General features: G+C 37.8%; 5 protein-coding genes and 1 long non-coding RNA gene across 20 annotated transcripts; 2 read left to right on the top strand and 4 right to left on the bottom strand.

Moving 5' to 3' along the window:
• Positions 1–6,113: 6,113 nt before the first annotated feature.
• LOC113053175 (chromatin assembly factor 1 subunit B-like) lies at positions 6,114–15,527 on the bottom strand. The gene is made up of 14 exons (XM_026217985.1): positions 15,380–15,527; positions 14,847–14,980; positions 14,609–14,741; positions 14,399–14,519; positions 13,788–13,891; positions 12,618–12,714; positions 12,415–12,499; positions 12,162–12,255; positions 11,404–11,473; positions 10,746–10,837; positions 10,501–10,660; positions 7,514–8,053; positions 6,730–6,809; positions 6,114–6,445 (listed from the first exon to the last, which is right to left on the bottom strand). Exons 2-14 carry the CDS (start codon positions 14,970–14,972, stop codon positions 6,306–6,308), a joined length of 1,842 nt encoding a protein of 613 aa, XP_026073770.1. The 5' UTR covers positions 14,973–14,980; positions 15,380–15,527; the 3' UTR covers positions 6,114–6,305.
• Positions 15,528–17,636: 2,109 nt separating this feature from the next.
• On the bottom strand, positions 17,637–32,867 carry LOC113053174 (MORC family CW-type zinc finger protein 3-like). Of its 2 annotated transcripts, XM_026217983.1 has the most exons (19): positions 32,776–32,867; positions 31,483–31,555; positions 31,009–31,141; positions 30,184–30,407; positions 29,782–29,941; positions 29,516–29,663; positions 29,245–29,376; positions 28,860–28,979; positions 28,602–28,699; positions 27,527–27,625; positions 27,303–27,431; positions 23,779–23,853; positions 23,554–23,596; positions 23,318–23,425; positions 23,141–23,219; positions 22,999–23,062; positions 21,694–22,888; positions 18,445–18,656; positions 17,637–18,321 (listed from the first exon to the last, which is right to left on the bottom strand). In XM_026217983.1, the coding sequence occupies exons 1-19, from the start codon at positions 32,812–32,814 to the stop codon at positions 18,168–18,170; spliced, it is 3,285 nt and encodes a 1,094-aa protein (XP_026073768.1). In that variant the 5' UTR covers positions 32,815–32,867; the 3' UTR covers positions 17,637–18,167. The 2 variants fall into 2 exon arrangements, with proteins under 2 accessions (XP_026073768.1, XP_026073769.1); XM_026217984.1 differs by lacking the exon at positions 29,245–29,376.
• A 662-nt stretch (positions 32,868–33,529) lies between these two features.
• Positions 33,530–35,411, top strand: LOC113053748 (COMM domain-containing protein 6-like). Its single transcript, XM_026219019.1, has 7 exons — positions 33,530–33,729; positions 33,942–34,000; positions 34,184–34,249; positions 34,348–34,424; positions 34,582–34,750; positions 34,840–34,992; positions 35,093–35,411. The coding sequence occupies exons 1-7, from the start codon at positions 33,705–33,707 to the stop codon at positions 35,141–35,143; spliced, it is 600 nt and encodes a 199-aa protein (XP_026074804.1). The 5' UTR covers positions 33,530–33,704; the 3' UTR covers positions 35,144–35,411.
• A 2,589-nt stretch (positions 35,412–38,000) lies between these two features.
• Positions 38,001–93,293, top strand: LOC113053171 (TBC1 domain family member 4-like). Of its 13 annotated transcripts, XM_026217967.1 has the most exons (22): positions 38,001–39,241; positions 69,489–70,094; positions 71,135–71,224; positions 71,596–71,700; positions 72,128–72,260; positions 72,350–72,441; positions 72,541–72,651; positions 73,419–73,541; positions 75,269–75,319; positions 77,224–77,432; positions 79,583–79,735; positions 82,213–82,364; positions 82,839–83,048; positions 84,049–84,051; positions 84,979–85,140; positions 85,346–85,504; positions 85,606–85,850; positions 86,896–87,055; positions 87,245–87,414; positions 89,390–89,566; positions 90,331–90,590; positions 90,853–93,293. In XM_026217967.1, exons 1-21 carry the CDS (start codon positions 38,840–38,842, stop codon positions 90,571–90,573), a joined length of 3,756 nt encoding a protein of 1,251 aa, XP_026073752.1. In that variant the 5' UTR covers positions 38,001–38,839; the 3' UTR covers positions 90,574–90,590; positions 90,853–93,293. The 13 variants fall into 13 exon arrangements, with proteins under 13 accessions (XP_026073752.1, XP_026073756.1, XP_026073754.1 ...); XM_026217971.1 differs by having other exon boundaries at positions 38,002–39,241; positions 73,422–73,541; positions 77,227–77,432; positions 90,331–93,293; XM_026217969.1 differs by having other exon boundaries at positions 38,002–39,241; positions 73,422–73,541; positions 90,331–93,293.
• On the bottom strand, positions 41,735–43,726 carry LOC113053173 (uncharacterized). Its single transcript, XR_003277177.1, has 2 exons — positions 43,672–43,726; positions 41,735–42,699 (listed from the first exon to the last, which is right to left on the bottom strand). It is a non-coding gene; the product is annotated as an uncharacterized LOC113053173 (long non-coding RNA).
• LOC113053172 (uncharacterized) lies at positions 44,442–56,715 on the bottom strand. 2 transcript variants are annotated; one of them, XM_026217981.1, is made up of 10 exons: positions 56,009–56,715; positions 54,984–55,118; positions 49,100–49,262; positions 48,084–48,276; positions 47,912–47,980; positions 47,627–47,728; positions 46,055–46,460; positions 45,793–45,930; positions 45,452–45,605; positions 44,442–44,944 (listed from the first exon to the last, which is right to left on the bottom strand). In XM_026217981.1, the coding sequence occupies exons 1-10, from the start codon at positions 56,067–56,069 to the stop codon at positions 44,878–44,880; spliced, it is 1,488 nt and encodes a 495-aa protein (XP_026073766.1). In that variant the 5' UTR covers positions 56,070–56,715; the 3' UTR covers positions 44,442–44,877. The 2 variants fall into 2 exon arrangements, with proteins under 2 accessions (XP_026073766.1, XP_026073765.1); XM_026217980.1 differs by having other exon boundaries at positions 44,442–45,605; positions 56,009–56,713.
• Positions 93,294–107,646: the final 14,353 nt, after the last annotated feature.

Raw genomic sequence — 107,646 nt, 5'->3', positions numbered from 1 at the left:
AAGTCACTGATCCTTCCCATTCAGTTCTCTCCTCTGCCCCCCTCCATTACCTCCCACCAATTCTATAACAGCTGATTTTGCCACATACTTCACAGTCAAAACCAGAACAATTAGTACCGTAGTCAATTCTCAGCTCCCCACACACAGGACCTCAAACCAACCACAACCAAAAAAACTCCCATCTTCTCCTTCCGTCCCCTCACTGAGGCAGTAGTATCAAAACTTTTCCTCTCCAGCCATCCTACAGCATACCCACTAGACCCAATCCCCTCACACCTTCTCCAAGCAATCTCTCCTACACTTTTACCAGCACTCACACACATCATCAACACATCTCTCCTGCAGGCACCTTCCGCACTGCATTCAAGGAGGCTCGGGTAACCCCACTGCTAAAAAAAAAAACAACAACATTAAAAGCTTCACATACAGCTACAGACCTGTTTCTCTCCTTCCATTCATAGTGAAAACCCTTGAAAGAGGGGTTTTCAACCAGGTATCATTGTTTCTTTCACAGAACAACAAACTGGATGTTAACCAGTCAGGTTTCAAGAGTGGCCATTCTACTGAGACTGTGCTACTGTCAGTCACAGAAGCCCTGTGGATTGAAAAAGCTGATTCCAAAGCTGGCCCTTGTCATTTCTAGGCCGGATGACTGCAATGCTCATGCGGCTGGACTTCCATCAAGCACAATTAAACCTCTACAAATGATTCAGATTGCAGCGGCATGACTGGTCTTTGATGAGCCCAAAAGAGCACCTCTTCAAAAGAGCTCTTTTTACCTCTTTGCACTGGCTACCGGTTGCGTCTCACATCAAGTTCAAGACATTGATGCTTGCATATAGAGCAACCACAGTCTCAGCACCTGCCTACTTCCACTTCCATTTGGACAAGGCAAATGTATTCCCCAATTGTAAGTAGCTTTGGATAAAAGCCGTCTGCAACATAACTAAATGTAAATGTTCCCTTACACAAAACTCTTGCATTATTCAACCTGTTTCCCTGCATGATATGCTGAAACTTCCTATTTCTCTTAAATATTTGCACGTGTGTGTTACATTTTGGGAAATATTATTGTTTAGTAAAGTGTAAACTGTAAACTGTTGTTACTGTATTTGATTTTGGTTTCTTATGTAGTGTGTAATGAAGAAAATTCAAATAAATCCAGTTACTATGGTGAAATATCTTTAAAAAGAGAGTCCAAACTGAGAGTCCATGACTACGTCCAAAACGCCAACTGTTGTGGGTTATGTTTCTGGTATGCAGTGGTTAGAACCTACCAACAGGTGAAAAGGCGTCAGGGCCATGGACTCTTTGATGCATGTGGGGAGCAAAGGCTAGCCTGTTTTGTCCAAACACACAGATTAAGTATACAGAGGTAAAAATTGCTGAACAACTTTATGCTGGCCATGATAAAAGTTGTCAGTGCCACCACGGAAAGTGCCCGCAATGGGCATGTAAGTGTCAAACCTGGACCATGAAGCAAAGAAAGAAGATTGTCTAGTCTGATGAATGAGGTTTTCTTTTAGATCAGATGGATGGCTGGGTGCATGTGTATTGTTCACCTCAAAATGCACTATGAGAAGACAGCAGGCTGGTGGAGGAAGTGTTATGCTCTGGGCAATGGTTTGCTAAGAAACCTGGATTCCTGTGAATGTAACTTTAACAAATAATACCTACCTAAACATTGTTGTAGACCACACACGGCCTTTCATGTCAATGGTGGTCCATGATGGCAGTGGCCTCTTTCATTAGGATAATGGACCCTACCACACTGCAACAAATGTTCTGGAATGGTTTGATGAACATATCAAAGTGTTCAAAGCTTGGCTTCCAAAAACCCCAGGTCACAATCCGATTTAGTATCATTAGCAGAGGTTGCTAACGTCGGTCCCGGAGAGCCACAGTCCTGCAGACCTCAGATCCAGCCCTAATCAAACACACCAGAGCAAGCTAATTAAGGACTAAAGGTTACTAGCAGGAAAGTAAGTTTTTATCAAGGTTGGAACAAAACTCCGCAGGACTGTGGCTTGCCAAGACTGACGCTGACCACCCCTGCTCTATAGGGTGTGCTGGACCAAAAAATTCTATCCATACAGACCCCACCTCACAACTTAATGGATCTGCTGTTAATGTCTTGGTGCCAGACACCCCAGGACACGTTCAGAAGTCTTGTGAAGTCCATGCCTTGATGGATCAGACCTGTTTTGGTAGCACAAGGGGGACCTACACAAAATTAGGTGGGTGGTTTTGTTGTTGGCTGATCAGTGTGTATATAAACTCAGAAAAAAATAGGACTGTTTCAGAACATTTTTGGAAATGGTTTAAACAAGGTTTTACATGCTTGTTCTACGGACCAGAAACAATTATTGCACATGCATGCACCAGTGGAATAGTTCTTTACACTTTTATGGTTTACAGGCAGCAGACAATTAAGTCAGTTACAATTACTTAAGAGACCTTTCTAATGACTCTGAAAAGCACCAAAAGATGCCCAGGCTCCTTGAACATGCCATACTTCTGCTGTAAAAAAATGCCAATGTCCATAACACAAGATGCCTAAGACAGCTCATCATCCTTGCAATGTCAAACCCCATGTAATCATGTCCTCCCATGTTCAAAAACTTGCAATTACCTGGTGGAAAACTGGTGCAGTCCATGTGGAAAAGATGCACTATAGTATTTATAGCAGCTGGTGGCCACAGAAGATACCAGCAACTACTTTTAATATTGCCCCAAACCCACCCTGTTCATCCATAAAAATATATATATTTGTAATCTTAATTCAAGCTTTGTAAATAAATGCTTTAAATACATTGAGTGCTATTTATATTAAGAGTTCTGAAATGGGTTCTGAATGGAAAAACTAAATTAGGAAACAAGTTACTGTCTTTTTGTCTTAAAGCTCAGTTATGAAATTTAAATGAGTTTCTCACTCAATATATTAAGATAAGTGCAATAACCTGCTTGTGTAGTACAACATTAAAATATAAGGTCCTACTAACTTATATCTCTTATAATATCTCATTTTTTTGTGTTCTACTAATTTAGGATTTAATTTAAGGGGGGGGGGGGGGGGGTGAAATGCTATTTCATGCATTCTGAGTTTTTTACACTGTTAAAGAGTTGGATTCCCATGCTAAACATGGACAAAGTTTCAAAAATTAAGTTGTACATTTGAAGGAGTATTTCTGTTCCAAAAATACTCCTTCCGGTTTGTCACAAGTTTCGGAAAGTTTTTTTCGAGTATGGCTCTGTGTGACGTTAGATGGAGCGGAATTTCCTTATATGGGTCCTAAGGGCACGTCTGCCGGAAGAGCGCGCGCTCCCATATAGCAGAGCAATGAGAGAGCACAGGCATTCACTGATCAGAGCGAGAGCGTCGCGAAATGTCACAAAAGGAGTGTGTTTTTGGTTGCCAGGGCAAGACAACCCTGCACCGATTACCAAAAAAAAAAACAGCATTAAGGGACCAGTGGATGGAGTTTATTTTTACACAGCATCAACAGAGTTGTGCAAGTGTTTGTTCTCTGCATTTCGAAGATGCTTGTTTTAAAAACAAGGCCCAGTTTGACAACAGATTTGCACATAGTTTATTTCTTAAGAATGATGCAATCCCAACGAAAAAGGGTCACGATCGTGTGTTGGAACCGCAGGCGGTGAGTAAAACTGCTTCAAATATCTCTGCTTCCTTGTTAGTGCGTCCGCCTCCCATGCCGGAGACCCAGGTTCGAGCGAGTCGTTGCTGCTGCTGCTCTCGTTCAGTTTCAGCCTTGGGATCTGATTCTGGATCATAAATAAACGGCTGAATCTGACTGTTAGCCATGGTTTGTTTTGGATGATGGTTTTTTCCTCAAGGTAATGTCACAGCTTCCAAACGCTCTCAACGCAAAAGCTTACTCGCGCTCGTGATTCTTTAGCTCCGCCCACACATCACACCTCCAGGCGCTCGTGTTTTTCCGGGAAAAATCGGTACAGACTATCTTTCTCTTATGAATATAATAAAACTAAAGACTTCTTGGAGTTATGAAGGGTGCAGTACTACTCTATAGGTACTCAAGATATTGAGTGAAAACGAGCATTTCACCCCCCCTTTAAGTTTGTTTGCATTTGTGATGATGAATTCAAATTCACATAATACCCTTAACAGAGCTTGTTACTGTAAAAGACAATAAAGTACATATTGTATAATAACTTCCTACAACAATAGAAATTTTTTTGACAATACAGTATTGTTCAAAATAATAGCAGTACAATGTGACTAACCAGAATAATCAAGGTTTTTCGTATATTTTTTTATTGCTACGTGGCAAACAAGTTACCAGTAGGTTCAGTAGATTCTCAGAAAACAAATGAGACCCAGCATTCATGATATGCACGCTCTTAAGGCTGTGCAATTGGGCAATTAGTTGAATTAGTTGAAAGGGATGTGTTCAAAAAAATAGCAGTGTGGCATTCAATCACTGAGGTCATCAATTTTGTGAAGAAACAGGTGTGAATCAGGTGGCCCCTATTTAAGGATGAAGCCAACACTTGTTGAAAATGCATTTGAAAGCTGAGGAAAATGGGTCGTTCAAGACATTGTTCAGAAGAACAGCGTACTTTGATTAAAAAGTTGATTAGAGAGGGGAAAACCTATAAAGAGGTGCAAAAAATGATAGGCTGTTCAGCTAAAATGATCTCCAATGCCTTAAAATGGAGAGCAAAACCAGAGAGACGTGGAAGAAAACGGAAGACAACCATCAAAATGGATAGAAGAATAACCAGAATGGCAAAGGCTCAGCCAATGATCACCTCCAGGATGATCAAAGACAGTCTGGAGTTACCTGTAAGTACTGTGACAGTTAGAAGACGTCTGTGTGAAGCTAATCTATTTTCAAGAATCCCCTGCAAAGTCCCTCTGTTAAAAAAAAGGCATATGCAGAAGAGGTTACAATTTGCCAAAGAACACATCAACTGGCCTAAAGAGAAATGGAGGAACATTTTGTGGACTGATGAGAGTAAAATTGTTCTTTTTGGGTCCAAGGGCCACAGGCAGTTTGTGAGACGACCCCCAAACTCTGAATTCAAGCCACAGTACACAGTGAAGACAGTGAAGCATGGAGGTGCAAGCATCATGATATGGGCATGTTTCTCCTACTATGGTGTTGGGCCTATTTATCGCATACCAGGGATCATGGATCAGTTTGCATATGTTAAAATACTTGAAGAGGTCATGTTGCCCTATGCTGAAGAGGACATGCCCTTGAAATGGTTGTTTCAACAAGACAATGACCCAAAACACACTAGTAAACAGGCAAAGTCTTGGTTCCAAACCAACAAAATTAATGTTATGGAGTGGCCAGCCCAATCTCCAGACCTTAATCCAATTGAGAACTTGTGGGGTGATATCAAAAATGCTGTTTCTGAAGCAAAACCAAGAAATGTGAATGAATTGTGGAATGTTGTTAAAGAATCATGGAGTGGAATAACAGCTGAGAGGTGCCACAAGTTGGTTGACTCCATGCCACACAGATGTCAAGCAGTTTTAAAAAACTGTGGTCATACAACTAAATATTAGTTTAGTGATTCACAGGATTGCTAAATCCCAGAAAAAAAAAAAAATTTGTACAAAATATTTTTGAGTTTGTACAGTCAAAGGTAGACACTGCTATTTTTTTGAACACACCCCTTTCAACTAATTGCCCAATTGCACAGCCTTAAGAGCGTGCATATCATGAATGCTGGGTCTTGTTTGTTTTCTGACAATCTACTGAACCTACTGGTAACTTGTTTGCCACGTAGCAATAAAAAATATACTAAAAACCTTGATTATTCTGGTTAGTCACATTGTACTGCTATTATTTTGAACAATACTGTATGCTATACAACTCTGTTTCAATAAATGTGAATGCAACAGACCAAGTCTTTTAGAATTTTTTTTTTTTTTAAAGAATCTTGCAAAATGTTCAAGCAAATCTTTACAAAACATTGCAATCCCCTGTATACGTTTCTTTTTCTTTTTACTTCAAATAACCTCCCCATTCTTAATCTTTATGAAGAAAATTCAAACAAATGGTACAAAAGTAAAATATTTCTGTCCATAAGATAAAAAAAGGAACTTCAGTCACGAGGGATTAGGTGGTTATAAAGAATAATTACATGTATTTTCTTCTCTTCATATAGAAAATTGACAAACATTGAAATTGAAAGTGAAGATGAGTTTCAGAAACATAGTATGCAACTCCATATGTCCATGGGATCATGTTGTTTAAGTTATTGGTTTATGAGTTTACTAATAAAGAGGGACAAAGAACGACATTCAGTGTTTATGGTTCCTGGGGTTTGACACTGGGTTCTGTGTCTACTTTGTGCTCACTGCTCTGGGCAGAACCACTGGTAACATCAGTCTTGGACCTCTTGGATTCAGGAGGTTTGCATGCTGGGTCGCTGGGGGGAGATGGTCTCTCTGTGATGAACAAATATTTGTAAATGACCGTGTGCACAAATATAGAAACAACAACAATTCATTTACATGCTTCTTACACAGAAAGCAACAGCAAAATATGAACAAATATGGTTAAATACAAAATAGTCTTTTAGGCAACTCAAAATGAGTTGGAGAAACGAATAATTTTCTGAAACAAAGAAAAAATTATGGATATTTAAAGCAAACATTGAAAAACAATCTCAAACTCAAAAAAATCTAAACTTACGTAAAAAAGCAAAACTTAAAAGCATGGGTCTACTAACCGTGTTTGGCTTTCTCTGTGGAAGATGGGGTGACCAAAGAAATGGGGGATTTGGAGACAACTGGAGTCAGTGAAATTCGTCTGAAAAAAAATAAAAATAAATTTTTTACATTTATTGTGCACATCATCTTTACTGCTGAGGTCATGGATTAAGCTGTAACACTAAATCTATGTAATTTCAGGGATACATGTATGGGTTGCCATAACAGTCAGACCAGGAAACTGAGAAATTAGTTGTAAGAAACACTACAGTTCAAAAGTCTGGGTACAAAAAAAGTTAAGTCTGTGATTAAAAAAAAAAGTTGTGTGTGCTTACTAAGACTGCATTTGATCAGTCAAATAAGGCAGTAAAAACAGTAATATTGTGAAATATGACCTTTTTTTGAATTTAATGTATTTCATGTATTGTAAAATGCAAATGTAAATTATTCCTGTGGTGGCAGAGCTGAATTTTCAGCATCATTACTCACATGCGTCACATGATCATTCAGAAATCATTCTAACATGCTCATTTGGTGATCAATAAACTTTTTGTCTTAACACTTTTTCTGCTTATTTTTGTGGAAATTGAAACATTCTTTCAGGATTCTTTAAATAGAAAGTTCAAAAGAAAACAATTTGAAATAGAAATCTTATGAAAATTATAAATGTCTTTAGTGTCACTTTTAATCCATCCTGGCTGAATAGAAGTATTCTTTACTTTAAAAAACAACAACAATGTGTATGCAAGCATATAGTTAAAAAACAATGCTACATCAGATCATACCACAGATGTGCTGCCCTACCGAGGAGTTGGTCCTTTTGGAATTGTGGTATTTTTGGAGTTGAGGGGTCCCAAGGGAGTGCTAGGTGCTGTAAGAGGTGTAAGGGGTCCTCTGCTGGATCCAGGGGTGGAGGGAGCAGATTTGGGTGTGTTTGGGGCTGTACTGGGGGCAGCTGCCGGTGATTTAGGGGTGCTGGGTTTGCCCCAGCCCTCCAGGGTATTGAGTGTGATCCTTCTAGGCTGGGGTTTGGTTTTCAGTGCTTGAGGTGTGCGTTTCTCTTCTGGACCAGATACACTGGGGGTCTTGGAGGACGAGGGGCCAGCTGAACCCTCTTTCTCCTTTTCCTGTGCAGCAGGTGTATTTGCCTGGCGAGGAACCGGGGAAGCAGTCCTGCCATTAGCTGAGGGTCTCTTGCCTTTCTTCTCATTAGTAGAAGATGGAGTCACCATCTCCAGTGGAGGTCGCTCTTTCAATGGGGTGCCCAGCTCCCCTTCCTCAAATGACACGAAGGAACAGTAGCCGTCAGTAGATGACACTGCCAAGAAGGAGCCATCACGAGACCTGTAGAACAACATCCATAACAGCAAATGTGTTAGTCAATGAAGTTAATATCAAAATTACTCTAGACTCTTGAGGTCTGAATTTTCTATAAATTGAACAATAACACTGTCTGGTCAACTGCCACCCATTTCATCACAGATAAAGTTAATCTTAACAGACAAGAACATATTCTGTTCTCATCTGTGACTCACAAGAAATGGCAGTATTTGGTTGCATTGGCTACATATAAATTATGAATTTCCTAGTAAAGCAGAAACAATGGCCAGGATTCAAGTAAAACAAATCAGGCTGATGTGCAGCTGAGTGTAGAGGTCAAAAAGCCTAAAATAAATAAATAAAACACCACCTACATCACCACATATTATTTGGGAGGGTTTATAAAAAAAATTATCTGCTCAAACACTCAAAATGGCTAAGTTAAACACACAGGGATGAAAATAGTAGCCCATGTGTACAATTAAATATACTGCTGTATCTTCAATGCTGTCAACTATTTTCCTGCTGGAGGTCTTGGACATCTTGTTCAGATGCTTGGGATCATAGAGTCTATCAAACTAAAAAAAAAAAAAAAACTGTTATCTTACAATGAGCTATGCTTGGATTTTCCATCAGGACAATAATTCATTGACAAATCACTTCAAGAACTACAACAAATTGGTCATTTGGACTACTGTGTGCTTCTTCCAGATATTGTGAGGCCAAAATGTTACTCATTTAAATAATTCCTCCCCACAGAATACACACACACACACACAAAGAAAAGGCCTGGTTGAGCTGCACAAGTGAGGACAAAGTAGAAAAAAAAGAGCTGCTAAAGTGATGAATCCATTGTTTTTTCCATCCCAGTTCCAAAACCCCTTTGTTTGGCCTTTATAAAAGGCAGAATTTCTTTTTTTACCATTTTAATTCCAACTTTATCTGTGCACTGCACATTTTACAGAGGACAGCAGTGTGTCAAAATGAATGCCATCGATAATATTTACAGCTGAGCAGATGAAACATGTAGTTATGGTAAGGGTGTGACATTTCCGGCACACGCACTTAGCAGTTCAAACACAACAAACAGTTCTCATTTCAGAAGGAGGGGTTTCAATGAAACAGGAACTAAACGGCGTTTGAAACCGACTGGGAGGAGAGGTGTTGCAGTGTGTAAAATGCGTGAAAAATTATGCGTTTTTTGGAACAATCAAGCATGAAAACCTATTGTCAACTCTTCGGGTTATAAGTCCAACTCCAACCACAGGTTCGAGTCTTGGTGCTGGCAGGAGTTGGGAGGAGTGAATGAACACCCTCAATACCCATGACTGAGGTGCCCTAGAGCAAGGCACTGAACCCGCTGTTGCTCCCCGGGCACTGGATTTATAGCTGCCCTCTGCTCTGGGTGTGTGTTCACGTTGTGTGCACTTAGATGGGTTAAATGCAGACCACCAATTCGGAGTATGGTTTACAATACTTGGCAAATGTCATGACTTTTACTTCTAATACACCCCAAAAAATCTAATCAAGACTTCGTAAAAAGGTTTACTATGACCCCTTTAAGGTTCTGCCAAGGCCATTTCAGAGATTCTATATGGAGGAGGAGTGGTCTCTGATCTCGTCAGGTATTCTCCAAACTCATCAGACATTATAGGAGAAGACTCAGTGTTGTTATCTTGGCAAAATGATGTTGAAAAATATTGAATAAAAGTGTGCCATTAATTGTGGCCAATGTGTGTTAGAGAGCAACAATTTTTTCATAATGAGATTAAAATAAAATAAAATTTACATGTATAAAATATAACACGAGTCAGTCTATTGTTCGTTATCTGGCTCAGCTCAGTGTTCATCTTCAGTTCTCTCTTCACAGCAGTTCAGTCAGTCAGTGTACTGTTTGAGTGCATGCATTACTCCGGGATATTGGTTTGCTTGAACTCAGAGGGAGTGCCAGCCACATTAAAAAAAGTGAACAGCTTAAGTCATTTGTGGATTAATGCGTATTAGAGATGCAAATCGTTTAAAACGATTCAGTTCGATTTGGTGAACTGAATGATTCGTTCGCGAACCTGATATCCAGACTGCTTTGATTTGAACTGTCTCTCACACAGACAGGAAGAGAAGACAATGCTGAATAAAGTCATCGTTTTAGACATTTTTAGGCCAAAATGTATTTTTGATGCTTCAAAAAAATTCCAACTGACCCTCTGATGTCACATGGACTACTTTGATGATGATTTTCTTACCTTTCTGGACATGGACAGTATACCGTACACACAGCTTCAATGGAGGGACTGAGAGCTCTCGGACTAAATCTAAAATATCTTAAACTGTGTTCTGAAGATAAAAGGAGGTCTTACATGTTTGGAACAGCATAAGGGTGAGTTATTAATGACATAATTTTTGGATGAACTAACCCTTTAAGTCATGTAAAAATAACAGGCCCAAAACACCTACAAGTCTGTGCAACTTACCAGCTGAGATCACTCAGTGTGTGGTAGTGGATGTTGGACACGTATCCAAATGGCAGCGTCTGTTGTGTGTCATAAAAGAAGATTGAGTCTTCAGATGCAACTGCGAACACCAGCCGATATGGCAAATTAAACGTGTTTGACACTGGCTTCAGTGAACCACCTGTGAAACAAAAGGACAGCACTGTCTTTCCATTGCATGCATGTGACATAAGTGGCAAACAGTTTGGGAAGGGTATTGGGTGTACCTTCAGCTGTTTTTGTCCTCAGCTCATAGTACACTGGGCTGCAGCGCACAGCCAGTGTCGCTTTAGATGGACATGGCAGATGAGCAATGGGCCTGACACACAAACACACATCAAACACTAAACATGGTAACAAATCAAGACTGTCTCAGCAGTCAGGCTGGGTATTGAAAACCATTTTCATTTACCAAAAATACACAAGATGGAACATTTTATGGTGCGGTAAGATTTTGTAAATGTTTTTGAATCTTATGTCCAGCAAGGATGCATCTATTTGAATAAAACAATACTGTGAGATATTATTTCAATTTTAAATAACTTTTCTATTTGAATATTTAAAAATGCAATTTATTCCTGTGATAGCATAGCTGAATTTACCATAGCCATTAATCAAGTCTTCAGCATCCCATGATCCTTCAAAAATTAATCTAATAAACTGATTTGGTGCTCAATGTTGGGAACAGTAGTGTTGATTACGTTGATTGTGAAATTCGTGGTATATATGTTTTCGGGCCTAACTAATGAATAATAATGTACAAACACAAGCATTTATTTGAACTAGAAATCCTTTCTAACGTAAATGTCTTAACTATCACTTTTAGTAAATGTAATGCATACTTGCTGAATAAAAATATGCTTCCCCATCCAATAAAACACAAACCTCTTGAAGCTTTTTCTGGAGAATACGTATGTTGTGTTTGTGACATTCTCTCCAGCCTCGACACACCCAGCTAAAAATAAAATAAATGAGTAAATAAACATTCTCCATATTGACTACACAAGGAATGCACATGGACACCAGGCCAAAAATACACACTGTAAATATGTTGAATAGTTCTAACAAAACATTAAAAAGTTTGTTATAACTACTCAACCATACATACATAAACATACGGAGTAAAAAGGCTCCGTCCACACAGAGACGCGTTTCTGTGAATACGCACAAATGTTTTAGCGGATAGGTGTTTTGTCCCCACGGACGTGGCATTTTCGTGTGGACAGCAAATCCGTATATTTTCTGAAATTATGACGTCATCAGCCCACGCTTCGCCCCTAGTCAAACAATGCTACATCACATAACAGCAACAAAAACATGAACAAACACTGAATGATTGTCTTTTTATTATCTAACATTAACACAGATTAATAAATGTAATGCTCCATGTTCGTTTGTATACCACGCACATGGTTTAAGCATAGTCCATGTCTTCTCCATTTTTTGTGTATCTGTGGCAGAATTACAGTGCCACATGCTGGTCTGGCATGTATACTACATCGTTGTGTGTTATTTTTGTGGTTTCGTGTGGACGCAGACATTTCTTAAGGTGAGGGGAAAAAAAAAGATCAGATAGGGAAAGCCCTGGCTTCGTGTGGACGTAGCCAAGGTCTGTGTGTGTAAAAATTAAAATAAAAGTGCACCTGGTGCAAGGAGGAATGACCCATCAGGTGTGAATGTGAGACGTCTGAAGAAAGATCTCATGCTGTCATCATGGAACATTCTGTAGTTCTTCACCTGCACAAAAGTGAGTAAATCACAACAATAATAATAAAGAAAACCTTTTAAAATCTGAGAAGTACTCAAACACTGTTATTGACTGATGTGGGCAATCTCTTAATAAATATCAGCTTTATTGAAAAATAAAGGCCGGCTAAAGATCCCAGTGACACTCACCTCTCCGTCTGCAGCTGCGGCTGAGGTCATCTTACTCACACTGTGAGCTTTTTTCCTGTTGTGAGCATTGTACACACGCATAACCCTAAGACACACAGATTTACAATAATGTCAGTATGCAAAACCATGTAAAAAAAGGTTTAATCTGGTTTATGATTATCTGTAATGGCTTGAAATTAAGCCATTTATATCAACATACTAACCTGTCACAGCTTAATGTGCTGATGTACTGTCCAAGAGGGTCCCATGCCACTCCTTGCACATAACTCTTATGATCATTAAAAATGCACATCTTTTGACCTGCAAACAAATCAGACACTGAATTCAATAACCACAAAACATTTTCTAAAAGTTGATGATAAAAAAAAAAACTATTCACTGTCATAATTTACAACACGCATCACTTCTACAAAAGCAAAAATATGCATGCAAGTCAATAGTCCTGCTTCAGGTTTCATACTAGAGCTGAAGATCTTTGACCGAACCCGACAGGTTTAATTTATATTATTTTACATTGGCTCGGGCTTGCGCTCCAGTTTGCGAGGTATATGAGCGGTCATGTGATGTGTTTCGATTAGCACGAGAAAGATGGCCATGTAGGTGTAACAGAGGCTTGCCTCTGGTGATTACGTTTTGGTTGCACTAGCAACTAAAGCAAAGTCTGAGGTGTTGAAAAGTTTTATTCGTGTTTATAATGAGAATAATGAGTGAATGACGACGCACCATCAGTGAGCGCAGGAAAGCGCTGAAGACATCTACAGTGGATTCAATCATTTTCCTACAAAAAAAAAAAAAACATGTAGGCATAGCCTAATCTAGGTGAGTAAAGGTTTTTCAAATTATAACTAAATATTAATTCTTAAATGCATAATGTGGACAGAGTATTTACGCTAATGTTGGCATTATTTTTTTTTATTAAATCTCAGCTGCTAGTGGGGAAGCAAATCTGGTGTAGCCTTTATATTAATTCCGTTATTACCAAATACCCATATTAATTTAGAACTTATCTTAATTTAAGGACTCGTTTTTATTGGTGCGTTTGCCTATTTATAGGCTAAATGAGCCTGTTCCTAGGCCTATTTAGAGTGCTGAGATGTTACAATGTTACAGAGGACTTTATTTTATTCTTTGTTCAAACTTCAAAGTGGCCTATAGTCTACGTTAGTTATGAATAAATTATGTTAAAACATGTATAAATTACTCATTCGTGACAAAAGACAAAAGTGCTGTGTGCGTGCACACATTTGAATAATGTTGGGCTGGAAATGGGTTCTGGCTCTTAAAAAGGGTGTCAATCAAAATGTACTTGTCGAGCTCGGGCCGAAATCTGTGGGACTCAACTTTTAAGGCCAGATTACAGCTCTATTTCATACCCTTGTTGACATCCCACATGATGGCAGTGTTGTCCACAGAGCCCGAAACCATTAAGTTCCCATCGCTGGTCCACGAGATATCATACACATCCTCAATATGTCCCCTAACAAACACAGACAACAACAGGAGTATTCAAGATAGGTCTCAAAAGTAAATAACTTATGATTGCAATGAAATGGAAGTAGTGGCAGATTTTTGTTTCATATTGTTACATACATCCGAGTTAAATGGTTTAACTCGGATGTAAAAAAAAAAAAAGGATGGGGAGATGGTTTTATGCACTGGTTGTTAATTGGATGGAAGCAGATCATCTGAATGTGAGCTTGTAGTTGATTGTAAGAAAATGGTTGGGTTTAAATAAAAAAAAAAAAGAAAGAATCCAGCATACAAAAACAAATAGAAGTACCTAATTTCACTGAATGACTGATTTATGACATTGACTGAAAATGCCAAATCTAAAAAAAAACTAAAAAAAAAAACTTAAATGGATGTATGGTGCACAAGAATAATAACAATTTATAAAACAGATAATGTGATTTTAAATGTAAAAGACAGCCAAGGGGAGCATTTTAAGAAAGAAGAGAGGAAAACAACAACACTAAAATCAGACCTCAGCGTCTTGACCACACTCCAGGTCTCTTTATTGAGCTGATCATCTTCATTCTCCTGAAAAGTCAGGGTTTGTTCAGGCTCCTTATTGTCATTCAGTTTCCAAAGCAAGATTGCAGCATCTTGAGAAACAGACATTCAATTAAACCATTGAAAGGCACTAGAAGCATTCAACCAGCTTACCCAGGTAATGATCAGACTTTAAACTCACCATCCCCTCCAGAAGCCAAGACCTCAGCGGTGGGCGAGAACCGCACTACATTCACTGCTTTAGTGTGTCGTGCCAAGTTAGACAAAAACTCAACGACCGCCTTCCCATCAGGCCCTTTATCCACACGCCACATCTGAAAGAGAACAGCTCTCGTCTTACAATCTCTAATGTGCCATCAGTGTTGATTTAAGAGACACCTATGATGATGTATAACGTGAAGGCAGAGGCTCTGTCTTACCCGTACTGTGGTGTCCACCCCAGCTGTAGCAAGGCGCTGTGTCTTCCCCCCATCACTCTGCTGGAAATCCATACTGTACACCGGCTCCTTATTATGCCAGGCAATCTCACAAGTTACCACCTTCATCCTGACACCTGATGGACAAGGATATAAAGAGATACAGATATTAAAATCATGCATTAAAGTAAAGGCAAAAAGAATAACGTTATAGCAGAAAAAAAATGAGAAAAACACAAACTGAAACTGTCGAAAGAGGAAACCCTTTAAAAAAAACAAAAGTATTGATGTAACAAACAGTGGACATAGAGGCAGAAACTATTAAAAACGATTAATAAGCGTTCTCGCAAACCGTGAATCAGTAGCATTAATGCAGAACAAAGAACCATCATCACCTTGGATAATAAACGAATATTACAGCGTAATACGGACCAGCTCACCTAACACAACAGTTCTCGGTGAAAACCAACATAACAGCATGTAATCTTAACCAAAAAAAGATGAAGAATTCACAGTGCATATAATTCAAAACTTACCAGTTACGTTACTAAGACAGCTGAAGTTACAAAAGTCGTATCAATTGTTTAACACAGTTGCTACGTGTATCTCTCCCGCTTTCACCCAAACAGATGCCTTTCCCGCGCAGCTTTCCGAGAACGAGCACTTCCGGTGTCGTAGGTTGCCAGATCCTACACAAACAATCCGACGTTGGACTGTGTGATTTTGTCTTTATAATTATTATGTTATTTGTAATAATAAAAATGTGTATAAAATATTGTTTGGCGGTTTAGGTTAATCCAACAATAAAATAAACACCCTTATGTTAGATATATTTAAAGGTATTTGACAACTTAAACATTTATATATCTGTTTGGAACAGAGTTAAGTACAAACCCGATTCCAAAAAAGTTGGGACACTGTACAAATTGTGAGTAAAAAGGGAATCGAATAATTAAAAAATCTTATAATCTTAAATTTTATTCACAATGGAATATAGGTAACATATCAAATGTTGAAAGTGAGACATTTTGAAATGTCATGCTAAATATCGGCTCATTTTGGATTTTATGAGAGCTACACATTCCAAAAACGTTGGGACAGGTAGCAATAAGAGGCGGGAAAAGTTAAATGTACATATAAGGAACAGCTTGAGAACCAATTTGCAACTTATTAGGTGAATTGGCAACATGATTGGGTATAAAAAGAGCCTCTCATAGTGGCAGTCACCGTGATTTTCTCAAGTAAGACATGTTCCTAGATCAACATTATTGTCCAAAATATAGATTTAACCTAATCCCTACCCTAACCCTGCCCATAATTTATTCCTAAAATCAGTGGGAAATGATAGCTGATAACAAGGGTGAAGAAGCACCTAACCCTGCTTTTAGGTCTGAAACAGATATTTCCTGAAAAGTGTTATCTCTATTCTCATTGGTTGATTGGAATGTTGTTCCAGGATCATCAATGATGTTTATCCAGGAACATGTTGTACTTTTTGAAATCATGCTCACCTCAGAGTGACAGTGTCTCTCAAGTCAAGATGGCCAGAAGATCACCAATTCCCCCTGCTGCAGCGAAAAATAGTGGAGCAATATCAGAAAGCAGTTTTTCAAAGAAAAATTGCAAAGAGTTTGAAGTTATCATCATCTACAGTGCATAATATCATCCAAATATTCAGAGAATCTGGAACAATCTCTGTGCGTAAGGGTCAAGGTCGGAAAACCATACTGGATACCTGTGATTTTCGGGCCTTAGACAGCACTGCATCAAATACAGGAATGCTGCTGTAATGGAAATCACAACACGGGCTCATGAATACTTCCAGAAAACATTGTCAGTGAACACAATCCACCTTGCCATTCCCCATTGCCGGGTAAAACTTCATAGGTAAAAAAATAAGACATTTTCTCTGGGCCAAGGCTAATTTAAAATGGACTGTGGCAAAGTGGAAAACTGAATCAAAATGTAAAGTTCTTTTTGGAAAACTGGGATGCCATGTCATCCGGTCTAAAGAGGACAAGGACAACCCAAGTTGTTATCAGCGCTCAGTTCAGAAGCATGCATCTATGATGAGTGCGTGTGGCATGGGCAGCTTACACATCTAAAAAGGCACCATCAATGCTGAAAGGTATATCCAAGTTCTAGAACAACATATGCTCCCATCCAGACGTTGTCTCTTTTAGGGAAGACCTTGCATTTTCCAACATGACAATGCCATACCACGTACTGCATCAATTTCAACATCATATCTATGTAGAAGAAGGATCCAGGTACTGAAATGGCCAGCCTGCAGTCCAGATCTTTCACTCATAGAAAACATTTGATGCATCATAAAGAGGAAGATGCGACAAAGAAGACCTAAGACAGCTGAGCAACTAGAAGCCTGTATCAGACAAGAATGGGACAACATTTCTATTCCTAAACTTGAGCAACTTGTCTCCTCAGTCCCAAGACATTTGCACACTGTTATAAAAAGAAGACGGGATGCCAACCAGTGCTAAAGATGGCCATGTCCCAACTTTTTTGAGATGTGTTTTCCCTTAAAATTATACATTTTCTCAGTTTAAACATTTAATATGTCATCTAAGTTGTATTCTGAATAAAATATTGAAATTTGAAACTTCCACATCATTGCATTCTGTTTTTATTCACATTTTTTACATTGTCTCAACTTTTTTGGAATCGGGTTTGTGGACAACATTATTTCTAGAAGATATATTTTTTTAAATGTTGAATAATGTCGTCATGTTGGTGATATATATCTCATGTAAACAAGAAAGACAGGAAGAACAATTTGTAATCAAACAAATATAAATTTTATTTTATATATATATATATATATATATATATATAAACCATTTTCTTTTTTTAAAAACAGTAGGCTACTATGTCCAACATTATACACAGATCTGGTGGTACACAATTTGAGTAGCACCCCCTACTGCTGTTATCCATTCATAACTGTGTAAACAATATAATGTGTATCAGAAATACAAACAACTGCATATCAGAAAAATTACAGAAACCTATCATGAAATGGCAGAACATTTGCAAGCTTTACAAGCTTAAGTCTTTGTGACAGAAATGTCAAACTTTATTCTTGAAACAACTTATTTCTATTACGATAACCAGAAAACCACCACCACCAACAAAAACAATAATTTATAAAAGAATGTAAAACTTGCCCAAACAACCATAAGTGTTAATCAGGAAAAATAAAAACTTAATAATTTAATAGTTTTTTATTTTTTTTAAGTGAAATAAAAAGAAAATTGTCTTCATGAACAAAACATTAACCTAGGCTGAACACTTTGACAACTGGTTTTAAGTAATAGTGGTCTCAGTGGGGGCAATCTCCTGTAGGACCTGATTTAAAATCTCATCTATGACCTCACAGTCATAATTCACTTGGTCGAGGTCCAGAGCAGGAACAAAAGTGACCAATAAACGGGCAATGCTGTACCTCAGCTCCCTCAACCTGATGACAGAAGTGAGAAAGAGCAGATTTATATATGTGCATCAAAACGTGACTCCTAGTAAGCATGTACAGAAATGCCACATAACATTGAAAAGCTTTGAAACAAGTCAACAAGGCTCTTACTTGGTCGGTGTCACTGTGTTCTCTCCCTCCACAGGTCTTTTATTGCTCTCTCTTTCCATTTTGATCCCATTCACAAGGTTTGCAGCTGTATTTGCGTTGCATGTTTGTTCTGAACTGGTGTTACGGTCCTTCTCCTCTTTCTGTTTCCTTAGCTCTACTACTTCCCTCTGCAACTGTTCACATTGAGCTTTCTCTTGCTCCAAGCTGTCCAACTTTGAGTATACAGTTTGTGGAGGATAAAGAATGAAAGAAAGGAAAAAAGAAAAACAACTGAATCCTGACCATTCAATTAATGGAAGAAAATCCAGCTTTTGTGGACTAGGAGACTGTTACATCTAAACCAGTAAGGCTTTCATGGTCAGTCAGCTTCATTAGTATAATGGTTAGTTCCAAAAATGAAATATCTGTCCTCGTTTAGTCACCCTCATGTAATTAAAAAACGTAAGGCATTTGTTCATATTTAAAATACTAAAATCTTTTAGAGATTTCTGTCCCTCCATTCACAGTCCATTCAACCAAAATTTTGATGTTTCCTAATGTTCATTAAAAGATTGCAGAATTGAGCAGTTGAATCAAAGAAATCCTGGTGGAAAACAAAGACTTTTAACATTAAAATATCATGAATTTACTTTTATAACCAGTAGATGGCAGCAGAGGATCGCGCATTAGCTCAGTTGCCTGTTTTTATACAGTCTATGGTTGCCTTTCATCTGTCAATAATAGCAATGACTCGCAGAACAATTTAGTGAATTTATGAATTTATCTTTTTGCTTGATCAAACAAAAAAATTACCTTTAAATTGTGAATGGATTTGTTAGAGCAGGGGTCTCCAGACTCGCTTCTGAAGGGCCGGTGTCCTGCAGAGTTTACTCCAACTTTCTAGTGTACCTAGTAAAACCTTGATTAGTTGTTTCAGGTGTGTTTTATTAGAGTTTGAGCTAAACTCTGTAGGACACCAGTCATCCAGGAACAAGTTTGGAGACCACTGAGGTGGTAGCGGAACTGACCGAGCTCACTCACGCAAAAGCTCCTGATGTTCTTCTTATCTGGCATTTGGAACTTGAAATTATTGCATATTGCCAACTACGGTACAGAAGTGTGCAGAGGAACTTGTCAGAAACTTTACTTAATAAAAACTAAAAACTACGGAAGTTCTAAGCGGCCATGCATTATAATTTTTTTTTCCTTTTTGTTTTTTCGTTATAACGACTTAATTTTCTATTTTTCACGTTATCTCGACATAACGAAGTTCGTTTTCTCGTTATAACGACTTATTTTTCTCGTTATCTCGACATAACGAATGTTTGTTTTCTCGTTATAACGACTTATTTTTCTCGTTATCTCGACATAACGAATGTTTGTTTTCTCGTTATAACGACATGACAGTTTTACTGTTGCTATAGTAACGAACTCAACTTTGACAGGCATCTGATGGACAACCATGCAGGTGCTCTTACTGTAGCCTATATTTCAGCAAATTTAGTTTCGCCTAGGTAATAAGGTCTACAATACTGTATATAAATAAAGGCTGATCAATCACTGTTGATTTTTCCAGAGACAGTACAATGAACATTTTGTTTTTGTAATTAACATGTTTAAATGGCAACACCGCGAAATTAGAGCTGCTTGGATTAAACTCACTTTTCATTTTCCCGTTATTTGAAATAAAATTATATATAATTTGTAATTTGTAGTAGTCATTATATGATGTGGCAGATATCATGTGTGTTACAAGCTTCTGTTTGAAAAGAGCGTCCATGTGTAGGACTACGTGTAGTGTGTGTGTGTGTGTGTAGAAAAAAACGATTACAACATTATTGAACAAAACTGAATTGAATTAGCCTATGGATTTTGCATACATATCACATTTCTCATCAATATGGTTAACAATAAAGATTAGTACTAATAAGGAAAAGAAGCACATCAGCCTACATCGTTAAATCCCGTCCTACTGTAGATAAACAGAATACAGTGATGTCAACCTTGGTTTTGATAAGCAGTTATTTTATGACACAGAACGCGTTGGTGAAACTCATGCATCTAGCAGGAACTTAATACACAAAATATTCATACTGATTCAAGCATTTAACATTTATGAATTAATTAAATGTCAGTAATGAAGACTGCACAAATTATAGCGATCACGAGGAAGGTCCGCGTACAGTAAAGTGGATAGTACAACACCACATCAGTTATATTCAGGTCTATAGTGCCACCTGCTGGCGCAGTTTTGTAACTTCTTAGAGAAAATTAATTCGTTATAATGAGAAAACGAACTTCGTTATGTTGAGAAAAAGAGAAAATGAAGTCGTTATAACGAGAAAACGAACTTCGTTATGTCGAGATAACGAGAAAATTAATTCATTAAAATGAGAAAACAAGAAGAAAAATATTATAATGCATGGCCGCTTAAAACTTCCGTACCACATCCTAGATTATTCTTATTATCTATAATAACAAAGTGTTGAGTCTATTTCTTTCTATCCCTCATTCTCTTAGCTTTAGCCTATCCCTGTTGAAATATTAATTTCTATCTGCTCTTTTTTCAGTGTTTTTTTTTTTTTTTGCTATCTTATCAGCTTTTTCAAAGGTGTCTAATGTTTAATAGTGTATCTAATTTCTATGATTAGATCTTCTCTAACTGAAAAAACACTTTCTAAACTTTGCAAGGCTGCCATTGAGTATGTACATTTGACTGATTTAATTTGTTAAAAATTGTATACAGTTTATGGATATAATCAATAACTAACTACATAATCTCTTACTTACATAGAGTGTATTATTTTTTTTCTCAGGAGATCTGTGAGTGTGTAGAACTCTGTAAACTTGTGGTAACAAAAATGAGTTCAGAGTGGATTTTGACTAACCTACAGTAAACAACACCTCTGATTGGCCATTGCTTTCAACAGAGATGCATGTGATTGGCTACAATTCTCAATTGTGCTAAAACACATTGTAAATATAAACTTTTTGGAGCGCGCACAGAATCACAGGAGCATTCAAAAACAGGTGACTTCAAGCAGGTACAGATTTGAGTTGGAACTACTGGTACTGTAGAAGTCACAGATATTGAACATCATGAGTGGTGAGTAAATAACAGAATTTGTGATTTTTTTGGCAAAATCACCTTGAACAGCATCAAACCTGTACTAAGCTGGCTGGAAGTTCATGCTGGTCTTTTCAACAGGGTCTCTTGTAATTTCTTATTAGTTACAAGAATTAAGAGAGTCAAAAATATCAGGTTCTCACCTTACTTCTCAGTTCAATGCATTCTGTGTTGCGCTTGTCCAGCTCTCTGAGGAGAAGGTCCACTTGAAGAGCCATTTCATCATCTATATTTCCATAAACACTCGTTGTTAATGAGTGTTCCTCCTCCCTAGCTTCCAACCGGTCATGACACACCTCATCCTGAGCCTCTTTTTCAGCTTTGATTTGCAACACCACCTGTTTCTTTTTCAGCTCATCCCTTTCTTCTGTAAGCTCTTTGATGCACTGGGTGGCCTGTAAGTAGAGAGTCTTATATTTTTGTTCCTCTGATGGATCTGTCTGGATGCTCTGATGGTTGCAGTCCTTTTTCCTGGTGAGTTTCAAGAGTTTGATTTCTTTCTCCTGAACTTGACCTCTCAATTCATCTCTCTCCCGGGCTGTGGCCTCCAGGAGATCTAGAAGGTTATCCTGTTGCTTCTGTGCTTCATGGCTTGGCATAAGGTCTATGTCTCTGTCAGAAAAAAGTGATGTCTTGGAAGTTGTTGGTGTCATACTTTCCTGGTTTTCTACATCTGAGTTTGCATGCTGTTCAAAAATCTTATTCTCCTTAGGTATCTCCTCTAGCTTCATGAGATTTGGTCTAAAGGCTTCTACACCGCTACATTTCTCAACCTCCATTGGGTCTTTGATTATTTCTGTATTGTTACTTATCCTGCTTTCTACCTCATTAGTGCTCTGTTCCATCTGTCTTGCATCATTCTCAATCTTTTCTTTCTTGATCTCATTTCTTATCTGCTGGCCTTCCTCTGCCTTTACAGTCAGACGTTCTGTTTGGGTTTTTATGCTTGTTTGGCCACTGGAAGTTGATGCCTCCACTGTTTCCTTTCTGGTGTCTTCAGTTTCAGTTTCCATGGAAGCTTGATCACTACACTCCATATTTAATTCTGGTGCATCATCACTGGTCTTTTCTTCTGTCTTCACCTTGGAAAGGTCAAAGGCTTTGGTTCTTGGCGTGCTGTGGGTTTCATCGATAACAACGTCATCATTGTCACTGCTCTCTTCATTGTTTTCATCAACTTTATTTCCATTGTAGTTCACACTCCCCAAAGGTGAGTTTATGGCATCTGATGTAGTGGTGGATGTTGATGGACTATCTGGAGTGTTGCTACAGTAGTCATGTGATGTTCTTGCTCTTTTTACATTTAGGCTCTGGGACAATCCTAGACTTCTTTTTGTTCTGTAAAACAAAAAAGTTTAGCTTGGTTTCAAAATTATATAAACAGAATTAAGAGAGTTGATAGAAATACATGCGTAAAATGAGAGAAAGAAAGAATGAGAATGATATACCTTTTAGGAGTGGAGAGGGACATGGTATTTGAAATCACTGGTATGCTGTCCGAGGGGCTAGAAACTGTTGAAACACAAAATAATAATAGAATAATCTAGGTTCTGTATCAAAAACAAATGCACACACAAAATTTAACCTCACCAGACTGTGATTGGGGCATTGAATTAAAAGAGCTCATCAATGTCAAAGAGGCTGTAGATGATCTGGGTGAGGAAGGGGCCTATGGAAACAAAAAGGAAGACTTAAATATATTCCATGAATTTATAATTACTTAATTATGCATTGTAAAAAAACAAAACAAAAAAAAAAAAAACATACTTTTTGATAGAACTGATGCACAATGTCAACTTTTTTTCTCAGATCCTCGCTCTGTTGAAGCTGCGCTGCATTTCTCTGCTGTCCCTGCCTTAACCCGATTTCTTCAATCTAATCCCAATTAAATTACAAAGAAATCCCCAATTAAATTAATAATAATAATAAAATAAATAAATAAAGACTGGAAAGATAAGAATGCAAAAAACACACCACCACTGGATGGAGAAATACATTATTACCTGAGTTCTTCTCTGTTCTTGCTGTTTCTTGAGGTTTCTCTCCCTGTGGCAACATAAAGCACATCAGTGTCCAACTATATTACCTCTGGACACCTGGTATATGAAACCCATCTTTTGAACAAATCACTGGCTTATCTTATTAATATCTTAGGTTATACAATGAGTCTATTTATTCATAGTCAGATAACAAAACACATAAATTGTTGCAACACATTTTTCACTCACTGCTGTTTGTACGTTTTCAGGTATGCTGTAGTTTCATTTTCAGAATCTTCAGGTTCTTCTTCTTGTTCACATCGCCTGGATGTAGAAAGAATAGCTGTTTGAGCTAGGACGTTTCGAGATTTGCACACACACACACACACACACACACACACACATACACACACACACACACACATTACATCTGTGTTTTCACATATTATGGGCCTGATTTACTAAACGGGAAATTAGCATGAGATTGCAAAAAAAAAAAAAAAAAACTTTTTGAGGGTGATTCATTGCCAATGTGCATATTTGGTGTCTGCTTTAAGACATGCTTTTTTGGAGCATTAATGGCACAAATACCAGTAATTTGACAAATGCAAACGTTAGTTAATCACATTGTGATTCATTTTTACATTCTCCTACAAATGCACATTCAATAAGGTCAGGAGCAAAAATAACAGTGATAATAATGTCCTTCAGTAAATTCTGACAGTACTATTTTAACACCAAAAGATGGTTTGCGCTGGTGCAGGCTGTTAGTAAATCTGACCCTATGTCTGTTCAGAGATGTAAATCCATAAGGAAAAAAAAGTAAGATGGTTACAGGTTGCAAGATTCAAGACTTCAGATGCTCAGCAGTCTGTGATCGTCATTGTCTAATTCTTCTTTTCATGACATTTTCAATAAGAGACAGATCTGGACTGCATGCAGGCCAGTCTAGCACATCCTCTCTGTATCATAAAAAACACACTGTTGTAGCACTTCCAGAACGAGACCTGGCATTGTCTTGATCTAATAACCATGGACTTCCCACGAAAGATGTCATCTTGATGGCAGTATATGTCTCTGTACAATTTCAATATATGCGTCCATGTCAGTGGTACATTCGCACATATGCCAGTCACCCATGTTGTTTGTTCTGCTGCACCCACCATGACAGATGTCTGCTTTTGCATCTGTCACTGATGAAAGTCTGAATGGTCCATTTGGTCTTTAGGAATGAGATCTCTACATCCACTTTTTCCAGAAACAAGTTGAAATGTGGACTCATCTGACCACAGCACACATTTCCACTGTCTTTCTGAGATGAGCTTGGGCCCAGAGAACCCACAGCATCACTGCATAGAATTGATCTATGGCTTTCTCATAGAGTAACAGTGATTCAAGTTCCATTTATTGATGCAGTGGCAGACTGGGTTTAGTGACAGTGATTTTCTGAAGTACTCCTGAGGCCATGTGGCTATATTTAACACCGCAGCATGACAGTTTCTTAGGCAGAGCCATCTGAGGGTTCAAAGGTCATGACTCATGCACATGCAACTGAGATTTCCTGCCTTGCCCTTGAAAGACTGAAATTTCTCTGGATTCCTTGAATCTTTTCACAACATTATATATTGTAGTAGGTGAAATACCTAAATTCTTTGTGTGATTTTTTCACTTTGTGTTCATTGAGAAGTGTGATTTTTAATTTGTTTGAGACTTCTCTAATGAAATTTGGCACAAAGTGATAAGCCATGATCCACTTTTGCTTGCAAAGATTGTTAAATTTATTAAAGTTAAAGAAAATGACTAAATCACAGATTCTTGATTTTATTGAATTTTACAAAATGGAATTGGGTTTATAATTATGACTTATTAAAATAACTGTAATATACTAAAATTATGTAGATATATAAAAACTGTTGAATTAGTAAAACCATGTGGGTAATTCAGTAAACTATGATGACTAATTATTGTTATCATTTCAAAGCTCATGAAACAAAACATTGTTCCTGATGTTAAAAAGTTAAGTGTAATAAACTATGTAAGAATTATTTACATAATATATTATGTATACATGTATACATAATATACATAATATAAATGATCGATCCACTGGCTGTAATCTGCATCAGCACTGATTCGACCTGAAGACATAAATTCCAATGCTTTATCAGATATGTACCGCTGGTTCAACCTTGTTTTTGGTTTGTTTTATGTCAAAGTACTATGTTGTGTGTTTTTATACGCTTTTTCAAATAGTTCTCTCAAGCAAATGTGTTATTTTGTATTTGTTTTCATGCAAGCATGACAAACTTTACTTTTACTTTGCGTTTGTTCATATTTCCAAAGAATTCATATTTGGGACTAAGCGTCAACAATCGTTTCTGTTTGGCTCAGAGGAATGAAACGGTAAAACAGTATTTTAGTAGTTAATACTAGTCAATCTACTAATCAAACACTCTTACATTATTTTAAAAACTAGACAGGTAAAAGGTTAGAAAACCAGTAATATGGATGGATGAGGTGTCAGTTTGCTTTGAGTAGTTCCTTAGAAGGCAACACCAATGGGAAGTGTTATAGAAAGCATAACATGAAACTTATCCATGTCTATATAAGCTTTGCAAGGACCGCAGGGAAACTGTGAGAGTTTAATTTAATGAACCATCCGCAATTAAAAAAAAATCTATTAATTTCTTGCAATTTATTACAAACTTTTAAATGGTAATGTATGTTATTAGATAGATGTCATTTTCATAAGCTTTCAAAAGTCTTCAAAATAACTGCTTAAAAAAATCCAACCTCTTCATTAAGTTTGCGGATGACACAACTGTGGTGGTTCTCATTAGCAACAGAGATAAGACAAACTACAGGAGCGAGGTGAGTCGCCTGGCTATGAGATGCAATGATAACAATCTCTCTCTTAATGTGGAGAAGAAGAAGGGGATTGTTGTTGACTTCAGGAAAGTGCAAACTCAACATGCTCCTCTGACCGTCCATGGTGGGACTGTGGAGAGAGTGAGCAGCACCATCGAGAGCATCCTGACCAGCTGCATCACTGTGTGGTATGGCGCCTGCAATATGTCCTCCTGCCGGAAGACTCTTCAACGCATAGTGAGAGCAGCTGAGAAGCTTGTTGGTGTCTCTCTTCCCTCCGTTCAGGACATTTATGGAACCCATCTCACCCGCAAAGCCCTCTGCATCGTCACACGGCTTCTTCTGTCTGCTGCCATCGCCAGGACCAGCAGACTGAAGGACAGCTTCATTCACAAGGCTGTCAGGAATCTGAACTCCCTCCCTCCCGACCTTACCACACCCCCACCCCGTCTTTTGATCCATGCACCACTGAGCTCTGAACCTCAGAACCCCCCCCCCCCACCAGCCACCAGTTTAAATAAAGAACTGCTCTCTGAGCTTTTTGTCACCTCAGACTAAATCAGACTAAATGAGCTAATTTGCACTACAATCATTATATCTGCACTGTTTGTTTACTTTACTATTTATTCATCAAAAGGTGACTTCACTGTTATTTAATGTAATATTTATGTCTTCTGATGAACTGTTACTCAAGGGCACTGAATTGTATTGTACTATTATCATTATTATTTTAATATTTCTAATATTATTTCAATTTGTTAAGCAATTCATTGATTTTTTGTTGCAAAAACACACAAATATGACAAACTGTAAAATATTTCTACGATTCTCCTAGGAACTTTTTGCTTTGATCTAGATGTTAAACTTTTTTAAAGCTATACAATGAAAAGCCTGATTAAACAAACCTGAACAGGGGGTTTGGATTTAAACGACAGAACCATTTTTCAGGGAGCTTATTCATGTCGATGCAATCTGGAAGTTTCCTCCATTTCTGACATTCATCACACTGAACCCAGGTCTGATCAGGGCGCTTCCTTTATGTTAAGCAAGGAACAAGGGTTATATATTTAAATGTGATGAATAAACTGGCAATGGAATGTTTTGAAGTTGTATGTGAGTGTATACTAACGGGATATCCTCCATAGGTAATGTAGTGTTTAACCCCTTCTTCTGGCGGATCGCTTTCCAATAGTCTTCCAGTTTCCCCCCTAAAGTGTACATAGTTTTCCTGCATGAACAAAAATATATTAAAATAAATATTATTGATTTCTTGTGTCACAACAGAACTTAACAAGGGTTCTTCGGGCAATTCTTGTAATTCCCCAAATTGTTTGTAACCCTGCCTGTCTCATCAAAAAAAAAAACAACGCTGATGAGTAAGTAGCAAATGTTCTCACAAAATAAAATATTCATAATTAGATGAAACAATTTAAATGTGAATACCTATACTGTTAGCATTTAACATGTAATGTACTTGTTATAGAGTTAGAATGTATGTAGATGGCCTGGACAGTATATACAGACACTAACAAACGAGACAAACTCAGCTTCTGGAGGGCCACTGCAGTGCAGACTGTAGCACCAACCAACTCCAACACACCTGCCTGAGTTTCTAGCACTCCTAAAGACTTAGGCTGTGTTTACGCCCCCTATGCATTTAAAAACAGCCATTTGTAGTGGTGTCCGAAACCATAGTGGGCATAGTTGGCACATTCAAACACAACACTGTGTTTAATTAGGGTTTGAACTAAACTCTTAATGGCAGTGGCCCTCCAGGAGCTGAGTTCGACACTGTGACGAGTGGGGCGGGGCCAAGGGCCGTGGGAACGGAGCGAGGCCGGTGGAGTGATTTGGAAATGAGCATCACCTGCTCCACTCACCGGTCTCGAGTCAAACGGAGGAGATCGGAAGGATACAAAAGAGGAGCGACGACAGTGAAGGACGAGAGAGGACCAGGCCTGGGCTTTATTTTGTGTTTGGTTTTTGTTTGTGCGCGACAGTCGTCTGCGAGGGGCTGTCGCGCTGTTTTGTGTTTATTTGGCTATTAAAGTTTTCATTTTGAATGTCTGCCGCTTCCCGCCTCCTTCTTCTCGTGATTATGAAGTTTGTACTCAGTTACAGACACCCCTATACTAACAGAAAAGAATCACTCCAAACTCAAACTTACAATATTCTACAATCCACCCATACAGTATCACACTCACCTATATTCTTCTGTATAGTCAAAGTCCTGCTTATTGTGTGTTGGCTTGAGGAAGTTGCACTCTATCACTGCAATGACTCCCACTCCTTTTCCATTTGCCTAATGCAAAACCAAGATTGAAATTGCATTCAGATACTCTAAATAGTAAAAGTTATAAACTAGAAAACATTTCTTACATTAAAGAAAGTGGCAGAGGGGGTGTTTTGACCAACAACAACAACAACAAAAATTATAATTGATTACAAATTTAAATAATCACCTTGTTTTGACATGCAACACGTTCATAGGCTTTGATGAGCCTGTTTCTATGGTACATCATGACTCCGTAATGTTCTTTGCTCTTGGTATTGTAGCCAAATGTGATAGGAATGCTTTCTCTCTGAGAAGAAAAGACTCAAGGAAATCTCACTATGTATGCATTCATTGAGTTGGTTGACCAATTTAGGCCTGTATTCTGCCGAGAAATTAGTTTAATTATCTGATTATGTCATTGGGTGTTTTTTAATTATAAGAATTTGAACCATAAAATGAACACCTTTCTTTATAATTTTCCAATAACAACATTTCCAATAATTATCACAATGTATAAGGTTTCTTTGTGAAACAGGAAATTACAGCTCGCTCCTTTTTGTTTGTGTGGATACATTTAGAAAGGTGGGTTTGTATTTATCCTTGGCAATGTGTGCCAGGCTTTTAGAGACCAGCTGGGTTTTCACTTTCTGTCCTTGAATGATAATCTGCATTCTGGGCTTCAAGTATAGGATGCTACAGTATGCCTATGAAAAGGTAACATGCATAGACTCATATTACTTTTATGATCTTTAAACTGTAATGCATAATAAGTGATATCTGAAAATACATTATGTAGACTGTATTGTGTTAGACCTTCTCAACATAGGAGGGTGAAATACTCACCCGCAGAGAGAAGTCACTCTCTGGGCTTGACTGAAATACACGAGACGGTTGCTTGTATTTCTCCTTTTCACTCTCATATACTTCAGATGGAATCTGGATGTCATAGCGGTCCGTGTCAAAGTCAAACTCAGATTTGTCTGTGGATGTTCTGTAGCAGGAAAAAAATAAAAATAAATTCCTGAAACATATAATTCATGCATTCGTGGGCCTGGTAGCTCGAGAGTATGCTGCTCTGAACTACATAATCGTGATCTTTTCACTCTTACTTGCGGAGGTTCCAGATGATTATTCGTGTTCCTGTGGACTCATGGTGTGCATTGGTGGCATTGATAGCATTGAGCTCACAGAGCAGCTCTTCCTCCGTCTGGAACAGAGAGTAGCGCAGGATATCCTGAAGACTCGTTGTGTGTTGTGACTCGGGTCGGAGTGGGAGGAAAGGTCAAGGATAAAGACATCAATTGGAGAATATAAATATGTGGTGAAACGTTTACCTAAAACAGCTAATACAACTTATTCCCGAAACTCACATGACTATAAGAGACATCAGTCACTGGACTTCTAATATATGTAATATCATCTCTCTAATACCCTCTTCATCTCTTTATATTATTTGCTGTCCATCCATTTAGGTCTTGGCTTATCTTTGCTTATTTGGAAGGTAAGGATATATGACTGTCCGATGCGTTTAAATGAGACAATAGGTACAATGACATTCTCCGCATGGATCTCCTGAAGATATGTCTGGGACAGCAGGCCCACACACATGGACTCTCCATTCTTTGAAAACACAATAGTGTCTTTTCCTAAGCGCATGGATCCAGACTTGAATCCATTGCCGTAGAGGCCCACAGGGACATGGCCATTTATAGTCTCCTTATCACTGAAGCCAAAACTGAAAGGGATAGGAACACAAAATATTATATATTAGAATATTTTCAAAATAAATTAATTATTTTATTTTGAGATAAAAAATTATTTTTAAGATCAAATAAATGCAGCAAGAGACATAAAAAATTAGAAAAAAAAACTTACTAAACAAACGGTTAGTATATGAAGAGTTCAGATGCAAAAGCCTCTAAGTGCCATCTGAAATTTTCATCTAAAATTTGGATTTTTATCAAGCTCCTATGCTTAGGTCGAGTCATTTTACTTTAATTGCAATGTGCAGGTACTTTTCCAGGCTATTAAAGTGAAAAAACTGAACATAAATAGAGGATTTTAGATGAAAATTCCAGATGGCACTTACTGTAGAGGCTTTTGCATCTGAACTCTTCATATATATATATATATATATATATATATATATATATATATATATTCACAAAACACATTCTATCTGTTTCAAAAGCATTTTGTTTTGTTTCCACACTTAATTAACAATCAACAATTACAGTAAGAAAGGTTTCTTTAGTACCAAATCAGCATATTAGAATGGTTTATTAGGGGATCATGTAACCCAAATGTATGTTTGTCGACTTAATGTTCTAACCCACCTGAGCATTTTGTACATCTTATCATAATCCATTCCTGCTCCATTATCCATGAAAATTAGACAGTCTTGACCTCTGATTGCTGTCTTATCAATCCAAAACTGTTTGGCACTCACATCAGGGTCGTAAGCATTGTCTAAGGCAGAAAACATATACTTCAAATATGATCAGATTACACATATTTATCAGAGTTTGAGTGGCTATCTACTGAGGTATCCCTGAAAACTAATGCAACAAAATTAGTCTTTTATTTCCTTACTTGTCCCTGACTAGCTGTCTTTGAGCAATACATGGGATGCAATAAAATTACTCAAATAATTTATTATACACAGTACTAATATATGTAGACAGGGATATACATGTAAGGGAAACTAGGTTACAAGTACATAGTAATCTAACTTTTGAGGGCAAACATCCATTGTTCCAAACAACTAAACACATATTTTCACATGAGTGATATCTGAAGTGTTCGCTCACCTATCAGCTCCGCAATAGCACTGAACGGCCAGGTGTGGCTGGTGGAGTTGGTGTGAAGGAACTTTGGATTAAGCTATAAAAGGATCAAAGACACAGGAAAATGTATAAGCAAAACCCTTAAAATACATTTTATGAAACCATGCATTGTTTTCTAAAGCTGTGGATCTGGTCATCTGACCTACATATTATTTTTCTTCATATTATCGGTTTGCAGGTTTGAATGTAACAGGCATTATTTGTTTTCCCCCCATTTTGGTTTAATTTAAAATACTTTAGTTTGGAGTTTTAAAAGAGCCCAAGTTTTATTTCATTAGTAATTATACATTTTATGAGGGTATTTATTTAATCAGGATCTTTCCTTAAAACACTCCATAAAAAATAATATAACATTTTGAAGAGACTTGTTCAAAGCATTTAAGAAGAAGAAGAAGAAGAAGAAAAAGCAACACAACTAGTAGCACTAGAGAAGTAAAAACGTTATTATTAATTTTTCTATAGATAACATTTTTTACTGATAATGCATAGGCCTACACCTTTTTTGACAGGCCTAGCGGGAACTCATGGGTTTTTTGTTAGTTTTGATATGTTGCATATCACCATTTCTACTTCTTATTGTCATATCCAATTCCGCATTTCTAAAGTGGACCAGGCTCTTAATAAAGTCTGTGTTTTAATGTTCATTTTCAAGGGCGTGTTCTTTTTCTCTCACAAAGTTAAGAATATACACAGAACGTAAAGAATAATTTACCCAGAAAACTGGACTACTTCAACAGAAAATTTGAAGAATAGCTAACTCTTTTATCTATTTAAAAGCATAATATTTACATTATATGAGTTACAAAGGTGCGATGGACTATTGGCGCACAAAGCTTAAAAAAGCGCGCGTCGGAACCATAGACAGTAAAAGAAAGGTTGGAACGAATAACGTTAACGTAACTGGATTCAAGCTCATTAACGGAGAAACGAAACTAAAAGTAACATCGAGTTTTTAGCCTTTCTGATAGGACGACGAAAACATACGTCACAGCTAAACATATGCATGACCATGCAATTAAACGATCTGTTTTCCACACATTGTGAAAATATATGTTGTTCTTTGTAAATTATATGTTGTTCATTGTTAACAGCAAAAACATACATTAAGATTACATATATTTCATCAGCATGTCAGTGCGAGAAGTAATTACGTATAAGCTTTTTAATATATTAGCATAGTTTAAATTTATTAGCATGCAGTCTACTATCACGCGTTAATTACAAATGTCTTCAACATAAATAAATAAACATTCATACCGCACTGAGCGGGATTCCTCTCTCCGTTTGCACAGCCATCCTTAAAAAGTAAACCCGCGAAGATCCGAAACTTCCAGAGGCGTGACTCCGACTCCCGGACTTCCTTAAACAATACATTAATGAATATTAATAATTTGACATAATATCTACAATAAGATTATAACATAATAATATTTGCATTTACTTAATGTATTATTTGTTTAACGATATACTAGTCTTTCAGTTATATTTAAAGAACGTATTTTTTATGAAAAAGTACAAGGAACTCTTTATATTTATGACTAATAAATATAGGGTTTTTAAAAATAATGATAAAAAATGATGACAATTATTAAGTTTTGATGACAATGATTCAGGTTAACTCATGTCAAACAAATAAAGTATTTTAGACTTTTTGGCATTTTATGAGATTACATTAGATAAGAGAATTACTCGATGCTTGCACTTTAAACTGGATTTCTGATTGTCACATAAAAAGTTATGCATGGATTTATTGAAAATGCATTTTGGATATCCAAGATTTTAGATATTATATATATTTATATATATATATATATATATATATATATATATATATATATATATATATATATATATATATATATATATATATATATATATATATATATATATATATATATATATATATATTACAATTATTTTGTTCAGTAATCTCTTTTCATTTTTCTGAATTATTCCTTTAAAACACCAACAGATGGTAGCTAGTACCAATCGACTGTCTTACTATTATTTTGAAAGGAAATCTGAATGAGATCTATCACTTCCGGTCTGGAGCTGCTTTTACAGAAGTAGATATTATAAACAGTACTGGACTAAAGTATTTGATCGATGCTTTAAAACAGTCTCGCTTTTACCATATGCTGGTTGAATGTAGTAGCATTGCTTAAATATTGCCATAGTTGTCGAAGATGTTAGGATTGGATCTGTCAACTGGTGAGTAGATTTTGTGACTATTTTCTCGCAAATATAAAGACTCGAGCAAAGCAGCAAGTCAAAATTAACCTTATAAACTGACGTTATTATATGTTTTATATAAATAATATACAGTATACTGGCTGCTTTTCTGCACAGAGCATAATACGTCGATATGGCATTAATACATTTTTCTTATTGTATAATACAATATGATACAATATTTATTACAGGTGTGGATGGTGTGGTCGAAAAACTCGAGAAGCTCCCCAAAGACTTGTTTGCAGAAACGGTAAGATGTGACATTACATTGGGTGGTCATGTACAATGGGAAGAAAAACATTACGAGTTTGTACTAAGAAAAATGCCACACGTCATAGATTATTTTGACATATTATCATAGTAGTTATTTACTGAATGTCCTATTTTTAAGTGTTGTATTGACTGTTCTGATACTCGTCTTTTCATTTCTCAGCTTCAGTCAATCCTGGTTCATCTACGGGATCAGAATGGAGCAGTAGATTTGATCGAATCCTGTGATGTATGTTAACCAAATGAAATCCCTGTAAATATACTGTAAATTAAGCATGCATGTACCTGTTTTTATGTCTTTGCAATGCTTATATTTTCCTAACACAGAGATTTCAAAGAGCTGGGATAAGCCTTGATCAGAAAACTGTTCAAGATATTATAAGACTGCTGTCATACTATTTTAGGTACAGTATTATCTTTCTGAGGACGAAATGTCATTGATGCAAATGTTTGTGAATTAAAAAGGCTTATTTAAAACACCCATTGCATAGATGTGTCAATTTGTCTTGTTTGAAGTGTGTCTGTTGTGTTTGAATTTATGATAAATGTTTATTTAAACAGGTTAGCTGCAAAGAGCAATCTCAGTGGGGATGTATTGGTCAGTAAATTGACTGAATGCAGCAGTAATTGGTCCAAACCAACCCTACAGTTGGTGCACCAGCTCTGGACTGAGCATGCTGCTCTTCTACATGCACATCAGGAGGACCTGACAATGGCTAGTATCGGACAGGTGTGTCACATGATTCTTGTTTACAGTATAAACATGTGTCAGCCACTGTTCTCTGTCAGGTTGTTGATATAAAGCTTCTTCACTCTTAGCTTGTAGATATCCAGTGGAAGCTGGGAATGGCAGTGAGCTCAGATACATGTCGATCCCTCAACTCCCCGTTCATCTCTGTTCTGATGAAAATCGCAGACACATCAGGGGAGATGTCATATAAATCTTTTGAAATGACAGTTCAGCAGTTTCAGGTATGGAAGTAAAGTATGCATTTTACTAATTTAATTCAACTGTCTGAAGTGTCTGAACAGCTGCAATTAACCATTCTCTTTCTGTTATTTTGTCCCTCAGAACTTCTACAGGCAGTTCAAGGAAATGGCCTCTGTTTTAGAGACTGTGTAATATTTTTATAGCAGTGATTGTGAACCATTTAGTCTTTTATGACCAAATATTTACATTTAAGTACAGTATTTAACAGTTTAACTACGTAAATTTATAGAATTTTCCACTAACATTTTATTTTTTGTTCTACTGTTACAGTATATTCAAGGTTGAAGTTCTTATTTTATCATAATAAATCGTGGTATTGTTAATGTTAGACAATTTATGATGATCTACTCTGTGGCCTGAATTTCTGAATTTGATATCTCATAATTAAAGAAAAAAAAACCACATTTGTCAGTCGTTATATATTTAATAAAAGGTATTAACTTGAATTAACATACTTAATACCTAAAATAATTGATACAGAGGTTCAGATGACAGAAGATGTTTCTGCAGTATACAATATAGTATGTGATCCTCTGTATTATTAATTAGTTGGTAGTTTGTTTGTTTTTGTTTTTGTCAGTAATGACTCGGCCTTCTAAAAGTGCTAACAACTTGTACAAAATATCCATGTTCTTAGAATTAGAAGGTCTGATCAAATTATTGTACCTGATCAGATCTAATATACAGTAGATTACAACAAAGTTGCTGTTGTTGGCACACTCTGTAGACAAAAAAATAAAAATGCCTTCACAAAAAAAGAAGACGGAAAGAGAAAGAGTGAAGGGAGGCTGATAAAGGCAGTTCAACAATGCAAACATGAATACAAAGCTCCAGCAAGCCAGCAGGTAAATCATCTTATCTAATATTTAGATAGTTTGTCACTCTTTAATTCTTGTAATTTAATATATTTCCAATTATAATCACTTGTCTTTATACTAGTAACCTATAACACTTAATATTTTATTAAAACCAAGTAGTAGGCCTATAAATAGTTACAAATAAAGTATAAATGTTCTAAATTAGTTGTTTATTAGTGTATAATATATGCTGTCAAATATTAAATAAAATGTCTAATACTTATAGGGGAAAGTGGGGTAAAATTAGCCACTTTTTACTATTGTGGTCCTCAAGATAAGGGAAAATGATGCAGAAGTTCAATGAAAGTATCTATCCTATCCAAATGAAACTACTCCTATCATTTTAAATGATCAGAATGTATATATGACAAAGGTTTCTAAAAAATATGGCTTCTCCTAAAGAAGTGTTGCCATGGCTCAGTATGACCCAGGTTTGGGGTAAGTTGACCCGAGTCGAGTCGGTGGGTAAGATGCACCATCTGGGTGTAAAATGACCATCTAAATGACCGACTAAATCTGATTCAAAAGAATGTGAAATAAATAATAATTAAAATAGCTAATAATTTCCTTTCACAGACAGTCATATTTGTTTTCTGAAGGTTAACTTTTACACCATAAAGCCAACCAAATTAAGTTTACATTTCAATATTAAATAGTTCTCTTAAATAGTAATTTTAAGATCTCTGAAACAATATGTTAAACACCAAAGTTGTAGCTTTCCTAAGAACAGACTAAACAGAGTGTTTGCTGGCCATTAGTGACTACAGGTGGAAAGATATTTTTATTTATTTATATATTTTTTCATAGCAATATCTGGCAACACTGCCAGAACTTAAACTGATAGACATCAAAGAACCCCCAGCCCATTTTATTGCTGACAGGATACCACATTTGGTAAGGCAAAAGCAAAGCAAAAAAACACATCATGATATTATCTGTCAGATACATTATCAACGCTATAAAAAACAGTAGCATAGTAACACTAGAGCAGAGATCTGTGGAACAAGTATGTTACGTCTAAACTATTTCATATTGTAGTTACATTTTCACAAAGTTGGGCCAACAACATTCATAAGGGCACTAGACAAAGTTATCATCTATATAGCAATAGTTATTAATGTAAACTATAATAATAGGCCTATGTATTTCAGAATGAATAATAAACAACTGATAAAATTACATACCCCTAACCTAAAATAATGGAGCAATGTGAGATCATTTAACAATGCTCATTCCTCCAAAACAGAGAAAACATATTTCACAAACAACTATCTGTCTCTTTTAAAGTGTTTAGCGTATATAATGAGTGGGGTTATTATAGTTCCCACCCAGACCACACTGATTTTCAATCCCTGTCTACGACTGTGGTGCCTTCCGTTCCCCCAATCTGTTTCTCCTTTTCACAGTCTGGCAGAAATTATGGGTGTTTCCAAAATACATGGACACATGACAGTAAAAGTGTAAAGTTGCCAAGATGCAGGGGCTGGGTCAACTTCTCCTGCTGAGAGAGAGCCCACTCTCATCAAAACATCTACAATAAAGTCAGTTCTTATGGGTGCTGTCTTCTCTTTTAATTGTATATTTATAACAATTGAATAATTTGATTTAACAAGCACCCACCCTCCTTTTTTTTTTTTGGTTTGGGCATCTGCATGTCTGTGCACGGTCCTGATCAGGAGGTCATGGTTTGGCTGGCTCCTTCTGCCACATCCAGGTTGTGTACATCTAAATAGCAGACTACTCTTACTATTTCTACAGTGCTTATTCTGTAGAATATTATTACAGAAATAGTAAGAGCAGTGGTAGCATGCTTTTCGAATTCAGCCAGTCTTTGTAACAAAACGTTTACAGTTTACATTGCACAATACACACTATGCATGCAGTATGTTAGACAGTATTTGATTCGAAATAGGACAGTACATTAAAATCCATTACAGCTTTGAGAGACAGCAGAGGGCGCCGTTGAGTATTGGATCTTTTTTTTTTAAAACATCAAACGCATATCTTTTATATATTCATATAAAACATTATTGGCCAAAATAATGGTTTGATGGATGTCACCGTTTAAATGTTTGCTGTTTTCATGAATTACTTTGTGTTTCATACTTGTGTTTATGTGTAATGGCAATTTTCATATACACAACCGGGGCATGTTGTCACAAAAAGTCAGCCCATGGGCAATAAACGGTGTAAAATAGCTTTTGTAGCATATAAAGAAGTCGCCTTTCAAAAATAAAGGCGTTCACTGGAGTAAAAAGGGTAAAACTAGAACGTTAACTGTTAACATACCCTAAGCATAAACAGTTGACTTGCTTTCTTCAGTTAGGCCAGTTCAGTGTGTATCCTGAAGGCAGACAGGGGAGCCAGAGATACACACACACACGCTAAAGAAAACACGTCTTCTATGGCTGCTGCGGCCACTCCTCCTGAAACAACAGCACTCTCTGTTCTCCGCCGCCGTAAAATGACTCAGTAACGACTGAAAAGTGATGTGCAACGACTTTAAAAGACCCCAGCTGATGCAACTTCACACAGGAGACGTCTGTCCGATGCGGCGTCCACAATCCGAAGCGCTGGGACTCGAGAAATCTGCAGGAATAAAACGCGCCTCCTTCAAGCAGTTGGATACACTCACGCGAATTCTTTAACTTCATATATGGATTATTCGAGCCTTCAGACACATTGAATGGATTATTTTATGTTTAAACAGTGAACTGACCGCTAAAATCCTCGCTGCATTTTAAAAGCCATTATTATTGTACTTAAGCTCTGCAGGACACACGATCCTTGCGCACTTCTGACTAAAAAAAGCGTGAGTGATCCATGTGCCATTAATGCACCAGGAGATGTTTCCACCTGCTATCACACAAAAATGACCAGTGCATGTATTTATTTAGGCATTTAGTGAAATAAAGGCACTGGGTTGTTGCATAAAGCAACTAAAGTCTTTGTCCCGGAGTCCTTGGGAGAGATGGAGGGACAGGATGGCAAAGGGGATAATAACAGTAATCAAAAGGCAGACAAGAGGTTTACTCTTTGGTACATGGGCTGGTCGTCTCTGGACAGGCGGACCACGCTACCCATGCTGCCCTGGCTGCTGGCGGAGATCCGGAGGAAAAGTGAGAAGAACGAGTCCGGTCCCGCACAGGCCAGAGAAGTTCAGCTGTATCTCTCGCCCTCTCTGATCCGCTGCGTGCCCGCGAACAGCAGCAACCCGTCCGTGTTCATATTCGAGCACAAAGCACAGTTTGTATCCAGGTTTATCCACAATAGCCATGACCTGTCTTATTTTGCCTACCTTATCAAAAGTCAGCCGGATAACCCCGAGTCTGAGATGGCATGCCATGTGTTCAAAGCATGTGATCCAAACCAGGTATGTACGGCCACTCATTCAACTGTTCAATCAAAAACAGAATAGTTTGTGAATCAACCTTTTCTGGGGTTTTGGATAGGAGGTTTACTGGTTATCGGTATCCGGCCTATAGATAAGTGGGACATGTTTGACGTTACATTTTTTCCACTATAAACACTCCACCACGACCAATTTAAGCAGCAAATTACAGTCATTGTTTTGTTCAAGTATTTAATTTTCAGATGGTACATAGACAAAAATAGCAATATGCCTGGTGCATGTGTGTGTGTGCTGTGTATGTGTGTGTGTGTGTGACCACCAGTCAAAACCAGTCATACGGGTCAATTTTGTCTAAATTGGGATTTATACATTATCTGAAAGCTAAATAAATAAGCTTTAAATAGGATTGGACAATATGTGGCCTAGATACAACCATTTCAAAATCTGCAATCTGAGGGTGAAAAAAAAAAACACATTCAAAATATTGAGAAAATCCTTTTTAATTTTTTTTTAGTGAGGTGACATACAGTCAAGTATGGTGACCCATACTAAGATTTTTTTTCTCTGCATTTAACTCATCCAAAGTGCACACACACACCGTGTGTGAAAATCAATAATTTTGACCCTTACAATGTATTTTTGGTTATTGCTACAAATATACCCCAGTGACTTAAGACTGGTTTTGTGGTCCAGGGTCACACACACACACACACACACACACACACACACACACACACACATACCTACTTAACCACAATGTGAGGACGTATGACTGGAAACCCTACCTTTAGGGACACCCCTTTCTGAAGGGTCTAGAGACTAAAGAAAGATATGACTGCACTTCTGGAGAAGCTGTCATCACAAATATCACTTGATTTGATCAATAAAAGCCTTCCTTAAAGACCTGACATTTTACCTTCACTTTAGGGACATTATTTTATATGTCACTTTTGGGGACATTAAACACAAACTCTGATCAAGTCATACTTTGAGGACCATGGTGATACACAAACTCTGGTTAAGGTATACTTTCAGGACATTGTTGAGATGGTATATATTATTTATCCTAAGAAGACAGAAGTAGAATATTACAATTCAAAGTTCCAATACTGGACAGTGAAATCAAGCTAGTGCAAAGATACAGGTGTGAGAGAGTAAACTGGGTTTCTTCTTTTCAGCAAGATCACTGTAAATGAGTAGCCTACATGTTTTGTCTGATTTGTAGCTTGAGATCAAGTGCCTTTGGCTGCTCAGTTGGGGAATGACAATTAACATTCAGAAATGTTATTGACTTGACTGATTGACTATCAGAAGCAAAAGATGAACAGAATTGAGCTGAATAATAACACTATTGTCTTTAATTTCAACTGCAAAACAGCTCTACATTAGTCATTTCATAATTGTTGACATTTGCAAGTTATTTTATGTGTGTGAAGCTCCTTTGAAACCATCTGTATTGTATCATGCGCTATAGAAATAAAACAGACTTCACTTCATTGCAGAGAACCTTTCACTGACCGAATCTGCATCCCTCTAGTTAATTTAGCATCGACTGTAAACTAATCATTATCACAAAAACATCTTAAGGAGTTTTCCTCACCAGAGTCATCTTTGGCTACACACTGGGGTTTTAAGACATTAGGCATGTTCCTCTGTAAAGTGTAGTAATTGTCAAAAAAAACTCTATACAAATAAAAATAGTGATACACTCTCCGATTAAATGACTCTTTGGGGACTCTAGCGACACACACACACTCCGATTAAATGACTCTTTGGGGACTCTAGCGACACACACACACTCCGATTAAATGACCCTTTGGGGACTCTAGTGACACACACACACTCCGATTAAATGACTCTTTGGGGACTCTAGCAACACACACACACTCCGATTAAATGACTCTTTGGGGACTCTAGCGACACACACACACTCCGATTAAATGACCCTTTGGGGACTCTAGCGACACACACACTCCGATTAAATGACTCTTTGGGGACTCTAGCGACACACACACACTCCGATTAAATGACCCTTTGGGGACTCTAGTGACACACACACACTCCGATTAAATGACTCTTTGGGGACTCTAGCGACACACACACACTCCGATTAAATGACTCTTTGGGGACTCTAGCGACACACACACACTCCGATTAAATGACTCTTTGGGGACTCGAGTGACACACACACTCCGATTAAATGACTCTTTGGGGACTCGAGTGACACACACACTCCGATTAAATGACTCTTTGGGGACTCGAGTGACACACACACTCCGATTAAATGACTCTTTGGGGACTCTAGCGACACACACACACTCCGATTAAATGACTCTTTGGGGACTCTAGCGACACACACACACTCCGATTAAATGACTCTTTGGGGACTCGAGTGACACACACACTCCGATTAAATGACTCTTTGGGGACTCGAGTGACACACACACTCCGATTAAATGACTCTTTGGGGACTCGAGTGACACACACACTCCGATTAAATGACTCTTTGGGGACTCTGATTAAATGACTCTTTAATATTAACAGTCTTGGACACATTGTGTTGAAAGTGCACATTGCAGTTAATGACAGAACAACAATGAAAAATCAATTAACTTGAGGTGGGAATGATTCTCACTGCACAACTATCCTCTGTACTTCCTCCATCCACCCTTCTTCAAAATCTCTCTACTTCCTCCTTTACATTCTCTCCTCCCTCTTTAACTCTACTCCTCACTCTTTTTACCCGCTTTACTCCTCCCTCTTTTCATCCTCTTTACATTTACTGCCTCTAATCCTCCCTTATATTAGCTGTGCTGGACATGGGCTGTGGCTGGATGTAACCGATTGGTGAGAGTTGCCGTGTGCAGATGAGAGAAGCTGAAAACTGAGATGTGATGTCAGACACTTTCTGCTTCCTGTAGTGATGCTCAGGCTAAGTTTGCATACTTTACTACAGCTGAAGTGGAATAAACGCATTATTTTCCAAATACAGATAATTCAGAGACATTTTCATTCAATACATGCACTAATGTTTGTACAAGAATAAAGTTCAAAATAAGCCTAAATACCAGTGAAGTGGGGTCTATCGCAACTACATGAAAAGAGCTTTTACTGTTATAAAGAACAGATGTGATCCTTAGTGGAACTGAAGGTGTGAGAAGAAAAATGAAACACACGTGATCATTGTCAAGCAGTGTACTCTGCCAATCGTGGATTAGCTGTGTCATCATCAGAGCTCGTGAGTCGCTCTAGAGAATCTGCTCTATCTGAGTCCTCCTGCTCTCCAATCACTCTAGTTGTACTCTGTTGCCTTATGGCACAGTCACGGGCATCGCTGTCTGAAGTCAGACACAAGTTCTAACCGTCAAGAACTGCTCAAGTTAGCCGCTGATCGTTCTGTGCAGCGCTGCATGAAGTCCAACAAGCCTAATGCTCTCCTCCCCTCCCTCTTTACGTCCCCTTTACATTCTCTCCTCCCTCTTTACGTCCCCCTTACATTCTCTCCTCCCTCTTTACATTCTCTCCTCCCTCTTTACGTCCCCCTTACATTCTCTCCTCCCTCTTTACATTCTCTCCTCCCTCTTTACATTCTCTCCTCCCTCTTTGCGTCCCCTTTACATTCTCTCCTCCCTCTTTACATTCTCTCCTCCCTCTTTACGTCCCCTTTACATTCTCTCCTCCCTCTTTACGTCCCTCTTACATTCTCTCCTCCCTCTTTACATTCTCTCCTCCCTCTTTACATTCTCTCCTCCCTCTTTGCGTCCCCTTTACATTCTCTCCTCCCTCTTTACATTCTCTCCTCCCTCTTTACGTCCCCTTTACATTCTCTCCTCCCTCTTTACGTCCCTCTTACATTCACTCCTCCCTCTTTACGTCCCCTTTACATTCTCTCCTCCCTCTTTACATTATCTCCTCCCTCTTTACGTCCCCTTTACATTCTCTCCTCCCTCTTTACGTCCCCGTTACATTCTCTCCTCCCTCTTTACGTCCCCTTTACATTCTCTCCTCCCTCTTTACGTCCCCTTTACATTCTCTCCTCCCTCTTTATGTCCCGTTACAATCTCTCCTCCCTCTTTACATTCTCTCCTCCCTCTTTACGTCCCCTTTACATTCTCTCCTCCCTCTTTACATTCTCTCCTCCCTCTTTACATTCTCTCCTCCCTCTTTACGTCCCAGTTACATTCTCTCCTCCCTCTTTACATTCTCTCCTCCCTCTTTACGTCCCCGTTACATTCTCTCCTCCCTCTTTACATTCTCTCCTCCCTCTTTACGTCCCCTTTACATTCTCTCCTCCCTCTTTACATTCTCTCCTCCCTCTTTACGTCCCAGTTACATTCTCTCCTCCCTCTTTACGTCCCCTTTACATTCTCTCCTCCCTCTTTACGTCCCCTTTACATTCTCTCCTCCCTCTTTACGTCCCCTTTACATTCTCTCCTCCCTCTTTACGTCACCTTTACATTCTCTCCTCCCTCTTTACGTCCCCTTTACATTCTCTCCTCCCTCTTTACGTCCCAGTTACATTCTCTCCTCCCTCTTTACGTCCCAGTTACATTCTCTCCTCCCTCTTTACATACTCTCCTCCCTCTTTACGTCCCCTTTACATTCTCTCCTCCCTCTTTACGTCCCAGTTACATTCTCTCCTCCCTCTTTACGTCCCCTTTACATTCTCTCCTCCCTCTTTACGTCCCAGTTACATTCTCTCCTCCCTCTTTACGTCCCCTTTACATTCTCTCCTCCCTCTTTACGTCCCCTTTACATTCTCTCCTCCCTCTTTACGTCCCCGTTACATTCTCTCCTCCCTCTTTACGTCCCAGTTACATTCTCTCCTCCCTCTTTACGTCCCCGTTACAATCTCTCCTCCCTCTTTACATTCTCTCCTCCCTCTTTACGTCCCCTTTACATTCTCTCCTCCCTCTTTACATTCTCTCCTCCCTCTTTACGTCCCCTTTACATTCTCTCCTCCCTCTTTACGTCCCAGTTACATTCTCTCCTCCCTCTTTACGTCCCCTTTACATTCTCTCCTCCCTCTTTACGTCCCCTTTACATTCTCTCCTCCCTCTTTACGTCCCCGTTACATTCTCTCCTCCCTCTTTACGTCCCAGTTACATTCTCTCCTCCCTCTTTACGTCCCCGTTACAATCTCTCCTCCCTCTTTACATTCTCTCCTCCCTCTTTACGTCCCCGTTACATTCTCTCCTCCCTCTTTACATTCTCTCCTCCCTCTTTACGTCCCCTTTACATTCTCTCCTCCCTCTTTACGTCCCAGTTACATTCTCTCCTCCCTCTTTACGTCCCCTTTACATTCTCTCCTCCCTCTTTACGTCCCCTTTACATGCTCTTCTACTTTACGTCCTTTAACGTCCCCCTTTACATTCTCTCTTCCCGCTTTACGTTTGTATTTAGGCTTATGTTGAACTTTATTCTTGTACAAACAGACACTGTATCAAGCAGTGCATGTATTGAATGAAAATGTCTCCGAAATATCTGTGTATTTGGAAAATAATGCATTTTTTCTACTTCAGCTGTGGTAAAGTATGCAAACAGCGCGAGCGTCTCTTAATTTTAATGTCTACACCTTTATCTTAATTTCTTTTAATTTAGCTCCATTTCTTACTAAAAGAGCATAATGTGCAAAGTGTTGAAGTGTTTGTGCCTCCCTACAAACCACCCTTTCTTTTAGGAGTCGTGATCCTGTTCCGCACATAATTTTTCACACCAGTCCATGTTCCCTGCTTCAAAGCTTCTGGCTCTGCATCACTACGGGAAGCAGAAAGTGTCTGACATCACATCTCAGTTTTCAGCTTCTCTAGTCTGCACACAGCAACTCTCACCAATCAGTTACATCCAGCCATAGCCCATGTCCAGCACAGCTATTCACTCTTCCCTTTTTTATCATCTTTACATTCTCCCCTCCCTCTATGACAGAAATATCAAAAAGTTTAACATGACATTTCATCCAACTATATTGTAACTGAACAAAGAAAATTGACTCTTACTATCCTCTACTTCTTCATTAGCCTTCTTATACTCTAACGTTTCACTTTATATTCTGTTTCATTCCATCCACAAAATATTTCTACACCTTTATCCTCATTTCTTTTAATTTAGCTCCATTTCCTACAAAAAGAGCATAATGTGCAAAGTGTTGAAGTGTTTGTCCCTCCCTACAAACCACCCTTTCTTTTAAGAGTCGTGATCCTGTTCCGCACATAATTTTTCACACCAGTCCATGTTCGCTGCTTCAAAGCTTCTGGCTCTGCGTGAATGCATCTTTCACAGTCTTGCTTACCAGGAACTTTGCATGTCTTGATGAAACTCATCATGTGTCTCTCTACTGCTTTTACCTCACTGTCCTCCCATTTCTTTTTTGGAGCATTTGAAGAACCTATGAAATAATTAAAAAGTAAATTCTCATTACACATTCTCATTACAACTAAATCGGTGAGTAAAGAGCAAATCAAGACTGTGTCCTAATGCATAATTTTTTTTAAATTTGTCTGGATATTGCTGCATGGAGCCAATTCATGTTTATTTGATTATTGTTGTTTGTGCAATGTAGAGATTTTTCTTACCTTGATCCTCCTGTGAAACAGCTTGTTCAGATTGAACAGGTTGATCAGTCTGTACTGGTGCTGGTGCTGGTGTCTGAGATAGGTCACTGGAATCCTCCTCATCACTTGACATGGAATCACCTTGGGCCTCAAGTTGCTCTTAATAATTAATTAACGAAAAATGAACACTTTATTGCTTATACCTAGTATCTGTGACATGAATATATACATTGTTTTGCAAATATGTACAGCACAGATACACACAGAGCATGTATACTCATACCATTTGGGTCGATTTCAATGTCATCAAGTTTCTTTCCTTTGTAGTCAGACAGTGTTCCTTTCTCCATGGCCATTAGGACTTTACTCATTTTTGCCAGCTGCAGTGTTCCCTCTGGTAACCGATAAAACTGTCTGTGGATTCGGATATCGTGACCAAGGAAATCAGCCAGTTGGTCTGCTTCATTCTCATTAAGGTTAAGAATTTTAGACATGGTTGCTATGTGTTTCCTGAGCCTAGTTGATGACAGTGCTTCAGGGTTCTTTATGCCACATTCGCAAGCAGCTTTGTTGATGCGCTCTCCTCCTCTGTAGGCAGGCGAGGATGATGAGGGCTGCACAGGCGAGGTTGAAGGTGACGTGGGTGACTTGGACTTTGGAGTGGCTACAGAAAAAAAGAGACTGGCCGCCTGGCCCACACGAAAACAAGGATAAATATCTGAAGGGCCTTAAATGTAGTCACACAATGCTGATGTTGTTAACATTAACAATTTGAGAACAAAGTATAGTTTGCACGGTTTGATGTGATATGATAATTGATAAGCGATTGTTAGATTTAAAGGTGGGGTATGTAATTGTCTTTTTTGTCCATTTTTTCAAAATCACTTGAAATCCTATTCCTAACCCACTTACAGCCACTGAGTTAGAAGCACTGAAATGAAAAGTAAGCAATTTAATCATCTGTGGAACAGGCAGGACTCGAAAAACTCCAGCCAATCATTTCCAAAACTACCTAGAATCATTAGACAGTAACTGCGTCAATCAAACGGTCGTACCATACCCCCTCCCCATCATGTCCATGTACTTCGAATGGGTGGAGTCAAAGGAAAGAAGGTAAGACCATAGGAGTTGTGTATTTTCAAAATCTCCCGGCCGTTTTGCAAATCACATACCCCACCTTTCATCAGCGCGATTTACTGCAAAGCTTTTTTTCCCCTTAGTTGGTCAGAACAAAAGTGGATGTTACTTGTTCCAGTGTCATTTTCCGGTGAACATTCTTCTGTTGGTCATGACTCATACTTCCAAAAAGTATAATCGGTCATTGCAAATGACAGTATCCACACCGACGCGATGTGATTGACAGCAGCGCGTTCTCCTCAAAACATTGGATTCATTCTCCCTGTGCCGTGTCAAAGCACAACCCATGTAAAGTTGATAGTTCCACGAATGACTGCAATTGCAGATTTCGAACAGAAATGGCGACAAAGACGAAAAACTAGGACTGCAGCGTTAAATAATTTCTTGTTTGTTTTTTTTAATTGTGAGTACATAAATACATTTCAAATGACACGGGTGCTTGATGAAGTCGATATGCACCTACAAATCAACTTAAACCAAACCATTCTATGGTTTGCCAGCAATAAAGATATTTTCTATTTGAACACCTGAGCACCAGCTAATAGTGGTTGACTGTGTTGCGTGTTCATTATTTTGGGGGCGGAGCAATGAAGGGAGGGGTGTGTTTGTTTGGGTGTCGATTTCAAATATTAAGTGTTTCTCAGAAATCACTTATTGCATTTTTAACTAGCTGGCAGTAAACATCAGTAGATAGTTGCTGCATGTTTAAGATGGTTACCGTTTTATTCCTTGATGTTCTTGCTTTGCCTGACTGCTTATGAGGACCATTGCTGTTTACCTTGTCCAGTTCAGGAGAGGAAACAGAAGCTGCACAATGGGGCTAGATGTCAGAAAAGAAACCAGTGAATATCAAAATATCAGAATATTTGTAAAGGACAAAAAAAACTTGTTAATGTTCATTCCTCTAGCTGTCCTATACTTTATATATCATTCCACACACAACTCTATGCTGAGAGAGTCAATAATATAGAATAATGATACAGATGTTTTAAAGTGGACTTACGGATTTATGCAGGCGCAAACTGCTGGCTGGCTTTTTATCAGTGGATTCTGCTGATGCTTTATTCAAAGGCTTGAGAAATATGAGACCACAATCACATGGTAACTAATCAGAATTAGAGTAAAAAATTATCATGAATTACTGATCAATCTCTTTAGCATTTTATTGATAGTACCTTGACTCGCCATGGCCAATCTGAGTCTCCATAATTGTAAGTGATTTCCTCTCCTGGTAGAATGTCTCGTACAGCAAACAGACACAGGTGAGGTTTTCTGCTCACTTCAACAGTTCTCATTTTGCAAGTAGGATTTCTGGTCTCATCGTTTGCAAGTCTTCCCAAAGACGAGTCTTCTTTAGATGCATCCATGCTATAAAAACATAAAATGAACACTCAATACTTATAATCTTAGTATATATGCTAGACATGTACAGTTATTTTTACAAGTGGTTCTGAACTCCAGTCCTGGGAACCCACCGCTCTGCATATGCTGTATGTCTCGTGTTTTAATCCACCTGATTGAGATGGAGTTCATCATCAGAACATGGCTCTATGAACTCATCTGAGTGCATCAGGTGAAGGAGACATACAGAACCTGCAGAGGAGGGACCAGAACCACTGATCTATATGATAGTGTACTGCAATGTATGGTAATGTACAGCTCTCAGATAAAAGCATCTAAAAGTTACCATGTTGTTCTCTTTAGGGAATACAGGGGGAATTTTTTTTGATGACTCAAAGAAACTACACTCCGTACTATGTCAGTTCATGGTGAATTTGAAGTATTAGGGTGTGTTCACATGTGGCATGTTTTTTTAGACTGTTAATGTGGTTCATCTGAATAAATGTGAAAGCTGCTATTTGAAACCTGGTGCGACCAAACAAGCGGACCGAGACGCTGAAAAGAAGGGTCTCAGTTGGCTTCCAAATGAACTCTGGTGCAGTTCAAATGAAATATGAACATAACATGGACCAGAGACATGTAAATAAACCAAAAACAGGAATATGTGACCCTAAAAAGGACAGACTGGTCAATCATAACTTAGGTTCAACGATAGAAATGCCAATCTGAACACTAAGCGTATCCGGACCAAAAGAAACGAGCGAACAGAACTACAGGCATGAACTAAGTATCTTACAGTCCCAGATATTTTAGCATACCTACTACATCAATCTAACAGTTCTGTACTCACCACCAATTTTTGCCATGCCACTGAAAATCAAACAGGAACATGTTCTCAGCTTCAGTGTAGTGTCCAGTTCGGTCCAGACTCTCCTGTGAACTCAGAAGTTCACCTCTGTATTCAAGAACAAAATCACCTCTGAAAAAAGCTCCAGTGGTGAAAACTCCACGCCCTGAAGAGGAGAAATACATTAGCTTCAGTTTCTTTAATGTCAAATATTATTTTGATTCTTACTAAAAGTTCTCTACCATATGATGTACATTATATGATGTAGAAGGGAAATTACTGAAGGAAAATAGTCAGCCAGGCTAATCTCAAAGCATGCTTTGCTTTTCATACTTTTAAGTCTTAAAATTATACAGTTAAAATTACATACATTTTCTTACACAAACAATATGATCATGGCTATATATTGTTTAGAACAGAGTGCCGCAGTGATGACGTATTTTTGAAGGCCAACCCGGTAGTTCACCTCACCTAGTTCCCTCCACGAAAACCTTATAGGATTTTAGAACCCTATAGAAAATCCATATCCTTGTGTAATATATATAATGTTTCTACATTCTTGTAATGTATGTTTGACTGATTGTGTGCCTTTATAAGTAAATCAGGTTAATGACGTCAAAAGCAAACCATATGTGTATCTGACTTTGTGTATTTCATATGTCATGTCACTTGTGATGTTAAATAAAGCCCAAGAGTACTCCAGAATATCAGTGGGAATCTTACAGACTCATATTCTCCTCTCATCCAGTATCGGATGCAGGATTTTGACTGTACCACCTCTGCATGAGATGAGAACACTTTTTAAGAGTTTCTTGGGTAGAGAAAACGCTTGCTCTCTCTGGATGTGCTTAAATCCACAATAAGGACACTTTCCTGTCACACATCACACATGCTCACTTCAATAAGCCACAGAACACAGGTTAAAGGGAGAGTTTACCCAAAAATGAAATTTCTTTCAGTAATTACTCACCCTCATGTTGTTCCAAACCCGTAAAACCTTCGTTCATCTTCGGAACACAAATTAAGATATTTTTGATGAAATCTGAGAGCTGGATCACTCCTCCATAGACTTCCAAGGGACTGAAACTTGTTGGCCCAGAAAAGTTATTAAAGAGATCATTAATATAGTCCAAGTGACTACAGTGGCTCAGTCTTAAGTTTATCAAGCGACGAGAATACTTTTGTGCGCAAAAAATAAATAAAAATAACGACTTTATTCCACTATTCATTTCCTTCTCTCTGGGCCTCGAGTGAGTTCACGTAGTAAAACTGCGCAGTGCGTCTGTGTTGCACGTCACACGCATCACACACATGACCAGCGTCGGCCAATAGTGAGCCTACGTGGTGACGTGTAACACAGACGCACTGCACAGTTTTACTATGGCATTCAATCACTGAGGTCATCAATTTTGTGAAGAAACAGGTGTGAATCAGGTGGCCCCTATTTAAGGATGAAGCCAACACTTGTTGAACATGCATTTGAAAGCTGAGGAAAATGGGTCGTTCAAGACATTGTTCAGAAGAACAGCGTACTTTGATTAAAAAGTTGATTAGAGAGGGGAAAACCTATAAAGAGGTGCAAAAAATGATAGGCTGTTCAGCTAAAATGATCTCCAATGCCTTAAAATGGAGAGCAAAACCAGAGAGACGTGGAAGAAAACGGAAGACAACCATCAAAACGGATAGAATAACCAGAATGGCAAAGGCTCAGCCAATGATCACCTCCAGGATGATCAAAGACAGTCTGGAGTTACCTGTAAGTACTGTGACAGTTAGAAGACGTCTGTGTGAAGCTAATCTATTTTCAAGAATCCCCCGCAAAGTCCCTCTGTTAAAAAAAAGGCATGTGCAGAAGAGGTTACAATTTGCCAAAGAACACATCAACTGGCCTAAAGAGAAATGGAGGAACATTTTGTGGACCGATGAGAGTAAAATTGTTCTTTTTGGGTCCAAGGGCCACAGGCAGTTTGTGAGACGACCCCCAAACTCTGAATTCACAGTGAAGACAGTGAAGCATGGAGGTGCAAGCATCATGATATGGGCATGTTTCTCCTACTATGGTGTTGGGCCTATTTATCGCATACCAGGGATCATGGATCAGTTTGCATATGTTAAAATACTTGAAGAGGTCATGTTGCCCTATGCTGAAGAGGACATGCCCTTGAAATGGTTGTTTCAACAAGACAATGACCCAAAACACACTAGTAAACGGGCAAAGTCTTGGTTCCAAACCAACAAAATTAATGTTATGGAGTGGCCAGCCCAATCTCCAGACCTTAATCCAATTGAGAACTTGTGGGGTGATATCAAAAATGCTGTTTCTGAAGCAAAACCAAGAAATGTGAATGAATTGTGGAATGTTGTTAAAGAATCATGGAGTGGAATAACAGCTGAGAGGTGCCACAAGTTGGTTGACTCCATGCCACACAGATGTCAAGCAGTTTTAAAAAACTGTGGTCATACAACTAAATATTAGTTTAGTGATTCACAGGATTGCTAAATCCCAGAAAAAAAAAATGTTTGTACAAAATAGTTTTGAGTTTGTACAGTCAAAGGTAGACACTGCTATTTTTTTGAACACACCCCTTTCAACTAATTCAACTAATTGCCCAATTGCACAGCCTTAAGAGCGTGCATATCATGAATGCTGGGTCTCATTTGTTTTCTGAGAATCTACTGAACCTACTGGTAACTTGTTTGCCACGTAGCAATAAAAAATATACTAAAAACCTTGATTATTCTGGTTAGTCACATTGTACTGCTATTATTTTGAACAATACTGTACATATTGGATTGTTTTATATTATTACAGTTGTTTTCAGTCGCAAACAAGCATTTGTCCAAGCAGTTGTCATATTTTCAAAACTCTAAACACAATTAGCACAGCATCTGTCTATTGTGGGCATACCATTCACACATTTCATGTCGTTTTTACACAATATGGAGTCATTGAACACATTTCCACAATGCTTACATTTTCTGAACAGACAAGCTATACCTCCCAACAAAATTATGGATCGTTTTTGTAGTATTTACAAATGTTAACACACAACATCCCACAATAGCAAAAACAATGTTCCAAACCTTAGATACAGTATAAAAAAAATCTGCTTCTGCAATGATATCAGTTCAAAAACAATTTATCTTAGCTGATTTATGTTGTGTAAATTGGGCCAACCACAGCTGATTCCAATCTGGCTTAGACTCAATTGCAGGGGTTATTTTTTTCTATTACACTGACACTTATACAATACAGTAAAACGAGGACTTTGAAGAGTGATATTTTTGGAAACAGAAAAAGACAAACACTGTAATGTATGGACGAGGAAGAGTAAGAGCAAGGGCCCAGTGAGAGGAGCAGGAGCAGTGAACAGTGAGAAGAGCAGGAGCAGTGAACAGTGAGAAGAGCAGGAGCAGTGAGAGGAGCAGGAGCAGTGAGAGGAGCAGGTGCAGTGAGAGGATCAGTGAGAGGATCAGTGAGAGGATCAGTGAGAGGAGCAGTGAGAGGAGCAGTGAGAGATGCAGTGAGAGGAGCAGGAGCAGTGAGAGGAGCGGGAGCAGTACAGTGAGAGGAGCAGTGAGAGGAGCAGTGAGAGATGCAGTGAGAGGAGCAGGAGCAGTGAGAGGAGCAGGTGCAGTGAGAGGATCAGTGAGAGGAGCAGTGAGAGATGCAGTGAGAGATGCAGTGAGAGGAGCAGTGAGAGGAGCAGTGAGAGATGCAGTGAGAGGAGCAGTGAGAGGAGCAGGAGCAGTGAGAGGAGCAGGAGCAGTGAGAGGAGCAGGTGCAGTGAGAGGAGCAGTGAGAGGAGCAGTGAGAGATGCAGTGAGAGATGCAGTGAGAGGAGCAGTGAGAGGAGCAGGAGCAGTGAGAGGAGCAGGAGCAGTGAGAGATGCAGTGAGAGGAGCAGTGAGAGGAGCGGGAGCAGTGAACAGTGAGAGGAGCAGTGAGAGGAGCAGTGAGAGATGCAGTGAGGAGCAGGAGCAGTGAGAGGAGCAGGTGCAGTGAGAGGATCAGTGAGAGGAGCAGTGAGAGATGCAGTGAGAGATGCAGGGAGAGGAGCAGGAGCAGTGAGAGGAGCAGGAGCAGTGAGAGATGCAGTGAGAGGAGCAGGAGCAGTGAGAGATGCAGTGAGAGGAGCGGGAGCAGTGAGAGATGCAGTGAGAGGAGCGGGAGCAGTGAGAGATGCAGTGAGAGGAGCGGGAGCAGTGAGAGATGCAGTGAGAGGAGCGGGAGCAGTGAGAGATGCAGTGAGAGGAGCAGGAGAAGTGAGAGATGCAGTGAGAGGAGCAGTGAGGGGAGCAGGAGCAGTGAGAGGAGCAGGAGCAGTGAGGGGAGCAGGAGCAGTGAGAGGAGCAGGAGCATTGAGAGGAGCAGGAGCAGTGAGAGGAGCAGTGAGAGGAGCAGGAGCAGTGAGAGGAGCAGGAGCAGTGAGGGGAGCAGGAGCAGTGAGAGGAGCAGGAGCATTGAGAGGAGCAGTGAGAGATTTTATTTTACCCCCCCCCCCTCTCCTTTTTTTATTCTGGGCTTTTTTCTGTTGTTGTTTTTTTGTTCAGAATGCTCTTATGTGTTTCATGGATATTTTGTTCACTGTAAGCAATACTGTCAAACCTTTTCTGTTCTATCATACCGTGTTTCTACTGTACCTCCTGCAGTAAACAGTAAAGGAAAAATAGCTTTTTACTGGAATGCTTTTGAATGTGAACATTACTGTACATTTGGACATACAGTTCCTAACCAAGAAATTTAGTGTAAAACAGTGAATTGCATGTTTTGCATGCAAATACCTGTAAAACTGAGACTGAAAAGTCTATGCAGTTTTTGTAATGTCAACAATAGCCAGTATTTTGAAACCTGGTGTACTTTGATTGACTGCATGTACCTTTTGAGGTGAAAACAAGTGTTATTCTTTGACAGAATAATTTAATTTTGAGTCAGATTTCCAGTGTTTTGGTAAAGTTGGTGTGTTGACAGAAAGATGTGTTCTATTTTGAAATGAAGATTTAGTATAAATTTAACAAAATGTGTTTTCGAGAAGAAAATTATCCATTTGGCCAATTGTGTTTTGTAGGTGTTAGTCTGTGATAAGAGTTTAGAAAAAGTATCTGAAGTATGGGTAAGCGCTTGTTAGCGATTGAAAAAAACTGTAATGTAGACAATGTATTAAAGGATTAATAAAATAGTTACAGTATTTGGTTTTGTGCTTATCATGATCTAAATGCATGATACTGGATGACCAATGGTTAATTTTAATAAAACTCAAACAGTCAGATTATTACATTTTACCAAATAAAATTGAGGTCGTTTTAAAAGATGTTACTGTTTTTGTTAATGAACATAAATTTTACATAGTAAATCTGCTCCTAACTGAATCTAATACTGCTGCAAATCATTGTCAAATATGCATTTTGAGACAAAATATATCTAATATTAATATTGCTGCCTGCACTGTAAACTGTGCTGAAGATCCGTGCCATCAAAGTCAGGCAACACAAACCTGTTTCAAGACTTGAAACAATATCCCCCATTAGCACATCCAGGAACTAAGAAATACATTTTCCAATAAATATATTTATTTTGTTAAGGAAAAATAACAAATGTTTGAATGTTCTACCTCAGATTTGTGAAATGTTCACCTGTTTGGCAAGTGTTTGTCATGATATGTTCTGACAATAAAGAGTAGTTTAAAACCACAATTAATGCTCTGGTTTCTACAACTTTCACTTAGGAGCAAATATCTGCCTTTAAACTTGAAAGAAATAAAGATTTGACATTTATTGTGATAATTATCGATATCGACTAATATAAAACAATTATCGTGATAACTTTTTTGCCATATCCCCCAGCCCTAGTTATTAGTTACTAAACTGCTTAGTCATTTATACTTGCCTTTATATTTGCTGATGAACTGCTCTCGAAGCCCAGGCTTGTCAGTTTTACAGGTAATGTGATGATGCTCAGCGTCCTGCAGAGGTTTCCTACGTCTTTTATTTCCCAGCATGGCGACTTTCTTTCTTGAAATGACTGGAAAAAATAAATACAAATAAATATAAGGTGAATGAAATAAACAAGCATATTTTAAAAAATCCTGTTGATCTTACTGGAATTGTTCACCAAAAACACACATAATTAACATACTAACCCTCATATCCAAACCGGTGTTGTGTTTTTCTGTGGAACAAATCTTTATATTATATATATATTTTTTTTAATGGAAATGTCATTAATGCCAAAAACCATTGGTTCTTGTGTGTCTTGTAACCACAATTGATGTCAATCTATATTTGATTTAAGAGCTAAAGTATATGGGAGATTTTCAGTCAATAACCAGCTAGATTTATATGGACTATTTTTAATGTGCTTTTTGTCTGCTTTGGAGCTTGAAACAAAATACAATTTTTATAAAGTATCAATTCATGGTCATTGTGCAAAAAAAATCTCAGTGAAGATAAATTATTAAAATAAAACATTCCACTAAAAAACCAATTCGGGGGCAAATAATGTAATAATGTATTACATAAAATATAATATATAAAATAATGATATTAAAAAATGAGAATGAATTATTTCAAATTACTGTTGATATTTTACAACACTTTTGAGAAAAACAATGATTTAGAAAACTACCACTGACTCGGTTGTCTTGATTACTTTGTAGAACCTAAAGTACTATTATATGAAAAATAACAAAATTATATTTAATAGTCAATTTTATATATACAATTTGTTTTCATTATTGCAACAAATCATCAAATGACACAGGCTTAGAAGCAAACTCAAATACAATCGAGAAGTAAATAAAACCCTATTACAAAAAATAACTAAACCACTAAAATAAACATACATCGTACTATATTTCATATTACACAATGTATTTAGTTATCATGCATTTTCAGGACAAGTCTTGATCTCACCTTTCCTCCTGGTGGGTTGTTTGTCGTCTGTTTCGCGCGTTCCATCGTCACGTGTCTGCATTTCCCGGGAAAACACCACCGTCGCTGACTTGCGTAAATGACGTAGTTACGTATTTGGATTTCACGTTGAAATTGTGACTACATTTATTTGGCCTAATAGAAAATTATCTGGTGGCAATGATATTTGTTTTGACCACAGTACTGTTTCTTCAAACTTAAAAAAAAAATGTGATGAAGTTAGTCTTTCTAGTGGACAGAGCACATGATCACTTTTTAACCGAGCACCCACCTCAAACTAGGAACCAGTGCGCATGTCCGTACAAGCACTGGTTTAAAAGAGCAAAAAGTACCCGGTGTGCACTTATTTTTATAAAATAACACCACATCATAAAGTTTTTAAGAGAATTACAAATAAGAATATTCAAAACGTGCAGGTCTGCTGTAAACTAGAGCTCACAAGACTTTTGTTAGTTCATTCATTCATCTCATCTGCAGCGAGACAGTCAGAGACAGTGCTGTGGGGGAAGGGCGCGCGCGCGATCAGAGAGTGCTGTGGGGGAAGGGCGGCTGATCACAGTATGAGCAGCAGAAGCAGATCTTAGCTAGGGCTATAGGGCTATAGTTGAAAATCAAAGTAAGAACTAATAAATCTGTAAACAAACATTTAAACGTGCCAGCTTAATTCATGATTCTTTTAAACACTTTTGTTCTTTTGTATGACTATAACTGCTCTCTCTCTCTCTCTCTCTCTCTCTATATATATATATAGAGAGAGAGAGAGAGAGAGAGATACATAGATATATAATTTCTTGAATCATTCTTAAGATTTTCAAACCAGTAAGTGCACTGGTTTGTAAAAAAAATGTACCCAACTTGTACTTAATTTTCTGAAATAACACCACATCATAAAGCTTTTAAGAGGATTACAAATATGAATATTCAAAATGTGCAGGTCTGCTGTAAACAAGAGCTCACAACTGTCTAAATGAGCAACCTAGATCTCTTGAACAGACATCTTATTTTCTATTACAGTTGTTTTCAGTCGCTAACAAGCATTTGTCCAAGCAGTTGTCATATTTTCAAAACTCTAAACACAATTAGCACAGCATCTGTCTATTGTGGGCATACCATTCACACATTTCATGTCGTTTTTACACAATATGGAGTCATTGAACACATTTCCACAATGCTTACATTTTCTGAACAGACAAGCTATACCTCCCAACAAAATTATGGATCGTTTTTGTAGTATTTACAAATGTTAACACACAACATCCCACAATAGCAAAAACAATGTTCCAAACCTTAGATACAGTATAAAAACCTCTGCTTCTGCAATTAAATCAGTTCAAAAACAATTTATCTTAGCTGATTTATGTTGTGTAAATTGGGCCAACCACAGCTGATTCCAATCTGGCTTAGACTCAATTGCAGGGGTCATTTTTTTTTCTATTACATTGACACTTATACAATACAGTAAAAGGAGGACTTTGAAGAGTAATATTTTTGGAAACAGAAAAAGACAAACACTGTAATGTATGGACGAGGAAGAGTAAGAGCAAGGGGGCCAGGGAGAAGAGCAGGAGCAGTGAGATGGATATTTTGTTCACTGTAAGCAATACTCTCAAAGCTTTTCTGTTCTATCATACCGCATTCTACTGTACCTCCTGCAGTAAACAGTAAAGGAAAAAAATAGCTTTTTACTGGAATGCTTTTGAATGTGAACATTACTGTACATTTGGACATACAGTTCCTAACCAAGAAATTTAGTGTAAAACAGTGAATTGCATGTTTTGCATGCAAATACCTGTAAAACTGAGACTGAAAAGTCTATGCAGTTTTTGTAATGTCAACAATAGCCAGTATTTTGAAACCTGGTGTACTTTGATTGACTGCATGTACCTTTTGAGGTGAAAACAAGTGTTATTCTTTGACAGAATAATTTAATTTTGAGTCAGATTTCCAGTGTTTTGGTAAAGTTGGTGTGTTGACATAAAGATGTGTTCTATTTTGAAATTAAGATTTAGTATAAATTTAACAAAATGTGTTTTCGAGAAGAAAATTATCCATTTGGCCAATTGTGTTTTGTAGGTGTGAGTCTGTGATAAGAGTTTAGAAAAAGTATCTAAAGTATGGGTAAGCGCTTGTAAGCGATTGAAAAAAAACTGTAATAGCATTTATTAATCAAAACAGTCAATTGAAGTCTGCAAACCCACAGCAGGGCTGATATGCAAGCATCTCATCTGCAGTGAGTCAGTCAGAGAGAGTGCTGTGGGGGAAGGGCGCGCGCGCGATCAGAGAGTGCTGTGGGGGAAGGGCGGCTGATCACAGTATGAGCAGCAGAAGCAGATCTCAGCTAGGGCTAGGGCTAGGGCTAGGGCTATAAAATCAAAGTAAGAACAAATAAATATGTTAACAAACATTTAAACGTGCCAGCTTAATTCATGATTCTTTTAAACACTTTTTGTTATTTTGTATGACAATAACTGCTCTCTCTCTCTCTCTCTCTCTCTCTCTCTCTCTATATATATATATATATATATATCATTTCTTGAATAATTCTTAAGATTTGCAAACCAGTGAGTGCATTTTTCAAAACAATTGGTACAAACCCAGACAAAAACAAAGCCTGTAACTTGCTCAATATCCTTAATACAATATCAATGAACATCAGTGCCATCAGAATGACAAGTCCTTGTGTCATTGTTTACAAACATGATAGTCAAAATGCTTTGTCATTTTGTCAATATAACAGTGAACTATCATTCAAAAAGTGAAACTTGTATATTATATTCATTCATTACACACAGACTGATATATTTCAAATATGTTTCTTTTAATTTTGATGATTATAACTGACAACTACGTAAAATCCCAAATTCAGTATCTCAGAAAATTTGAATATTACTTAAGACCAATACAAAGAAAGGATTTTTAGAAATGCTGGCCAACTGAAAGGTATGAGCATGAAAAGTATGAGCATGTACAGCACTCAATACTTAGTTGTGTCTCTTTTGTCTGAATGACTGCAGCAATGCGGTGTGGCATGGAGTCGATCAGTCTGTGGCACTGCTCAGGTGTTATGAGAGACCAGGTTACTCTGATAGTGGCCTTCAGCTCTTCTGCATTCCTGGGTCTGACATGTCACATCTTCCTCTTCACAATACCCCATAGAAGACAAGTTTGCTGGCCAATTAAGAACAGGGATACAATGGCCCTTAAATCAGGTACTGCTTTGGCAGTGTGTGCTGGTGCCACATCCTGTTGGAAAATGAAATCTGCATCTCCATAAAGTTGATCAGCAGCATGAAGTGCTCTAAAACTTCCTGGTATACGGCTGCGTTGACCTTGGACCTCAGAAAACACAATGGACCAACACCAGCAGATGACATGGCCCCACAAACCATCACTGACTGTGGAAACTTTACACTGGACCTCAAGCAACGTGGATTGTGTGCCTCTCCATTCTTCCTCCAGACTCTGGGACCTTGGTTTCCAAAGGAAATGCAAAAGTTACTTTCATTAGAGAACATAACTTTGGACCACTCAGCAGCAGTCCAGTCCTTTTTGTCTTTAGCCCAGGTGAGACGCTTCTGAGTGTTCAAGAGTGGCTTGACACCAGGAATGCGACAGCTGAAACCCATGTCTTGCATATGTCTGTGCGTGGTGGTTCTTGAAGCACTGACTCCAGCTGCAGTCCACTCTTTGTGAATCTCCCCCACAGTTTTGAATGGGTTTTGTTTCACTATCCTCTCCAGGATGTGGTTATCCCTATAGAGCTGGTAAGTCCCGCCCCCTCCGTAAAACCCCACTGGACCTCAAAGTTGAAAAACTGTCAATGCAAATGGGATTAATTTCATTAATGGGAGAAAATAATTATTTTCTGGTCCCGTTTGAATTGTGACATGAATGTGAACATATGTTGTCTGTGAATTTTTTATATAATCTTTCGTGTGAAGAATGTTACAATTTAGCAGGTAGAAGTTTGATAGGGGTAGACTTTTTGTGACAGCACTTTGTGGACTACAACTCTTTGCTGCTTTCGACATGTTTGAAACGTCAACAACACTAGCACATGGCTCTAGCTCACGGATCCCGCTAAACATGGCTGTGTCTTTGGTGCACTTCACCACCTTCTTTCAGGGAGAGGACAAAATCTTTGAGGTTGGCGAAAACCACAGGTAAGTCAACTTTATGGGGTGACGTCACATAGGCGACATGTAGTCTTTCTCGTTATGTCTTTTCCACAACTGCTAGCCGATAAATCATACCATATACTGTCACTGTTCACATTCATGGCACAATTCAAACGGGACCAGAAAATAATTATTTTCTCCCATTCACTTGCATTGACGGTTTTTCAACTTTAAGGTCTAGCTGGGTTTTACGGAAGGGGCGGGACTTACCAGCTCTATTGCTTGTACACTTTTTTTCTACCACATCTTTTCCTTCCCTTCGCCTTTTTATTAATGTGCCGGGACACAGAGCTCTGTGAACAGCCAGCCTATTTAGCTATGACCTTTTGTGTCTTGCCCTCCTTGTGCAAGGTGTGGTCATCTTTTGGACAACTGTCAAGTCAGCAGTCTTCCCCAAGATTGTGTAGCCTACAGAACTATTGAGAGACGATTTAAATGTTTTGAGTTAATTAACTGATTAGAGTGTGGCACCAGGTGTCTTCAATATTGAACCTTTTCACAAAATTCTAATTTGGGATTTTCCTTAGTTGTCAGTTATTATCATCAAAATTAAAAGAAATAAACATTTGAAATATATCAGTCTGTGTGTAATGAATGAATATAATATAGAAGTTTCACTTTTTGAATGGAATTAGTGAAATAAATCAACTTTTTGATGATATTCTAATCATATGACCAGCACCTGTATACTTTGTATAAGTGTTTTTTACATTATGCCTCTGGGATAGGCAACTTCGGTCCTGGAGGGCCATTGTCCTGCAGAGTTGAGCTCCATTCCACCAAATGCACCAAATTGGTATGCCAACCGCCAATAAAAGAAGAAGAAGCACACCTGTTCAAATGTTTTAATGACTGAGGACACACACGGTTGTTCTCCCAACATTCAGCTCACCTTTTGACCCGCTTCGGCCATAAGGTCATGATATTGAGAACATGATAGTGGCCCTTATTTCTTCAGAATCTTGTCCTCTTCTACCTCTTCCTCTGTTTTACCTCTGTATTCTTCCACCACACATCCTTACTTCTTCCATGCTGTTCACCCTGTTTGTACCTTGTTGTTCTTAAATTACCAGAGTGTGTAACACTGTGTTGTGTTGTGCTCTGTCTGTATGCTTCTCAGATGAAGCTTAATGAGATGCACTCTGAGCTATTTTAAGGAACTGGTGGATTATTGGATGATCGAATGCTTTACATTCCCCTTCATTAGTGAAAATCAGAATTCACCTCTGCAATTCAACAATTCAGGACAAAAATGTCTAATAGAAGTGTATAGAAAATTTGCTTGACAGTTTATGACAACTACTATTCTGCATTTAATGACTTAATGAATTAATACCTAGATGTTTTGGGGAGAAAGACTTGGGAGAATTCAGCAGAGAACCATACATTTTGATCAACATGGCATTTGATAATGTAAGAAACAGATAAAACGTGTACATAATCAGTTGCATTTGTAATTTGTTCAAATGATGAGCAATTGCTTTTGAGGTGCACAAGTAAGTAGATAACGTGGAGGTTGAATAAGAATTTTAGTCGTGATCTGAGAAATGCCCCAAAGCGACTAAGAAAAACTTCAAATATAATTAATAGAATATAAAATAAAAAGATGTTTGCTGTACCTTCTTTCCTCTATATAAAAATATAATATAATATAAAGTAATATAATGCAATGTAATGTCATATAATATAATTATATAATAAATGAAGGAATATAATGTAATGTAATATAATTAATATAATATATAATGTAATATAAAATAATATAATATTATATAACATAAAGAGAATGTTTGCTTGTTTGCTGTAAGTGAATGTGTTGCTCTGGTTACAGACGCGCGTGCTCTGGGTGGGGGAGGGGCCTGGCTGCGCTGTCAGGGAAATGGCAGGACGCAAAGTTGGAGAAAACACTTAAAACAAATAACATCACTTATAAAAGCAAGCGAATCTGCCTGTTTTCACATATTTTAATTGCTTGTATATTTTTATTTAATAAACTCAGATGTATATCACCACACCCACAATAACAGATTTAAACAGTTGCCCCTCCGCTTTTGGAAGGAAATATGTTACTTTTCAAATTCACATGATGTATTGTGTCTGTCCCTTCCCGCGTCAAACTCGTTCCTACAGCATTAATATCCGATGTAAGTGCTGTAGTCATGGTGACGCGGGGCAGCGCGATCTTTACACACACACGGAGCAGACTCTGATGCGAGAGAAAAACGCGAGGATTAAAAGTTGTAAAACATGCTAATATGAATCGCGAGAGCTCCTGCTGCTCAATGCATATTGGTCTAATCTTATTTAATACTAATTATTGGGAATTTATCTGTAATTTAATGTGGATTATCTGTCAATTCATTCACAATCAACATGTTTTTTGCCTCCGCCATCTTTATTGATGACGTATTGGCCTCTGATTGGTCAGATCACCAAGTCCCGCTCCCATAGCGGCTTCCTGCGCTCTGATTGGCCAGAATCCCCAAAGTGTGTATCTTTTCCGGAAGTGCAGTACTCCTAGAGGGCGCTGTGTTATACACACTTTAGTGGGGGGGCATACACACTTCAGGTACACAAATCAATTAAAAGTGATTTTTTGGGACAAGTGAGATTTTAAGCCTGGAAACCATTTTAGAGCATGCTGAATGCCACTGTATAGTCAAACAAATGAGGACATACAAAATGTCCTCAATTTTTTGGGTGGTCCTCAGTTTACTGGTGTGTATTCTGGTGAATGTACCCAAAAGTGATATAAGTAAGTGCACACACACACACACACACACACACACACACACACACACACGCATATATATAAATAAAACACATAGGGGAAAAAAGCTATCTTCATTCCTTTAAACCCCCACCTTTTATTCTAATGCACCATGCTTTATGCACCATGCTCTAAACTTTTACAATGCCAGTGCCAGTGCACCCTGAGGCTTAGTCTGCTATAAGATTGACAAGTCTTTGTCAGTTGGATAAATGCAAGTTTTTAAGCCACCATTATTCCAGAGGAATTAGATTTACGGAGCATCATGTAAAGATGGGTCAGATCTCTCCTGGCAAATGCAGGGGAAGGATTAGTCAGATCAGCTAGACAATACACACTTAGAATATTGAAATCCCCCCTTTCTCTGATTGCTGCCATACAGCCTTGAAACAACAATAATAACCATGATGCTCTACACTTACATTTGAGTTCTCTATTCCATGGTATTGATTAGAGATTAGTTGTAATGTAACCCTATGCGAGTCTGCTGCTGAGCTATATTTGAGACACCTGTTCAATACACTTTGTTGCTCTGAGTGAAACATGCATGGATTTAAACATTTGTAACACATTAACAAGCATATATTTTTGTTGCTTTGTGAATTTTAGTTGAAAAGTAATCATTTTTTTTTGCACTTGCCACATTATTTATGCTATTTGTACTATTTTTGTACATTCTCAGAGGTAAGAGTGCTTAGAAGTGAATGTGAGGAAGGGAAAGTTTCAGCGTCCTGTGAGTGCATGTTGAGCTCCAGAGGCGACATACATCACCGTCGTATGTTTTGCAAGAAAAACTGACTGGATAGCAACATGTGCTAGATTGTCCATGAGGAATGTGTCTTAGCTCACGTCTTAAGATGGATGCTGGCTCATTTCGAAGTGCTAACGTGCACTAGTCTGTCCAGTGTTCAGAGACTTACTCGGCTTGCACTTCAAAATAAAAATATCTCCTGCTCCTAATGCAGCCGATCAGTCCTTTCCAGATGCCTGTGGAGTAATGTAGTTCAACATTTAATGCTGTGGGGGAACCCACTGGTCCCTTATTTATAACTCCACTTCCAGCATGGAACAGCCCTCCCAGTATAAGGGCAACAAAGTAAGGTTATGTTTCCTTTCATAATGAAATACTATGTACGCAGATGCCGGGCCTCATTGTACTGATAGAACTGAAAAGAAAACATTATGTGTGATTAAGCGTTGTTTATGCTGTGGGCAAGAAAAAATGCCTGGGGTCCCTCTGATGCAGTTTGCTCATTGTTTATGCATTTTAAGATGGGGCTGTTTGCTTTGCATTTGGGAGCGATCACCAAAATATGAATTAAAATCAATGTTGCACAGGATATAACCCACTTATTCATACTAGTCAGAGTATACAGTGTCCCACTTTCTCCAACTGACCTGAATACCTTGTAGTTGGTCTTCCTGGTAAAAATAATTAGAATGTCATGCCAGTCCATGTCCAGTACAGGATGTAACCAGTGATTTGAGTTTCTGAATGTCTTGTCCCAGTGTGAATTGTATTTTGGTACTATGACAAACTAGTGAGTGGTGTTGTGGGGGGTGTACTTAGAAATATTTAAGAATATTGACTATGGGCCCTGAAGTATTCCATAACCAAACCTGTCTTTAAATAGTGATTTTTAGAAGTTTCTTATAAATAAATTGTTTATAAATAAATAAATAACCTGCTTGAATCTTTCTGTGCTCTTTTCTGTTTTCACTTTATTTTTATGTGGCTTGACTGGTAAGTTTCTAAAAACCTCCACTGCTATTTGCATTTTATATCTTGGTTTTTGAACCGCATTCTAAAGCATTCCTATCAACCTTTCAAACATGAGGAGGAGTAAGGTCACAGCAGCACATTGGTGAAATTTTCCACATTCTTTAAATTACAAAAGCAAAACTGGTAATAACCAACGTTATCTCATGACCAATTCGTACGTATTTTACGAGGTGGCTTATACAAATTTGTACGACCTCACTCTTACGATTTTATATGATTTGTCTAAACCCCAGTGACGGTTAGGTTTAGGGGCGGGGTTAGGTGTAGGTCATTCGTACAAATTCATACGAATTGTGCAACTTGTAAAATACGTAGGATTTGGCAAAAATCATATGAATTTGTACGAATGTGGTCGTATGAATTCGTACAAATAAGCCATCTCGTAAAATATGTACGAATTGCCCTGAGATCGGGTTGTAATAACCTTGTTAAATATGAGGTCAGATGCACTAATCAGTGTATTTGAATTTCATCTATTTTTAATGAAATGCTGGAATTTATCACCACAGTTCTTTGTGTTAAAAGAAAACGTGCAAATAATAAGTTTAAACTATTAAACATGTCACAGCAGTTTAATTTTCCTCAGCTGGTTTCAAGTTTCTGTGTCATACGTGTATTAAAAAGCTTGAGAGGCACACAAGAGTTTGAACAATCACCTGCACTTAAAAATATATGAATGTCATGACATTTGATTACATCATATAAACCCTAGTGACATTTATCTGTAAATATCAGAATGTTTCACAACAGCAGTTTGTTTTAAATTCTACGGCAGATATGAATCATAATCGCGTTTAATTTATATAGCATCTTTCTCAGGCTCAAGGCACTTTACAGGGTACACCAAATACTCATTGCAAAGTGAACAATAAGTGGACATTGGACATTAGCCCAATCCAGTCACAATATAACACAAATTAAGCAATAATATGGGACAAATGCACAGTGCTATTTAGTGATAGTGTTGATTTAACAATCAATAATCTAATCACTAAAAGCCTTTGACACCAGTTTGTTAAAAAGGCAAATATTGCTAAGTAAAGTGAACAAAGTTTTTCTAAAAATGGCTTGCGTCATGTAATACAATGACACAAATTTTCCTATTGGTACAGATGGAGGCAGGATATGCAAATGAGAGAACGGGAGGGAAATAATGAAAAGTATAATAAACATTAAATATTTTTACAGCTTGAAATTCACACTCTCTTACTTTAATCCTTGCATATGTGTTTCAGTGCAAATAATTCATTAGACTACATGGGGTTCTAGCATCATCTTGCAATTAAATAATTCAGACCATTTAGGGGCTTATAACACTGTCGTTGATTTCTGGTGAGGTCACTTAAGTTTCCTGCAAATGTGTCTCATGCTTTTTTAGCTGTTTTTTACTTGTACACTGGGCTTGTGACCTAAAAACAGCACTAGAATGAATTGCCTTCTTGCAGTCAGATAAAGAAAACGGTGTTTTGCAGATTATTCAGGCTGGTTAGGTAGAACTTTTCGGAAATCTGTGAGTGTTCATGGGAAATATATCATCTGTCAGTTGAAAACAAGCAGCCACTCCCTTTGTGCTGCTTATACAGGCAGGCCATTTGCTACAGACGATTGCTTGAATGATTGTGTGAGTGTTTGCTTTTCCCCCTGATCTCAAGGAGCCTTTTCGCCCTGCTGCACTGTGATTTTCCACAAGTTGGCCTTGGGAGATTTAATAAAATGTTTGCATTAAACTGAGCCATATTTACTGAGAGATGTGCATTGGACAGCAAAGGTCTGGGGTGTCTTTACTTTTACTCCAAACTTACTTGTGAAGATACTGCAATAATTGCATAAGACCAATTGCAAAGTAAAGAAATGTGCTGCCTGCCCATGCAGACCTTGCTACTACCATGCTGGTCTGTTCTGGGTGGATGCCAGTGTGTTGCTATACGGTTGCTAAGGCATTCTGAGTGGACTTTAATGTGGTTTATAAGGTTTTCTGGATGGTAACTTTATCCAGCCTCAAGTCGTTGAAATTCCAGTTCTATTTATAACTTCTGGTCCCTCCTGTTTTTTGCACTCTTGGTGGTCAGCTATAGGTGAAAGTTGTAAGTCCGAAAGCACACCTCTTCTCAACAAGCCACATCTTAAATAATGGGTTATGATTTGGTGGGTTAGGTGTTTGTTGTACCTGCGAGCCCATAGAAAAGATGACTTCTATTATAGGGGGAGTTTTATGCCAGTGAAGAAAGCAAAATGTCAAAAGTCCAATGCCTCTAATGTGAAAGTTTTTAGAGGTTTCAGCACATTTGTCAAACATACCTGTGTTTATCTTTGTAAAGATAGACCACAGCGTAGCTTTCTCTCGATTACTGCCTTGAACAAGTAATCCATGTGACCTTGGTATGGCGCCTTGTATTTTTATGCAGCAAGCACTCTGAGGTCATTTTGTTCCTGGAAGATTTGATTATATCAACTGGATTCTTGTTTACTGCTTTGTGCTCTATGTGCATTTGCAACATGCTAATTTGTCTCAGAGCTTGGCTTGTCACCTTCGTTTGACTGAATCTCTCTCTCCCCTTCTCTCTTTTTTTCTTTTTTTGCAATAGAATCTAATACCAGGCTTATGGTAGTCATGTAGATCAGGCTAGCCAAGCATGCTCTTCCAGTCTAGTCTGTGAGGCCCTGTCCCAAATGGCACCCTAAACTCTCGCAGTCTTCCTCTGAGTCCACACTTTCGTGACATAATGCTGTTTTGACTGTCGAATAGAAGTCTGCTGTGGAGCTCGCCCCAGTGCGGGTCGAGGGCGCAAGACGGCCACAAAGGGGGTGCTCACGAGCACACTTTTAAATGCTAAAATGACTAGTGGGGCACCCTACGGTCTCATGGACTTAATGGACACGCGCACGCAGCAGCCATTGTAAGTCTGCAAGACCAATAGTGCACATGAAGTGTTCCATTTGGGACAGGACCTGAGTTGGCCCAGTGTCTGTTTAAAGTCTGTGGAACTTCATTTCACCTCTGAGTCGCTGGCACTAGGCCCAATTCTGTCACCACTAATTTTTGTATTCTCTCAACAAGATGTGTCTTGCTAATAAATATCTTAATAAATTGTCTTATTTAGCATTGCCATAAGCTTGTACAAACTTGAGCTGAAGAGACATGGCAGAACTTTTCAGAGCCAAACAAAGGCACAAGAGGTCATGTACATAGTATATTTTGAGGTATATCTGACAGTTTCAACCAATTAATATACCATTTTTTTAACCCAAATGCATGAATGTGTATTTGACTTTGGACAATAGGGAGATGACTCAAAGTTAAAAGGCTACTGAATTAATTCTATTGTTCCCCGCTGTGGCTTAATAAAGCTACTGAATTTAATTAATATAATATTTTAATTAGTAAAATTATTTATTTTATTTATTGTTATAAGTTCAGTTTTCAGTCAAAATTTAGCGGTTGGATCGACTAAATATTGTCAAATACACACACACACACACACACACACACACACACATTTGTTTTTGTAAAAAGTGGGGACATCCCATAGGCGTAATGGTTTTTATACTATAGAAACTGTATATTCTATCGGCCTTCACCAACCCTACACCTAATCCTAACTCTCACAGGAAACTTTGTGCATTTTTACTTTCTCTCTCTCAAAAAAAAAAATAATTCTGTATAATTTATAAGTGTTTTGAAAAATGGGGACATGGGTTATGTCCTCATAAGTCTCCCTCTCCTTGTAATACCTGTGTCATACCTATGTCATTATACAGAGTTATGTCCTGATATGGCACAAAAACAAGAGCGCACACACACACACACACACATATATAATTATTATTATTATTTTTTTTTTACTAACCTAAGATTACTTTTTGGGAACGTGTTTGGAAATGCAAAATGTTCTTAAGAATGTTATCTTATCTGTTTTCTCAGTATTGTTGTGGAGACAAAAATGAAGGTGAATTGGAGTTCCCGACAATTATTTTCTGAAAGAGTAAAATAAAATCCTAAAAAAAAAAGTGTGTTAATATAATCGTAAATTTAGGACAGTGTCCACTGTGTCTTAAGTCTTAAACTTTTGAAAAAAAATAAGATGTACTTATGAAAATTCAAAAATATTTAAGAATGTCTTAAGATTTATTTTCAAGAACTCCACTTACTTGACATTCTTACAAACCTTTTTTTACATTTGAGTTTATCAGCTGTTTGAAACATGCCTGTTAGATCCTGTAAAGAAAAACATTAAGATACAAGGAAATAGAATTAGGATATTCTTATACATCTCTTGTTTGGATATGTATACTGTTGCCGATTTGAAAAAGTCTCAAACGCTGTTTAAACCAAACCTATTTCCTTGCACCTAGTTTCAAAACATTCATACTGATGTTCAAAAATAGAGATCTACTTTTCCTAGCTTCATGTTACACACTAAATGATCGACAGTAATATCAAATACCAGAAAGGAGGCCTGTCTGATAGATTTATATCCATTTGGCTTCTTTAATGCACACTCGCGTTCTTAATTATTTATTGTTCCAATATCATCAGTCTGCCTTGGTTTATGTATCACTGACTCCTAAATTGTTCCCCGGGGCTGAACATAGTTATGCAATCTGCATGTCTCCCTGCAAAAGTTTAACACAACAACTGAGCCTTTTAATTGACGTTTTGTCCTCGTTTGCCTTTCAGTGTGTTGATTAAGTATTTCTATTGTTGATCTAATGTTTTACACTGTTCCCCAGGTGCCTGAGGTTATTAGCAGCATTAGACAGGTGTCCAAGGCTGCTCTTAAAGAAGAAAGCAAGCCCAGGCAAGACAGCGATGAGTCTTTTTACAACTCCCAAAAATTTGAAGTGCTTTACTGTGGAAAAGTGACAGTCAGCCACAAGAAAGCGCCTTCAACTCTGATTGACGACTGCATTGACAAATTCCGCCAGCACGAGATTGAGCGCAAGCGTCTGCGGCTCCTCAATGGCCAGCGCAGCTCCACCGAGGCCCACGTGGAGTTCATTATGGGTGAAGACCCTTTAAGCTCCTCCCTCTGCAAAGTCGACGAACTCGAGCCCAGCTTGATTGAGGAAGAGCTGTCTGAGAAGGGCAATGGGAATCTGGACCTGGCTAGTTCCTCCAGTACAGGCAGCCTACTAGGGGTCTTTCCTGAAAGTATCTTGGAGGACTCTGATTTTGGGGAGCAGCAGGAGATTCGTACACGCTGTAATAGCTTGGCGGGCGGCCTGCAGAAAAAGCCCAGAGAGGCGGGCAGGGGGTCGACTCGTAGGAGACATGCTAGCGAACCCAATAATGTGCAGCCTTCTGATGCTGACAAGAATCGCACAATGCTGTTCCAGGTACTACACACAAATACACACCTACTTTTAACTTATTTCATTAACTTTGACCTCAAAAATTCAATTTCTTTCATCATTTACTCATGTTGGAATGCAAAATATATTAATATATATATATTTTTTTTCTTTTCGAATAATTTTTAATGGGGGCAATTCATTTTTGTCTTTTTACTTAAAGCAAACTTTAAAAAACTTAAATTCACTTGCCATGAAAATAGTTAAGGAAGCGGGCATGGCGTTGAAATGCCAACCAATGAACAATCAACAGTTTTTGTCCATACAGTTAAAGTTAATAGACAATCCTCTTCATTGCAAGTAAATCATTCACATGAGTGACTGAATATCTTACTAGGTTAATAAATTATGTCTGCCATTAGCCAATAGCAATTTCACTCACCAGTGAGGGTAAGAATAAACTATTTTTACTGTGTGTTGTGTCCTGTGACTGCTTCAGTTCGCCTACACACTAGGTACCAGAATACTCTGACTTAGCGTTTGACAGGAAAGAATGCATATGCTTATTTCAGGGCATGGGAGTCAATTTAAATAGACAAAAAATAAAAATGGTAAACCAAAAATTAGGTCAGTGGTGATTCTTTTAGCAGTGTTTTCAGTACAGGGTTGTTGTAGATCAAAACAACTTTGAACCCCACTGACATTAATTTCATGGAAGAAAAGGTGTTTTTTTTGTGCTCCAGCTTTGGGTGAACTATCCCTTTAACCTTTAAATCAGCCCTACGCATGCAAATGTCTGTTCTTTGAGAGACGAAATGCTAAATCTTGCTAATTAGCATGCATGACAGTCAAGCAGTCACACGTTTTCCTTTTAAACATTTTTCAAGGATATGTGTCTCAGTCATTTAGTTGAGAAATCCGTTGCAGCCTCTGCAAACTTGATGATAAATAGAGTTGTTTTGATTCAAATACCGCTCTCAAAAAACACTACGTGCTCAGTTATCAGTCACTTGATACTTGTTTTTATTTCTGCTGCTTCCTACTCAGTAAGGCAAAGTATGCTCTCAAATGGCTCTTTTGTGCAGGTTGGACGCTTCGAAGTGAATCTCATCAGCCCTGACACCAAATCTGTGGTTCTGGAGAAGAATTTTAAGGACATCTCATCCTTTTCACAGGTCTGTGTGTGTGTAAGGAGTAGGTTGGTTTGGTTTTAGAGCTTTTTACTTGGTAAAATCACTGTAACCTCTTTAAATACTAATTGGCTTCATTGTTGTATAATCCCATTGTTCAGTAAATAACAATTCTGTGTCTTACCAATAATAATATTAAAGAACTCTTGCGCCAAGTAGTATAGTTTATTAGACTAAATCTAAGCTGTTGCCAAGAAGTATAGCGACTTTGTATATCATATAAAATTCAGTTGCACTCAGTTTTGAACAGGTTTCATCCAATCAGATTTCAGAGTCAGAATCATGTTATATAAAGGGAATAATTATGTTGTTGTGTTGCATTGTTACCTTATTGATGATGTATTTTGTGCCCGCAGGGTGTTAAAAAGACAGATCACTTTGGCTTTATTTGTCAGGATGTGGTGGAGTCTGGCTCAGCCCAGAATGTGTGTTACGTGTTCCAGTGTGCTAGTGAGTCTCTGGTGAGTCCTGACTTGCTTGCAGAACCTGTTGTCACCACACTGATCAATTATTTATCCTTATGGAAACAATGACTCTCGCTTGCCTGTCTTCTGGATATTTCTTTTAGTAAGCTGATTTCTCTGCTAACTGAATTCCACCCAGAGGATGAATAAAATTAGACCTATGTTTTTGCACACATGTACAGAAAGATTGTCTCATTTCAAAATGCCAATTGAGAACTTTACAAATCAAACAACATGTTTTGTTATTGAATAATTAATCTTGTATGATTGGCCATTAGATTTCCATTGTCTATGTTTCAAGTCGATATCACTGTATACGTTTTTGACTTGTTGAATTAATTTTAAATTTAAATTTTAAATTATGTTTTTTATTGACATTAATGCATTTCACCAAGACTTTTTTTATTCATTTGTCTGCACACAGGTGGATGAAGTAATGCTCACCCTGAAACAAGCTTTTTCCACAGCAGCAGCTCTACAGAGCTCCAAGAACCAAATCAAACTGTGCGAAGCTTGTCCAATGCATGACTTGCACAAGCTCTGTGAGAGAATAGAAGGTACAGCCACCAGCTTCCATCAACTCACTCAATATCCTCGTCCCATTTTTAGTACAGTATTCCAGTGTGTTTCTCCTTCAATCCCCCAGGCTTGTATCCTCCCAGGGCGAAGCTAGCCATTCAGAAGTACCTGTCCGAACTGAGCGGCGACGAGCAGGTCAACATATTCGAGCGGGTGCAGGTAAGCACACAAAGAGAAATTTTGCCGACAGAGTAACTAAACATCTTTCAATTTAAGTTATTTTATTGCATTTTTAGTTTGTATTTTCTCATGCTTTAGAAAATGAAGCCTGCGTCCGATCATGAAGAAAACGAGCTTGTGATTCTTCACCTCCGACAACTGTGCGAGACCAAGCAGAAGTCTCATGTTCATATCGGAGAGGTCCCACAGGTAGCATAACTACACACACAGCATAAATGCACCACTTGCTTTGCCCACCCACGCCAACTTGCAGAGTCATGACACTGTGACCTTACTCTAATTGGATAACCTATAGCTGTCATCTGAACAGCTATAGGTTAGAACAGAGCTCCTGAATGAATGCTGGTGCCCTTCTGAGTCTGTGGCATGGTACATTCTCAAGAGTACATCACCTCTGGAATTTTTTTTTTTTAATGTCTAACTGCTTTTTCAAGAAATGAAATCAAAATGAACGCTATTTACATTCTTAATTTCTACTCTTGGTCTTATTATGAATGATTTATCAGTGCACATTATAACTTTCCCTTTCCGTTAATACCACTTAGCTTGTGGCTATTGCTTAATGTGTATTGAATAATATAAGCATGCATATTAATAAGATATACTGTATGCATGTGTGTATAAAAATGTGTGATATTAAACACATTTATAATTTTGCAAAAGATTTCTATTTCAAATAAATGTTGAAAGAAATGCCACAGTTTCACAGTTTCTTAAACAGCAACTCAACATCATTAGACTGGAGTAATGATGCTGAATATACAGATTTGCCATCACAGGAGAAAATTACATTTTTATTATATTTTGAAAAATAGAAAAGTTATTTTAAATGGTCTTTCTTCCATTTATTTTATAATCTATTAAGTGAAACGTCACCAAGTGCAGAACACTGTTTTCAAAGATCTCTCAGATCAGTTAGTATATGGCACATTCACTCTCTCTTACTCGTGTGACAGCAGAATGCTTCTGGCAGCACCCTGACCTCTGATAACTCCAGTGCAGGCCGCAATAAACTGGACGCTTTGAAGAACAAAGCCCGGAGTTCTCTGACAAGCTCCCTGGAGAACATCTTCTCACGGGTATGTGCGTGTTTGCGGTCTGTGTATGTGGATTGACCCATTTACCCCACCCCTGTACTGAATAATGCATTTGTTTGTGAACATTATTACAAGGAATCCACCATCTGCTGTATTTACTCACAAAAAACAAGGATAAAGATCAGCTAAGCCTGGATTCTCTGTTAGACGTGTGTGTGTTCTCAGTTAAAGGAACAGTTTATCTAAAAATGAAATTGATGTTGCTCCAAACCTGTATGAATTTCTATATTTCTCTATTTTTTTGATGGTCACTATTTGATATTGCTACTTGGAAAAGAGTAGCGTTTAATTTTTTTTAAAGAGCCAGTAAGATGAAAATTCTAAGCTTCCTATCACTGTTTATAAGTCCTGTGCAATAGCTTTAAATCCATCCAAGGTTAAAAAACATTGTCATTTTGTCAAAATATCATTTTAAAATGACCTAAAATCTCAGAGATCCCCAAATGGTTCGCGCGAAGCTGTTCAAAAGATTCAGTTTCCTTAAACCCCACCTTTCGGTAGCATACTGTGTTCTGATTGGTCAACTGACATTGGTTGTTCCGCACACAACTTCATGGTAAACAATGCGTTAGCATCTTTTTGGGGTGAATTATGTTTTATTCCTCTCATCGCGAAGCAAACAGTAAAATAAAAAACTTGAACAGTCTCGCTGCTTTTTCTTCTGTGTGGGCATATTCAAGCCGCACGCTTCAGTTTGAATCTGAATAGCGCGTTCAACGCGGGGGTGTGGTCACATTAGATGAAGGGAGACGTGAAAAACAGACATTGCGTTGTTTTCATATGGATTACTTTATCACAGAATATCTGTTAGCAGCACTTGTTACACTTCATTTTAATGACGTGTTTGTAAATGAAGATCAGCGCAGGCAAAGGCTGCAGACAGCACACATACTGATAAGACGCTCGGGAGAAAACAGACACATAACTACATAATCATACTTCGTGTTGTGATTCGGAGATGCTTGTTAGTCTAAATAAAGTTGGTAATGAACCCTCTTTTATGGCCAAACTCTTTGAAAATCCCGCCTTGTACTCACCGAGATTAGAAAAGCAGTCATCAGTGATTTGTTGTACTGCTATGGTATTGTGGTAAAAATGAATTTTAGCCATTGGTTCTTCTGATCTTCATTCTTTGGAAGTGAAAATAAAACCAACTTGCCTTTACAATTAAAAACACACTGTCTCCTCGACATGATGCTCTCACACCAAATAGAGCGTCTGTGTGGGGGGGGGTGGGGCAGGTCAGAGTTCCGTTTCTCCCAAGACAGTAGGCGGAGATTATTGTGCAAAGTGCTCCTAGTGACGTACATAGAGATGGGCAAAAGATTTGAAATCTATAACGGCTCGTTTCAGCGATTCAGAGTCGACTCCTTACTTTAGAAGCCAATAACTTTATAAATCGTGTACTTTTTGGTTTAATTACTTTGCACATTGTTTACACTGATGGACAGCTACATCATACACTGTAATACAGGTAATTTTTGATTTCCCATCTGTGTGGCTCTTTAAAATATCTTTTGTTGTGTTCCATGAAAGATATAATACAGGTTTTTGAATGATGGATGACATGTTGTTTAAATGATGTCAGAATCTTTGTTTTAATCATTTTATTCATGTGTAAATGCCAATCCTGACATTCAAGCAGGTTGCTGAAGTTTTTTTATGTTTCTTTTTTATATTTTAATGTTGCTGTTAACTTTGTTTCGTAGGGGGCCAACCGCATGCGAATACGTCTCGGCAGCATGGGAAGTTTTGACCGCGTGAGTATCACAACACGTGAAAACCAGGATCTGTGATTTTTAACCCCAGCTCTCCATGCCAAGAATCACATCTCTGTTCTTCTCCTGCCAGCAAGCATGTCTCTATGGTGTCAATTAACACGGCATGCTGAAAGTTATATATAAAATTATACCACTATGACATAGTGGTAACTTATGACACACTACATTATGAAACACTTTTTAGCTTCAGCTTGACTTATAGGATTGAATCTGGATAGGAGATCTTGCTTACTGGGGGTGGCATGTTTTGACCCTGACCACCTCGCTGTCCCGGTTGGGTGTGAAATGTGAGGTGTGTGTGATGGTAAGCTCGGGTCTCTGGACACATCTTCATGGAAAATAAATCAATCAGCTCTTCCTTCCCACAAGGTCCTCACATGTCCTCAGAGGCACTGCCAATTTTCACTGCACTGCCTTCTCATGCTTAAACTTCAGCTCTCAATGACATGTTACAATCCAGCAACTCCTTGTCCATGGCTGTCTTCCAGTTTCTATACGTATTGTGAATCAGTTCTGAGAATTATTATCATATAGTGAATCTTAAGCAATGATAAATTATTGAATTAAAAGGATGGTCTACCCAAAAATTACATTTCTGTCATTTACTCACTCCTATTTTGTCCAAATTACTTACTTACCAAAAAAAAAAAAAAAAAGATATTTAAAAAAATGTATCAGTATTTTTTTTTTTTTGATTCCATACAATGGCAGTCAATGGTCAGCAAAACTAAAGGATGTTATTTGGGAATCATAAAATAATAATCAGCAAATATATAATAAATATAGTTTTTCTAAGGTAATGGAAAACATGGAAATATCAGGGATGTTTATGAATATCAATTTGTCTCTTTGTGCTCCGCTATAAAATATTTAATTGGCTAAATATTGCTTAAAACTTAATCCCAAACAATAGTAATGTCTATTTTAATTATATATATATAAAAAAATCCTTAGCCTGAATTCAAAAACAACTTCTGGAATCATGGAAATGTATTGGTCAAATTGTGTGCAAACCCCAGTTGAAAGATTATACAATCTATAACAAAATATCAAACCAGGTGGTACTCAAAAACAATGATCAATCATAAAAAAAATTGATTATTACTTTTTCCTCAGAACTAACTTTTCTTTTCTGAGCCATTTGTACAATTACTTTTAACCAATTGGCTTCATATTTATCAAACATATACTGTATAAAGGTTCCCGTTCCCTCTGTGTTACCTTGCCAAGAGAACTATTATGTTGTTTGGATCATTTGTTTTTCCCAAATTTAGCTGTAGGCAGCTGAAGGAAGTGGACAGGGTTTGTGATATGTGCAAGTGGAAGGAGAGAGAGCATTGTGCAGCCGTTGCTGGTTTCCTGCCCTTTCTGTGTACTGACTCACTGGAGAGCATGGGTTCAGGAAACAGAGTGAGGAAGAAAGACCCTTCCTATAGTGCTGCGGTCCACCTCCAACAGCTCATGTGTGTCTGATGTGGCTCTGTGACACAGACTGTTAACATACAATAGTGTATGCTGTCACGCTACCAACAACACAGCCACTTCTGCCTGGGGAAGCAAACCGAGACTTAGGCTGGACAGGGAGAGGGAAAACACTGGGTGAGTCGAGAATCAGTAGTTTGATAAAGCTGACGTCAAGTCTCTTGTTTAGCTTAGTCTGAAACGTGAAGGTTATACATGCATATCTCAGTAGATTGCTTGTTTCTGTCTGGCAAGCAGTTGAATTTGAGGTTTGACTCTTGGATAAGCTGAGCTTCCAGTGTGGATTTCAACGTTTGAGGATTTCAAAGGTTGTCTGGCATGTATTTTGAAAACAGTATTGTCGTACTTCAGGGTGTTGGGTCCATCTCAACACTGATCTGGTTCATCCTCTGTTCACCCAGCAGGGCGACTCCCCTGGTGATTCCCCACCTGGAACTCCACCCAGTTACCTTGAGGAGGACCCAGATGCGCCGCAGTTCCGTCGCCGGGCGCACACCTTCAGCCACACGCCCATAAAAAAGAAGATCTCCTTCACTGAGCTTTCCTCCCAGGCCTGTAAGGCTCCCCTGCACCGACAGCAGTCTTTGGGCCCAGAGCTGCTGCAGAGCAGGTAATGCATCATTTCCTGTTTGCTCTCATGTGATAGTTGTATATCTTTCCTGTATATCTGCTTTTTTCAGCAGTCACATGATGTATAGAATGTTGCAGCAATGTACTGACATGCTGAAAACAGCTTGTGTATAATTGCAAAAATCATAGATATTGGTCAACACAGTACATATAAACTGCTAAAAGTGACTGATTTTAGCATGAATTCTTACATGGAGAGAGCATGTGGCATGTTGGTGTGTATTGTTGAATATAGCACTAATTCAGATCATTTACAATACGAAAAATTACTTAAACTAGAGGATTTGATGCTTAAATTACTTATTATTTAAAATTTTTGTGATGTTTATATATATATATATATATATATATATATATATATATATATATATATATATATATTAGGGGTGTAACGATACGCGTATTCGTATTGAACCGTTCGGTACGACGCTTTCGGTTCGGTACGCGGTACGCATTATGTATACCGAACGGTTCGTTGGAGTAATTAATTATATTTGAAAAAAAAAAAAAAAGAGAGAGAGAGAAATATAATGATATGCGTTCAACAAGGTAGCCCAATAACCCAAACAACGTAACAGGCAACGCCCCTGACACTCCCGAAGAAGAAAAAAACACCATCTTATATGTTTATGTTAGGCTACTCAGCAGGCGCTCGCTCACTCAGTACGCGCTGAAGGCTCGTTGCAAAATAGCCAATGCGTTTAACAGACTAGAAATGAGAAGATCCTCCAATAACCAACAGGTCTGGTGTTTGGGTGCACTTTGGATTCCCTTTAAGCTATAATGGTGATGGCAAGAGAGTGGTGGATAAAAAAACAACGGTATGTCGCATCTGCAACATGACAGGGTACACCAGCGGGAATAAAAAAAAATAAAAAAAAAACACCAGCGGGAATATCTGGGATATATGCGTCAGTACTCTCTGGGAAAAGACGAAAAAAAGGAGAAACATGCACGCAGCAAACTATCCCTGCAGCATTTAGACACTATAGCTTACAGGGAATCCAACCCAAACACCAGACCTGTTGGTTATTTTAGGATCTTATATTTCTGGTCTGTTAAAGGCATTCGACATTTTGCAACGAGCCTTCAGCGCGTGCTGAGTGAGCGAGCGCCTTAGGGGCCGTTCACACATCGTGCCTAAAAACGCATGGAAAACGCTAAGCGCGTCTTTCTCCTCCTTTCCAAAGCGCTTGGGCAGAAGCGCTCATGAGGCGTCTGTCTTTGCTAAGCAACAATGACGTGCTCTCTCCATAAGACGCGGAAATTTCAGCGAAGGATAAATGGATTTGCAGCTCTAAAAATCGCTTGCAGTAGCTCTGCTACTAAATTTATTTCAAAATTGCAATCCATATACAACTATGATCAGCTGATCCTTCATCTTGGCTGAGCTCTCAACGTTGTTACGGGAAAGGATGAAGCTGATTGGTTAGTTCTTGTCACATGACCCGCGGTGCGCTTGCGGCATTCTGAAAAGTTGAGATGTTTTTACATTTTGCTGTATCTAAAACGTATCGAACCGAACCGAACCGTGACATCAGTGTATCGTATCGAACCGAACCGTGAATTTTGTGAACCGTTACACCCCTAATATATATATATATATATATATATATATATATATATATATTTTTTTTTTTTTCTTTTTTTATATATATATATATATATAAAACAGTATTTTTAATGGAAAAATAAAGTCTGTCAAAGGTTTAAAAGATTTTATTCAACTTAATTATATTATATGGCAGTTAATTCAACAATGAGAAATTCCCCTAACTGAATAAATTTTATTAATGTGCTGGAATATTATTAAGGAATTTACATGCAGGTCAATAATAATAATAAAAAAAACTGTAAAAATGTACAATTAAATTGGATATTAAGTTTGCGATCTGCTAAAGACTGTTTAATAGTTATGTCAGAATTGAATTTTTTTTTATTAAAAAAGGTAACAGTAAAAAAATTGCCAGTTCCAAGGCAAAGCCTGAAATTGTTACGCTCACTTGAAGGAATGTTTCATCTGCTCAGGAAAGCACTCATGTGCTCTAGATTGTGGTTTCATGGCAGTGTTTAGACCTCTGTAAAGTAATGTGTATTTGTTGTGGGCCTTCTATGTTTCGGCTCCTTCAGCACCGTTGGTTTCTCGAGAGTGCGCAGTGTCTCTGAGAGCGAGTCCTACTTCAGTCTCTCATCCTCCTTCCACACCCCCACTTTCCTGAAAACCTTTTACCAGGGCTCCCTTGGCTCACTGGCCTCCCTGTCGGACAGCGGGAGTCTTAAGAGGTGAGAGGGGGCATCAGTATCAGACCGCTCGGTGTCCGTTTCCCCCCGGGGCTGCCTGAGGTTTGAGCTGATGGTGGCCGCCTTCTCTGCGACTGTCTGTTTCTTAACCCTTCAGGCTTCAGTCACTTCGTCATCAGTCACGAAGAACCTCGTCTGTAACTTACACTCTCTCTTCCTGTCGAAACTGTTGAACTTTGACGTTGTCCAATGGACACGAGGGATGCTAAACCTAATTTGCATGTTGGTGTCTTTACTAACTAAAGGTAAACATAATGATTTATCATCTATATCTCATTAAACAACTGTCACAGAACTTTCTACTAATCTATACTCTATTGTGTTTAAATATTGACAATTCAGAATTCATTTTTAAGTAGTGTTTCCAAGTTGGTTTGAATAGAGATGGTCTTTACTTCATCTGACTCATCTGATTTCTTCTTTGTAAATAGTTATCAAGTAGTTCAGAATAGATATGTCAGGTTTTCAGTTAAAGGTGCACTAAGTGATTTGACAAACACGCCCATCCCACAACAGGACCTCGGCACTATTTTGATAACTCTGCCCACACGTTCACAACCCTGGCAGTGACGATGGCAGAATCTGTTATTCCTGCTGTTACCACAGCATATTCAAGCAAAAGCCAGCACATGTGTGAAACAATGCAAAATTAATGTAACTCGCCTATAAAGAAGAAACAAAGCAGCCTCGGCACCCAATTCCAGGCCTTTTCACTCCTAATATTTATGTAAGTCCAAACTCTTACCTGACCTTAATTCTTTCTTTTAATGTTGTGTTCCTCAAAGGTCCTCCTTTTTTTTTTTACCTGCCATCTCTTGCTATCTATAGTCGATCTGATAATATCCGTCTTGTGAACTCACTGAGTTGCTTAGTGCACCTTTAAGCAAAATAGCTAGCAATCTTTAACCAGCTTAAACCTTCAAACCAGTTTTATGATGGTTTTTAATTAAAGATAAACTGCAACAATGGCTCGTTCAGAAATCTTTGGATGTCTCGCATCAAATAGCAACATTAACACATGACCACATATACAAAACTATTCAACAACGCTGGTTTGATGTTGTTATTAAAGGGATCGTTCACCCAAAAGTGAATCGTTTGATGAACCATTTACTCTCCCTCGCGGTGTTCCAGACCTGTATGACTTTCTTCTGTGGAACTTAAAAGAAGACATTCAAAAGAAGTCAATGAATTTAAAATCAGAATAAGGAATAAGGAATTTATATCAGTGGTGGTCAAGGGCGAGTGTATTAGAACTGAAATCATAAAATGAAACCATGCGTGGATTATAGAAACTTTCCCAAGGGTCTCTTAACAACTCTGTTTGACCAGACTTTTGTGCTAGTGGCTTGAACAACGAGTGCTCTTTCATCTGAACAACAGCCACCTTGGACTCACTGACAAATGGTGTTGCTCGATGTTTTTTCGCCCTTCATTTGTTTGACATAGTAGGCTTCAATGCTTTGCATGCTCTGAAAGAAGAAGATAACATTTAAGATGTCACATCCTTGGCCCTGCTCTCTGCTCTCCTCTCTGTGTGTTGAATGTCACCAGCTGTCTCTTTTAATTGAATGTGCTGCACACCTGTCGGTGTGGTGGTCAGGGTTGGGCCATTCCTCTAGTCAGCGTTTATGCATAACATTTAAACCTGTTTCACGCTTTCATTAACTGCCTGAAGCAACTAAATAGCAACTGCCTTGCTTTGCTTGTGTATTGTTGTGGTAACTAAGCAAAGAGACCAATACAAGGAACCTACAGAGTAGCAGGATAAAACAGATTTAATTTATATGCACATCTTATTCCTGAGTGGATATTAACCATCTACTTTCCTTCTTGGACTTAACTCCTTCAAAAATGTGATATCTAATGGAAACAAAGATTATATATATATAAATACATACACACGCATATATGTATTGTGGTTTCCTCAAAAATATTAAATAGCAAAACTGTTTTCAACATTGATGATAATAAGAAATGTTTTTTGCGCACCGAATCATTATATTAGAATGATTCCTGTAGGATCCTGTGACACTGAACAGGAATAAATGACATTGTAAAATGTGTATTTTTATTATTTTGTTCATACATCATTTGACTGAATAATCTGTATTGATTGTTAGTGAAAAGATCTAAAGAATGATTTGTGTGAAGTTCCTGTTTGCATTTAGTTATTCCTCATTCTGTCCACTTCCTAATTTCTCTTTCCTTAAATCAGGTTATCTGTGTTTTATGTCCTTATGCATGAAACCAATTAACATCTATTATGACCTTGTTAATGCACTGCTTGTTATTGCTTATGAGCTTTTGCTTAAATTTATTGCTGAATGTATATGTTACACAAATCTGTTGTTTATTACATTATAACTGGTTTGGCCACCTGTATTGAGAGTACATGCCCTAAAAATGTTGCTTGCCTACTTATTTGAATAAGCATATCTTGTTTTGTTTTTCTGTAGCGGTAATGGAGAGGGCAGGAAGAGGTCTCTGTCAGGCTGTAGCACCGATTCTTTGACTTTATTGCCTCCACGCAGAGTTTCTTGGCGCCAGAAGATTTTCCTAAGGGTGGCGTCACCCATGAACAAACCCTCTGCGTCTATGCAAAACGTGGGTGAGTATACATGCTCTAGTGCACACACACAGACGTGCAGACAGGTGCAACATTACACCCTGTTCTCCCAGCAGTCTATTTATAGTCACCATTGCAGGATAAATCATTGTTCTGCAAGCTTTAGAACTTCAAGATAATTCTCCCTTTTGAGATTCAAGAAAAATAAACTGTAACAATGGTATACAATACAAAGAAGTAAATGCAATGGTATAAATAATAATATAGTTAGTTAATAGTATATTTTGAATTCCATTTTATTTGTACAATATATAATAGTGCTATTAAATCGGTTAAGCGTTATTAATTGCATCCGATATAAACGTTTATTTTTACATAACACTCAGTACAGTGCTATTCTCATTGATATCATAGTAACATCACAATAGTTCAAGTTCGGGAAATCACTTTATTTTCTTTAAAAGCCAATTCAGCATGAGTCTCAGACATTTTGGTTTGCATCTGCTGTTTTTTCAGACCACATGGATGGCCAGGAGCTGCTGCCACTTTCACCTCGGGCTTTGAACCGGGGTCAAAACCCTCAGGTCAGCCCCTTGTCACCAGAGCAAGGCTTTGGTGGAGAGAAGGGCCGACGCAGCCCAGCTGATTACAGGGCCCTGTGGAAGAAAGCCATCCACCAACAGATTTTGCTCATCCGCATGGAGAAAGAGAATCAGCGCCTGGAGGGTTAGTGTTTTTACTTGTATTCCCTGCTCTCATAATTTAACCTTCCTTTCATTTTGGATTTGCATTTCATTTGGGATGACTATATTCCCATTTTTCTGAAGGCATACAAAAAGTTGATAGTCACTTGCTGTGTTGGTTTCGATAAACAAAACACATGAAATCCACTAATATTTGATGTTTTGGACATCAAACCTGCCAAAATGCATCTAGACATAGCAATTATGATTAAATAATACTAAAATCACACTGGAGTTTCTTTAAAGCATCTGCTTTTGTGTTGCATAAAAGAAAGTCAGTCAGGTTTGAGTGGGTAAATATTGACCAACATTTCATTTTTAGGTGAACTATCCCTTTAAATGGTTCCTGTAGCTCAAACATGGCACTAAAACGCCAGTGTCACGGGTTTAATTCCCAGGGAACACATATATCAAGTTATAAAATGATATAAAAAATTAATCTTGGATCAATCTAATTCACTGTATAAATGTGTCTGTCAATGGCGTGAAAACCTACAGCAGTAATTCAGCGTGTATGGGAGATTATGGAGTCACAGAAGAAGGAGTGTTAGCTCCCATCACTCTGATTAGACTGTATTTTTTGCCCTGGCCTTATTTTTAGAGGGGCAAGTGCCACTGCCTCTATTTTACATTCTAGGGCAAAGTTAATTATAGTTTAGAATGTCTGGATGATGTTCACGTTCTTTGAGAGTGCACTTTCAATTCTGTTACCTCTAGACTACATAATCAGCATTAGTCTTTCAAAAATATTTAGTCTTTCAAAAAATAGCAGTCATTCGGTCTCTTTAACACATTATGTGCCTTTGTGTTTTACTTAAACTTTGCTTTGGAGGAGCAAAGCTTTGTAAAATATTGCCCTCTGTTGGCCGAACTGCATTACACGAGCCTCAAGTCACTTTTTCTACCCTTTTTCCTTTTTGGTGTTTTCTGTCTATTTTTGTGTACTCTTGGATGGGCCGAACTGAATAAACATGTCTGAGTAGAAGGTAAGAATATACAGCAATGACAATGACACCTCACCTGAATGTGCTGCACTTCAAGCAGTTGTGGGCATGATATCTTTGTTTGGCTTCAATGTTGTATACAAACCAGCATGAGGCAGATAGCTACATGTTCTTAAGTGCAGATAATCAATAAGTCCATTGAGTCCCTTAGTTGCAGACTTGCGTTAATTCTGGAGTTTAACGGAGTGTATTTCTCTTCTTTTCTGTGCAAAGATGCTCATGTATGCTTTTAACCTGAAGAGTGAAAAATGTGTTGTGATGCTTTGTTGAGGTGAATTTAAAAGACCGTTCCATATCTCAATCCACTATGAACCTTGTCTAAAGTTGCTATGGAAACTTGTGGTGCAGATAACCCAGAATGTTCCTCTATCAGAAGCATGCAACCATTAATTTGCAGTGATGCATGCTTGCCTGTGAGGCTTCCAATGTACGTGCATTGCTGTAAAGCCACTGTTTTTACAAACAGAAACTGACAAAATTATTGCATGCATGACATTGAATACTGATTAATGGTTCTCAACAGATTTTGCTTTTGGACCCAGATTTTACACAATAACAAAACTGCAAATACATAGAACATTCTCAAAGTAATGTGAGGAATGACATATTTTAAATATGAATTTATTTAGGAACATATGTTTTTAAAATAATGTGATGAGTGACTTTTTATTTATGAATCTTATTAATTGATTTTAATTAAAAGATATGAATTAATTTAAATTACAACTGAAATTGCATTTAGCATTGTTTTCCCTTTCTGTCTACATTTTGGGTCACACCTCACGATGCTCTCTCATTTAGACACTCAATGCTAAGATCCAAAGTAAAACATAATAACAATATGTTAATAGATCAATTGTTCAGAATAAATGAATGCTGAACCCGGCTATCGGTTTTCTCACCTTGCAGCGAGCCGTGATGAATTGCACATTCGGAAACTGAAGCTGGACTACCAGGAAGTGTGTCAGTGCTCAAAAGAGGCGCAGGCCCTGTGGGACAGGAAGTTGAGCAGTCCCTGCCGCACTAAAGTAAAGTGGGACAAAGAAGAGATCCACGGTGCGGTTTATCAAGGTATGAGCTTGAGTGTCACTTCATGTTGCTTCAGAAATCATTTTAATATGCAGATTTGGTGCTCTCAAACATTTTAATAGTGTGTACATATTTATAGAAATGCATACTTTTTCATGTGAGTTTTGCTATTCTGTATACTTAACAACCCTTATAGTTTCCAAACAAACACTTTTGTTTGTTTGTATGTGTGTCCTGTGCTCTGTAGGGGTCCCCAAAAGTCGACGAGGTGAAGTGTGGCTCGTGCTCACCCAGCAGTATCGTTTGCGTCACCGTCTGCCGCAGAGGCAGCAGCCCCCTGAAACGTCTTATCAGGATCTCCTCAAACAGCTCACAGCACAGCAACACGCCATCCTGGTCGACCTCGGTCTGTATCTAACCAAAGCGCTGCTACTTCACACAAACATCAGAATATGATTACACTTTTGACCCAGTACATTACTGAAGTGATGTCCCCATCGTTTCCAGGCCGGACATTCCCCACACACCAGTATTTCAGCACTCAGCTGGGAGCCGGACAGCTGTCTCTGTACAATCTTCTAAAGGCCTACTCCCTGCTGGACACGGAGGTGGGCTACTGCCAGGGGATCAGTTTTGTGGCCGGTTTGCTGCTGTTGCATATGAGCGAGGAACAGGCTTTCGACACTCTCAAGTTTCTCATGTACGACCTAGGCATTCGCCGGCAGTACCGTCCCGACATGATCTCACTGCAGGTGGGCTGTGTGTGTAAGAGTATCAGTTTTCACTAGTTCATGTTTTTCTTTCAGAACTGGTATGTCTGATTATCTAAATTATGCCTACTGTCAAATGTAGCAGGACTGGTTTTTGTAACAATTAATGGAATGAGCATTGTTTGTTGAACTGAATGTTAGATAATTACTTTCTTCTTGCATTAACAAGATGGAATAAATTAAATGAATGGTACTTTTGGCACATTAGCTTAATATAATGTACATTGCAGTAAACATAGTGACTTTAAAACCTTGGATTGGTATATTTGGCCAGCTAAATTCTACTAATTTTTTTTCTTGGTAACACCTCTTTTATTAGACACTTCCGTTTATAATATAAATGAATAAGAAATAGGGCAAAGAATAAGGTATTTTATATGTTTCATTGGCAACAGAAACATTAGGTGTCAGTGTAACCACTTGCTATTTTTGAATTTGCCAGCAAAACATAGATGTTGACTTTTTTTAAATTTTTATTATGTACATTTTAGTCATCATAACCATGTTTTGATCAAATGACCAGCCAAATACTACTCGTAATGCATCTTTAATGGACACTTTAATTTATAAAATTAAGAATAAATGTAATAGGGTATTGTTACAGTGTCCTTGTTAATTAAAATGTTTTTGCTCATTGTCACATCCACACCACTAGGTGTCAGTCTAACTTTCAAAGTTTTATTGCCTGGCGAAACAAATTAAGATTTAAGATTTTTTATTTTTATTTTTTAAGTTGTGCTGTACTTTTAGTGAATGTAAATTCCACATAACAATTTTGTTGCAAGGACAGGAACAGAGAGTATTTTTAATACGCTTGATTTAAACACACATTTGCTCAAGCGGTATTCAAACAGCCGTCTCCACCTCTTGTACACTGTTTCCTCCTCAGCTGTTAGTGGTTATTCATCATCAGATGTGCCAATGTTTAATCCCATGAGAGAAAGCCTGTCTCAGTCAGTCGCATTTGAGCCAGTTTAAAGTTCACTCCTCTAAGTGTGAGGACTTTTTCTTCTTTCTCTGTGTGTAGATCCAGATGTACCAGCTGTCCCGACTGTTGCACGATTATCACCGTAACCTGTACACTCACCTGGAGGAGCACGAGATCTGTCCCAGCCTGTACGCCGCACCCTGGTTTCTCACTCTCTTCGCCTCTCAGTTCCAGCTTGGCTTTGTCGCCCGTATATTTGGTATATTTCACTTCCTTTCTTACTAACTTATGCAGACCTGAATGAATGTATGTGATGGGTTTCGGGTGAACCAGAGGATAGTGGCGAAATGATCTTGTGTGTCAGAATGTATGTATTTCACACATAAGTCAAGTATTGTAGCCAATGTATAGCCTTTGACTCCTAGCATGTATGTGTGCTGTGTGCCAGACCTCCTGTTTGTCCAAGGCACAGAGGTGATTTTTAAGGTGGCGCTGTGTTTGCTGAGCAGCCACGAGGGAGAGATACTGGAGTGTGACGGCTTTGAAAGTATTGTAGACTACCTTAAATCCACCATCCCCACCCTCACTCACAGCCAGATGGAAGAGATAATCACCAAGGTACATTTCAAATAGAATAAACTTTCCTGTTGCATGTATGGGTTTTCAGATGTATTCCATTTTTTTCATTGTCAAGATATCATTTTTATATAACATGAATGTGAATGTAAAAGGACAAGTGTATGTTTTTGATCCTGTCACCCTTTGTGTTTCACCCTTTCTTTATTTCTTTCTTTCTTTTTTTTTTTTTAGCTTCACCAGTTCTAAATATTTGGTTTTCAAATATTCCATACAATCTATCAGTTAATAAAAGTATAAAAGTAATATTAACCATAGTGTTATTTAGTATTATTTATATACTAATGTAATATTTCTGTATATTTTAGCATTTATTTTTTTTATTTAAATTTTAATTTTAGTAATGCTTTTCTTCAGTAGTACTTCAGCTTATTTACATTACATATGAACATTTCAAGAGAGTTTCGGTTGCTCATGTAATATTTATATAGTATTTTTCAGCTTTATTTCAGTTACAGTTACTATAGCAACACTGACAGCTATGATTTTTAATATCTCTTCCTTGAGTTAAACTAAAAATATAATTTTTTTCACTTTGAGATGTAGACTGGATGCTATTCTTCAAAATGCCATACTATCATACTACCCTTACTATTTGTGCAGTATCCAGTATGCATGCGGTGCATAGTATGCAAATCTTCTGTATGCATCAAATACCCGGATGACCGATTATATTTACCAGAATCTTTACCAGAATCTTTTACCAGAATCTTTACAAGACACTGCATGGGATACTGTTTCCCAGAACACAACATTCTCTGTCTAATGTTTCATCTTCAAACGTGTGAGTGAACTGAAGACGGGGAATAGTAATAAAACACTTTTATACATACATGTTACTGTAAAATACAAATGATCACTGCATATCTAAAAACAATACAGCACTCTACAGCACGTTTCTGATCAAGTCAAATGACGTCACCTTTATCTCTATAGTGCTTTATACAGTACAGTTTATAACAAAGATATTGAATAATAAAAATATTTAAGTTATATAATATATAAATAACATAATTTGTTGGCAGCTGATAAAGTACTGAACAGTACAGTACAGTACTGAAATATAACTCTCTACCACCTAACTACTATTTACACAATTATTATTCTGTTCAGTATGTAAAGACCATTAATTATGAAATGAGTTCAATTGGGCAATATAGCATTCTTTACAAATAGGAATCCTTAATTAACATGCCTTTGTTAAAATAATGGTTAGTACATTTATCAGTGAGGGAACAACCTCAGCAGCTGTGCTGAATTAATGTTTTGTCATGTGACAACAATTTAGCATTCTACTCTGAAACATTTGTTGCTTATTGTATACTGTTTCACACACTATTCATAAAAAAGAGGCAGTATACACACTGTGTCGTAGGCAGTGTGCAGTATTGATTAAGCAAGTATGCCATTTCAAACACAGCCAGTGTTGTGTGTGAAGAATGTAGTACACGAGAATGCACTCTATTTAACCACTAGGTGGTGCAGCTTGCTTTTCAAAAATAAAAATTCTGTCATGTCAATGAACAACAACAAAAAAAAAACTAGTAAAAAAAACAACAAAAAAACATAGGCAACACTTTAAATTAGAGAACACATATTCACTATTAATAAATAGTCTTCCCTAAATAAACTCCTAATTTGCTGCTTATTGATGATAAGTATTGAGTAGGGCTAAGGGATCTAGAATATGCTCATGCAGAATAAAGCATTAAAATGTGCTTTATAAGTACTAATAAACAGCAATTATGCCCATAAAGTGAATGCTAATAAGCATCTGGTTAATAGTGAATAGAATTTCCAAATGTAAAGTGTTTCTTACCGAACAATTCATTAACTACAGTTTTAATTTTTTATTTGTTTGTTTATATTTGGATATACTTTGCTATGGTACGTGTGAGAAATTCCAGTAGCGCCATATTCTCCAATAATAACTATCAATATGAAATGATGTTTGCAGGCAACTGAGATGGATATCTCCAAGCAGCTGCATGCGTATGAAGTGGAGTACCACGTCCTGCAGGATGAGCTGTCAGACGCCCCTCCACCATCAGAGGACTCGGATAGGCTCGATAAACTGGAGAAAGCCAATGTACAGCTCAAGAAGCAGAACATGGAATTACTAGAGAAACTACAGGTAGATATATACAAATCTAAAAAAGCACAATACGTGGTTTGAGTGCCTTCACTGGCAGTGTGTGGCAGCACAGTACAAAAGACAAACAGCCTGAAACCTAAGATCTTTACAGATACTGTACACTTCTCAGTTCACTACTGTCATCTGCTAGTGGGAGAATGAATTATCCTTGAAACTCCATTAGTCTAAACATGAAACGGCACAACATGCTCATTTTTAACTTGTTGCTAAAAACAATCTGTTCCTAGAAACATGATATAAAGGAGAGTGAAAAGATATCTGGCCTCTTTAGCAAATTGTCCAGATTAACATACTTTGGATGCAAAACTTAAAATTATTATTACTATTAGTTGAGCCATTGGTAAAGCATATATGTGTGTGTGTGTGTGTGTATATATATATATATATATATATATATATATATATATATATATATATATATATATATATATATATATATATATATTTATTTATTATTATTATTATTTTTTGCATTACATTATATTACATTACTTTTTTTATTATATATATTCTTCAAAGAAAACCATTATTTTAGACTGTAATATTATTTCTACATATTACTGTTTTTGCTGCTTTTTAATCAAATAAATGCAGTCTTGGTAAAACTTCTTTCAAAAACATAAAAAAGTTTTATTAACCCCAAACTACCTCAACAGTGAAGTATATAGTCACATGACAAAAATTTGGGCATAGTTTCTTCACAAGATTCCTTCATCAATTCTGGTGTTTGGCTTTATTAACAGGCGGCTCGTTTGAAGATTCAGACATTGGAGGGCAGTGTGGAGAGCTTCCTGTCACGCGAGAGCAAGATGAAGCACCTGATCCGTTCTCTGGAACAGGAGAAAGCTTCCTACCAAAAGACCGTTGAGCGCATGCGTAGCAGTTTACCATCGGATGCCATGGCTGAAGTGGAGATGACCCAACTCAAGTCCAGCACCAACGGGAAAGCCAAAGAAACTGGCTGCAAAAAACCACCATCCTACTGACTGATGCTTCATTATAGGTACGTCAGTAGAGAGCTAGTCTGTTTCTCCTCTTTTGTGTTCCCATCATGCTTCACCTTGGATGACATAATTGAAAAACAATTGAAATAATACAGAAGTGTCTTTCCAAAGAGCAGCACAGCTACTCCATGTACGAGGCGTGTTGTATTAATGTCCTCATGTGACTAAATGCTCACTGTGAAGGTTTTTTTTTTGCCTGGCACTCCAAACCAGGTGTTTGGAGGAAACCAAATATTTACCATGTCGACCTTTTGCTTAAAGTGCTTCACCTAAAGTGCAGGCAGGAAGTGAAACCAACTGCTACTGGATGATTTCCTCTGCGACTTGCAAACACTCCTGCTGTCCAGACTTCCCAGTTTGAGCTAATGGACTTCAAACGAATCACTGTCTGAAGACACGAGGAGTAACTTGTCCTCAAAGCATCATCTTCACTATTGCACAGTATTCTGTGTGTGCGTTGAAGAAGTGTGCCTTGTGTTGCATACTATGCCGTAAAATGTGTGTGTGTGCATTCTTTAAAATGCAGTGTATAATGGTTGCCTGGGCGTAAAAAAATCTCAATCCTTTAGGGAGTTTACCATTGTTTGGGTTTCTTTTCAAATTATCTGTAGTTTTGTGTGTGTGTGTTGCACCAACTGTATTTGTACATCTGTTCAAATATTTTTGTAGTGCATAAGAGTGCAGGGGTCTTGACATGTTCAAAATATTCCTCTGTGTCATGGTGAGCGGCTCACAAAAGGGTCTGCTACGAGGAGAATATGTCAGAATTCATATACAGTAGATATAAAATGCTAAAGCATTATATTTCTTCCATTTCTTTTTTATTTGACATTAGTTCAATTTGGCCTAGGCATATGAGCCTAATGCAGCAAAACCGACAGATGAGATATTGGTTTAAACCACCTGTTCAGCTTGATGGTGGCCAAATATGATTGTACATATGTCATGAGAGATATGACACTGTATTGGTCACCCATCTAACCACATGAATGTAAATTTAAAGCAGGAATCTCTACTTGAACACTAATTTTTGTTGGTCTGTTTTCAGATTGTCTATGTTTGTCTTGACTAAAGCGATAAGAACTTGCCTCATCCTAATGGAAGGTAAAAAGTGTTGTGTAAATGTAATCTTCTGCTGTTCTATGTTTGTGTGAACATAATATGGCAAAAGATGATATTAAGAAGTGTTAGTGCTGGGCTGGTGGTGGTTTTCAGTGCTCTGAATAATTTGTATGATCAATTTTCTTCCAGATAGTGATTGTTTTTTGGATCATTTTCTTTTATCTTTTTTTTTTTTTAAATACATCTCTGTGACATTGCAAATCGAAAAGACTTGCATATCTTTGGAGAAAGTGAAAACATATGCACGTTTAATCAAGGGCTGCAAATACATCACCTGTTCAGTGGAGGTATATTCTAGCAATACTCCTGCACCAAAGTGTAGCAGTGTGAAGGACAGAGGAGAAATCGAGCAAGAACAAGGTCACATTGTCCAACTTTTCAGTATTTTTAATAAAATATGATGTCTTCATACAAAAAAAGACATAGAGCAAGTGGTCTGATGGTGCGAAGGTTGATACATCAGTCATTCTTTATCATACTTAATCCAGTGTGCCAAAACTTGGTGATCATTGCCATCACATTTTCACTGTCACGGGCCGTTACTTCTCAATGACTCCTACACGAAGATGTTGAGTTTTGTTGGATTACATTTATTTCAGATGCACTTTTGTTTGAAATGAATCTCTGGTCACCGTTGAAAGTGTGTGTGCAGTGTGTTGACAATGTCTTGATTGTTGAGTTGTCAGTCCTCTATAATCTATTAAAATCAACTTTTTGTATCTCAATTTCTGTTTATTATTATTATTAGTTGTTCTTGCCGAGGTTAGCATTCTGTAAACCTACACTAAAGGAAGAACTCAAGCCAAAGGCTTTTGACTGGGGACAGTAAGAAAACACCTGGCAACAACATTGCAATATGCAATCATAGCAACACAATTGCAATCACAATGCACATTTTTGCAGTTTTATATGTAACTAAACTCAATATAAACTTGAATAATTATATATGGTGATCAGATACTGCCATAGTTATTTTTAGTGTTTTTCTAGCGTGAACATCTGCCAATAACATTGCAAAATGTCAGTCATCGACCCTCATATGAAAAAAAAAAAAATGATAAAGTGACATTTTAAGTGGGATTTATTTATTCATTTTTTTTTATTTTTTTTTTTTACATTTTTCAAAGTCCTTTTCACTTCCAGGTTTACATTGGATATTAATTCCCAGATGTGTTCAATAATGTGTACAATGGCAAGAGCACCAGAATCCCTGTAAGACCTAAAAATGATGGCACAGTTGAGCCATGTTGCATTATTTTTTTCACTGTGCAGTAAACACCGTGCTTGAATTTGAAATTGAGCCCTATGGTTGTGTTCCCTTTACCGGCGGCTGTCAAACAGCAGGTCTGAGACTCCAGTTATGGAGAGCTGGCTGGGCTTCTCCTTTATCTCAAGTCCAGTATTGGTTTGTAACACCACAACAATTTTTTGATGTAAATTTCATGCTTTTGGAATGTTGCCATTGCAAACATGTAATACAACAGCACAGCCTGCCTTCATTTGGTTTTGCTTTAGCGAAGTCAACAGGACTGCACATTGAATGCTCTCAAATTAAGTGGTGAATTAAAAGTTTGCTGTTATGTGTCCTGTTGTTATTATCCTTTGAATATGTATTAATACATAGTATTAATTCAGCCCTCAAATTTCTTCTAAAATAATTTACATTAAACATGGATATTTTCAAAAAATGATTTGAGTGAGTTACGAACAGTAAAAAACCTTTTATTTTAGGGTCATATAATTTTATTTACATTTATTTATTTATGTTTACATGAACACTTACTTCTCCTTCACTTTTTTGTAAATTAGAAAGGACTGCTTGAATGTCAAACCTAAGGATTTCATAGAAAATTGCAAAGGTTTTGCCTAAAAAGTGTTTGGCTGACCTGTGAAAGTGTAATGAAAGTCTGGGTTGATTGTGTTTGGCCTTAATAAATGCGTATGCCTCTGCAAAAGAGCATCAGTCCTTTCAAAACCACAGAACTCGGATAAATTTTTGGCACAGAAAGTGGTGATATGTAGTCTTACAAGATAGATGGGAAGTTAAGCCCAATTTTCCTGCAGGGAGTAGACAATGAGTCATGGGACCAGATGTAGGACCAGCTGAGAGATGGAGACGGCGCATTACCCACCCTTCGTTTCGATAAACCTCCTTTTGATGGCGAGAGGATGCAAAAATACCACACTTGAAGCATTGTCACAGTGCTTATCTCTCTCTGTGAACAAAAGGCAGCATTCCGTACAGTATATGTTCCCTGGTGAGGGCGTTTCCTGTGGAGGGGAAATGCCTGGACGGATCGTGGAAGTCAGTAGGGGATTGGCGCACAGAGCACTTCCTCTGCACAACCTTATCAGAGCTTTTGTTTAATACCACATCCATCCTCCCACTCAGAGATGCATAATAAAGAGCCTCCTGTCAAAGAGTGACAGAGTGATAAAAAATACTAGCCATCAAACTACTTTGAGGCATGTTTTCACTCCTTTTGGGAGAACAATTCTAGTCATGCAATTCTAGAATGAATAAGGGTATGTTTTTGAATGAAATTAACACTTATCAAGGAAGTGGTAAATTGATAAAAAGTGACTTTGTTAGAAAAGATTTATATTTTGAATAAATCTTTTGAACTTTTTATTAATTGGCACAACAGTTTCCAACACTGATAAGTATCAAATCAGCATATTAGAATGATTTCTAAAGGATCATGTGACACTGAAGACTGGAGTAGTGGCTGATGGAATAAATTCTATTTTAAATATTACAATAGAAAACCTTTTTTTATTACATTAATATTTCACAATATTACTGCATAACATATTTTGGAAACATTACATCTTTTTATTCTCTAACTTTTAAATGGCATAATAAAATGTCTATGTATCCCTTAGTGTCTCGCCTCTTGCTTCAGTGAAGTGTGTGTCTGCATTCAGTTATCAGAGCAGTACTGGTTTTGAGTTATGAGTTTTGATCAGTTTGGTTTAGAAGGTAACTTCAGTTGAGATTGCAAAGGCAAGCTATCATTATTGCTTATTAAAGGTTTGTGCTTCAGACACCTCAGATTATGCACATAAATGCAAGGTAAGTGTGTTATTGCTTTAAGTAACAAGATTTACTGACTCGGACCAATAAGCAAACAGTTAGAACCAGTTAAACTTTACCCATTAAAATCCTAGCAACTACACAGCAACGTGATAAAAACTATCCAGAACACCCTAACAACTGCATAGCAGCATACCAAAACACATCCAGAACCTCCTAGCAATTGCACAGCAACAAACTAAATATCACTTATTGGCCAGTTGCATTAAATGCTTCTTACAAGTTTGTCATCTAACTTTTAGACTGGTCAGACTGAGCCCCGTATTTAGTAAGTGCACAGTAACATAGTAAAAACCATTGAGAACAACCACGTAGCAATGGGATAGAAAACACCCACAACCCCTCTGTGACTTTTGAACAGGCAAGCACTACTGATTTTCTTCTTTAAAATATTATAATATCGTAAAAAAAAAAAAAAAATTATCTTTTATTTTTATGTTGTTCAAACTCACTGGGTTTTGAACTTTCTCTTTTGGCAAATTCTGAGCCTGTATATTGCTTTATTGTGGTTATTTAGCATGTCTTATTCGTAGATGTACAGGAATAATGATTTCAGCACATTTAATAATAGATGCAATATCCATTTGAGGACTTAAATATTGTCTCATAATTGTTTAATGGGTATGTGAACATAAAAATTTCAATTCTATCTATAGATTCATATTTTTATGGCTTCTCACACTTAGTTAATCCTGGGTCTTTCTCCTGTTTCACAATTCATACTGCTCATAATTTACCCAGGGTTAACATTTAATCCTGGTATTCATAAAGTGAACTTTAAAAACATTGTACACTCCTAAGCACAGCGTTTCATTCTTATTTGCATATCTGCATTGACAGTGTCACTGATTGGATGAATTAACGCAGCACTTGACCTTTTTATATCTAGCATTGCACATCCTCATATTATATGGACTTTTTGGACTACAAGGGCAAGAATTAAATAACCTTTTCTTCACTCTAGCTGATGCATTTTCCGTCACTTTTTGGAAAATTTTCCCTTAAGTAAAGTGACGTGTCATGTGGCTCTACATTTATCCTATATGAGTGCACACAGAGCACTGAGTAGTAAACACACACGCACACTGTGAACACAAACCTGGAACAATGAGCAGCCATTTTTGCTGCGGCGACCAGGGTACCAGAGTTGTGGGTATTGTAGGTGGAAGGAAGCACTGTTCATTCAGTCCCCCTACCTACATTTTCTGCCGGTACTGAGACTCGAACCCTCAAACTTTTGGATTACAACTCTGACTCTCTAACCATTAGGTCACAACTGGGGTTTACAATGATGATAACTCATGGTTAAGCACAGCGTAAAAAGCTCTTTTGTGTCTACATTCAAATAATAATGAAAAATAACATGCATAAACATTAACCAAGCAATCAAAATGATGTGCCTCTTAAATTTGTTATAAAACGATAATTATCCTTTTTTTTTTTTTTTGTAAATACATGTTATTAGTCTTATGGTGAACAATTATGACTCAATATTCCAGTGAAAATCTCATACTTCTCCAGTCATTTAGTCTGCCTCTACAAAACCGACTGCAAGCTTGCATTCATTTTTTAATACAATGCAAAATCCAACCAACAATAATGGATACCCTTACAAAAACCATGGTTGTACTACAAAAATATAAATAAAATAAAAAATAAACATGGTGGTTGAGGTTAAACCATAGCCATAAACAAACCATGGTTTTGCTACATTAACAACAGTTAACCATGGTATTTGCAGTAAAACTGTGGTTTAACAAATGATAATTAAAACATTCCTTCACTTTTACTATAATAAAAACCATGGATAATTTTCGTAAAGGTAGAACAAAATCCCCTGCATGTCATTTGGTCAATAATGTGTTACACTCGGATGTGCGTAAAAAGATCTGCTAAATTTGTTTCATTATGAATTTAATGGAAAAACACCTATTTTATCAAGGCTCTTTGTTTTTGTGTCTACATTGCACATTCAAACCTGCACTGATAAGAGTGGTGGCTCTGGATTGGGAGTCGTGCTGTGTTTGGGAACTGTACACAGAGGCCAGGTGACAGAGGTGTACAGACAGCTGCAGGGGGCCGGCGCTACCGAGATGCAGGTGTACCGAGCCTGGCCTTGAGAGTGAGGTAAAGTCTGCCGTATCCCTGAGGGGCTCATCCCTACTTCCTCATTCAGTCTACACAGACTCTAATTTTGCCATATACTCGATCTTCTACACACAGACACTGCATGCTATTGAAACATCATACAGAGATTCTTCACATTACATGAATCTGTCCATTTATTTAGGTATATATTTTAGATATCTGTCAAGAATCTGTAGCAGCTCATTAGATTATCAGTATGGACATTTTACAATCACAGCACATTTTAAAAGCAGAAGACAGATGCTCAAACACAAAGAGAATCCTTCCTTGATGTGTATCACAGCAGACAATGTGTTTCTTGAATGCAATCAATGTTTATCCTAGTGTACCTGTCAAGGCTCCTTTCCTGCCTGGAGGCCATTTGCAAGCCACACTTCCACTTTCATCCCCCAGCTGCCAGGAGACCGTGCAGCTAATCCCAAAAGACCAGCTGCAAAATCACTGGGCTTACCTGATCCAGCACTGAATTAATCTCCTTCTCCTTTGGGAGGGGAACAAAGCACAGTTTGGTCCAGGAGGGATGGTGAGAGTGAGGAGGGAGGTTCCATGCACATCCTCAGCATAGCACAACGCTTACACCCCCCTCCCAGCTGGTGCCAACATATATCACATCTCCAAAAATGTCTGCTTTTAGCTATTTTGCTCATCTCTTTATTATTTCTTTTGTAAGTGAATCTCAATTTTTAATGACCACAGGATGGGCAATTTTATGTTACTGTGGAAAATTACATTAACTGTAATGTCAATGTAGTAAACTGATGAGACCTGCATCAAAATAGTAATCACCTGAATCCTTCATTTCTTTTTCCTCTCACAACGCTATTGTCGTGTGATCAGCTCACCTTCACAGTACAGAGCTGCTATAACACAGAGATACTGATGCCTGTGCAGAGACTTGAGGAGAGAGATAATATGAATAACCAGTCATTTATTTGCTAAAAAAAAAAAAAAAAAAAAATTGCACTGGTGAACATAATTAAGCAATACAAATAGAAAAATATAGGTATTCTTTCAGTCATGAATCTCAATGTTTATTGGGAAAAGAAAATGAGATTTGATGAGATGTTGGCTTGGTAAAATATATATTTTTACACTGACATCAACAATAACCTTCATGACTTCATCCTAATAAAATTCTATGTTCTAGCTGAAGTAAGTTTTCATGTCAAAAGTTACCTGATCCCCAAAGACAGACATGGAATATTTTTTCTACTCCTTTCTTAATCAAATTATCCTTTCACCAAGACAGATCAAGACCGGTTATTTACATAGACAATAACAATAGAGAAAGCAGCATGTTTTCTTTGCAAAAATAAAAATAAAAATAAAAAAAAATTACAAAATTCTGCTGACAACCTTTGGAGGGAGAGGTCAGCTCTGGGGAATATCAGTGAGGGGCGTTATGGGTGAAGCTACACTGACATCATAGATACATCCTCAGTGGTTGTAGCGGTGGGCAGAAAAAGAAAGAGGGAGAAAGAACTGGCCGAAACCACACTCTTCTGACATCTGTGATGACCTCAGTGAAAAGTGAGACACTCTCCACCAGCAAAGCAAACATTCGACTGGGGGCTGCTCTTGTGTGCCTTTGGAGAGGTGAACGGCTGCCAAATATTTGTTGTTCTGCCCTGTTCCCTTCTACATGGGTCCAGCCACTGCTGATAGACTGTTGCTCATCTCCCACGTTGCATGTCTGGATTGAACTTTGCCTTGGGAGGAGCAGTGTTAAAAGCATGTTTTGACGTCCTTTGAGTTGGCCATCTGTTTGAAAACAACGTGCAACTATCTTCCGGACAAACTTGCACAAGCTCTGCTGAGCAAATAACATTATAAAGGAGTGCAACCATGGACGCACCCTCAATTAATTTCACAACCCACCTACATCTCATAGTGTTGACACCACACCCTTCTAACTAATAACAAACCACCTCCACCCTCACACCACAACTGACCAGCTCTCATCATGCTCATACAAACACCTCATTTCTCACACTTTTTAGGGCCTTTAGGGTCTGAGCTTTCCAAATGAGGTTTCTAGAGAAAGCACTAAGGCGTAATGGTCAGGCTCACTTAGGTTTAGCATATCTGGCTAAGAGCCCATGTGCTTGCTCTATCTTTCGCCCTTGCTCTGTTTATCTTTATTTTGCTCTCTCAATGCCTCCACCCCGGACCAGTTACTTCCTGTTTCTGAAGGAGGAACCAGTGCCATCAAACAGTATTTATAAGAGGGATTAGCGAGGTTATTTATGGGGCATTAAAGGGGTAGTTCACCAAAAATGGAAAATAACCCCATGATTTACTCAACTTCAAGACATCCTAGTTGTTATATAAAAAAATGTCCTGGCTCTTCCAATCTTTATAATGGCAGTTAATGGGTGCTATTTTTTAATAGTCTAAAAGAAGTCCAATAAAGCACACACATCCATTATAAAAAGTGTCCCACACAACTCTGGGGGGTGAATATAGGTCTCCTGGAGTAAATCAATGTGTTTTTGTATGAAAAACACATTGGGGTGAAAAGTGTGGGGTTGAAAACCTTTTCCCGGAAGACAAATTAAGTAAAATTTACCTTGATCACATGCAAGTATCTTTTGTTGCTTCAGAAGGGCATTACTAAATAAAAAAAAATAAGAAAAATTAGACTGTTCAAAAGTTTTCACCCCTACACATTTCAACCAAAATGTGTTTTTCATACAAAATGACATTGATTCACTTCAGGATGCGTACAGATGCGTTGGCTATGAAACGGCCCTAAGCATTTGGAACTTCCTTGAAAGAAATGAATGACCAAATGTTACACTGACAACTCTGTGGATGCGTCCAGCATTCAGCACTCCATCAGTTGTTGCAAATAAATATGTCTTCTTATTATTATTTTATTCAAATATTGTCTAATTGTGTCTTATTTACTGTTAAAATTTTATAACTAAACTTGATTACACTACGTATCCAAAATCATTTTTCTATAACTGACAAAAAATATTTTGTAGGTCATTAAAATTAAGACAAATTAAATTTGCATATTCTACTTAAATTTGTATGGGAAGTCAAAATCAATCCAATCTTTGCTTTAAAAATCATTGCAAGATCTTCTAACCGAAGAGCATATGATCATAAACAGAAATCACTTTTTTTCTTTACAAATCCAATTTTTTTTTACTTCTAATTCTCACCGGTGTTTTGTTTTGTTCTCTCCTCTGCGCTTCCACATTCGTCACTTTTTTAAATTTATTTTTATTATTAATAATGCCAAAATACTTTATAACAAGTACATAACTACATAACTATACAGAACACTAGAGGACAAAATATCTAAAAACATAATACAAAGAAGGAAGTAAAATAAATAAACTAAAAATAATTAATAAATAACATGAACCAGTGGAGGAATGATATTCAAGGTTAAACACTGAAACTTTTGTCTATCAAAGACAAAATTTAAGAATTATAAGAGATTATTAAGAGATTATTGAGTTCATTTGAACTATCCCTTTAAGTGGTGCTACCCTAGGCAGATCATGAAAAGATCATGTAAATGCCTTCCAAGTTGGGCCGAATGTCGTTATACATTTCTTGATTGAATTTCAATTCACAAGCTCTTGATCTGAATCCCAATTCATTTGGTTATATTTGAGTTGAAGTGTACATTATGCTTGTTTATATTTTTAATACATTCTCTTTCAGCTGTAGCTGTATTTATCGATTTGTCTACCTTGGTACATTAAGAAAATATTAATGTTAAATATTAACAGAGCTCAGATTATGATATTTAATAGATATAATAATAATCACAACCAAAAACAAATGTTTAAAGTAAACTTCAAATAGCATTTCCTGTGTAAAAGTGTTATTAAAGGGACAGTTCACCCAAAAATGTACTCACCTTCAAGTTGTTCCAAACCTGAATTTGTTATATTACTTGACAGATTGTCAAATCAAAGAGAGATTTGTCAGACTGATTCAAACAATAATGGTTCATGATTTTATGATACTTTCAATGGTTCATTATAAGGAACAGTCATTTGTTTAGTTATTAGACTGCATCAATCACATTTACAAACCTGACAGTTTGCAATCAAAACACTAATCTGAGTAGCAATCACCAACCTGAGCACTGTACTAAAGAGAATCTAAGCATTGCCCATTACAGTTTCTCCTCAAAAAATTGAAACTAGTCAATGTTTCTACAGCCTTTACATTTTCTATTCCTAACATCTATTTTGCCTTTAAAAAGTAAAGTAACTGATATATGGAGTTTTGCAAGCAGAGTTTCTTACCTCTTGCTTCCAGTCTCCAGTCCCCAGTCCCCAGTCCCCAGCCTGACTAATAATTGAAAGCCTGCATGGTTTCCCTGCGCACTGGGGCTGGGCTTTGAATCAGGCAGTGTGGGCACTGCAGCTACATCGCTCACTGGAGAGAACCTGAAACTGCTCTCTCCCACTCTACCTATAGAGAACTCCTTTAGCCTCTTCACAGCACTAGTGGAGGAGGGCTGATTTCCCATTGTGCTTCATTAACCTTTCCTAGATCTCATCAGCACAAGTTTCATCGAGGTACATTTGAAGCATGTTCTCCAATGCAGTCATCACATGAGGGAGTAGATGCATAGATATTGTGGTGTCTAACTGCAAAAAGATAAACTACGGATTAATAACCACAGATTACACAGCCATGTGCTTGCAAAGGAGGTTGGTGTGCCTCAAGTGTGGGTACTGGGCCATTTTTCATTTCTCCGTACTGTTTGATTACTGAAATAATACAAAAAATGTGAGTCAGAAACCACATAACAGATATCTTTGTATGTAGACAGATCTGAATTCTTAGGAAGGGGTGGCAAAAATGGATGAGTATTGATCCAGCATCTTCAGGTGTACAGACTGACACTCAATTAATACTGAGGGTGGAAACACAATCCTAAAACATATTCTGTCTGGCTAAGTGGGCAGATGCAATTCAAGCATTCAAATGGTAAGGTAACATGCGGTCTAATGTGAAGATAATGCAAAGTGCATGTACGGCAGTGTGTGTCCACGGACTTGTGTATAGAGAGAGAGCAAGTGTATGTTGGCTTTTTTAATGAGAACATACCCCTGCCCACTGCAACACAAACGATGAGAGGCTGTCAGCCCTAGTGGACTGGGGATGTGGAAATTGAATGGAGTCTTTCAGTTCTGTTGCTCATCTCCCCTGGGGTGAGAGACTTGTTACCATGGTTATGTTGGATTCCTGCAGCTAATGGGTGGGAGTAGCGTAGCTCTGGCAACCTGGCTCATGTCTAGGGTGGAATAGACATGCTGAGAGCTGGGGGGTGTGGTGGCAGGACTCTGGGACATGGGAGGTCACACACTGACAAGATTTCACACAAAAACACACACTTGCACTGTTAGCAGAAGAAGGAGAGACACAATAAAATGTGAGCGATTATGCTTGCCACTTCCTGTCTACATGTGCCTCCGTTGGAAGTCTATTATAAGAGAATGATCAATTATAACGTAATGAAATCCTTCAACAAAATAAATGATAACTATTCATGATACATTTCTTCATTGTCTTCTTGTTACATTTGACATAGAATATCAAATAATGATTATGCATTATAATTTCTAATACTTGAGAATTTGAAGTTAAGAACAAACTACAACAACTTCTTATTATTAAGTATTAGGCCTATTTTTTGCAAATAAATCAATGCAAGCATTTCTAGCTAAGCAAGATGCTGCAAGGGGTGTTATAACAAGAATTGGTGTAAAATATCTTCAGAGAATTGGTGTAGAATTTCTTCATTTTTGATGCTACTACAATGGTGTAGCAACAGTTTGAAGAAAATCAAGTTAAGGCTTGAGAATACACTAAATGACTTTTAATATCTAAAAATACTCTTACCGATTTCCAAAAAACTCTGAACTGTACACGTAATGATTGAGGAACACATTGTCATAACTTTTTTCCAAACACAACAAATGTGTGCAGAAACATGCGCCTAAAATAGTATTGTAATATCAGTTAAAAATATCAAACATATTTGATATCCTCAAACTGGAGGTAATAAAAGACAGATGCTAGCATTCCAACTATGCATTATTATTATTTATTTTATTTTTCTTGTGAAATCAGACTCCTCGAAACTGTACATCAGGGCAAAAATCTGTCTCCAAAAAAAAAAAAAAAAAAAAAAAAAAAATCTGAGTCTTAAGAAACTTTTTAATCAGCTTTTTTTCCTTAATGTAAAAGTAAAGTGACACACTGTACACAGGAATGCAACGCACATCAGTTGAATGTGTGGTCATTGTTACCCAAATAGAAATCTTAATTTTTGCTGGGGAAATGCATGCACTGGCCACCCTGCTGGGGAAAATGCATCAGTAAACAGCTACATAGCAACCACACGAACACCTTGGCAACACCCTAGATTTTATTTTCGCTACTCTGCTAAATGTGAAGTTAACTGAAGAGAGATTATGTTTTCTAAGTCAGCTAAAAATAAAAGTTCCAAATAGTTTTTCAGTGAATAGTTTTTAAAAGAACAATTTTTTAATAGTGTAAAGAATATTATTGAACCTGTTCCATCTCAAACGATCCCTGGATGTTATATGTGGAACCACAGATGCCAATAAAGAACCTTTCATTTTAAGAGTGTAAACAAACTGTGGTTAGAGTTTGTTTTGACCACAAAACCTTTCCAGTGAACTGTCTTTTAAAAGCCATGACAGAAAAACAAATTAATAATAAATTGCATAGTGGTGTAATAATTCTCCACTTTTACCAAGGTGTTGCAGTAATGACAGCTGTTGCTGAACACAGACACAGAGCTTCCCTCTGGATGTGAACATTAGCATGGCTATCGAAGCACCTGAGAAAAACAATGACACAAAGCTTGCTTTTTGCTTGTCTCCTCTTAAAACCAGTGGCTCAACTGACAATCAGTAACACAAAAACAACATCTTGCAGCAACAAAGAACAAATTAGCATCTCAGAATCAAAGCGGCTTGATAGGCTTCACTGTATGCCAAAATTTCTAATGCTGAGTGTTCCAAATTGGTGCCTCAGTACCCTCCTCTCGAATGATGCAGATGTCCTGGCTCAAGTTACACTTGAAAGACTGAGTCATGGCTGATGCCTGGCCTCCCAATGGACTTAAAGGAACTTGGCTCTGAGATTTATGAAACCCATCCCATTCACTGCATGGAGTCTTGAGAGACTTTTGTCTTCCAAACTCTGACGAACTTCTAGCTTCTGATAAATGAAGAACAAAAGATTGCTTTCAGACTTTGTTTTGCCGACTACAATCATGAAATTCCTTCCCCTAAAATAAAGCAAAGAGACTCATGAAAACTGAAAGAGTTAGGAGCAAAAGGGAACCTCAGAGCAGATTCAGGTAAGATTGAAATTGTATGTTTTATTGATGTGCAGCGTATGGTGATATTGATATTGGAATGTGCTAGTGGTGTAATTTGCCAGGAAAAACATGAAGCTCTCAGAGCAAGCAGTCACTATGGAATGTAGGCGGGGATTAAGATCTACCCACCAATCAGAGAGCTTATAATATTATTCCACATCTTGTGCTCCCAAATGTTGCCAGAAGAGTTATGTAATCCAATAAAGAATTCAGACTGTATTATGTCAGTCAAATAACTGAGACTACCAGTTGTTCTTATAACTTTTGAAACCTAAAGAGATGACAGTATGAAAAATTTGTTCGATATCACTTGCATGCTACTTGTGCTTATCTAAATACAACCAAACCCTTATTATTATATACAATAGACCATTAGGTCATAAAAAGTTACACAAAATCACATTCAATGACATGATAAGATGAGCAGCGGTCATAAAATGAGATGAATGCAGTGATATTTGGTCACAGATAATGCCCTACTGTTACGCAACAAGCAAAACCACTATCTAGTAAATGCAACCTTAAAGACATACAGTTGTTCACCCAAAACTAAAATTCTGTCATTAATAACTCTCCCACATGTGGTTCCATACTCGTAAGACCTTTGTTCTTCTTCGGAACACAGATTAAGATATTATTGATGAGATCTGCGATCATTCTGACCTTGCATAGACAGCAAGGTAACTCCCACAGTCAAGGCCCAGAAAGGTAGTAAGGGCATCATTAAAATATTCCATGTGACATCAGTGGTTCAACTGTAATATTTTGAAGCTATGATCATTCTTTTTGTGCGTAAAAAAAAAAAAACTTTATTCAACAATTCTTCTCTCCCAAGTTACCATCTACCGCCATTATGGGGAATACCACAACGCATGTGCGTGCTTTCCTTTTCTCGTAAACAAGGCTCAGCGCATGCGTGTTCTATGTCAGCTGCATCACATGCATGTGTTGTGTTGCTCTCGATAATAGCGGTAGATGCTAACTCGTGGGAAAAGAATAGGTTTTTTTTCGCACACAGAAAGTATTCTCGTACCTTTATAAAATTACGGTTGAACCACTGATGTCACATGGACTATTTTAATGACGTTTTTACTACCTTTCTGGGCCTTGAACATGGAAGTTACCTTGCTGTCTATGGAGGGTCAGAAAGCTCTCAGATCTCAAAAAATATCTTCATTTGTGTTCTGAAGATTAATGAATATCTTACGGGTTTGTAATGACATAAGGGTGAGTAATTAATGAAATAATGTTCATTTTTGGGATAACTATCCATTTAAATGCGTACAAACATTGACAGTGGAAACAATCTAATTCTTCTTATCCTTCCATGTAAATTTAAACCAGGTCAGTGTGTGTTTTCTTGCTGATTCTCTCTCCTTTGTCCTCCAGAGCTCAGCAGTTCCATCGCTCACCCAGACTGCCTTGAGTCATGGCCACCACATGCTGTCATTGTCCAACTATTTAACTAACCGCAGTGAGGCAGTTTTCATTCCAGTGGCTGCAGGGTCTGAAGGATACCCCGGGTCGACTACACCCAAACACTGAGGCAAACTGTTTGGACCACAGCTCTGAGGTCATATTAGTGGCTCAGGGGACAACTTCATTATTCATATTACACTCCATATAGAGTTTTCTTGCCTGAGTTAAGGCAACATGTTCACCTCACTCCACTTTAATCCAGGGAATAGTGGGATTCAAGATCTGTTACAGCACGGCACTCAAAAGGAACAAATCAAGCATCCTGTAACAAGTAACACTTGCCAAGCACCAAATCTATGTATTACATATAAAACAAGACAATATAATCACCAGTTCAGTGTTGTCAATGTTAACTTTAATGAAAAAGCAATCATTTTCATCAGTTGAAATGAAGCTGAATTTAAACAAAACATAAATATAAGATTAAAAAAAAATTAGTTAAAGTTACATTGGCAACTAACTGAAATATCACTCAAATAAGTCTTAGTCTCATTCAACCAAAACTATTCAAAAAAACTGTTTCATAGTTGCTTAAGACATATGCCAAAGTCTCAATTTACTTGTCGTTAGATGTAGCAAAAAGGTTCATTTTGCAGTCTGCATGGGAACTATAACTTGTGTCTATGATGTTAATCTTGGACACAGATGCCAAGTCTCAACCCTTTACAATGACTCTCTGGGTCTATTAATCCTTTGCAGGAGCTCCAAATTATAGAACAAATCAAAGTAGCTTGCTCTCGCCACAGGGACAGGGATCGCCTATTTTGCTGACTTGTTAGCTGCATTTGACATGTCTGTTTGTGCAAGAGGGAGAGCAGGAGAATATTCATTGGCTTCCAGAAGTGTGAGAGAGCTGGGTACTAGCGGCTCAAGGGTCTTGTTATTGTCCTCTTTGCCTGCATGTACTTTTTGGGGTTTAATGAATACTTGGGCGGTCCTCGCGCTCCAATCAGACAGGAGACTCTGCCACTTTCCACCGTGCACCGCCAGACTCGCCTCGGCACTGTTCTCCTCTCCTGTCCTCCAAATCAAATGAGAGGGACATGATGGCGGTGCTGAAAGGCTCAGCCACTGAATAATTGATGCCTTGACAAGTGTGGAATCAATTTATCCAGTGGCACACTTTGAGTGAAATTGTGTGCATGATCAGCAGCATTGGGGTGGAAGGGGGGGGGTTTAAGTGTTCTCCTAATTTTATTTATTTGATTTTTTTAGAAAGAAATTTCTGTTATGCCTCAGCATCCAGACTAGACAGCACAAAGATTAGTCTGAAGACCATAGTTTAGTCTCCTCTACTCTCGCTGTTGAAATAAAAGCAGCTTCAGAGTAATAGGAGTCCAATTAGCATGAAAAAGTTTTTGCTAGCCACCTAGTATTCAGACATAAACTGTTTTACTGAATAGCCACTACAAATTAACATAAAATGTCAGTGAAATGTATTTAATAACACTCCTCTTATGGAGTATATGTGACCTTATGAAAACTTGAATTAGCTTATGAATCTAACCATAAAAAGTGAATGCATTAATTTTTCTTGATGATTTGCTAGATGCAAACATGAGACTTCTCAGGCATCAGTATGATTTACACAAAGCAGTGACAACTTCATGATTTTTTTCTTGTATAGTGCACTAATTAACAATAACAGAAATGACCCTGAGAATAAAGGATTTGAACAGTCTGTCTTACTGCAAACATTCAGTATTATGAAAAAGTAACACAAGACCAGTGTTGAGCAAGCTACAATAGTCCAAAAATGTAGCAAACAAAACTACCATCTACAGAAAACAATTAGCTAAGCTAAAAGCTGTTG

The sequence above is a fragment of the Carassius auratus genome, chromosome 34 (assembly GCF_003368295.1).
Source record: "Carassius auratus strain Wakin chromosome 34, ASM336829v1, whole genome shotgun sequence".
Taxonomy (NCBI): Eukaryota; Metazoa; Chordata; class Actinopteri; order Cypriniformes; family Cyprinidae; genus Carassius; species Carassius auratus.
This window is presented reverse-complemented; position numbering and strand designations above follow the sequence as displayed.

Coding starts and splice junctions, on each gene's coding strand:
- LOC113053175 (XM_026217985.1), bottom strand. CDS start 14,972: ATGAAGGTGGTAACTTGTGAGATTGCCTGGCATAATAAGGAGCCGGTG. Junction 13,892..14,398: donor AGTGTGGTCAAGACGCTGAG/GTCTGATTTTAG, acceptor TGTGTTTGTTAG/GGGACATATTGAGGATGTGT. Junction 6,810..7,513: donor CCAAAAGGACCAACTCCTCG/GTAGGGCAGCAC, acceptor ATTTTTTTTCAG/ACGAATTTCACTGACTCCAG.
- LOC113053174 (XM_026217983.1), bottom strand. CDS start 32,814: ATGGCTGTGCAAACGGAGAGAGGAATCCCGCTCAGTGCG. Junction 28,980..29,244: donor ACAAACCCACCTTTCTAAAT/GTATCCACACAA, acceptor TTTTCTTCTCAG/AGAGAAAGCATTCCTATCAC. Junction 22,889..22,998: donor TCCCTCTCCACTCCTAAAAG/GTATATCATTCT, acceptor TTTGTTTTACAG/AACAAAAAGAAGTCTAGGAT.
- LOC113053748 (XM_026219019.1), top strand. CDS start 33,705: ATGTTAGGATTGGATCTGTCAACTG. Junction 34,001..34,183: donor AAGACTTGTTTGCAGAAACG/GTAAGATGTGAC, acceptor TTCATTTCTCAG/CTTCAGTCAATCCTGGTTCA. Junction 34,993..35,092: donor TGACAGTTCAGCAGTTTCAG/GTATGGAAGTAA, acceptor TTTGTCCCTCAG/AACTTCTACAGGCAGTTCAA.
- LOC113053171 (XM_026217967.1), top strand. CDS start 38,840: ATGGAGGGACAGGATGGCAAAGGGGATAATAACAGTAATCAAAAGGCA. Junction 87,415..89,389: donor TGGAAGAGATAATCACCAAG/GTACATTTCAAA, acceptor TGATGTTTGCAG/GCAACTGAGATGGATATCTC. Junction 89,567..90,330: donor AATTACTAGAGAAACTACAG/GTAGATATATAC, acceptor CTTTATTAACAG/GCGGCTCGTTTGAAGATTCA.
- LOC113053172 (XM_026217981.1), bottom strand. CDS start 56,069: ATGCAGACACGTGACGATGGAACGCGCGAAACAGACGACAAACAACCC. Junction 47,981..48,083: donor ATTGGCCATGGCGAGTCAAG/GTACTATCAATA, acceptor ATATTTCTCAAG/CCTTTGAATAAAGCATCAGC. Junction 46,461..47,626: donor GAACATCAAGGAATAAAACG/GTAACCATCTTA, acceptor CGTGTGGGCCAG/GCGGCCAGTCTCTTTTTTTC.